Consider the following 136,443-nt stretch of genomic DNA (forward strand, 5'->3'; position numbering starts at 1 on the left):
ATAATTAAAACTATATAAAACAATCTAAAATAATGCTGTGTATTGTACACCGAACGGTTTTGCTTAAATACTGTTAACAACTACACAACGGAGGTATTCGATTTGTCGTTACCGTTTATTAACGTGCAAATGCACTTTTTAACAATGACCAACCAAGGCAAGGTACTTTATATTCTGAAAGTGTAAATAGATATAAATAAATACATTTAATAACAATGCGAGGTATATTGAATACGTATACACCCAACCGTGCACATAAATTAGTGATGATAAAGTTTAGATACAGATGCAGCAAGATCCACATAATTCAACGGCGTCTTCAGTTGAAATGGAGTGCATGAACATCTGAACGACTGAAGGAAGACCCACGGTTCGCAATCTTCATTAGGAACCGACTGGATGTGCAAACTCATGTCGACCTTGCAGCGGCAAAATTATACTGGAAGAGATTAAAGCGCCATGACGACTAAACCTGCCTTATATGAGTGTTCCGACCTTGGTCGATCGGGACGGCAGCTCAGCGCTTTGCTGGCGGCTCGTGCAGCATTACTCTGCTAGTCTGCAGCCCTCATCTGTCCACTATTATGGAACAGCAGTTATCGGACCAATAGTCATGATTGCCTCGTTGCTCATGGCACACTTCAGAAAATTAATCGAGTACGTATTCATCTGGAACTCCATAATCCACAATGGCAACTCAAACCGTGATAAACCTTTAAATCACACAACGACCATGAGAAACCAAACATAACTGGCCGCAATCATCAACCAACCTCGTCCTCCGTCAACTCTCTTGGCCCCTGGATTTTCGTTTAAAATTGCAAAACACTAACGATCATTTCAGTACAAGCCGATTATTTACAAACTTTTTAACTTCTCTGGCTGATTCCATTTTTAAATCTTGTTCCGAAATTCTAAGAAATGGTAGTCTTTATTTAATTCTTCGCCTTGTATTTTTGAAAAAGTACTGCTCGATTGTGTAATGTTTTGCTACTTCTAGTTGTGGTAGTTTTTTATGTTGCCATCTTTATTTGAATCGACGATCAAATGCATTTACTGCTTTTTGGTACCGGTATGGTTGTTGTCTCTCATTGCTGATGATACTTACTTAATTAAATATTTTTAATCAAATTGACCTCATTACTTTGTCTCAGTTTCATTCTGACTTCCAAACTCTTACTGAGTCTATCGACAACCCACATCATCGAGTTCCATGCCCAGAAACCTTCAATTTACCGTCACTATTTTATCTATATGACTAACGACTTGAAAACTTGTCAACTAAATGAAATAGGAAGCTTGTGAAAATAATCTTGCCAAGAGCAACTGAATTCCGCTAATCATGCCCCTCGTTTGTATCCACAGAGGTTCACAGTCTAGGGTTTTTATATGAACAATGACTCAGATATTGCCTAAAGATACATGGGTGTTTCTTGACAATCGATAAAGTGTGACAATCGATAAAATGTGACAATAGACGAGTATTGAATATTAAGTACTGTTGTCATCGTTAAAGATTCTTGCTTTGAATAACAAACACTATTTTAACAGAATTACATGATGCAAACTTTTCAGCTCAATGTCAAATGTCAGTAGCTTCCATGTACATTAAAATGAATAAACTTTATTTTGAGCTAAAGTTCATCCTTAACGATGAATAGTTTCAAAATATTACGCGATTATTACAATATTGGCTTTTGTTAAACATAATAAAATCACAAACAAGAACTCAGTCTTTTTAATAGCAGAGAAATATCGATGTCCAAGAATAATCTTTAGACACCTTATCAGTCCATGTAAATCCGCAGTACTTAAATTAAATTAGATTAGATTAACTTAATTAGATTAACGGGTTTTGAGAAACTGTAGTATTCCTGACGACAATCCTTGCGTAATTTATTATAATAAAACATTTGATGCATTTGCATTTTACGTTAAAAATTAAACCTTTTAAAGAGTGGTTTAGAAATCATAGACCCAAGATAATGACTTTAATAAGTAAATAAAGAGAACAATGCCGGATTTTTTTAACTGGTTAAGAATAATACATATTTAAAATGACAATTTAATAACAAATTTGCTCATATAATTCTAAAATTTGATGCTAAAAAACATTACACTTGAATTGATTTTGTATAAAAATTTTATTTTAATCAGATCACAGGTTTTCGACTTATGAGTGTTCAAAGTTGGAGTTTGATTGAAAAGTGCCAATCATTACCTTTTAGTTTTACCGACATAAAAACCGGTTATTCTTTAAAAATAATTTACATCAAATGTTTAAACGCAGAAATAAACAAGCTAAATTTAAACGTAAACCCGTTATTGTAGATGTGCTGGCAAGTTTGTCCCTAACATTCAAACACGGGTAGCTTAACTTTTTACTGCGGGTTTTAAATTATTCAGTATTTTTTAAATAGATGATAGGATTCGTTCAGTTTTCTAGTTTATCTACTGGTTTGAACTGATTCCGTATATTTGAGATGGATGATAGGAGTCGTTCCGTTATCTAGTTTATCTATTGGTTTCAACTGAATTTAGATGGATGACTTTGTTGCATATTTAATATCAACATGGAAGTAACAAATTAAATATCGTACAAATAAATTAACAACGCACTACAAATACGTGTAATACTAAAAATACCCTTATTTTTATTGCCACTAAAAAAATACTACGAGCGAATTGAAAATGGAAAATTAATTCTTAAAAACAAGTTTTTTTATGAACTTTTGAAGTAAGTTTCTATATAAATGTTCACTCTAAACTCTGTATGGCATACACTATATTATTACATACTATGTTGTATCTGATTATAGTGTACGTGGAGCGTACATTGGGATCTTACTGTTTATACTTAGAGTGTTGTTTTTCACATGAAAATTGTCATTGTTCGACGACAAGAAATAAATATATGAATCCAAGCATGTTTGTTTGTTTGAAAATGTGGTTTATAATAGTAGTATATGTCTCCCTGAAATTAACGTCACTACGTTGTAAGAACTTTACGCAAGTGGTTTATGCAATAAAAGTACAAAAGTAAATAGTTTGAAGAATCACCAAGGTTTTTTTAAGAAAAAGAGAACAAAACAACAACTCATAGCGAGCTGAGACGCCTTTCTTCGTAGTAATGGTATAAAATGCTATTGATTTTTTAAGACTCAATTTGTATGCCAGATAATGTACGCACTACTCAAAATTCTTTATAATTGTTACTATTATATACCGAATTTAATTATAAGTAGGCCATTGCACTGTATCACATACCACCATTATGCTTTAATGCATTTCTTCGATTGCATTTTGCTTAAAACTGAAATTCGATGAACTGTAAAAATTAAAAAAATATTTCAGATATGCTCTTCATACCACTTGTTTATTCAACTTGCTTTAAAACTTAAAATTGAATCTACAGTGTAAGAAACATTTGTTCAAATATGTTTTTAACAGTAATATTTTAAGCAGAAATCATGTTTATTGATAAATAGTAACTGTACTTAAAAAAGGGAGATGTAACTAATATCCTCCAATTATATTTGCAAGTCAAATTTGTCCGACACACACACATACGTAATTTTCCAAAATCCAGTGTTTTTTACCCAGAAGTCCCAAAGCACATACTTCCACTGAAATAAAAATTCGAATTATTCACCACATCAGTACTTTGTAATGATAAAGTAAAAAGGAAAACAATTGACATTCATAGAAGATGTACAAATCTTACCTAGATTTCTGGCAAATTTCACCTCGCCGCGCCAGACGGATTCCAGGATAACGGGTCCTCTCAGACTAATTCGACGTTTCCTATTTTCGTTCTTCAAGGTCCTGCCAACTTTTGAAATTAAGACTACAATACGAATAGAATAAATACTGATCTAATTTTAACACTTTGCTCCGTTTGCAAATAATATACTATTTGCGCAATGGTCATTTGTTAATCAATTTGTAATTTTATGAAGATGAAGATCAGCAAAACATTGGTGATTGGTTAGTTTTTAAATTAGAAGCTATAACGATTGTTAAAGGCGTTCTCAATGTGAACATCATATTTTGCCGTTGTGGCAACTGTAAATATATAAAGAACTACAACTGGGGTATTAAGGCACTCTAATAGTTATTGTTAATTCTAATTCATCCTTCATGCGAAATTTTAATTTACAGTCATAGCAAATATGGACTATTGTTTTAGTGGAGATACCCAGAGTAAAAGAACGGGAAGAATATCTGGCATCCAAATAAAAATGTATGTAAACATCTATAAGAATCAAACTAAACCATATTGAATACTTGAACAAGGGAGATACTCGACAGTTGCAGGGTGCGCCTACGACGACTACCCCACACTTGCAGAGTTTTGTAACACATCAATTGAATTAGTCTTGTGTAGTTGACAGTAGCTTATTGGTATTATTATCTTTCATTTTATGAATATATATTATGTTATATTTTTATGACGTATCATATGTTTAAACATAACTTAAATACATTTTGAACTGATGTGACAAATAATGAAGTACATCATATTAATAGCACTCAATCTTCTAACCAATAACTATTGCAACTATAACACTCGTAATGTGAAAAACAAGAAAAACAAAGCATTTAGTATACAATGTGTTTGTTATACATAGATCAGAAAAGTGATGTATTAGGCCTGTAAGAAGTTGCCTCTTTAGCCCCATTCAACTGAAAAAAATGTATATAATACAATTAATGTCTAACAAAACCTTTCTTGTGACACGTCCTTCTCGAGCTCTCGCTATCGTTCATTCATTAGTTTGGATTTGTATTAGGTAACAATACCAAGGCTATCATTATAATGTATTCGATAGTATATCTTAATACGAACTACGAGTATCATTATATCTGAAACGTTTTTCCCTAAGTCCTTTAACACGATTTGCAATAAAACCTACATTTCCATGAAATTATTTCAGCAATTATTCAGCAAGAGGTGAATAGTCACTGAAAAGAAACTTTTATGGCCCTATGTTTTTTATAGGTTGAACAAAACTATACAGAAAAACCAAACATAATCATTATCGTGCACATTGCTTAGCCTAATAATAAAATTTTGGAAAGCATCTGCGGACAATATGGAAAATACCTACGTTCAGTTATATTCTTTATCTGTGCATTTTTAATCTAATTTTTTCACGAAATCTTTCCATCCTCTGCCAACATTTTATAGTTCTAGAAGAATTAGGATGAAGAAAAACATACGAGGTGTGAATATTGCTTTGTATCAGTTGAGCAATAAAATTAAGAATGACTTTATTAATTCTTACATTAAAGTTTGTTATTGACGATAAATGGTTTGCAAGGATAGCAGAATTTCGGGCATTTGTCATTGTTATATGTTTGTAAAAAGATACACAAACGTTCCGAGGATTGAAACCTATCGTCTTCGTCAGGTGGGTGGAGGTATTAGCCTTTATTGAGCCAGCATAGATTTACCAGCCAACTATTGTCATTGATAATTTAACAATTTAAAATTAACGTAAAATAAAACAAACAAAACATTTTATAAATCATACAATTATCATGAAATGAGAGAACGGGTTACAATATATAAAAATATTCTAGAAATACCTTGTTTTTTTAATATTCTATAAAAAAGAGGCCAGTAAATTATTTATTACTTTGAAGGTTGGTTAACCTTCTAGTTGACAGATCACTGCTGGCCTGGCACTAGAGACAGACGTTTGATTGAAAGCCAAGTCATACGTGACCCATTTGTTGTACTGATGGAAAGACAGGTAGTTCTAAATGAATTATCATTGGCTTGGAGTTTGAAAAATAATCTGATCTGAAAATCTGATTTTACTAGAATACCAATTCCATTCAAAGATCCGCTCTGAGTCTGAACTACTGTTACTAAGGTGTCCACGGTCGAAAGCTGTGGAATGTTTTATCTCTTGAAAATGACAGCATGAAGGTAATAGGCCTGTCATTAGAAAGGCCATTTGTTCAGTCAACACATCACTCGAGCGCGTGGCAGCTCAAATAATTATCTGATGGATACATTGCACTCGAACTGTTAACAGGGCCTCGCCCTGGACAAGATGTTCCCGGCCCGCCCAGCTACCACTGCCTTTGCCGAGTAATCTACTTGTCACGAGGGTCGGCAAATTAGGAGACAAATCACCACCGCGGTCAATAGCATTGGTTCTTCAAAGTGCACAACTTATCGTAGAACACCCGGTATCTCTTGTTTGTTTGTTCATTTGTTTTAGCGTCATCGACATAAACGGAAACGCACTGGGAAATGATAGAAGTACTAGATGAAAAGAATTTATAACAATAGGATAACATTTTATTCACTTACCTCCCACGAGTGGTAAGGTTATTGACCTCGAGGTAACGATAGTGGTGATTCCCCGAATTTCCGAGATGGATCGATAACTATAAGAGTTAATAACGTGAAGAGGTGTTATTGTACTTTCGGAACAAAGTTGTCCTCATTCACCACCACTTGACTACAAGTGTTAATATGATGTCGTGATCATCTTCCGTCTCACTCCGTTCACCATCGGGTAACGAACTAAACTCGTTCCCGACCTGTCACTGGAGTGTCAAAAACTGATTATCGTTTACTACAATACGCGAAAACTGAGTACAACCGATCCGTAGAGGCCTTGACATTTGGACTCTTTTGTGTTCATAACCGTCCGTGTGAACAGTTCTCTGAACTTCTAGTTTAGGCATTACGACCTTTTGCAATTTACCTGTCGACCCACTGATGACAGGAAATTGCTGCAACGTGCGAGGACACGAGTCAGGTACGAACGTGCTAGAAATATGTCAAGCGTCTGACTACCAAGAGAGAAATCCACAAAGGAAATACTTAGTAGGGCGTGTTGGCAACCATGAAATGATGATAACCACTAAGAGTCGATCGTATTTGGAAAGACAACAAAGTAACCTGGTGGAACACTGGAGATGTTGAATCCTCTCATCCGTCACGGATTTCAACTACTATAAAAGTACTACAACATCTCATGAAGTTGTTACCCAGCAAGTTGGAGGACAGCTATGATCATCACATTTGTCGATCGTATTTGGAAAGACAACAAAGTAACCTGGTGGAACACTGGAGATGTTGAATCCTCTCATCCGTCACGGATTTCAACTACTATAAAAGTACTACAACATCTCATGAAGTTGTTACCCAGCAAGTTGGAGGACAGCTATGATCATCACATTTGTCGATCGTATTTGGAAAGACAACAAAGTAACCTGGTGGAACACTGGAGATGTTGAATCCTCTCATCCGTCACGGATTTCAACTACTATAAAAGTACTACAACATCTCATGAAGTTGTTACCCAGCAAGTTGGAGGACAGCTATGATCATCACATTTGTCGATCGTATTTGGAAAGACAACAAAGTAACCTGGTGGAACACTGGAGATGTTGAATCCTCTCATCCGTCACGGATTTCAACTACTATAAAAGTACTACAACATCTCATGAAGTTGTTACCCAGCAAGTTGGAGGACAGCTATGATCATCACATTTACGTTGGTCCCAAAAGTTGTAGGCCACAAGATCCATGATGTGAATTCAACAATACTAGAAAAGTGATACGGGAGCAATGGAATAACATTTGGAAACGAACTGTACTGAGACGAAAATTTAAATACGAAAATTAGCTTCGCAGACGTGAAGACTATATTGTGTTAACTATTGTGCGAGGATAATGACTTGATAACTCGAAGGCAACTAGTAAACGAAATAATGCGGAGAGAATAGTTTGAAAACAAACTGTAGTATAAAACCCTATGTTATACACTAAATGCGATATCATTTTGTTAAAACTGTACGTACATGATTAGTTAAGTCAATTTATGAGTTGAAAATTAAGAAATGTAAGAATAATATTTAAATAAGTTTTTTATGGGGGACGTACAAAGATTATGAATAAGTATTTATCTCGAACCTTATATCAAATTGACAAACTATTTTGTACCTTCTATTAGTGATCTCCACTAATTATGCCATAAAAATCGTATCTTTTGGAATTCTAACGAGTACAGGTCATTGCACAAGCTATTATCTTTCAAATTTCAGTGGATTTTGCATAAACTCACCCGTGTAGAAAGCCTCTACAATATATCAATGACTTATTCCAAGGCAAAAATTAATATGATATTTGACCTGGGACAAAGTATGTCTTTTATAAAACCCTCACGTCTTAAAACGAAATAATGTTACTCATATATACAATTTTAAATTACCTGTCTGTTAATTTAATGTACATGGTTTTGTCAATTAAAGATTTACTGTCATGTCATATTAAAAGGTAAAATTCCCCCATGCAGGTCAGTAGAGGCAAGTGCAGAGTTGTTACCTCGAATTTCAAAATAAAAAAGTGATTTTTAAACATAAAGGCCGGAAACCATTGCTTAACGGGTGTTATCACCGCCAAATACCGTAACTGACAATGCTGTAAGTTTATTGAAGTTCAACACATACTTTGTTATTATTGCACCATAATTAAAGTTTATCTCTGCTAACGTGTAAACATCATTAACTCCCGCACGCCACCCATCACCGTCGTCGACCGGTCGCGGTCAGAACGCCCTTGATATGACCTCTCTGACCTCTCGTCAAGCTGCCTGCTGCCTGAGCTACCTGTCCCTCCCTATTCCTAGTTACAGCTAGTTGGAAACCATTTGCGACAACAAAGATGATAGGATTTTCCAGACATTTATCTTTTTTAAATCTAACAGAATAGTTATACTAGGTTTCAAAATTTGCAATGTGATCTCATCCTCATGTGAATAGCTCGAATCATTACACATTGGTACGGAGTAATTCTTTCACTTATGATAGTTGCGTTAGTATTCATCTGAAGAAGGGGTCTTGAAAAGTAGAAAAGTGGTGTTACTATTTTTTTAAAGTTAACTACAGAGAGAGATTGAAAAATGTGTTTCATTCACAAGCAGTTCGTTAAAAAAAGAAAAACTAAAAAAAAATTATTTGCAAAACGCATGCTTTGGAAAACTGACCGTCTTATACACATTTTACATTCAGCGCCATAAAACATAAATAACTTAACTTAAAATCACATTAGAATCATTTTTATAGTTTATTTTCAAACAATTAATATACCGTACAGACTACTATGCGCCCCAAAAACGTTTTACACTGTGGCTAAACTGGGTAATGTGTTAAAAGTATAACAGCGCTAGACTACTATGCGCCCCAAAAACGTTTTACACTGTGGCTAAACTGGGTAATGTGTTAAAAGTATAACAGCGCTTGTGTTTCTTCGTATTTAACACGATTTTAATATTAAAAGTTTGCTATACAATTTATTAATAAAAATAAATAATAAGCACTTCTTAAGAATTTTTAAGTAGTTCTGACAAATTTCCATCTCAAATACATTCGTAGTGTATTTGTTTCCTAATCCATATATCATTTCATGCCAATTTATTACTATGCTGGTAGTGTGTGTAGTAGTTTTAATGTTCCTCCAAATCTCCAACAAACGTTAAGCGAATTCATTGAGATATGAATTTTAAATAATATCTCTAGTTTTGAACAAACTCTGTACAATCAAGTGTTACAAATAATCCCAGGATTGAAGTCTTCTCGAGTTGCTGGATGAGATGGCGTTCCGCCTTTTATTTTAATAGAGTGTGGTCCATTTTATTGTTCCACTTATTACCCATTAAATAAATATGCCTCATCAAATTGGCGTTTTCTGCCAAATTGAACTTCTCTTCTATTCTTCTAATACAAGACTATAGATCTATATCTATTTTTCCGGAATGATCTACATTAACAGTCTTCCAGAAAGGTGTTTAAACTTTTAAATTTCTTTTTTGGATATTTTATTACTCAGTGCTCAATAGCGGTTGGAGAAAAGGTTGAAATGGGGTGTTATTATCAAGCTTACTCTATGTTTTCAAGACTACAAATTTAAATAAATCTCCGGTAAATTCAAAATAGTGGTTAAATTAATTAAACACGTCGTTCGAATATCATAAATCAATGTTTACACAACACAGTTCATTGCACTAACAGGCTATTTAAATTAATATATTACAACTTTAGAGACCATGATGAGATTTATCGACACTTTAGATATCAGTGAGGCGTAGCCTACAGAGATTTTCAAATATAAATATACCTATACGTTAACCGGTGACCCTGACAATGTTCATGTAAATTTTAAGTACAATCGGTTAAGTAGTTCTTACGTGATTGAGAAAAACACAAACACAAGAAATATACTATTACATTTGTATATCTTAGTATAGTACACGTAAGTAAGATGTCTTAGATTAAGATATTATTGATGATATATCATGTTATTATAACATTTAACGTTATATGATAACAACATAATGTGGATTTTAATGGGATCGGTTATTGGTTATTTAATGAGATCTTATGGGATTGGTTAATCTGCAGTTGACCCTCGTTTCTCACCCCAATATTTATGGCAAGGATTACACTTCATACATCTTATACATTTTTTTAACTGTGAATGTTATTAGTAGAAGCCTAATGATATTGGACGAGGTTTGCGGTAGGTCAGTGATTTAGGCGTCGGATTGTCGTAGCCACTCCACAGTATACGTACAGCTGCTTATCCAAAAATCCGTGAATATAAAAATAAAGTAATACAGTTCTAACATTTTCCCAAAACAATAGCAAGAATTTGTAGATTTGAATTATGAATAAGCGTTCGGGTCATACAATAATAGACGGATATGCACACGTAACCTTAGCGAATACAAATGTTAGCATAAGCAAATACGAGTATACTTCAACTGGATCCTATGGTACGAGCACAGTGAAATGATGAGTTGTCTCTTCTCCTGAGCTAACTGCGCTAGTCACCGTGTGGTTAGCATTTACTGGGAAATTTATGACACTCCTCGAAGAGTCAATTAATACACCAAGCATCGAGTCCACACGGGGAAATACGCCGCGGTCGGTCTTATCGTCTTCACACATGCGTCATAAATTAAATATTCAAGCCACATCAATATGTCAGCTAGCATAGTATGTGTCGCTCCCTGCTGTCTGACCAGTGGTGTTTGGAGATTAATTGACTTTCTTCGACAAAGAACGAAAAAAAGAAGGGTTTACGTACGAAATTGTAGAATTTGCCAATTGTTTATGTCCCAAACTAGCATGTAATCAACCACCCACGCTCTGCACGTTTCCGACGCTTAGAAACGCAATAAAAGTAATTTAGAACAAACAATCGTTGCAGATTAGTGTAAATTATTCTCTGTAAAGAAGTATTTTTAAAAGTGCAAGTTCTTTAAGTTCATTACTAAACAAAGTAATAGCATTTTCGTAAATTAACACGTGCAGATACCGATGAAAGGAATAACTTATTAGTTAATGTTAGTTGTTTCAGTCCATTACTAAACAAAGTAATACCATTTTGGTAAATTAACACGTGCAGATACCGATGAAAGGAATAACTTATTAGTTAATGTTAGTTGTTTAAGTTCACGACTAAACAAAGTAATAATACTTTGGAAAATAAACATGTACAAATACTGATGAAAGGAAAAGTTATTAGTATTTCTTTTTTTCACTGCAGTAAGCAATCATTGCAATTCAGCGCAAATTATATTCTTTAAATACGTTCCATTAACAAATAAAAATTGTTTAAGTTCATTAATGTATGAATTAACAACGTTTAGTACATTAATATGTTCAGATACCGATGAAAGGAAAACATTATTACACAAATGAAATATTTTAATACAAGTTATTATAATGCGGTCACTATTTTGATTTTCAGTCCCCTGCGTAGCCTTAAACATAACTACACATAACTACACATAACTATACATAACTACACATAACTATACATAACTACACATAACTATACATAACTACACATAACTATACATAACTACACATAACTATACATAACTATACACAACGTTTAGTATATTAATATGTTCAGATACCGATGAAAGGAAAACATTATTACACAAATGAAATATTTTAATACAAGTTATTATAATGCAGTCACTATTTTGATTTTCAGTCCCCTGCGTAGCCTTAAACATAACTATAAATAACTACACATAACTACACATAACTATACACAACGTTTAGTACATTAATATGTTCAGATACCGATGAAAAGAAAACATTATTACACAAATGAAATATTTTAATACAAGTTATTATAATGCAGTCACTATTTTGATTTTCAGTCCCCTGCGTAGCCTTAAACATAACTATACATAACTACACATAACTATACATAGCTACACATAACTATACATAACTACACATAACTATACATAACTATACATTCGCGAATGTTCTTCATTGTTGGAATAAATTAACATTCTTTCAATATTAGCTTGGGAATATTGTTTATTACGGTTGTTTTTGCTTTAGAATGGCAAACACTTGTCTTCTGTGTAAAACTGGCAACCCTTTGGAGCGTTCTTGACATGTAACATGTATTACAAGCATACCTAAACTTCCTCAGTTCTAGAAAATTAATCGTTTTCAAGCACTAATTGCATTTCCCACAAAAACCCATAGAATTTACTATGAAGCTATTACGAAGTTATAATATTCAAGCATTACTTTCTACACGAAAGATTAGTATCATTGGTAGGGCACTATTTTATGTCGTCATTAAGAACTGACGCAGAGCAATGGTTTTGTGGTTACAGAACGGGAAGCTCTTAATGGCGTAGGGTCTGAGCTCTGACAATACTAATGGATTTCCGATTACGAGCTACAAGACAACGATAATGAGTAAGTGATAGCGATCAGCTTGCTTTAGACTGCTTTAGACATGAGCACAGCTGTATTGTCTTCCTTAAATGAGTAGTATTACGAATTTTGCAGTGATTGCATGTACCTCCCTAAGTATTTATTTTGTGTATTGTAGAAATAAATCCGTCCAAGTGAATACCACGAAATGAAATTAAACCATTTTTAATCGTTGTAGCGATTAAATAAAGTTGTAGTGAAATTGTTGTGTTTCAGTGTCGAGTGAAGAAATTATATACATATAATCTCCTACAAACTTGATCAGAATCGGGATAAGTTATTCACACAATGTAACACAAAGGTTTTCTGTGCGAAATATCAGAATAAAGATTCAATTAATATAACATAAAATAACTGTATGCAATTGAGCAAACCATCTGCATTTAAAACAAAAAATTCTTGTACCGATCTTAGGAAAATGGTTTTAACGTGATCTCTGCTGGTAAGCATTATCGGTCTCATTATTGCACATCATATCCAGATCCTGCTGACGACTAAACAGACCCTTCCAATCATGTAAGCCCGTACATCAGCATAAACAGTGACGTCAGTTTTCGATTGTTTGTCGTTTACTGCGAACCTATTTTGATCATAATTCTTTTGTCGGTTTCAATAATTAGCGTTAGTTAAGTACAAGTGTTATATGTAGTCTGCATGGAGTTTTCACCCAACTTTTTTATTGTGGTGATAATGTTCGTGCGTGCCATAACATCCTCTAACATGATTTGTTTTTTGAGCTGCGTTATAGTTATGTATTAGGTTACTTTGGTCTATCCAACTGAGGAAGAGATCAAATTGCAGATCTAGAAACGTATTATTTTTGATTTCTTGTATTACTGTACGATGGCAAATGTTCGGACAATCCTGCTTCCCCGGTGACGGAACAGGCTTGATCGTTCTGTTGAAAAGACTTTCATTGTGTTTTGAAAAATTATTAATGCATATCAGAAAAAAGGGGTCTAAGGATAGTTCTCGGAGATACTCCGGTTTTGATTTTTTTCAATCTTTAAAATACGGTTGGGATTTGTTGCAGTGTTCCACACGTTGGACGCATCCCAGCAAGTAACTTTGGAACTATTGAAGCACCAATCCAAGAATTCCAAAACTCTCAGGTTTATTAAGGAGAATATTATTATCTATAATATCAAATACCCGTCTTAAGTCACAGAAAAAGGTGTGCTGTTTGGTATAACAGAAAATATAATTCTTTTTACGAAGTTAACTATGGCAAAATTGGTGTTTGGCCCAGGATAATGCCAAATATGACAATAGGCTGTGGGCTATAAGTTTATTAATTTCCAGAAAATCATAATTCATCGATGTCAAATACTTTTTTAAAATATTGTGATTATAGCTATATATATATATTGGTGTGAAGGAGTTGGGGTCCCACTTTTTACAACTTTTCGATAAAGGTAAATATTTGGTTATGTTTAGGTCAGATGAAAACTAATCATAAAATCATTTAAAACACTAATCATAATAGGAGAGATTTCAGAGTAACTGCTAGGTCTAGACACTGAACACGTGCATGGTTTCTACATCGTCCAACAAAACATGCAAAAATAAATGAAAAGTCCAAGAACGTATATTGCGGCGCGATTTCCAAGTCAGTGTCTAAAATGACGTAATAACATTCCGCGAATTTAAGAGTCCATGAAGCGAGTAGGCAGGTAGCTAGCAGGTACCCCCTCCAATCGCTGACCGGAGCGCAGTCTGTGCTGCTCTGTAGCTCTACCGAACTCCAGTCCCAGTCGGCAGTCCACCCGTGACTAGTGCAAGTCCCGCGCCGCATGACTACCAGAATCTCCCAGTGACTTCTCGACCAACTCGTCACTACCCAGCCAGTGCGCGCCGCGAGGACCCTAGTGTTTCAGTGCATCAACGAGAACATCATGCAGAACAAACGGGGGAAGTTATGTGCCAAACTGACCAGCAGCTTTCTGAGAAAGTGGTGTAAGTACTCTGACCATGTTCTGTTCACTCTGTCAGCTCGGACTCTGTGCGGTGATCCACTTTCACTTCTGTGTTTAGTTTAGCCACCCGGACGCTAGAACCGTTAAGGTGTAGACCAGTCGTGGACGATTATTTTGTCGGAGGAAGGCGATGAGATCCGGGCTGGGACGTCAGTGTCCCGACCCCGAGATCCGCCCAGCTCCTTCTCATTTCACAGCTTTCTACTGCCAAATTTAAAGCGGAAATTACGAAACATAGAATTCCTGTATCGGCCTTCTCGTTGCCTCGGACGGATGTGATTGTGAATGTTCCTTAAATTCAAACTGAGAAACGTAAAAAGTTTAATATGTTAAATAGTTAGTAATAGTTAAAGTGCGATGTTATGACACTCGCACGTTAGTTATTAAAGGACTAAACGGAAGGACATATAATTTACAATAGACTTTCCGTTTAACTACATTTTCTTATATTGTCTGATAATCATCCATCCTTAATATTACTAATCTACGTCCAAGACGGGCACTACTGTACTTGTTTGTTACATTTTTTTAAAGTCCCCATTAACGAATCATGAGTATTAAAACAGTGACGTAGGGTAACGGTTTAGAAAGATTAAAACTAACAAATGCGATGACTATCATAGCACCTCCTAATGCAAGTCTAATCACAAACCGTCACTCTCAAGCAGCGGTGTACCAAGGATCTGAATGTACGGTGCCTGAACCCACAACCATATATTGGGTGAGTGGGTTGAAGGTAAAATTGTTTAATACATTTTATGTAACAGGTACGTTTTATAAATTTTACTATCATGCGAAATCGGGGTTCTCCCCAGATGGTTGTTTATTCATCCTGTTCATTAACATAGCAAAATGCTATTTCATTTGGGTAATCTCATTAATTTCATTGTCATTTATTTCAGAAAGGATTTGACTCCTCAGTCCCTATAGACTACATTACGATCACTTAAATTGAACTAAGATATTTACTTATCTTATTCTATTATAAACCAGAAGCGAGTGGGAAGACTCACAATTTTGGCCCCTGTACATCTTGTAAACATCCCCAAACACACACACGCACACACACGCACATTCAAGAGACGTATAATCAGTCAGCCAATAGAATATTATTAACATAATTTTATTTCGTCGAATGTTTATGGTATACTTAAGTAAAGTGTTTTATTATAAAGGTTGGGTCCGATTCAACGACAGTCAAACCAAAAACTGTGAACCAAATCAAATACGACTATCATCTACAAGTAAGCAATGGAAATATATATTATACTTAAACCAGAATAAATATTTTATTTGGGGTTTGAAAACTAAAAAAACCGACTGTTTTAAAATATACAGTATATTTTCATTGTTATTGTTGTTGTTGTCAAGGTTTTATTGTAAATCGTGAAATTCGAGGTAAGAGAAGATTTGGACACTGTACTGTACAATACATTTGGATATAACTGTAGTTTTCACTCGGATCCACACGTACAACATGGGGTAACATGACCAATCCCAAATGTGTGGGTGCTGGATAAAAGGATAAACTGTCTGTTGACAACCTTTATGAAATTTCGATTCAACAAATCAGTTAAGCAAACTCCAAAACACCTAAGGGCGTTTAAGGTTTATCTTTCGCATTGAAGGCAAACCACCCTAGGGCTATTTATATAACAAATTTAAGGTAACATTCATATGGTAATTTACTTGTTCTAAATACAAATTATAATATTTTAGTGCAGTATTAATATATCAGTACTTAAAACTAATGCTTTCGGAAACACACAAAAATTAATCATGTAAGCAAGTAGAAATATCACATTATCAAGAGTACCAAGACTGCTAGTGCTCCACACAAGTCGAAGTCCCACTATAGTATGAATCCCATTACAATAGCCTACAAAAAAAACGATTCTGCTGTGGCTAAAGTCCTATTGTAATACAAGTTTCACTCTAGAACGAGTTACACAGAATTAGCAATTCCACTATAGGACGAAGGCAGCTGTAATACACGTTCTACTGTAACACAAGTCTTTATAGCACAAGTACCCCTATCCCACGGTAACAAATTCTTCTGTGCAGTCATAGTTATCTTAGACGATTTCTTCAACAGCAGAAAAACTATTATTAACTCTCGTCAATATTAGGACTCGCTATCTTCAACAAAAACATCTCTACTGTTCATAGGAAGTATACAATTTAAAAAATCGCCCCCTTAATAAATTTAGGTAATGTTAACATATTGCAAACTAATTCGATCCACAGAACCATTCAATCAATCAATAAAAGAGTTTATTAGTTTAAAACATAATTGAAATGTGTACAATATTTGGACTAAAACTGTGCTAGTTAGCATAAATAACCGCACAAATAATAAAACATGTTGAGATTATTAGATTGCTATGAGAAGAGGACCTTAATTTTATATAGCATTCTCTCTAGAAAAAAACGTTTTTAAATGAATTATAAAGTCTGAATTTGGGCAAGACATCATAAAACTCCACGTATAGGTGATAAGGCTCTATTTCATACTCCTTGGTGGAATGCCTGAGGAGCGCCATCATATTCATCCCTCTCGTATTGTAGGAGTGATAAGGCTCTATTTCATACCCCTTGGTGGAATGCCTGAGGAGTGCCATCATATTCATCCCTCTCGTATTGTAGGAGTGATAAGGCTCTATTTCATACCCCTTGGTGGAATGCCTGAGGAGTGCCATCATATTCATCCCTCTCGTATTGTAGGAGTGATAAGGCTCTATTTCATACCCCTTGGTGGAATGCCTGAGGAGTGCCATCATATTCATCCCTCTCGTATTGTAGGAGTGATAAGGCTCTATTTCATACCCCTTGGTGGAATGCCTGAGGAGCGCCATCATATTCATCCCTCTCGTATTGTAGGAGTGATAAGGCTCTGTTTCATACCCCTTGGTGGAATGCCTGAGGAGCGCCATCATATTCATCCCTCTCGTATTGTAGGAGTGATAAGGCTCTGTTTCATACCCCTTGGTGGAATGCCTGAGGAGTGCCATCATATTCATCCCTCTCGTATTGTAGGAGTGATAAGGCTCTATTTCATACCCCTTGGTGGAATGCCTGAGGAGCGCCATCATATTCATCCCTCTCGTATTGTAGGAGTGATAAGGCTCTATTTCATACCCCTTGGTGGAATGCCTGAGGAGTGCCATCATATTCATCCCTCTCGTATTGTAGGAGTGATAAGGCTCTATTTCATACCCCTTGGATGGAGGAGTGCCATCATATTCATCCCTCTCGTATTGTAGGAGTGATAAGGCTCTATTTCATACCCCTTGGTGGAATGCCTGAGGAGTGCCATCATATTCATCCCTCTCGTATTGTAGGAGTGATAAGGCTCTATTTCATACCCCTTGGTGGAATGCCTGAGGAGTGCCATCATATTCATCCCTCTCGTATTGTAGGAGTGATAAGGCTCTGTTTCACACCCCTTGGTGGAATGCCTGAAGAGTGCCATCATATTCCTCCCTCTCGTATTGTAGGAGTGATAAGGCAAGGGTTCTTTCTGAAAAATATAAAGAAGTAGACGAGCAGCACTCGAAGGACTATTGTTAGGGACTAAACAGGAGTCAACGTTCACAGGTGCACTTTTAAACCAAAGTGCACCGAAGCCTTTTGCTGTAGTTCATACACATTATTTTTTATTTTTAACTAAGCGCAGAACATTGACAGAATATTCTTACTTATGGACAACGGATATAGTTTGGGAATACTTGTAATAAGTAAACACATTATAGTTTATATATTTTATCACCGAAGTTAGATAATAGCTTTGCTATGTATAAAACTTCTTTTACACGACTTTCGTTAACTTAATTAAAAAGACTATCAATTATAATTTAAGACTAGTTAAGTACCGTCCCACCAACAAGCGCCATAATTTAGTTTCAGCTTAATTGGTTTTCACAGATAGAGTAAAATGTCACCAATTATTTATGATCTGTCATAAATAACAAACCAGCTAATCTGTATATAACGCCTAAATACTGTATTCTGTCATAGTAACAAATTGACAAATTTGTCTATCACTTCTGAATGTGTTGCAGTAATTAACAAACCGTCAAATTTGTCTGTTTCAACCAAATAAAGTTATTTTATTTTCTCTATAATACGTAATTAATATACAGAACTTTATATGATTAGTATTATATAAACATTTTTTTAGCAGTAATTTGGTGCTATGATTGAAAAAATATATCTTAAGCTACACATCATCTTTATATTATTGGTTTAGACTGATTTCCATGTGTTTTTTTTTTTTACAAAAATCTTAAATTTACGCTTCAAGCCTTAAGTTCTACACCAGCCAGTGAAATTTGTAATAGTTGTTTCTTTTTATGTACGTGATTAAATTTAGTTAATATGCAAAATTCAGTAATGCAATCTGTTAAATTACTAATTATTATTAATTTGCACAGTAACATAATAACTGAGGGGTTGAGGTACATTCTGTCCTAATAGATCGTAGTCCAGTCGATGTGTTCCGTAAAACAGACGATATTATGGAAAATCATTATAAAGTTATTTTTTCTCCCTACAACTTCTAAAAAACTTCCCTCACCACCCTCCGCATTTAAAGCTCGCGTTTGAAGGCTTTTGGTTTATAGCCCGTAACAATTCATTGTTGAAGTATGATATTTTCAGATTTATGTTCCTAAATTAGGAAATACATTTATTTACAAAATTGGCACATTCCTAATAAATACTTTACTACGGTATATGTTTTTATGCACAATAGTGACATAGACCCATATAAAATTTTAATCTTCTTAAGTTAATTATAAAATTTAGTAATATTGTCCTTTTTCTAGAAACATATTACAATTAAATAACTAACTAGGATTAATTTAGTAGGCTGGGTTGTTCCTTGCTTATATTCCGGCTCTGTAGAAAATAAACACCGGTGATACCAAACTTGAAGCCCGTCGCTATTAGGCTTGTTTTCGCTGTTAGGCTTAGTCTCCATCTCTAACGGACAAAAAAACCCCGGTGATACCAAGCTTGAACTCCACCATTATTAGGATTATATTTCAGCCCTATCTGAAATTTATCACGCTAAAACATGTCACTATCAACAAGCGGCTTTTACAGTTGTGTTTGTAGATCTAAAGTACCAGTAAAGCAAAACCATAATATCGTATCTAATTCACATAAAAGTCTATTTCTTTTGATGACCCTGATACTAAATCCCAAGCGCTGATGCGCCTTTTTAAATAAAAATAGTGTTTTATATTTCTTGTATTAACTAATTATTTAGTTGCATACAAGTCTTGTTGCATGCTTCTTTTTAAAATCCACATATTCCCTCCTACGTGCTAAAACATACACACACACGAACTACGAATTGATATTTCAAACGTTCAGGAGTACAACTGTCTTCGTCTCTGTATAACCTGACGCAGTGACGTATATTATGTATATATGCCGTCTGTTACAGCAATCACAGTGTGACAGTTACGTAAGTTGTTTAACAGGTTCTGTCACAGCCTGATGGTAAGATGCACCTAAAGTCTGCTTCAGAGACATACCACCCCTCGTGGAATGGTCAAAACACATTTTTCTATTTTTCTTCTTCAGAAAAAGTATCTTAAAAGACAGTGACTAAAACTTTTTTTCTAAATCCAAAAACTTTCTACCAAAGATTCGATTCTACCTACATCGCTGTTTAGACAAGTTGTAATAAGTAAAGTGGTCCTACTATTTTTATATTTAGGATTATATAAACCGTTTTCAAGTTTAACACCTTGTACAAAATGTACTACGATGGGTAGTGGGACCGTTCATGAAACTCATTTCAATTTAACAATGGGAAGCCATTTCAAATAGTACGTGTAGTTAAGAGTTTAATACTTGTTAATCAGCAAACTTGGAGTTTAAATGTTGTTTTATTGGCTGTTTACTAGACTGTTATACTGTGATGGTGATTTACTAAGTGTAGGATTAGAGGTATTTACCACTATTATGTTTTATAAACAAGAATATCACTACGTTTCGATCATTGAAATCTACCCTCTCCTTCAGGTGTAAAAATGTTAATACAGTAATAAACTTAAAATCTGAGCAACGGAGTACCACTGACACACATAGATGATCTCAATTCAGTGTGTTTCTGTCAGGCCTGATATTTCGCGAGGGTGCAGGGGTGTGAGGGGGTTATAACTTGATGGTTACTATTCAGATGTAACGGACAGCGACCACATCTGCAAGGTGACGCCAGTGTCCATGTCAGGCTTGATATTTTGAGAGGGTACAGGGGTGTGAGGGGGTTATACTTTGATGGTTACTATTTAGAAGTAACGGACATCGTGCACATCTGCAAGGTCACGCCTGTGTCCATCTCAGCCTTGATATTTTGAGAGGGTACAGGGGTGTGAGGGGGTTATACTTTGATGGTTACTATTTAGATGTAACGGACATCGTGCACATCTGCAAGGTCACGCCAGTGTCCATCTCAGGCTGATATTTTGATTTTTTTGCATATTCTATATATTCAATTGCAATTGTATGCATAGAATTTGTAGACGTAGATTCAAACTTGAAGCAATTACTACAGGTTAAAAGTTTATTTTGTGTAACGAACTATAACATTAATAAAGTAATAACTATGAGTACTGAGTTTTACAACTATTGTATAGAAATGCACTAAACCGCCGTTAGGAAAAAAATATATATATTCCCATTTTATTCACTCCGTCTGAACTGAAAGCCCAACTGGAAGGAGTACATTTGCAGTTGTCACATGCCAAGGCACTCATAGAGCCCAAGGCTAAAATTGTCATATGAAGGTTTCCACCATAAAGAATCGTAATGAAGAGCGATGTTTGGGACTTGGGAGTCAGCGGGCCGCGGGGCCGTTGCGTCAAAGCGACGTCGTCTGCATACTGAGGTTTGGACCATTGTGTAGACAATGACGCACATACAGATGGTAGTCCTGCCTTGCCCGCTCCTGCCATCCTTGCCGCATCATGATGACACGAACGAATCCTGCTCTCTTCAATGTTCACTTTTCAGATTTCAATACGGATAATAATAATAATTTTCAAATAATGTTTGCGTCTTTAACTCCAAAATTTGTTAATGACTGAAAGTGCGAAAAATTATTATATGCATATATTCCGCATGTAACATACATAGGGAGCTATTAGATTTTATATTTCAAAAGTAATACTTTTCTTACAAGTTTTTCTTTTACTAATCTAATTTTATGTAGAACTACACTTTTGATTATCATTCAGTTAGTTGAATATAGTTTAATGAAAACAGTAAATATGTTTATTATAACCATAATTTTTACAAATTATTTAAATTTTGTAATTTTTATCCTTCGCGTGAAATATGTCACATTCAGATCGTCGCCTTTATGTTCTGAATAATGTATTTCTCGTGTCGTCCATGGGTATGACAAGAAAACTGGTGACATCAAAGGAATATCAGTGTGGATTCCTCAAATGTTGCTTCAGGCATATACTAACGCCGGTCGCCAAATTATCTATCTCTAATTAGAAACAAGAATTTTCCCATCTCTTCTTCAACATCCAAAGTTCTTCCAATTTTCAAAAAGGGCGATTGCGGTTTGACCAGAAACTATCGCCCTATTTCAATTCTCCCATTTTCAGCATACTTTTTGAGATGGGGTACCTGGAAAACTTTGAATCTTAAGCCTCCATAAGTTTGGATTTATAAAACATAAATTCACAATGCATGCGATGAAACCTCTCGTAGAAATTGTTGTCGATAGATTGGAAAGTTAAGATGTACATACTGTATTTCTAGCTTTTTCTAATACAGTTATGAAATGAGAAAAATTTTTGCACCAGTTAGAAAAATGTGGCGTTCGGAGTCTGTCACACCAGTGGCTTGCGTGGCACTGCAAACCAAGCAAAATCTAAATAGATAATTTTGAATTTGTATAAAGCTGGAGACTACTATTTTTAGAGGTATTTTTATGTAGGTAGGCGGAGGAGTTTTGTCACACCAGTGGCTTGCGTGGCACTGCAAACCAAGCAAAATCTAAATGACTTATAGATAATTTTGAATTTGTATAAAGCTGGAGACTACTATTTTTAGAGGTATTTTTATGTAGGTAGGCGGAGGAGTTTTGTCACACCAGGGGCTTGCGTGGCACTGCAAACCAAGCAAAATCTAAATGACTTATAGATAATTTTGAATTTGTATAAAGCTGGAGACTACTATTTTTAGAGGTATTTTTATGTAGGTAGGCGGAGGAGTTTTGTCACACCAGTGGCTTGCGTGGCACTGCAAACCAAGCAAAATCTAAATGACTTATAGATAATTTTGAATTTGTATAAAGCTGGAGACTACTATTTTTAGAGGTATTTTTATGTAGGTAGGCGGAGGAGTTTTGTCACACCAGTGGCTTGCGTGGCACTGCAAACCAAGCAAAATCTAAATGACTTATAGATAATTTTGGATTTGTATAAAGCTGGAGACTACTATTTTTAGAGGTATTTTTATGTAGGTAGGCGGAGGAGTTTTGTCACACCAGTGGCTTGCGTGGCACTGCAAACCAAGCAAAATCTAAATGACTTATAGATAATTTTGAATTTGTATAAAGCTGGAGACTACTATTTTTAGAGGTATTTTTTATGTAGGTAAACGGAGGAGTTTTGTCACCTGATTCTGACAAACAAAGGACAAATCATTTTTTGAATTTTGGGCTGTACTTTATACTATTCGAATGTTATTTTTTCGTAATGAAGAGCACTGCAATTTGAAAGAGTGAAAATATGTTCTTAATTTTTATTACTAAGTTAGATCTAAATACTAAATTACTATGCTGTTGCAATGCATGAGCTATAATACCAACAAAGCTATAAAACATACAATATAAATACCTGAAGCGAACCATATACAGTCGATATGCGATTGTAAGACTAACGAGCTCGGTTTTATAGAAATATTTAATGTGTTTATTTTGTAAATGATTATTAAGAATACCTACCATGTGTACTGCTACTTACGTCACACTAGGGTTAGCAATTTTGACATTCGCCCATTTAGAAATGTATATGTGGGCCTTCTTCAAAACATGTTGTGCTTAGAGTAAACAGAGTACATTGCAAAACTCTTCTATAACAATATTATACTTGTTATACTGTACACGTATACTTTAATTATTACGTTTCTTTGCACAACGCTTGATATTGGTAGTCGTTTTTTATTTACTTTTATTTTTGACAAGTAAATTCAATCTATAATGAAATTGGAATTTATTTTTAAACACACATTTTTAACATTAGAATCACTGGTTTCATAATAATAAATGTCACACTATACTAAATTTGTATAAGTCTTAGGTTTACATAAATACCAAATTGTCCACACCCAAAGCCTGCCACAACCTTATTTGTACATGCAGCTAATAGATTTAATATAAAAATTTACAGGTTGATAGAAACTCTAACATTTTTATGTGAAACAGCCAACAATGATTTAGAACTCGTCAGTTTCTTTGATAAATTTAGCGAAAATTTCCCTGCTCTTTGCTTGGATTCTCAGGAGTTCATCGTTCGAGCATCGATGTTAATCTTACAAAAACCCAACTCGCTGTTTAGCTATTTCCTGAATTGTGATCTTGTTTGGACGGACAAGGGTTCTAGAGGCATGCTTTCTCCGCTAATTCCTGTTGCAAAAAGCTGAATCATTCGTTGTTTTTCGCGGAGTGCCGTGTCGAGATCCAGGAACGAGTGGCATGACGGAAAATTTTAAAATCTGAGGGAAGAACGTATTTCACTAGGAATTACCAAAAACAATATAAACATGATATCGTTCTACAGCAAACTGCCTTCAAAACATAACCAAGAAATAGTAGGCTTTTCAAAATTTCCCGTTTTTATTACAATAACAACACGGGCCTTTTATTTGATAAAAACGAAGCTCTGAAAGATTCCTACGTACAAAACTAAATATCTATATAAATACTTAACGTCAACGGATAGTGGAAATAGATTGAAATAAAATAATTACGATAAAATGAAATACCATAACTAACATAAATAATGCTAATAATAAGGCAAAATAAACGTAAATTTACATTTTTTTATTCTATGCTACAAATGGTTTTGAATTTTACACAATATTACCGGATGAGGTAAACAGTAAAGATAAGATAATTAGAAATTACAGTTTTTACAGTGAATTGAAGTTTCTATTAAATTTTTTTCCCACGTACCTCATAACCTTCTTAAAACAGGATATTCTAGAATTTTCCTCATGATAAACAGTGAGTTTATTATAAGAAAATTAGATTTTAATAATTTAAAAATTCTGGCTGGTTTTATAACGTGAAGATAAGGATCAGTACATTAAATTTGTATTGAACGCTTGTTGGTGCAGCTGAATACACATCCACTTATAAAAGGGTTATACCTTGTGCTAATACAAACCGCTGCTAGTTAATTAAAAAGTCGTTCAATTCTGGAAATGTACTAATCATTCAAATAACATTTACTGGTTTGTTTATATTTTTATTTTATAAATATTCCATGCAAATTTCAAAACTATTGATACCGCGCCATTCAAAAGTTTTTAATTATCATTTTGTTTTTTTATGATCAAAGACCAATTTTCATAACGTGCGTCTATACCACTCTACTATAGTAGGGAATATAGAAAATGTTTACTTAAACTTCAAGAAACCTAATAAACACTTTTCTATTTTTTTTTTATTTATTTATTTATTAATTTTTTGTTGGCATACACCTGACGATGGCATCTCCGATGTCGAAAGGCCTCGTGTTAAAATACAAAAAATATTGGAGAATGGTGAGTTTTCTTTTGTAAAATAATAGAAAATTGATATTTCCAATAAGAAGAGCTCCTCCTCCTTCATGTAATAAACACTGTTTTAGGGTTTTTACTTTATTATCATTGCTAAAAAGTTAATAAAAAGTATGTACGTTAAATGCACGTGGAACAGTGCATGTGAGTGAGTATACGCGTTAACGTTAGATAGTATCGCGTTATCTGCTAGTATCACAGCTGGGACTATCGCTATCACCTCAATTAGTGGTAAATTGAGTGCCATATCCGTTAAAGTGGTCGCATGTTTTATATCGCTCGGTTCAAAATGATTCCTGGTCAAGTTAATGTGTATCGGCGTTTATCTTTGGTTGATTCTAAACCCACTCCGCAGTCAGATAGCCCTAGTACTGTGCGATTACAGAATCACCTAGCCACATCATTCTGTGAATTTTGGTCTCAATATCGCCGACAGTTTTCCTCGGTGATTCTCTCTTCCTGTTTCTTTGGTCGAGCGAAATAAATAATTCTACACTTGCAGTTTAAATCTATCTTTTTATTTGTTCAAGTGGCATTTTAGGCAGAGGAATAGTCTGTTTTAAGGATATCTGAGCACACTTTTTAAATTTGTTTTCGATTTCTTTCGGTTTTGGATCATGAATATCTTATATAAATGCTCAGGAGTTACCAAACTGTACAACGAGGTACATCATGTTATTTGAAGTCCGCTAGTCCTGTTTATGTTCCTATTCGCAGTGTACGGTGAGCTATCTCTGCCTCTCTTGTTGTATCCATCGACATCACTATCCAGGCCAAGTTGCAACCGAAGTGACAGTACTGTGCCATATCGAGTAATGTATCTAGAGATAGGGGTATAGTCAGTCGTCTCGGCCTTTTGTGTTGTACCCATCACCCATGGATATCAATATCCTGGCCAAGTCACAACCAAAGCGACAATTATATCGTCGTATCTAGTAATGTATCTAGAGACAGGGGTAAAGTCTGTTGTTTCAGCCTCTTGTGTTGTACCCATCACCCATGGATATCATTATCCTGGCCAAGTCACAACCAAAGCGACAATTATATCGTCGTATCTAGTAATGTATCTAGAGACAGGGGTAAAGTCTGTTGTTTCAGCCTCTTGTGTTGTACCCATCACCCATGGATATCATTATCCTGGCCAAGTCACAACCAAAGCGACAATTATATCGTCGTATCTAGTAATGTATCTAGAGACAGGGGTAAAGTCTGTTGTTTCAGCCTCTTGTGTTGTACCCATCACCCATGGATATCATTATCCTGGTCAAGTCACAACCAAAGCGACAATTATATCGTCGTATCTAGTAATGTATCTAGAGACAGGGGTAAAGTCTGTTGTTTCAGCCTCTTGTGTTGTACCCATCACCCATGGATATCATTATCCTGGTCAAGTCACAACCAAAGCGGCAATTATATCGTCGTATCTAGTAATGTATCTAGAGACAGGGGTAAAGTCTGTTGTTTCAGCCTCATGTGTTGTACCCATCACCCATGGATATCAATATCCTGGCCAATGTAGAAAGCAAAGCGACAGTTTATTGTCATATTAAATAGACGTGGATAAAGTACTGTATTGTGAGGCAGGATAAATTCATAAGTCTACGCTTACTAAAAGCATCTCTGCACGGCTTCTTAACATTTAATTTTTGAAAGGATATGGTAATCTTTTTTATAATCTGTACCCTTTTTACCATTTGCATTTTAAATTTTTAACATTGTTGAGGTACAACTACATTCATTGGACAGGTGATCAGCAGTAACCCGATGGTTACAGAGTCACAAGTACGATGGCAGACGGTGGACAGTGGAGACCTGGCAAGGAACTGTGGTGAGCCGCTTTCTCCACCACGACACGGCTGGCTACGGCGAGTTGTCCAGTCAGTCCAGTCATATTCCGTGCCTGTCTGTCTACAGACCTCCCTCGACATTTATTGTCTCCTCATATCTTGGACTCATTGAATTAGACAACAGATCTCCACCACGACACGGCTGGCTACGGCGAGTTGTCCAGTCAGTCCAGTCATATTCCGTGCCTGTCTGTCTACAGACCTCCCTCGACATTTATTGTCTCCTCATATCTTGGACTCATTGAATTAGACAACAGATCTCCACCACGACACGGCTGGCTACGGCGAGTTGTCCAGTCAGTCCAGTCATATTCCGTGCCTGTCTGTCTACAGACCTCCCTCGACATTTATTGTCTCCTCATATCTTGGACTCATTGAATTAGACAACAGATCTCCACCACGACACGGCTGGCTACGGCGAGTTGTCCAGTCAGTCCAGTCATATTCCGTGCCTGTCTGTCTACAGACCTCCCTCGACATTTATTGTCTCCTCATATCTTGGACTCATTGAATTAGACAACAGATCTCCACCACGACACGGCTGGCTACGGCGAGTTGTCCAGTCAGTCCAGTCATATTCCGTGCCTGTCTGTCTACAGACCTCCCTCGACATTTATTGTCTCCTCATATCTTGGACTCATTGAATTAGACAACAGATCTCCACCACGGCACGGCTGGCTACGGCGAGTTGTCCAGTCAGTCCAGTCATATTCCGTGCCTGTCTGTCTACAGACCTCCCTCGACATTTATTGTCTCCTCATATCTTGGACTCATTGAATTAGACAACAGATCTCCACCACGACACGGCTGGCTACAGCGAGTTGTCCAGTCAGTCCAGTCATATTCCGTGCCTGTCTGTCTACAGACCTCCCTCGACATTTATTGTCTCCTCATATCTTGAACTCATTGAACTAGACAACAGATCTCCACCACGACACGGCTGGCTACAGCGAGTTGTCCAGTCAGTCCAGTCAGTCCAGTCATATTCCGTGCCTGTCTGTCTACAGACCTCCCTCGACATTTATTGTCTCCTCATATCTTGAACTCATTGAATTAGACAACAGATCTCCACCACGACACGGCTGGCTAGGGCGAGTTGTCCAGTCAGTCCAGTCATATTCCGTGCCTGTCTGTCTACAGACCTCCCTCGACATTTATTGTCTCCTCATATCTTGGACTCATTGAATTAGACAACAGATCTCCACCACGACACGGCTGGCTAGGGCGAGTTGTCCAGTCAGTCCAGTCATATTCCGTGCCTGTCAGTCTACAGACCTCCCTCGACATTTATTGTCTCCTCATATCTTGGACTCATTGAATTAGACAACAGATCTCCACCACGGCACGGCTGGCTACGGCGAGTTGTCCAGTCAGTCCAGTCATATTCCGTGCCTGTCTGTCTACAGACCTCCCTCGACATTTATTGTCTCCTCATATCTTGAACTCATTGAATTAGACAACAGATCTCCACCACGACACGGCTGGCTACGGCGAGTTGTCCAGTCAGTCCAGTCATATTCCGTGCCTGTCTGTCTACAGACCTCCCTCGACATTTATTGTCTCCTCATATCTTGGACTCATTGAATTAGACAACAGATCTCCACCACGACACGGCTGGCTACAGCGAGTTGTCCAGTCAGTCCAGTCATATTCCGTGCTTGTCTGTCTACAGACCTCCCTCGACATTTATTGTCTCCTCATATCTTGGACTCATTGAATTAGACAACAGATCTCCATCACGACACGGCTGGCTAGGGCGAGTTGTCCAGTCAGTCCAGTCATATTCCGTGCCTGTCTGTCTACAGACCTCCCTCGACATTTATTGTCTCCTCATATCTTGGACTCATTGAATTAGACAACAGATCTCCACCACGACACGGCTGGCTAGGGCGAGTTGTCCAGTCAGTCCAGTCATATTCCGTGCCTGTCAGTCTACAGACCTCCCTCGACATTTATTGTCTCCTCATATCTTGGACTCATTGAATTAGACAACAGATCTCCACCACGGCACGGCTGGCTACGGCGAGTTGTCCAGTCAGTCCAGTCATATTCCGTGCCTGTCTGTCTACAGACCTCCCTCGACATTTATTGTCTCCTCATATCTTGGACTCATTGAATTAGACAACAGATCTCCACCACGATACGGCTGGCTACAGCGAGTTGTCCAGTCAGTCCAGTCATATTCCGTGCCTGTCTGTCTACAGACCTCCCTCGACATTTATTGTCTCCTCATATCTTGAACTCATTGAATTAGACAACAGATGAACGTGACACTGAGAATACTAACCTGGAATATTGTAAAATGGGAAAGATAAGAAAAAGCGTTTACGTCTGTGCATTACATCATATAAGAAACTATCGTGATTTTCACCAGCAAAATAACAGCTCAACTAATTGACTAAGGTCAAATAAACATACTTCAATCATGGCAAATCGAAAAACGTAAGTTTCAAATACGGGTAATCAGCAGCCTTGTAAAGGCGTGGCCTGGAATAGACGGGAGTACCCGCATACCTGCCCTGCCTGCGATTCTCTGCAATCCGTTACTTGTATGAGGATTCCACAAAGCCCATGTGGAACATAGCTATAGCTGTTGTGTATGGAAAAGTTTCAAATATTTTAAATGTAACACTAATTTAGTTTTTACTTTAATTAGAACATTATTAGTCGAATTGGATTTTCGTAAAATTATAAAATAGTTTGAGTAATTAGTTACGTAATTCTATGGCTATAACAAACTAGCTTTTAGCCTAGTCCTTCCACTAACCCCTGGCCACAATTATCTCACCTCCACGTGGTGTGAAGTTGAGAAAGAATGTTTCAACATGACTGACATACTTTTTGTTATCATAAACATGAACGTGTCTACTACTAAGTGGCCACCAAGTGTTTTACCCAATTCTGCCTAAGTACAGTAATATGATACGTTTGGTCTTGATGGTACAAACCAACTATTACCGAATAACATCGTATATATATATATATATATATATATATATATATATATATATATATATATATATATATATATATATATATAGCAAATAAAGCTCCAATATAAAATAAAAAGTACAGTAAATGTCACTGGCGTGGCCCGTACAGCTCAACATCTGTACTTCAACAATTCGTAGTTTAAATGCAACTTATGTAACCCTGCAACAGTAATTGCCTTGTTTTCTGCTCCGGCTTCAGTAACTCTGAGAGCGAGTTAAACGCTGAGAGCCATTTTGCGCTAATTGTCTGGCAAAGAGAACGCTGTTGTTCACAGCTATTCTAATGGCCTCGATGCAGAGACTTTACACCGAGTTTTCATTGACAAGTGTGAGGCAATTATCCTGCTAATTGAGAAGTATTTGATTAATAAAGTATAATAAAGAAGAGAAATAAAGTATTTGATTTGGCACCCGTTGTCATTAATTGGTCAAATATATTGGCTCCATTGAACCATAACTAGACACATTAATCAATATTCCTGCAACCAGTGAACCAAAGTTACGTATTATATCTGTACTTGCAGAGGTCCTAGAACATGCCAACTCTAATCACTCCTTCACAACGACGATACATTGTATCCGCTGTTTTCTGTGTCTGCACATTACATCAAATACCTACTCGTATATTACTGGCAGTTAAGGTCACAGGACCGAGAGAATAAGGAAATGTTTGTCACGCATAATAATATACTAACTAATTACCCAATTGAAATAATTGTGCTCTTTAGCTAGAGCTTCCTACTTCTCCACAATGTATTAGAAATCACTGACTTGTAATAGTGACTCATTATTGCTAATGACACACTTGAATGTATTGTTCTAATTACAAATAAGAAGCTATAATTCTCTGCCTGAAAAGTTGGGATTTGCTTGATGTTTAATTATTAGTACATCAGGAATTACTCGATGTGATAATTTTTCAACCTTTGAATAACATATCTGACTATGTAATTTTTGAAAAATGGGAAACCCCTTGTAAATAAGGGCTTTGCAAATTCTTTAATTCGCAGTAACAGACCCCCAAAGATAGTGAAACTCAAAGGTGGCATAAATATTTCAACTCTCTCTTCTGGTATCCAGTTCGGGGTTTTCAACTTTGTAAATATTGTAAATTATTCGTCACTTGACATCAGCTAGTATTTTCCACAGATCACCTCAAGACCACTGAAACACCCCCACAAGCACCTCCCTCAAAGCCCCTCGAGGGGGTCATGGTACTTTATGTGTACCCCTTTTTGGACTCTGGTCTGGCTTTCTGTCAGAACCGTAACTTAAGTAATAATAATAATCTTTATTGCGTCAACAATTATAAGATTGCATGCAAGCGTCTAGTACACTCATAATAATATACAATTCCATTGTAGTTATAGCTGTTTAATCGTATAAAAGAACTGGGGGTTTAATTTTATTCTTGTTTTCAATAATTTTCATCCCAGCAATTCAACATGAACTCTTCAACGGAGTAAAACGCCTTTGACACCAGGAGGTGTTTTAAACGAGATTTGAATAGTTTAGAATCACTGAGATGTTTAACTCCCTCAGGCAGCTTGTTTATCAGTTTCACACCAACTTGGGACGGCAAGTGTTCAAATGCACTCGTTCTATGTTGTACAATCCGAAAGTTGTCCCTGTCTCTTGTCTCGTATTGGTGGACGTCACTGCCCTGGACCAACTCGCATTTGAGTGGACAGTATAGAACGACGTCGAGAATATAGAGGGATGGTAAAGTTAACAATCCAAGCTCTCTGAAGGCATCTTTGCACGACTCTCTGAAATTCAATTTGTAAATAATTCTGACAGCTTTCTTTTGAGCTCTAAATACTCTTTCGAATTTGTATTTAGAACAGCTGCCCCACAGTCTTCGTAAGACCGTAAGACAAATATGGATGTATCAGGCCAAAGTAGGCCGTTTTTTGAGTAATGTGAGGCTATCAGGGTTTAATTAATCTCTATATATTCCACTATTTTTTTCCACTAGATAATCCTTAAAAAAGTTAAAGTTTTAAAGAACTGAATAAATTTAACACTAAGCATTTTATATGTAAAATCCATGTTACAACAATGTGTCAGTGATACACCCTTGGCGGGCTCGGTGTCACAACGCATATTCCATTGGCGCTGACAGTTTCGGTGATACCGTCAAAGAAGATTGCGCAACTGCCAGGAGAAAGTGATCAAAACAGAGGCGTGACAATGAAAATAGTCTTTCCTGTTTGGTTTTTTGATGGTAACAAAACAGCGGCTTAAGGTTTTATTTATTTGTTTGTGGAATGTCAGTTACAGTAATAATGGAAAATATCACAAAAAAATTAAGAAAAATAACGTTTGATGAACATATGAATGTGTATTTTAAGAAGTTTCGAGGCTAATTAGCTAACTAAATAATTCGTAACATGTATACAGCAAAAAGTTTAATGTTGAATACAATACCAAATTAACTAACAATAAAACAATAGTTCATTATTACATTAAAACATATATACATTACATTAATTTTTCTTTTTCAAAAAGAAAATGACAGCAAAGTGAATAAAAAACTAAAGAAACAATCAAATTCCAGAAAGCCCGAGATATAAAAAACCTCGTGAAAGAAACTGGCACACATAAAGTAGCTGTGGTAGGAAGGGTTAATTCCACGTGAATTTTGAATAAGCTCCAATTCACCTTTCTCTTAGTGTAGCGTTTGGGAATAGTGCACCTGATGAAACATTGAGAATACCTCTTCACCTATATTACACTATACCTTGTGGTCTTGGTGTCTCTGATATAAAAACTGTGTAATGATTTCATTTTGAGGTTCTTGGTCGCCGACTTTTTTTGGATCCCTTCAGACGAACATGACTCCAAATTTCAGGAGTTAACTCTGTAACAGCGTCAGATCCCAGACGCTGCACTAGAAGGAAGGTGAACTGAAGATACTAGTAGTTGATACGGCTGACGATAATGCCTCCAGCCATCTCTCGACCGATGGCGACGAAGTTCTCGAGATTGTACCGATCAGAAAAATAACAAAATTGTAGAGAGTTTGATCACGAATGTTTGAGAGAGCTCAAAATAGTACAGCCTTACATAAACGTATTATTCTATGTAGCAAGAAGACAACGGCCGCCAAAGTTATTACGCGGCGAATTAAAAATCCTTTTACTAAAAAAGAAACGATGCTTTTTCTGTTCGTTATTACTCAATCGTAGTACTGTACTGGGCACTCATTTCACAAAACATTCGGAAAAACTTCCTTTTTTCAAAATATTCAGAAATCGCATAACTAGCACATCAAAACGTCCACAACGAAAGAAGATTTATATCACATAATACGAATAACATAAGTATAAACTGTAAAAATAAGCAAAGTTAAATTTAGGCGTCAAGAAGAACGTAAAAAGAAACACGCAAATCAAGTATCCCAATAGAGTAGTACCACGCGTACAGTACATGCTCCCTCCGCGACGTCAATGAAAATGTCGGCGGGAGGGGCATGCGGGAGACCGAAGGAGCGGAGGAGCCCATCTATTACTCCTAGTCAGAAGAAGTATTCTGGTTGTAGTTGAAAGCTTGTCGACCCATAGTGTAAAATAAGCATCAAAATGTAAATTAATAGATTCGAACAGTTAACGTTAATTTTTCCATACTCCAGCAATTGACAATATCTATCGGTGTCCTAGAAAGGCAACTTTTTGATACGCTTATCTTAGCCCACTCTCAGACCTGAGGTCACATTCAAATGCAGCTGTGTGTTAATGATGGTGCAAATACCGGTGTACTCGCGACTCTACATGTAGGATTCACAATGGGATAAGTGGCGGTAGGCAGACTAGTACCTGGCTGTGGCCTTCGAATAAATCATGAGTTTGTCAGATCCGATCATCGGTATTATATTGTCTTGGAGGAGAAACAGCACAGCTGTCGCTCTAGCCAAACAGTTTAGACCTCACCTCGAGCTGGAGGTCACATTCCATTCTCAGCTGTGCAAGCGAGCTAAACACTCCTCTATCTAGCTCGGTAGCTACGTGATTCTTGAAAACATTGCGTGGAAATACGCTGATTCTGTTGCAATCGAATATTTGCACAACTTACAGAATATACATTTCAATGAAATGGCCTGAACTCTGGTACATGCGAGAAGAGTCAGTTGAATGGGGTTCCAACTCAGTGAATGTTTGTTCTTTGTTTTTTACGATGGAAGGATTGTGAAGGAAACAGGATTTCCGGAAATTTGCCATTGTTCAGTGATACAAAAAAACAGTAACACTACGTTTCGAGAAGTGCAATCTGATCTCTTCTTCACTGAATAACTAACGTAACATTTAAAATCTAGGTTAAAATAAACAAATCATACCAGAGACTCGTGGTATGCATAAGTCAGGAATCACAACCACCATGTTGGGTGCTAACTTCGCTAACTTTCAAACATGCAATTAATATAAATTAAACATGACACTAATGATTAAAACTTAACTACAGAATACAGGTCACAATATGTCTGCATTACCCGACCACCCACCAGAGGCCAATAGCAAATGGCAATCGTCACGGCAGAATCAAGATGGCGGCTAAATAGGAGGAAACGGGAGTGTGCATTTTCATGAATGGTTCATTCTAAATGATCTTCTTAAACCCGTACTTTGACTCCGCATTGGTTTATTACAAATATCTCATCTGTTTGATCATTTCGTTTTCATTTTAGTTAATTTTTTAGAATTGGAAACCAAAGCGGCCTTGGTGGATTTTAACCTAGATTTTAATTATATGTTAGGTTAGTTATTTACCTGAAGAAGAAATCAGATTGCATGCCACGAAACGTGTTACTGATTTGTTATCACTGAAGGATTGCAAATAGCCAGAAAATCCTGTTTCCTTAACTTAGTTTCCTTAACTTCATCTGCTACTTGAAGCACATGGAAATGAAAATTGTAAATGCCTGTAAAACTTTTTAACTTTAGTGAAACCACACGACTGAGCATAATAATCCTCGCCAACTATCGCTTCCCTGTTCCTACTTGTCCACACTAGGTCATTTGTCACCTGTTGTGTTTATATACTTGTGTGAAATTTAATAACTCAACTCCCTCGCACATATAATACCGACATTATAACTCTTTGTCGGCTTATCGTCATTTCATATCTAACAACATTTTAACAAACTCTTAATTTAGATTATGAAGAGTTGCTCAACGCCAAATTCTATCGATGAAGTGATTGAGGCGTTTTTAGACGGGTTGGATAAATCGGTATGATATACTGTGATCTGTCCAAAGCAATCGATTGTGTGAGCCATTCCATTCTTTCGAGAAAGTTACAGATGTGTCGGTTAAAATGCGAAGCATTGGCTTTTGTTAACTCTTATTTAGCTGGTAGGAAGGAGGCCGTGTCTTTGTCGAATCGAGGAACGTATCGGAGCTGTCTGTTACTTCGGGGAATCCTCCACTGGATATTGTGTCTTTTCTTTTTTCGTTTATGTAAATAATCTTCCAGATAACGTTTACTCCAACAGTTTGCTATGCTGACTGCACCAGATCAATGTCCATCGTTCCTGTTTTAAAGAACTGTAGAAGGATAAAGTATGAGTGACACATACTTAGGTCTAAGTCAATTTTCCTCACCTGGCAGTCATAGCTATTTTAAGATTTATGGAAATAAGCCGTTCAGTTTCTGCTATAATACTTGGGGTCATTGTTGATGAAATGCTGCATTCATCTAACCACACCAGCAAGCTACATCCTTGTGCAAATTAAAGACATCAAATCAATGTTTGAAGAAAAAAAGTTTTGTCTATATACAAATAAAAATACCGGTTGCTGAATCAAATTTACAACTTAGTGTACCACTCCTATTCACTACCATTTTCACACGTTTAGGCATTGAATCGACCAGGATTTGTCACTGTTGGAGAAAATCTTCGTCCCGGATCCAGATTTTCAAAAGTGGAGAAATAATCCTGTCTTTTGTTTTCAGTTAATCTTCCTTTATAAATAGCCCAAAGAAGGTCCGAACCTTATGGATTCAGTTTCTGAATCAGCGGACAGAAACAATGACTCTGTAACGCAGTATTTCAATGTATTCATCTCTGTTCATCATTCCATTTACAGGTACAATTGCCCCAGGTCCAAAAAGAAGAAACAACTTGAGAATTATTTTGGGGGTGTATCACAAATCTGCTTAGGGGAGACATTCTCATTGAAACTTCTGCCCTCGTGTCGCACTCTCACTCTTTGCTGAAGAAAATTACTTCCATGTGAAAAAAGGCGCTTCTACAATATTCCTTAACCCGATGCTAGTATTTTCTTGCCCAGTTGAGACGTTTTTTCTCCACTTCCCGGCGAGCTATTCCCTTTCAATAAGCAATGACGAACTCTCGAATTATGAATCTCTGTGACTGCCAAATCTTTCTGAAGTTAGTTCAACACTATTTTTGTTTGGACCAATCTTACTTTGTTTAACAGAAAAACGTCGTCCCTATCAGTAGTTGATCCGGAACGACGAACTACCACATGTTCCAACTCCTCGGGGGAAAATGAGCCTGAAGTCTTCTTAAACTTGACAATCTCGCTTACACCAATTTGACTCAATGGTGCAATAGCCTGCTTCGTTCTTTGTGTGATATCCATAGCTACCACAAATATACGATTCTGACCAGATTGTAAAAATGTGCAAAAATAAGAAAAACTAGAACAGAAAAATAAAATGTGGTTTTTTAGCAGAAGAAAATAACAGCTATTGACTTCATGAAACTTTATGAGATATAAGAGCTACAAATTAATAGAAATCTCGAAAATAAAAATATTGCCGCTTGATTCCATTAATTTACACAATTGTGTTTGCTCTAACGTGAAATATCTTCAGAATCTTTGTTGATATAGTTAGGGGAAATGTCTTGAATTTGTACTAAGTTATCTGTACTGATCTGTTAATTCCAGAGTTTTATAATACTAAAGGAACAATTGTACGTGTTATATGTGAGATAGGTATCGAGATACTTGCAGGCCTCTCTAGTCACCTCAGTATCTAAGTGATCTGTGCTGAGCTGTTAATTCCAGAGTTTTATAATACTAAAGGAACAATTGTACGTGTTATATGTGAGATAGGTATCGAGATACTTGCAGGCCTCTCTAGTCACCTCAGTATCTAAGTGATCTGTGCTGAGCTGTTAATTCCAGAGTTTTATAATACTAAAGGAACAATTGTACGTGTTGTATGTGAGATAGGTATCGAGATACTTGCAGGCCTCTCTAGTCACCTCAGTATCTAAGTGATCTGTGCTGAGCTGTTAATTCCAGAGTTTTATAATACTAAAGGAACAATTGTACGCGTTATATGTGAGATAGGTATCGAGATACTTGCAGGCCTCTCTAGTCACATCAGTATCTAAGTGATCTGTGCTGAGCTGTTAATTCCAGAGTTTTATAATACTAAAGGAACAATTGTACGCGTTATATGTGAGATAGGTATCGAGATACTTGCAGGCCTCTCTAGTCACCTCAGTATCTAAGTGATCTGTGCTGAGCTGTTAATTCCAGAGTTTTATAATACTAAAGGAACAATTGTACGTGTTATATGTGAGATAGGTATCGAGATACTTGCAGGCCTCTCTAGTCACCTCAGTATCTAAGTGATCTGTGCTGATCTGTTAATTCCAGAGTTTTATAATACTAAAGGAACAATTGTACGTGTTATATGTGAGATAGGTATCGAGATACTTGCAGGCCTCTCTAGTCACCTCAGTATCTAAGTGATCTGTGCTGAGCTGTTAATTCCAGAGTTTTATAATACTAAAGGAACAATTGTACGTGTTATATGTGAGATAGGTATCGAGATACTTGCAGGCCTCTCTAGTCACCTCAGTATCTAAGTGATCTGTGCTGAGCTGTTAATTCCAGAGTTTTATAATACTAAAGGAACAATTGTACGTGTTATATGTGAGATAGGTATCGAGATACTTGCAGGCCTCTCTAGTCACCTCAGTATCTAAGTGATCTGTGCTGAGCTGTTAATTCCAGAGTTTTATAATACTAAAGGAACAATTGTACGCGTTATATGTGAGATAGGTATCGAGATACTTGCAGGCCTCTCTAGTCACCTCAGTATCTAAGTGATCTGTGCTGAGCTGTTAATTCCAGAGTTTTATAATACTAAAGGAACAATTGTACGTGTTATATGTGAGATAGGTATCGAGATACTTGCAGGCCTCTCTAGTCACCTCAGTATCTAAGTGATCTGTGCTGATCTGTTAATTCCAGAGTTTTATAATACTAAAGGAACAATTGTACGCGTTATATGTGAGATAGGTATCGAGATACTTGCAGGCCTCTCTAGTCACCTCAGTATCTAAGTGATCTGTGCTGATCTGTTAATTCCAGAGTTTTATAATACTAAAGGAACAATTGTACGCGTTATATGTGAGATAGGTATCGAGATACTTGCAGGCCTCTCTAGTCACCTCAGTATCTAAGTGATCTGTGCTGATCTGTTAATTCCAGAGTTTTATAATACTAAAGGAACAATTGTACGTGTTATATGTGAGATAGGTATCGAGATACTTGCAGGCCTCTCTAGTCACCTCAGTATCTAAGTGATCTGTACTGAGCTGTTAATTCCAGAGTTTTATAATACTAAAGGAACAATTGTACGCGTTATATGTGAGATAGGTATCGAGATACTTGCAGGCCTCTCTAGTCACCTCAGTATCTAAGTGATCTGTGCTGAGCTGTTAATTTCCAGAGTTTTATAATACTAAAGGAACAATTGTACGCGTTATATGTGAGATAGGTATCGAGATACTTGCAGGCCTCTCTAGTCACCTCAGTATCTAAGTGATCTGTGCTGATCTGTTAATTCCAGAGTTTTATAATACTAAAGGAACAATTGTACGCGTTATATGTGAGATAGGTATCGAGATACTTGCAGGCCTCTCTAGTCACCTCAGTATCTAAGTGATCTGTGCTGATCTGTTAATTCCAGAGTTTTATAATACTAAAGGAACAATTGTACGTGTTATATGTGAGATAGGTATCGAGATACTTGCAGGCCTCTCTAGTCACCTCAGTATCTAAGTGATCTGTGCTGAGCTGTTAATTCCAGAGTTTTATAATACTAAAGGAACAATTGTACGCGTTATATGTGAGATAGGTATCGAGATACTTGCAGGCCTCTCTAGTCACCTCAGTATCTCACCTCTTCTATGAATTTACATCTATGTGGTGTTGTTATTTTAAGCTAATTCTCAGTTGTTTCATCACAGCACATCGAGGCCACTGACCATAAGATGTAAATGATTTTCACTATTCTCAGGCTGGTTTCTTCATGGAAGATCTTTCAGTGCTCCGCTATACGGTTGATTTACATTTATTTATTTCTAACGGCAGCAGCCATTACTACAATCGATTACAATAAGTACATGCGTAATACAAGTTAGCAAAACGACAATACTTATATAAATATTAATGAATAAATACGTTAACTTATAAATGATACAAATTTGCAAGTTTGAAGAAGACATGCAGTTGCAAAGTTACTACAATGTTCAACACAGAATATAGATATAAAAATGTTTACGGTAACAACAATGCAACCCGACTAGAACAACAAATTTTAACTTGCATATAATAATATAAGTGATAAAAAAATAAATATCTAAAACGTACACAGCATAAAACATAACAGAAACCTAACCGTGCATTTTAGCCAAGGAACTGACATGAAATATTTAATTTAAATACTATGTAAATTAGGTAAAAAGTTAACATAATATGCCTACTAGAAATTTATGCACTAAGAGGAAAACACAGTCAAAGCATGGCGACGGATACAATGGATACTGTACCAGAAAATATCGCATTCACATACAATTCGATTACTCAATCTAGCAAATCTTGCCAAAGGACTATTGTGATCGAAGTAGGTGGAGTGATGCCTGCGACCAAGAAGTCCTCGAGATCTAGTGTTAGCGGAGGGAAATCTTAAGATCGCTAAGGGGTCTTTCTAAAAATAAACTAAATATATTGTTTTCGAGAGATGGAGTTCTTAGTTGATGAGTATTGTTGTTTTGTTTTTCTTGTATGGCTTGTACACAAATTCAGTGTGAGCTATGTAATGACAAATATCAAATAACAACTTTTATTTACGAAATACAAAACATTGAGTTATATTCTATTCGACAGCTCAGTAGCGCTGTTATTCATGACCACGTGTGCCTGTATACTTGTGTATTACAACTCTCTAGCGCACATCACACCTACAGCGCCTGCTACAGCGGGTTCACACACAGTACACCGCACCGCATGTGTGTATTGTCGGACACGGCATGAGCCGCAGTTACGTAGGTTTGCCGACGTCAGGTTTTCTCTCCTGGCCTAATTGCCTGGCTGCCGAGCCCATTACCCCATAAAATGTCTGCTTCCGCGTATCTTCGGTGGAACCGTTCTCACGTTTACGTTGTGGCCCCCACGGCCAGATGGGCTTGTTTGTTCATCAATAGTATATCGGGTTGTGAAGTAGCGCTATAGGCATTTTCGGATAAGACAGTCATGAAATTGTCGCGTAAGCAATAAATTCTATCCCAAAAGTCGCCCCCCTCCCCCACTTAACTCTAGAGCAGATACACATGTTTAAATAAATGGGTTATAAGAAACATTATAAAACTTCCTCAAAATGTTTTGTACAGGTATTTTATTGTACAATACGTGTGAAATGTTCAATGTGGGATGACCCATCGATGAAAACAAAAAACCCAATGTAAAAACCCCAATTGGCAGGCTTTATGAGACAAAACCAATTTAATATTTAATCAGTTTATTAGTTGAAAAGTTATTTGTTATCAATGTTTTACCCATTTAAATTATATTATCGACTTTATTATCCATGGTATGCAGAGTCTATACAACTATGAAAGGGCTAAACAGGGTTTTCTGATTGCTAAATTATTAGGACAGTGTTATTACATTTTTACGGTCCAACTTAAAAAAAATACAACAGTCTAAAGTTTGTACAACAATATGAGGCTTACGAAAATACGTTTCCTGATAAACCTCACGAAACATCGTACGAATTATTTACTATTCATTGTTAAAAATCTTTAATGATTATCTTCTTTTGAGAGCTATAAAACTTAATTTTCTACATTACCACCTTCGTTTTGTCAAGGTTTAAAAAAATATATGTATTTTATCTACGCTTCGTTTAAGATATTGCATATCCATCTACTAGTTACGGGCTCTGTAAAAGTAAAAATCACGGATGGCATAAAAAGCTGTTTTCGTTAAAGCGCGAAGATTTTCGTTACATATACGTCCTGTACACTGTATAGCAAACTTGTTTTCGAAGATTGGGAAGCACTCTACTACATTGCTGAGTTGTGATACTTATTATAATGTACTAAAACTTTTAAATTTTATCATAAACGGACTAAAAGTAATTCTATTATTAATAAACTTGCGATTATCAAATCAATTAATATGAAGATACATATGATCTTCTAGTTGAAATGGAATTATTTGATAAGCTGAATTTATTTTGAATCAATAATTTTGTGTTACTTATGAATTAACGTTGGGAAAAGAACAACAGTTTTATTGTTTATTTAACGTAGCTCTTCTGTCAAGGCGCTGATCGTTTAGTATGAGAAAGTCTTTGTTTTATGTTTCTAACACTTTCTGTAGTATTTTTTGTTATGCAGCTAAAAAGCTCCCGCAATTTAAAATTCAACCTCTATAAAATAAAAAATTACAATAATCTCAACTGAATATATTAATTATCTCAATTTGCTGAAAGTAAAATATATTTTTAAATACATACGGACAGATACACGGAAAACTTAAGTACACATTAGTATGTATTACACGCTAAAACGTATTTGTTTAGGTTTTAAGTATATTAATGAAGTTTTGTTCCCATCATTCTGAACTGCTGCATAATAAATACATACAGGCTGTTTTAATTTGTTATAAAATAAACAATATTCATTGGCAAATAAGTAAGAGGTGTGGTACGTGTGTGGTGTGTGTAGAGATTAGTAAGTAAGTGGTAAAGAGAACATTTAAGTCCTAACTCCATCTATATAATAAAGGCATATTACATTTTATTTCCTGTTTTTATTGAAGAAAAATGAGTTTCTTTGCTGATCCAAAAGGTCGGTCGGAATACATGATTGTGTCAAAAGGAAATATTCAATATCGCAGTCTTTGAAAAATAATTGGTTTTCTTGTTCGCGTTGGATTTCCACGTGAACACTATTTAGAGTGAAAGACATGTAGTGTTACAGAAGAGTGAAACCTTTAGTTCGAGCCTCATAATTCATACAGAGTAGAGAGTTCAAGGTGAGAGTTGACGCACACTGTATACATTATTGTGTCTGAACTAGCTTCAATAGCAAAAGTGGTAATTTAACCACTTACTCCAGGTGCACAGTGACTGCTGCAACCTTCCTCGAACCCTGGGCTTACTCATCGGTCGGTATGTCCAGTCATGAGTTCGTTGGCAATTCTGATCTCGATCCTGTCTGAGTAGCGCGATCGCACACCGCACGACCCGGCACAACGACTACTCATCGGTCCCCGGTTACTCATCCTCATCCTCTTCCACTACTTGGAACTGCGTCATCGATCGCGCATGATATAATTACGCAGGATGTACTGTGATGATATAATTGCGGTTGTGTTTGAGCTGTCAGTCTCTTTAAATCCATGCCAAAACACCGGTTTTTGGAATCCACATTTGTCATAGAGGAAAGAGTAGAATCATCCTTAGGAGGAATAACTTTACAGCCTCTATGACTGGTGTTCGTATATGTGCTGTCTACAAGCAAAACAAAGAATTGAAACCTCGGAACTCAAATTTGGCTCATCCATCAAATGTAAACGAATTTTACAGTATCACGGTAATGTTGTATATATAGTAAATAAAACAATACGATGTGGGATGTTATGTTAATCAAATTACTAGGCTAAAAAGTAAAACATTACTCAGATAAATAACTCTTGGTTTTTAAGATATCAACACTCAATTAAAATCACTATTCCAGGTGAATACTTGAATACTTTACCCATTACAGCTACAAAATTAGAATTTTTAACTCAGATGCTGTTCGAAATCAGTTGCTTGCCGTAGCTGTTCTCTAAAAAACGGAAAGTACAAGTCACGTATGGCGATCTCGTTTTTATCTGAACCACAGAAGGAAAGAAACGTTTCCTTTTAGCCAAATCAATCAGACCTTAGTGGTTTCGAGTATAAATTAAACAGTAGTTTCTGTAATGTCCCTGGTCTTCATTTATGTTTTCTAAATATCACTAGACCTTAGTCAAGTTAAACTACACGAGGGCCATAAATATAAAACTACACACTACAATAATTATTCTACTGAAAAATAATAGTAAATGTATTACAATCGAATCCAGAAAAGACGTGTAACGTCAGAAAATTCTCCCAGTGGCATGTTCACGAGTCGATGTTTCCACGAACTTCTTGGAACGTGACCTTGAGCAATTTCGTGTCTCAGGAGACGGGTAAATCCACAAAGTATTGTAGAATGGACCGAGCTGGTTCGGTCAATTTCGTACTCAGCGAGATTGGGTATTCGTTTTTCATCCTGGCCGAACCTGTAATACAGGCTCGGAACTGCACGTAGATCCTGATGCCCTTGTCCTTGGAGGAAGGACGCTGCGAATTGAGCACATATTATAAGGTTATAACCAGCTTCTTAGCCGTCTGCTTATTTCCTCGTCGGCGACCATCATCTCCGCAGGAGGATCGGATCTTCCCGTACGTGTAAAGCTGAATTAATTTGGCAAACAGTGTTAAGGCGATAAAGGAGAAGGGGGTGCAAGGTGCAATGAGTGTATTTTGGACCTATAATTAAAAATACTTATGTACAATTATATTAAAACTTATAATATATGGCTCCACTATTCATATACTTTAAACATCATCCTAATTATTTGAATTTTACCTGGATTGCAAGTCCCTTTTCCTATCCTGGATTTCTTGTACTGATGTTTTGGACAAAACTGGTTGTAAAATTTCTATTTGTGTTTGGACTCGTAATAACCATTCTCGGTCCAGTAGTGGTCAGGACCAGCGATTGAGTACGAGGTCGAAATGTATAATTAGAAGTGAAGCGGTGTGCCGCGAAAGCGGGTTTCCTGTATCTGTATCAAGGATTATTCCTGATTGCTAGTAGATAATTTAAGTATACAGTATTAGTTATGCGGTCGATCAACGGTATTTAAATTAATTTTCACGATTCAGACTCAAAGTCCATGGCATTCTGTTTTTATGAAGTGCCATTTTCTTGCACATATTATTTCTGCTGTAGGAACAGTATTGAATCTAATCAAATCAGGTTCGTTTCTATTTTTTCTTCCTTATCGAACGAGGATTGTAAGGTTTATCGGTATAAGAATTTTATTTTATCGATAGAACACGAATCATTTATTGAATCGATACACATATGTGTTATTTCTTTTTGGTTTCCGAACGTTAAACTTGTGAGAACTAAAATCTTCTATCGACATTGTTAATTGCTCTCCCATATAAACGTATTCCACAAAACAACCAGATACATTAGAATGATAACTTTATCACTGGGCTCTGTTGCGTTTATACGGAGTGGAAAACATACGAATACACAATAATGAAATAATCTATTGAACAGGCTTTCACTAACACCTTAAGGAGATATCTTCTGTTTTATTGTTTCACACCGTGTCGTTGTAATGCAATTAAAATCTTTAAATATTTCGGGCTTTCAGTGGAGAGACTTCAGCCATTGTTAAGCGAGTAACGCATATCCGCTTATAAAAGTGAATATAATAAGGCAAAGCTCAACCAACCAATTCCGATATGACTACTTTATCACGGCGCAGCTACTCTCCTTTCTTTCAATATTTTGTATAAGCGGATATGTATTGCCGGCTCAGCCAGTTGTTTATGAACATAATAAGCTCCATGGTGAAATAAAACTATCTGAAGACAGTTATTTTGTTATCAATGTTTTACGCGGTTAGACCAGTAGGATTCATGACATAACCGTGAATAGCTAGTATATTTCATATATTCTACATTAGTGAAATGTGTACGGAAGGCGGGAAGGCGCGTGGTACCAACGTGTAGATTTGCCCGGGTGCAGTTTCACACTGATACCCTACGTACGATAACGTGATATCAAATCATAATTGATATAAGGAAGTTTTATCGTAGTCCTGATACCAATATCACTTTCAGTGCCGGATTTAGAGCTTAAAATAAAAGGTGTTGAGGAAATGTATTAAAGCACTTCGTAAAGTATTTGTCAAATTCGTATTTATTATCTTTAACCACAAAACATCTACGTTAAATTATAAACAGAGTCACTGTTGAAAAATGAAAGAATGTTTAGTCCAATATAAATTAGAGGGCAATGACACAAGGAATTGTTAAATGAAATTTTGGAAATAATAATGAAAATAGAAACTTTTCAGAATTGTCACTATTGTTGGAAACGTAGGGCACGTGATCGCTGTCCTTAAATCTTTTAATTAACTTTCGTGATAACGTGGTCATGCACAGTGTGCCCGTCCTTCTCCTCAGAAAAATCCCGCAACCCTTCCCCTATCCTCCAACACCACCCTCCCTCCCTAAAGAGATATCCTGTTTGTGTAAGTACCTCCTGTGTGTGTGACTGGCAGATTAGTTCCCCTATCCTCCAACACCACCATCCCTCCATATAGAGATATCCTGTATGAGTAAGTACCTCCTGTGTGTGTGTGTATGACTGGCAGATTAGTTCCCCTATCCTCCAACACCACCATCCCTCCCTATAGAGATATCCTGAATGTGTAAGTACCTCCTTTGTGTGTGTATGTGTGACTGGCAGATTAGTTCCCTATCCTCCAACACCACCATCCCTCCCTATAGAGATATCCTGTATGTGTAAGTACCTCCTGTGTGTGTATGTGTGACTGGCAGATTAGTTCCCCTATCCTCCAACACCACCATCCCTCCCTATAGAGATATCCTGTATGTGTAAGTACCTCCTGTGTGTGTGACTGGCAGATTAGTTCCCCTATCCTCCAACACCACCATCCCTCCCTATAGAGATATCCTGTATGTGTAAGTACCTCCTGTGTGTGTATATGTGACTGGCAGATTAGTTCCCCTATCCTCCAACACCACCATCCCTCCCTATAGAGATATCCTGAATGTGTAAGTACCTCCTGTGTGTGTGACTGGCAGATTAGTTCCCCTATCCTCCAACACCACCATCCCTCCCTATAGAGATATCCTGTATGTGTAAGTACCTCCTGTGTGTGTATGTGTGACTGGCAGATTAGTTCCCCTATCCTCCAACACCACCATCCCTCCCTATAGAGATATCCTGTATGTGTAAGTACCTCCTGTGTGTGTATATTGTGACTGGCAGATTAGTTCCCCTATCCTCCAACACCACCATCCCTCCCTATAGAGATATCCTGTATGTGTAAGTACCTCCTGTGTGTGTATGTGTGACTGGCAGATTAGTTCCCCTATCCTCCAACACCACCATCCCTCCCTATAGAGATATCCTGTATGTGTAAGTACCTCCTGTGTGTGTGACTGGCAGATTAGTTCCCCTATCCTCCAACACCACCATCCCTCCCTATAGAGATATCCTGTATGTGTAAGTACCTCCTGTGTGTGTATGTGTGACTGGCAGATTAGTTCCCCATCCTCTGTAAGAATTGTCCCTCGCAGTCACGTTATTACGTGACCTGGACTGTTGTTCGCGATGCCTTTTCTGTAAAAGAAAGTGCGTGAAATGGCCAACAATGACGCTTTGTGTACGATACATTTCCTCTTACGTTTTTATTGTAAGAATCCGTGATTACATGTCGGTCAATGATAGATTTGGATGGACGGTAGTGTACCAAGGCGGTCGCGATAAAGCAGCAGGTGACGTAAAGGGTATTGTTCGTAGATGCAGGAGAGAAGCCAGTGTAGAATTCGTCCACATACCGATCAGTGACTTCAGGTTTAAAAATTGAATAGTCGAAAGAAACTAAGTTTATGTGATGTAACCAAGTCACATAAAAATCGTGTTTTCTTTTGTTCTCTAAGGACAAGAAGCTTAGAAATTTGCACATAGTCCTATAAGTACCTTTGCGCTACTTCCGGAGTGACAGGATATTCTGGATGGGTAAGGTTTGGGGATGGGCGGCCACCTGTCGCGATCCATGAGGAAGTATTTAGGGCACTAATCTCAAATCATGCCCCTTCGGAAGAAGGAAAAGCCGGCTCTGAACCAGCCTCTCCAGTCAAAGCAGGCAGGGGAGGCACACCCTTATGTCTAGACCGGCAAGAAACTTATGGACTCTTAGGGAATGAATCCCACTAACTCCAACAGTCATCTACCGCAGTAGACCAGACCTATTGAATTACCCTTGCACCCTAGAATCTCGACATTTGCGATGTATCGCTCCTGGACATCCATAAGGTCGCCCAGATTTAAGTGCCACATCGGTTTTTCCACTGTGGGTTAAATTGGAAGGTATAAACCAGCCAAAAATGAACCCTCCTGGGGGATTAAATTGGTGTTAAAACGACCTTTTGTTCTTTTATTTACTTAGTTAGCCAACCATTCCTTGTGAGTATTTTCAAATGTGAGCAATAGTTTGAAATAGGATGTATATCTGACTAGTTGCGCCTGTAACCAGATGAATTCGTGTAGCAGACATTATTCGTTGTCTATCGCAGTGGCGAGGTAGATTGTGTCGACATAGATTAAAAACCTTAGTTTGAGCTACTAGTGTCTAATATAAAAAAGTGAGAACATTATATATTTAAGTCTGTGAAACTCGCTTTATATTACATAGAAATATGTGTTGAGTATATTGCTAGTAATCGTGTTCCACGAACAGGGTGTGACAAAAAGATTGCACCACGACTGTGCAAGCTTTCTATCGTTACTATTGGACTTCCAAGAAAGCAGTAACTATATAGACATCTCCGTACCCACCTATCGGTTACTGTCAATATTTCCTTAGTTTTCGAAGGGACTGAAAATAGCACAGTATAAATATTCTTTCACTTTAATAACTAACATTGCAACTATCGGTTTATGTATATAACATTAATTAGACCGATAGTTAATATTATTTTCTTACATGTAGGATCGATCTGGATGTGTGTACATGTATCTGATGTGTGTGTCCAAGAAGTGTGTTCTAATTGAAAATATGTCTGCTGCTGTTATTAAAAAGGTCAGTCTTTAGTGGTTTAACATGATGAAAAAGGTCTACTACATTGCACAGTGTTAGTACCTGTTATGTTTAAGAAATGTATTCGTCCTATTTTAATTTTAATTTCCTATTTAAATGTATCTTCCTATTTACTTTGGTGTTCACATTTCTACGACACTGTGCCAACTCCTTTATTCACGTCAGTTTCTACAGTTCGCCGTCTTATCGACAAGACTTTACACGGACTCGAATGCCTCGCGTACAAATCACTGTCACTAGGCCTGGGCCACGGATCCTCGGACAAAGCCGAGAGCAGTCCAAGTGACAAATCACTTTCTCACCTTTCACCAAAATATGAAAACGCCTCTTACAGCCGAACTTTCGTGTAAGCCTATTTTCGTGTGTTGTAATCTGACAAGTAACAGCCATTTCACACTTCACTACGAGTCGCAGGCAATCTGATATGAGCGTAGTGTACCTGTAGTATTTATTGGTTCTGTCCACTTTGCCTTTGCGTCATGAGCGGCGGACTATGAGTGCATCACACTGAATTGCTGGTGGCCAGAATTCCGCTTTCTTGTCTTATGAAACTTTTCTCAGTATTTAATTTCAACAACGGTGTTACTGTTAAATCAGTGTTTAAATAATTTTAATATCATTACTTTCAATTTAGTAAATTTCATTGCACCCTGATCGAAGAGCGCGGGTCAAAGGACTGTTACTACTTCGCTGAACTCGAGATTTGTAACAGACAACTAGAAAACGGCGAAACTGGTAACTTTGTGACGAGTGCTGCATAGATCACCACTACTTTCAACTCAAAGCTTCTGAACCCCACAACGTGTCCTCCTAACATTTAAATCTCCGACTTCTACTTAAGAATCAGGGCGATAGGTTAGGAGGAAGGATGGCTCCCCCATGAGTTAATTCTAAATACTCGAGTTTATGTTTCTGAGAAACATAATATTGATCGAGTAATATTTAAACATGAAGGTCGTATTTATAAATACTTTGTATCAAGAGACATAACTTTTTTTTGGTCAGCCATAGTTTTTAGCATACATTTTGTATTGTTCCTTGTCAAGAAATTGGAGTTTGAGCAAATTATTTTATTTATACCTCGTACGGAAGGTAATGGCCGTTTTAACGAAAATCACTACAATTCAAGTAGAGAGGAAGATTATGAGAAAAAAGGAATATATAATGTAAAAAATGCCATAAAATGGCAACCAAACGACATAATAAGTAGTGTACAGCGGAGAAAAGTTGGAAATAGACGAGGCGAAGAACAGCACCATCGGCAGGTGAAATCAGCGACCAAAGAAGAACATAGACTGGCAATCGGGGCGCGCGGCTGAAGCCGGTAATCACCAGAGTGGTGGGGATGACAGTGGATGAGTCACCCACTACCGAGCGTCCTTGTGGCGGCAGGAAGGGCTCGCTCTCGTTGTTTGCTTTTGCTTGCCACCGGTTTGGACGTAGTGGCATTCAATATTGTTGATTATATTTCTGTTTACGTTGTAAGATCTATCAGTTTAAAACTTAATTGCGAGGAGTGCCTAAAGCTGTTATTAACAGAAAAAAACTGCCACTAATAGAAATTCTTTGATATCTTGTAGGAATAGGGGTGGACTTTTACAGCCCCCAAATGGAGTTTCTTTTGTATGCAGGATATATGAAAAATTGATTAAGTCTGAAATTTTAAACAGCAGTTTTATTGCAAAGAAAAATTTAATAAATTCTATGACATCAAAAGTATTGCAACACTGCATTGGTAGGGAAGTTTGCACAACTGACAATCATTTTACACATCAAGATCCAGACACTAACCATTTCATAATACTTATTAAGGCAATATGTCTATAATATTTTATAGTCAGGCTTCACCATTTTTCGAAATTGTATAACGAAAAAACTACATAAACAGAGAGTTCGTAATCATTTAACGAAAGCTGTGACATTCCTTGGGCAGTAGACTTCATTATTCTGTCAGTCTTGTTCTTAAGTTATTTTTACAAATAAAGTGATATCATACAAGTAATAACTCATATATATATATATATATATATATATATATATATATATATATATATATACGGGTGTATATACGTGGTGGATTATAGAATTTGTATTATTGGAAGTTGGGTGTTTTTTTTAAGAATGATCAACTAAAATATAATTCGCTGGAATGTGTGTACATTTTATTTCATTGTAAGTAAGAAATATAAACTAAATACCATAAAGATACTGTAAAAACTATACTGTAACCTGTATAGAATGTTAGAAATCATTCATTGATATATACTGTAACACCAAATAAACAGTAGTAACATTGTAAACTGTAACATCACATAAAAAGCAAACTTACTATTTAAGTTATTCCGTATTGTAAAAGGTTTAATTTATAGGCTATTGCTTTAAATACATATAATATTTCATTTTATTATGTACTTGTTGTTGTTTTTGAAACCCGCTACAACGATTAGTTGATTTAATCACATTTAGATATATTCCCATAATAAGTTACTAATGTTTATAGATTTGAGTATAAAAAAGGTTGAGCATTTAAACATTTAACCTATTTGCAGCGTATGGAGGCGAAGCGGCGGGCACGTGTTTGCGCCGCATGAAATTTGTATCTGCTTTATACCTCGTTTCTCGACAAACTGTTCACTCTAAAAATTTATAAAAAATACTACGGTAAAATTTGGTTTATTATCTCAAACTTACTCGCAGACGAAACTCGCCTGACCAATAAATAAAAAAATTAGCAGCCGACTCATTATTTCATGTTCATCGCCAAAGCTCAATTTGGTTTTTCATTAATTAATATTTATTTTATAACACTTGTAATAAACTTTTAAAATGTTTATCTACTACATCATCATTGCCATAGTATTGACTAAAAAATTGTGAAATTTCAAGTTTTTATCCCAACTCAAACTGTATAATCCAACGGTGTTAATGAAACGCAGCGAATTAAAATGTATACTCGCCACGAGCTGGTGCCCCGGCCGGTTTGTCACCAGAGTGGGTGTGGGTTGGCTTCAACTGCCGTAATGTATTGGGTATAGGGATTTCCAGTCTATGTTCTTCTTTGGTCGCTGGGTGAAATCGAGAATCCTCCCCAGAGCCGGTCATGATTGTATGATTGGTGGCCTAACCTGGCCACAATTGGCGGTGACCTTGACCCCCAACTCCCCCACCGCCTTCTCGCAGTCGGCTCCCACTTCTTCGCCAAGTCAAGGTAGTCGTTCCCTGAGTTTCACCACTTCTTGGAATACAGTAATTTCAAACTAATCGAACGATAATGAGAAGCCGACGTTATTAACGGAAACGAGACGATATGGCCTTTAACAATAAATATCCACACAAAATGAGATTCTCAAAACATTTCTTCAAATTGTAATGGAAGAAACTGAGGTTTTACTTTAATATTACTTTCAGACTGTTTTCAATAATTCTTCTTGGCTAGTGCAGACTATTTAAATCGTATTAAAACATAAGCGTATGAATCAGAGTGAACGAATCAGAGATTGTGTAAACCGTACTTAAATAGCGCAACCTTTGCAAATGAACGTTTTATGTATTTTGTAAACTCGTAAACTATAATACCAGCCAGCATGCTGTACTGATCGGCTCCATGTATTCGACTATAACACCAGCCAGCATGCTGTACTGATCGGCTCCATGTATGCGACTATAATACCAGCCTGCTGTGCTGTTCGGTATCTATATTTATGCTGCTATAGTACCAGCCTGCTGAGGCGATCGATCTCTATATTTATGCTGTTATAATACCAGTCTGCTGTTCCGATCGATCTCTATATTTATGCTGCTATAATACCAGCCTGCTTTGCCGATCGGTCTCTTCATGTATGCGACTATATTACCAGCCTGCTGTGCCGATCGGTCTCTTCATGTATGCGACTATATTACCAGCCTGCTGTGCCGATCGGTCTCTTCATGTGTGCCACTATAATACCAGCCTGCTGTGCCGATCGGTCTCTTCATGTATGCCACTATAATACCAGCCTGCAGTGCCGATCGGTCTCTTCATGTATGCCACTATAATACCAGCCTGCTGTGCCGATCGGTCTCTTCATGTATGCGACTATAATACCAGCCTGCTGTGCCGATCGGTCTCTTCATGTATGCGATTATAATACCAGCCTGCTGTGCCGATCGGTCTCTTCATGTATGCCACTATAATACCAGCCTGCTGTGCCGATCGGTCTCTTCATGTATGCGACTATAATACCAGCCTGCTGTGCCGATCGGTCTCTTCATGTATGCGACTATAATACCAGCCTGCTGTGCCGATCGGTCTCTTCATGTATGCCACTATAATACCAGCCTGCTGTGCCGATCGGTCTCTTCATGTATGCCACTATAATACCAGCCTGCTGTGCCGATCGGTCTCTTCATGTATGCAACTATAATAACAGCCTGCTGTGCCGATCAGTCTCTTCATGTATGCGACTATAGTACCAGCCTGCAGTGCCGATCGGTCTCGTCATGTATGCGACTATAATACCAGCCTGCTGTGCCGATCGGTCTCTTCATGTATGCGACTATAATAGCAGCCTGCTGTGCCGATCGGTCTCTTCATGTATGCCACTATAATACCAGCCTGCTGTGCCGATCGGTCTCTTCATGTATGCGACTATAATACCAGCCTGCTGTGCCGATCGGTCTCTTCATGTATGCGACTATATTACCAGCCTGCTGTGCCGATCGGTCTCTTCATGTATGCGACTATAGTACCAGCCTGCAGTGCCGATCGGTCTCTTCATGTATGCGACGATAGTAGTTCTTTGCTAGGTCTTTTTCACCAGTGTAAATTTCTTTGTCACTAACTTAGTTCAATAATAAGAAAGCAAGACTACTAAGAAAATTATTTATACTAAAACTCCCAACTCACAACATTGTAAAAATCGAAAACACAAAATTCATTATTTACAAATAAATTACTTAACAAATCAAGGCACATTACATGAAACATACAGAACACACAAAACAATACACACTACCCAAAACAATAAACACAAGTTACTCAAAACGCCAGAAAAATTGGACCTTTTAGTCCTATACTCTAAAATGAAACTTCTCCTAAATCTCTTGTTTCTCGTAACGATTTTTTGGACTAACCCAGAGACGTTTCAGTGCAGCCAGTTCTAATGGGAAACTAACAGCATACAAAACTGATTTTTAGTCTATACTCTAAAATGAAACTTCTCCTAAATCTCTTGTTTCTCGTAACGATTTTTGGACTAACCCAGAGACGTTTCAGTGCAGCCAGTTCTAATGGGAAACTAACAGCATACAAAACTGATTTTTAGTCTATACTCTAAAATGAAACTTCTCCTAAATCTCTTGTTTCTCGTAACGATTTTTTGGACTAACCCAGAGACGTTTCAGTGCAGCCAGTTCTAATGGGAAACTAACAGCATACAAAACTGATTTTTAGTCTATACTCTAAAATGAAACTTCTCCTAAATCTCTTGTTTCTCGTAACGATTTTTTGGACTAACCCAGAGACGTTTCAGTGCAGCCAGTTCTAATGGGAAACTAACAGCATACAAAACTGATTTTTAGTCTATACTCTAAAATGAAACTTCTCCTAAATCTCTTGTTTCTCGTAACGATTTTTTGGACTAACCCAGAGACGTTTCAGTGCAGCCAGTTCTAATGGGAAACTAACAGCATACAAAACTGATTTTTAGTCTATACTCTAAAATGAAACTTCTCCTAAATCTCTTGTTTCTCGTAACGATTTTTTGGACTAACCCAGAGACGTTTCAGTGCAGCCAGTTCTAATGGGAAACTAACAGCATACAAAACTGATTTTTAGTCTATACTCTAAAATGAAACTTCTCCTAAATCTCTTGTTTCTCGTAACGATTTTTTGGACTAACCCAGAGACGTTTCAGTGCAGCCAGTTCTAATGGGAAACTAACAGCATACAAAACTGATTTTTAGTCTATACTCTAAAATGAAACTTCTCCTAAATCTCTTGTTTCTCGTAACGATTTTTTGGACTAACCCAGAGACGTTTCAGTGCAGCCAGTTCTAATGGGAAAACTAACAGCATACAAAACTGATTTTTAGTCTATACTCTAAAATGAAACTTCTCCTAAATCTCTTGTTTCTCGTAACGATTTTTTGGACTAACCCAGAGACGTTTCAGTGCAGCCAGTTCTAATGGGAAACTAACAGCATACAAAACTGATTTTTAGTCTATACTCTAAAATGAAACTTCTCCTAAATCTCTTGTTTCTCGTAACGATTTTTTGGACTAACCCAGAGACGTTTCAGTGCAGCCAGTTCTAATGGGAAACTAACAGCATACAAAACTGATTTAACACTTTAAAACAGCTGTTTGTCAGTAAAAATGTTATAAATCCTACATAGACAAATCAAATAAACCTGTTCAATAAAAGTAAATCTTTACTATTACAATGCATACATGATACAATTTATGTAATCGAAATCTATTTGACTTGCCAACTCAGTTTATTCTTTATTGATGAGGAAATTGTCAACTCTTGTAAACATATCCCGTGACTGTTCGTTGCATAAACGAAACAAGATTAACCGCCAAAAGGTCAAGCATATTTATGCAACGCACTGTTAAATCAATTCTTGTGAAATCATCAGAAATCAAATGTAATGACAAAACAATTAGAGGTTGAAGTTCCGTTGCTTGATTGATCCAGGAGGAAATACGACGAACTGTGGCCCGCCCCGGGTGAAAGGTGTCATTAATGGTAGAATGTTAATTAGTTGTGTCCTAACAGAGTGGAAAGTTTTAGTTGCGATGTAGTTGTTTATGGTACGACACTGTACACACTGCACCGACTGTTACAAAACACTAAATACTAGGATCTCCTGTATAAACACGACACAACTTTGTAAAGTGTCAAATATTAATTTAATTAATACATGTTGTTTTCGATCAGTGCAGACATTTAATGTTTGTTGATGACCACTTAAAACGGAGCCTTGCCGCGTACTAGGTGTTGATGGTGATGTTATCTCTTGGGGATAGGAACCTTCAAAGAATCCAGAACCAGGTAAAAACCAATGTTATTTTACCCTTTTCGTTACACAAACAATGACTGTCGTCGTGCATGGTACATCGTGTGTACAGTTAGAGGAGGATATAATCCTAGGCCTGCCATGATGTATAATGCCATGATCAAGTTTAGACTTTGTCCTTGCCCATCACATTCGTATTGTGTTTTATAATGTCATGGTTAATATTAACTTTTATTAGGAGACCGGTTCTTGTTTTATTTAAATAATATTTTACCGCTTTATAATCTTCTTTTTCAGGCCCTTTCATTCCTTTCCTAACTAATGCGATAAATTACCAAATTACCAAAACGTATAGTACGTATTCAGAATGTCAGGGGAGGACCACGTCCTTTTAGTCTAGACATTGGGCTGAGAGTTGGCCCACGACCTTTTGGTATAGACATTGGACTGAGAGTTGGCCCACGACCTTTTAGTCTAGACATTGGACTGAGAGTTGGCCCACGACCTTTTGGTCTAGACATTGGGCTGAGAGTTGGCTCACGACCTTTTGGTCTAGACATTGGGCTGAGAGTTGGCCCACGACCTTTTAGTCTAGACATTGGACTGAGAGTTGGCCCACGACCTTTTAGTCTAGACATTGGACTGAGAGTTGGCCCACGACCTTTTAGTCTAGACATTGGGCTGAGAGTTGGCCCACGACCTTTTAGTCTAGACATTGGGCTGAGAGTTGGCCCACGACCTTTTAGTCTAGACATTGGACTGAGAGTTGGCCCACGACCTTTTAGTCTAGACATTGGACTGAGAGTTGGCCCACGACCTTTTAGTCTAGACATTGGACTGAGAGTTGGCCCACGACCTTTTAGTCTAGACATTGGACTGAGAGTTGGCTCACGACCTTTTAGTCTAGAAATTGGACTGAGAGTTGGCTCACGACCTTTTGGTCTAGACATTGGGCTGAGAGTTGGCCCACGACCTTTTAGTCTAGACATTGGGCTGAGAGTTGGCTCACGACCTTTTGGTCTAGACATTGGGCTGAGAGTTGGCCCACGACCTTTTGGTCTAGACATTGGGCTGAGAGTTGGCCCACGACCTTTTAGTCTAGACATTGGACTGAGAGTTGGCCCACGACCTTTTAGTCTAGACATTGGGCTGAGAGTTGGCCCACGACCTTTTAGTCTAGACATTGGACTGAGAGTTGGCCCACGACCTTTTAGTCTAGACATTGGGCTGAGAGTTGGCCCACGACCTTTTAGTCTAGACATTGGACTGAGAGTTGGCCCACGACCTTTTAGTCTAGACATTGGACTGAGAGTTGACCCACGACCTTTTGGTCTAGACATTGGACTGAGAGTTGACCCACGACCTTTTGGTCTAGACATTGGACTGAGAGTTGGCTCACGACCTCTCGGTATAGACATAGGACTGAGAGTTGGCCCACGACCTTTTGGTCTAGACATTGGACTGAGAGTTGGCTCACGACCTTTTGGTCTAGACATTGGACTGAGAGTTGGCCCACGACCTTTTATTCTAGACATTGGACTGAGAGTTGGCCCACGACCTTTCGGTCTAGACATTGGTCTGAGAGTTGGCCCACGACCTTTTGGTCTAGACATTGGACTGAGAGTTGGCTCACGACCTTTTGGTCTAGACATTGGACTGAGAGTTGGCCCACGACCTTTTATTCTAGACATTGGACTGAGAGTTGGCCCACGACCTTTCGGTCTAGACATTGGTCTGAGAGTTGGCCCACGACCTTTTGGTCTAGACATTGGACTGAGAGTTGGCTCACGACCTCTCGGTCTAGACGTTGAACAGAGAGTTGTCTAATAGCCTCTCGGTCTAGACATGGGACTGAAAGTCAGCCCACGACCTCTCGGTATAGACATAGGACTGTTAGTTGGCCCACGACCTTTTGGTCTAGACATTGGACTGAGAATTGGTCCAAGTTCAAATTCTGTCTGTTGTGGGAACACTGAAATTATTAATGTCCCCGTTTACTGTATGTACTTTCTTCCTTATTATATTTATAAAAATCTTAGATCCGTAGAATGTGGCTAAAAAAAATAAAATAATTATTTTACTACAAAATAAAGAAGGAATCCATGAGGAAGCTGCGACGACCTCTGATTTAGCGATAAACATACCTAATATACAGTAAAAAGTTCAAGTAAACTTTAAGAAAATATGTAATATAATGTTATATGTTATTTGAACAGCGAACCATTGAAATAACTGGGAAATAACATTTAATGTTAAGTCCTCAAAGTAAATTTCATAACGAATATTCCATGCTGATGCATTGTAGAATCCCCTGTTGGATATGTTTGAGTGAAAATGGCTGTTTACTTCGAATAATCTTCAGGTCCAATGAAATAGAAGGAAATACAGGACTTTCACTAATGCAATATATCAGAACACAAATAATTATAATTAAAGACGCTACACTTCTTTACAAACATTGCAGTGGATGTAGAATAAAAAATAAATTGTTTTTACACATTTTGACCGACTAAGGTTTTCGATCTGGTCGGGCAAATCTTCATATAAATCTTGCTAACAAGAGAGGCAATACAAACATTACCTCTTTGTTAAGTATATGGTTTTCGATAGGTGATTTGTTATCATTTAATATGATTTTGGACGAATAGATCACAACAATCGAAATGTATTTTTGTAACCTATAGCGATGACAAATGTCCGAAATTCTCTTTCAGTTCTTCTTAGACGTAGCCATAGCATATATTGTGATTATATAACGATTTTTATCTTTGTTGTATTCTTAAGAACACAATCTCTCTTTCTAAATATTTTTTGTTTGAGCATTGTTTTTTTCTGAAGTACTCATTAACTGAAATTGATCTTTGACTATCGGTTGCAGGGTTCGTGATCGTTATCGCTCTCTTCATGCTCCTGTTCGGTGTTCTCGTCGCCGTCTTCTTCACATCCTGGGTGAACGTCATCATAGACAGTGTAAGTGTCTCATGTAATAGAAACTGCCCATTGAACACATTGATTAAATGTAATATGTATATGTAATAATGCATCCAGTAGTCAACCAGCATCCAAATCACTGAAGCCTTCATCTCATTCTTGTAAGCTGAGCAAATATAGTGTAATTTAGGTTTTGCCACAGAAACTAACCGACTGTCAAATTCATTAATCTGCTTTGAATAATTCCTTATTAGAAGTGATAATGCAAGATAGAGAATGGGACTGAGTACTCTCTCCTGGAACAAAGGCCACTTCCTTGTGACAACTCCTTCTCATTCCACGTAACAATGAATGATTAATTTGTGATTTCATAATGAGTTCAAGTTAAATAATTACAACCTCATTGAAGAGTTGAATTTAAAATGAAGTTATGTACCTTATACACGGTAGTGCATTCCATACTAGAATATAAAAGTTAATTCTATAGCAGACCATGGAATTGTATGTCCTTTACAAAAGCAACATCGAATTTATCAGAATTACGTTTGTATGTCTAAATTATAAGGCTATGCCCCAAAGCAAATTAATAGTGTGTTAAGGTATAAAAATTAAGAGGAATTAGTGGGAACTACCAGAAAATCTAAATTATAAGGCTATGGTCCAAAGCAAATTAATAGTGTGTTAAGGTATAAAAATTAAGAGGAATTAGTGGGAACTACCAGAAAATCTAAATTATAAGGCTATGGTCCAAAGCAAATTGATAGTGTGTTAAGGTATAAAAATTGAGAGGAATTAGTGGGGACTACCAGAAAATCTAAATTATAAGGCTATGGTCCAAAGCAAATTAATAGTGTGTTAAGGTATAAAAATTAAGAGGAATTAGTGGGAACTACCAGAAAATCTAAATTATAAGGCTATGGTCCAAAGCAAATTAATAGTGTGTTAAGGTATAAAAATTAAGAGGAATTAGTGGGAACTACCAGAAAATCTATTTAATTTCACTGACCTTTTCCTTAGAAATAAATATAAAATCTGTTATTATAGTAATGAAGACTAACTAATGTTTGATTAGAAAAGCTTAAATTCAGTATATCATATAACTTGAAGTTTTGGGCACCTTCACTATATTCGTGTAATAAAATATATTACAGTATTTTACATTATAAAATGCATAAATTCAATACTATAAACAAAAACTTTCCGTTATAAAAATAACATTTATGTTGAAACTGAAATAAATTACAATATAATATGCAGTGTGAATTCAAAGTATGGATACAAACTGTTTAGTTTTTTTTATGGATAAAGATGGAGCTCGGGACAACCTTTCTAGGAAATAGAAGTGACCTTTTTGATACTGTTACAACTTTGCCTATTTCCCCAAAATGGGATTTAGGGGAGCGGCTCAAAATCTTTAAATATAAAGACCCATTAAGTGAATCTAGTTTCAACTGTCATTCTTCCTTTATCAAGATCTTTCAAAGGAGTTGTCACCTATACGTCTTTACATTTACAAAATGTAACAGAATATAAAATATTTTGTAGCAAATGCGTTTAAGGTATGAGACACTACATTAAGTGGCATTAATATTTTTATTTCAGATATTTTTATGGCTAGTTTTATTTATGGGTTTAAGTTAGGGTTTATGTTAAGATAGGATTTAGGTGGTTAGGTTTTGTTTAGGTTAGGTTAGGTTTTGTTTGGGTTAGGTTAAGTTTTGCTTAGGTTAGGTTTCGCTTGGGTTAGGTTAGGTTTTAGATAGGTTATATCTACAGATTTTTGACATAATTTTGATACTTGTAGTTTTGTTTTCTATTTCAAGCGTTTCTTTGCTTTACTTACGGTAAATTAAGTTAGCACATGTAAAAAGTATTGTCTACTAACTTATGGGAAGTAGAGAAAGTTGTTTTTATTCCTTTCAAACCCAATGCAAGCAGCATCGGTTTAGGACAAACGATACTCTCTAACCGGACAGCACCTGAGTAAGCGTCTCCCGCTCTTATTTACTTTATATTGTCAATTTGTGTACAGAGGCTCTTTACCTGTCTACTCAGCATTCCAAGATAATGTTTGCTAACCGGTCAAACCGACCGTGCATGTCAGCGGGTTCGTGTTTGTTTCTGCGGTGTGTTTGCCATTTCCTGTATCTGTTATGAGGTTCGTGCCTCCTCAGGCAGCTGAAACCTTGTAATCACACACACTCCGACTAGAGGGGACAACGAAATGGCTCTCTGAGGTTTTTCATTTTGAAATCGCTGTCGGTGAAACTTATACTTTGTAGTTCTTTAACTCAAAGTATTGGCAATTTTCCTCGACCATTCAGTCTTTCTATGAAAAATAATCAGTCGTTATCGATTTATCTCACGAGATCAAACATTGAATTGGAATACACTAGTAACGAATCAGACAAAATGGTTAAAAGTATAATTGTTGTTGCGCACACACGGTAGGTTCTATGTCGTGGATTTAGGACCTTATTACATAAATATTAGTACAATCTCCTGCTACATGGTGCACATTGACATAATTTACGTCTTATTGACTCGACTTTAATAATATTTTGTTTAATTTAATCTTATGTCCAAATTGCATAAACACCTTTTGAAATTAAATAATACTGAATGTTCCCTTTGACATTTCATAAAGAATGAAACATAAGTTTAACTTGAATTGTGGCATGTTACTGGCAATTTTCACAGCGTTTCGACTCATTATAAGATTTATTTTAATTTGGCCGTTTAAAATGTTTTGATAGACTGATTTCTAAAATAAATGAAATACTCGTATAATTTCCATGTGTTTAACACTAGTCAGTCATCATACAGTAAGGATGTCTAATGATGTAGTTTCTCTTACGGCCGGAAGTGGTCGACGTAGCCCACTTTTATCTGTGACCGGACCACCTCAACTGACCTCCTCGCATAACTAGAATGCGACTTTGCTGACAAGATAACAAAATTGAAAATATAATTCTAACGATTAGATTGAAAAACTGGGAGCTTTTTCAGTTCTTGTATGTAAACCTTGAAAATTGTAAGTTGATAAAGAAATGCTAGGCTCGTAGACTTTGTGAGTGTTAATGTTATACATGCAATATTTAGTCCACTGTTATATACTTTATAAATTTGCCAAAACTTTAAAGCACACTAAAATTAAGACCAGTCACAGTTAAACACATTATACAGTGCGACTCTGTGTTCTCGCGGTTTAGTTGAGGTTAGTATTGTTCATAGATACCAAGTTATAATCGATACAATGTACAGTATATCTAATTGATTTATTTACAGTGTTGTCCTTAGGTATTCCGGTCAATAATGGAGGTTTTACACATTTAAAAGTCTTTCTTTATTATTTATTCAACAACATTGGACTTGCGTCTACGAACTACGTGACATATCTCTACATAATTGTATTACCTAATGAACGGCCTAGTGTAACGTGCGATCTCTTCATGTATAAGATTATGAAGGAGCTCAATTCTACTTGACGAGGCTCTGAAAGGGTAATGTGACAAAATATTATTCATTATAACACATACAAAATAATGAGTATAAGTAACTGGAAAGAAACAAAGAATATAACCTCCTTACAATTGCAATAATATAACAATTTTTAAATATGTAGTACCTGAAGTGAAACAATGCTTTTCTAAAATATACGATATCACCCAAATAATATAAGCTTTCTAATAGACAGTTTAGTTTCTTATACTAATAGAATTAAAAAGAGATACAGTTCTAAACAATTCTTAATTAGGTGAGACAGATTACTTCGATCTCGTGTACAGTCGAAAGTTATAAATTTAGAGTGCTTGGACATTTCATTTTTGAGTTTGAAGAATGCCTATAATCATGTATTTTATTTTAATTGAACTTGTTTAACTATTTAAACTCAAACTTAAATTGTCTTTTTTAACAGTATACTTTGTATAATAGCGTCCATTTTCTATAAGAAGCTATTCCAATAAAAGCTATACTAGTAAAAAGCTATACTACTCGTATTTTATTTTATAACCTTTTTTAATTTTAACAGTTATGTTCTTATAGGTAAATATTAATATGATCATTGTCAACCTTTGTCGTTAAGTTAGAAACTCCTCAATACTATAAGGGTTTTTTGAACAGAGAAGTTTTCTTAATCCTCTCCTGTCTCTGCCGCTCCGGCAATAAATTGTATAATCTGACTCCATTATAAACGAGCTGATTTTCATAAAACGTAGTCGTTGATGTGCCGGACAGTTAATTTCCGTCCGCTCATGGTGCACAAATTTTTAATATTTTAATTTTAGTTTCCTAAGGGTCCAAGGTCCCCCCTATTTTCCAGATTTACCTCAGTCAGCGCTGCCCGGTAGACGGCCTTGTCTTGTGGAGGCCATGACTCATCGTCATTGCTACATCTGCGTAAATACTGGAATGTTTGAAATGACTGAAAAGTCTTCAGAAAAATAAAACCTTGCTCAGAGATGATTCCATGTGTTGATATTAGCGACTTTCTACGACAGCTTTAGATGATGAACAAAAATATTTATCGTGCAATGAGGTCGTTTAAAACAAACAGCCTGCCCTGGTGGATAGAATGACCGACAGGTCAGTGATCCAGTAACCTACAGACTTCATTGACACCTTACTCCCTCTGCTGTACGGGTGACCTTCCCGAAGGACGGTTTTTACCCCGGTCGACCTCGTCCCCAGAACTCGGTGATCCAGTTTTGCTATTCACTCGTATTGGGTTCTTACGAAAATATCAGTCAACAAACCGGTTCGCTCAACAAAACCTCAATTCTAAAATTAAAGCACAAAATGTTTGGAGGTCGTATGCTTTTGTGAAGTGTATCAACTTAATTATATGTATCTCATGGATCACGTTTAAACAAATTTTCAAAATTCTTAATCCAACCCTTCAAGGACGTTAACATTAATAGAAATTGGAAAATCAATATAAAGTAATAGTAATCATCACAAGTATTATTAAAAGCACTCATTATAATTATTAGTTGTACATTCCTTAATCTGTTATGACGAGTCGACATTTTTCTGAAAACCGAAGACAAAATATTAACCATTAACGTAAAAACCAATTATGTACTTGATAAGTTTATTCGAAAACTTGACCGCACCACTGAAGTGGGTTCAAGTGTGGAACCAACAGGACAGAATAGAATATCATAGTCGGTGGAATAGCTATTATTTGGAGTGTGTGACAGAACATAATAATTACCACCACTGCAAAGGTAGTAGCAGTGGGTTAGCACCGTAGAAACAATAGATAAGAATAGAATATCATAGTCGGTGGAATAGCTATTATTTGGAGTGTGTGACAGAACATAATAATTACCACCACTGCAAAGGTAGTAGCAGTGGGTTAGCACCGTAGAAACAATAGATAAGAATAGAATATCATAGTCGGTGGAATAGCTATTATTTGGAGTGTGTGACAGAACATAATAATTACCACCACTGCAAAGGTAGTAGCAGTGGGTTAGCACCGTAGAAACAATAGATAAGAATAGAATATCATAGTCGGTGGAATAGCTATTATTTGGAGTGTGTGACAGAACATAATAATTACTACCACTGCAAAGGTAGTAGCAGTGGGTTAGCACCGTAGAAACAATAGATAAGAATAGAATATCATAGTCGGTGGAATAGCTATTATTTGGAGTGTGTGACAGAACATAATAATTACCACCACTGCAAAGGTAGTAGCAGTGGGTTAGCACCGTAGAAACAATAGATAAGAATAGAATATCATAGTCGGTGGAATAGCTATTATTTGGCGTACGTCTTCCAGACTGTGACAGAACATAATATTTACCACCACTGCAAAGGTAGTAGCAGTGGGTTAGCACCGTAGAAACAATAGATAAGAATAGAATATCATAGTCGGTGGAATAGCTATTATTTGGAGTGTGTGACAGAACATAATAATTACCACCACTGCAAAGGTAGTAGCAGTGGGTTAGCACCGTAGAAACAATAGATAAGAATAGAATATCATAGTCGGTGGAATAGCTATTATTTGGAGTGTGTGACAGAACATAATAATTACCACCACTGCAAAGGTAGTAGCAGTGGGTTAGCACCGTAGAAACAATAGATAGGAATAGAATATCATAGTCGGTGGAATAGCTATTATTTGGAGTACGTCTTCCAGACTGTGACAGAACATAATAATTTACCACCACTGCAAAGGTAGTAGCAGTGGGTTAGCACCGTAGAAACAATAGATAAGAATAGAATATCATAGTCGGTGGAATAGCTATTATTTGGAGTGTGTGACAGAACATAATAATTACCACCACTGCAAAGGTAGTAGCAGTGGGTTAGCACCGTAGAAACAATAGATAAGAATAGAATATCATAGTCGGTGGAATAGCTATTATTTGGAGTGTGTGACAGAACATAATAATTACCACCACTGCAAAGGTAGTAGCAGTGGGTTAGCACCGTAGAAACAACAGATAAGAATAGAATATCATAGTCGGTGGAATAGCTATTATTTGGAGTGTGTGACAGAACATAATAATTACCACCACTGCAAAGGTAGTAGCAGTGGGTTAGCACCGTAGAAACAATAGATAAGAATAGAATATCATAGTCGGTGGAATAGCTATTATTTGGAGTGTGTGACAGAACATAATAATTACCACCACTGCAAAGGTAGTAGCAGTGGGTTAGCACCGTAGAAACAATAGATAAGAATAGAATATCATAGTCGGTGGAATAGCTATTATTTGGAGTGTGTGACAGAACATAATATTTACCACCACTGTAAAGGTAGTAGCAGTGGGTTAGCACCGTAGAAACAATAGATAAGAATAGAATATCATAGTCGGTGGAATAGCTATTATTTGGCGTACGTCTTCCAGACTGTGACAGAACATAATAATTACCACCACTGCAAAGGTAGTAGCAGTGGGTTAGCACCGTAGAAACAATAGATAAGAATAGAATATCATAGTCGGTGGAATAGCTATTATTTGGAGTGTGTGACAGAACATAATAATTACCACCACTGCAAAGGTAGTAGCAGTGGGTTAGCACCGTAGAAACAATAGATAAGAATAGAATATCATAGTCGGTGGAATAGCTATTATTTGGCGTACGTCTTCCAGACTGTGACAGAACATAATATTTACCACCACTGTAAAGGTAGTAGCAGTGGGTTAGCACCGTAGAAACAATAGATAAGAATAGAATATCATAGTCGGTGGAATAGCTATTATTTGGAGTGTGTGACAGAACATAATAATTACCACCACTGCAAAGGTAGTAGTAGCAGTGGGGTTAGCACCGTAGAAACAATAGATAAGAATAGAATATCATAGTCGGTGGAATAGCTATTATTTGGCGTACGTCTTCCAGACTGTGACAGAACATAATAATTACCACCACTGCAAAGGTAGTAGCAGTGGGTTAGCACCGTAGAAACAATAGATAAGAATAGAATATCATAGTCGGTGGAATAGCTATTATTTGGCGTACGTCTTCCAGACTGTGACAGAACATAATATTTACCACCACTGTAAAGGTAGTAGCAGTGGGTTAGCACCGTAGAAACAATAGATAAGAATAGAATATCATAGTCGGTGGAATAGCTATTATTTGGCGTACGTCTTCCAGACTGTGACAGAACATAATATTTACCACCACTGTAAAGGTAGTAGCAGTGGGTTAGCACCGTAGAAACAATAGATAAGAATAGAATATCATAGTCGGTGGAATAGCTATTATTTGGAGTGTGTGACAGAACATAATATTTACCACCACTGTAAAGGTAGTAGCAGTGGGTTAGCACCGTAGAAACAATAGATAAGAATAGAATATCATAGTCGGTGGAATAGCTATTATTTGGCGTACGTCTTCCAGACTGTGACAGAACATAATATTTACCACCACTGTAAAGGTAGTAGCAGTGGGTTAGCACCGTAGAAACAATAGATAAGAATAGAATATCATAGTCGGTGGAATAGCTATTATTTGGAGTGTGTGACAGAACATAATATTTACCACCACTGTAAAGGTAGTAGCAGTGGGTTAGCACCGTAGAAACAATAGATAAGAATAGAATATCATAGTCGGTGGAATAGCTATTATTTGGCGTACGTCTTCCAGACTGTGACAGAACATAATATTTACCACCACTGTAAAGGTAGTAGCAGTGGGTTAGCACCGTAGAAACAATAGATAAGAATAGAATATCATAGTCGGTGGAATAGCTATTATTTGGAGTGTGTGACAGAACATAATATTTACCACCACTGTAAAGGTAGTAGCAGTGGGTTAGCACCGTAGAAACAATAGATAAGAATAGAATATCATAGTCGGTGGAATAGCTATTATTTGGCGTACGTCTTCCAGACTGTGACAGAACATAATTATTTACCACCACTGCAAAGGTAGTAGCAGTGGGTTAGCACCGTAGAAACAATAGATAAGAATAGAATATCATAGTCGGTGGAATAGCTATTATTTGGCGTACGTCTTCCAGACTGTGACAGAACATAATTCATCATCACTTCAGTGGTAGTAGCAGTGGGTTAGCAGCGTAGAAACAAGAGATCGGAATGGAATATTAATAGTAGGTGGAATAGCTATTATTTGGCGTACGTCTTCCAGACTGTGACAGAACATAATTCATCATCACTCAGTGGTAGTAGCGGCAGGGTGTCAGCGTGTAACCAAGAGATCGGAATGGAATATTAATAGTAGGTGGAATAGCTATTATTTGGAGTGTGTGACAGAACATAATTCATCATCATTCAGTGGTAGTAGCGGCAGGGTGTCAGCGTGTAACCAAGAGATCGGAATGGAATATTAATAGTAGGTGGAATAGCTATTATTTGGCGTACGTCTTCCAGACTGTGACAGAACATAATTCATCATCACTCAGTGGTAGTAGCGGCAGGGTGTCAGCGTGTAACCAAGAGATCGGAATGGAATATTAATAGTAGGTGGAATAGCTATTATTTGGAGTGTGTGACAGAACATAATTCATCATCATTCAGTGGTAGTAGCGGCAGGGTGTCAGCGTGTAACCAAGAGATCGGAATGGAATATTAATAGTAGGTGGAATAGCTATTATTTGGCGTACGTCTTCCAGACTGTGACAGAACATAATTCATCATCACTCAGTGGTAGTAGCGGCAGGGTGTCAGCGTGTAACCAAGAGATCGGAATGGAATATTAATAGTAGGTGGAATAGCTATTATTTGGCGTACGTCTTCCAGACTGTGACAGAACATAATTCATCATCACTCAGTGGTAGTAGCGGCAGGGTGTCAGCGTGTAACCAAGAGATCGGAATGGAATATTAATAGTAGGTGGAATAGCTATTATTTGGCGTACGTCTTCCAGACTGTGACAGAACATAATTCATCATCACTCAGTGGTAGTAGCGGCAGGGTGTCAGCGTGTAACCAAGAGATCGGAATGGAATATTAATAGTAGGTGGAATAGCTATTATTTGGCGTACGTCTTCCAGACTGTGACAGAACATAATTCATCATCACTCAGTGGTAGTAGCGGCAGGGTGTCAGCGTGTAACCAAGAGATCGGAATGGAATATTAATAGTAGGTGGAATAGCTATTATTTGGCGTACGTCTTCCAGACTGTGACAGAACATAATTCATCATCACTCAGTGGTAGTAGCGGCAGGGTGTCAGCGTGTAACCAAGAGATCGGAATGGAATATTAATAGTAGGTGGAATAGCTATTATTTGGAGTGTGTGACAGAACATAATTCATCATCATTCAGTGGTAGTAGCGGCAGGGTGTCAGCGTGTAACCAAGAGATCGGAATGGAATATTAATAGTAGGTGGAATAGCTATTATTTGGAGTGTGTGACAGAACATAATTCATCATCATTCAGTGGTAGTAGCGGCAGGGTGTCAGCGTGTAACCAAGAGATCGGAATGGAATATTAATAGTAGTAGGTTGGAATAGCTATTATTTGGAGTGTGTGACAGAACATAATTCATCATCATTCAGTGGTAGTAGCGGCAGGGTGTCAGCGTGTAACCAAGAGATCGGAATGGAATATTAATAGTAGGTGGAATAGGTTTTTCGAAATGGCACTCTAATTTTCCTTATAAAAATATACACAAAAACAAACTTGGCGAGTTTATATGTTGGTTTGGAAGTGATTATTATTCCTTTGAAATTCATTTCTACACTTGTTAATCTTAAATATCATTCTATACTCATCACCAGGGCTGTACTTATCTTGTGTGGGCCCTGGAAGAGATGTCCTGTCGGGCCCCGTAATATTCTGCCACCGCGGTCCATCGACATGGTCCCTTCAAATAGGCTTGTGGTCCCCCCCCCCCGTAAAAATTGAGCCAAAAATTGTTCTGAGTACGGTCATCACTTATCAAATGAACAATAATTGTACCAATTCTTGTAATAATAACATATTTTTCTGAAGCAATTCTAAGCAGCGAATATAATTTTCTTATCAATCCCGTAAGGAAGATTAGGTAGAAATATGTCCTGTATTGTTACACAATGTGTACTACTGCACAATTGTTTATGTGCATACGTCTCCAGCGTGGCGATCGTCTCATCGCACTGCAAGGGGACCGGGAAGAAGAGAAAGTCCTCGTAAACACTCGCAGTCTTCTTACAAAACCCTCCTAATTTACTGTTATTAACAAGACTGCCGCTCAACTAACCATCGTATCGGTGTAGAATCAATGTAATGTTAAAGCGCTATGAAAACCCACTAAAAACAACTCGCAGCTGTATGTTACTGTAGATTGTACCAAGCGCAAGGCGTAAACAACCACATTTTATATTTGCAATACAAATGTATTTTTCATTAAGATGTAACTTTAGTTAAATGTAGTAAGAAACTTTCAGTATTACCGCAGTGATCTGCACATCAAGTCCTTACCAGAGAAGACCGGACCGTCATCAGACCTTTCCTTGTCTATTGTTTAGTTAATCTAACCACGCAACTTGTTAATGTGGTTAAATTAGGCTATATCCCATAATAATCTTGTTTGTAAAGTTTGTATTTTTTCGGAAGATATTTCATTGAAACAGGTCATAAAACTGACTCATTAAGTTTGTAAATTTTAGGGAAATCACTTTTCTCTCAACGTTTACATTTATTTGTCTCTTTTTCCCGTCATGGAAGCTTCACCTTTGCAATGTTTATTCTTTATATGCTTACTTATATTACCTTGTAGTTTACATTCAGTACAGATTTTTCTATATAAGAAACTCATATTGGATGTAAATTATAAACAAATAATATTAGCGGATTATCGTATTTTTCATAGCTCATTACCATCGAGATACTTAAATGTAATTAATTATCTGAAGTCAAACATGTATAGATTTGAGACGAGTCCCTATAAATAACGCAGTTTTAAACTTTATCCCTATGTTAAAATGTAACTGGTGACCATTACAATAAGGTCATAGCTTGGCTATTGCACTTTGTTACCTCGGTTACCAACATTCACCTTAACATTGGGAAAGGCAAGAGAGGTAACTGGATTGCTAAGGTTTTTTTATAAGATAGTTATTTCATATCTTCATTGTATTTTATGTTTATGAACGTTAGTGCAGCAGCAGTCTTTGCCAACGGGGTGTAATATTTCGTAAGTTCCTGCAAGGAAAGGCGAAGGGCTTTTCTAAGCCTCTCGACATTCTTAAACGTGACCTTCTATCAACCAACAGTCTATCCGTCTTCGGTCTTCAAGTAGAACTTCCTAGTGTTTGAAAGAAGCAAGACTTGCAATGCTGAATCACCGATAGTATAATTAATGATCCAGACAAATAAACGATTACGCGAAAGTGAAAAGTGCGTAAAGGGTGAATGGTGAAAGATGTGTTTGATCGGATCAGGCATTGACCAAGACTAGGTTTCTGGGTTCTGGTACGGTCAAATTCATCCTGGAAGTCGTATCATAAATTTATTCCCAGAAGGTTCAACCGGTGCAAAACTTTATTGTTATGGACTATTGCTACCAGCAGCCATCAGGATTATTCCAAGGATGTTTGGAAAGTGAGTTGCCATCGTCCTAAAGACGACAAGAGGCTGTTTGATGTTTCGATTTTGTGGTCCAAAATGTGACGTTGATGTAAAGTGTGACTTAATACGTGCAAACTTTACTCTTCTAACAGCACAAAAAGTTAAAACAAAAACTGCATTGGAAACGTATTAATAGCTACAACTACTTTGTAACAGTCCATCAAAATTTGATAGTATCCTCAAACATGCAATGTTTGCAAAAAGACATGGCCTGTAAAATGGCCTTATATATCGCCATATTTGTGCATTATTGATCTTACACTGGTTCCAGCTCACTCAACTAACTGTACGTGTTACAGCAAATCACGCTGAGGAGAGGTTCGCAGGTTTTCGACCTGTGGCGCAAGCCTCCAGTACATCCCGTCATGAGGATCTACATCTACAACGTGACCAACGCCGACGAGTTCCTCAGCGGTTCAGAAACCCCTGTGAAGCCCATTCTACAGGAGTTGGGGCCCTACACTTATATGTAAGTACGCGGCTTTCTTTGCCCTTATTTATCTATTTCCACAACATTTTCTCCTTTATCAATGGCCAATGTCTTTGCCTGGAAGGTACATCTCTTAATTAACTGATGTCAAACAGTAACGAGTTGGGCTATTCTCTCCAGATCTATGACGTGTTGCCTGATAAAACGTAAAACAGGTTTGTCTCTGTTTTGTTTATGCCTGGTAATGAATCTGCAGTTAAGCTAAGATATTTTGCCGATGGCGCAGTGTAGCGGGTTCGGCGGTTATCGTGAGATAACCAGATCAAGCAACGTCGAGCGTGGCTGCTGCTTGGATGGGTGACCGCTGAGTGATCCTGTCCTCGTAAGCAGTTCGCCTGCCCGGCCGTTGGTGGTGGTTCGGAAGTCACTTTTAAGTCCCTGTTTCCCTGGTTAAGTGATTGAGAGGGATTCTTAGCCCTGACTTCACCTGGACACTAATTTACTTTTACTTTAATTTACTTTTATATAACCATAAACCATTTACTTCGTTTTTCTTTTAAACTATGAAATTTATTTACTACAATAAGTCTTTATATCACTAATATGGAATATAAAAGGAATTAACAGTTTTAGAAATTAAATAATTTCTTCTACAACGATGAGATTATAGACTTACATCGCTTGATACACGTCGCATATCCACATTTGGTGCTTTACGGTTATTTCAAATCTAGATTTTTAAAAGCATTGAGTTTTCTTATCAAATTGAATAGAGCGTGATACATTTATTGGTCGCTTTGATTCTATTTACGTATTTTACTAAAAATGTTTGGATATTTTTAATTCTTGTGAATTGTACGAGTATATCTAATTACTACATAAACTGAGAAACATCTCACGCTCGCTTCATCAGACAAGGTGTTCAATCTATTTAAAGGTCTTAATCATAAAATAGGTATGAAGTACTGTAATAGTAAACAAGTTTTCTGGACCAATAATGTTCTTACAACGTTCTAAACGGAGATCAGTCTAGCCGTGGAGGAGCGACTAATGGGGGTAGGCGTCTATCGTCCTGCTCTATCCGTACGCAACGGTTCTTACGCTGTGACTAATTGTCGATATTACACAATTCCAATTAATGAATGAATTGCCAAACTCGGCTGGTGAAACTCCGGCGCCGACCCTAGTCCCGCGCCGCGTCGTCGTTACAGGCAGACTAACGAGTAACGGCATGGCCACCGTGCGCGGCGAATCCGTTTCAGATTACTATTCCTGAAATCAGAAAATGATATATTACAGTTAGGACAGATAATGGCCGTAGGGAATGCACGGCAGAGTTACCTTACTAACTAATTGCACTCGTAAAATCGTTGAATGAAAACTAAAATAAAGGTCACTATGCACCCACATCGCAACGGATTTGTAACTACGATTACTACTGATTAGTAATAATTACTAGCGACTTTGAGGGGACAAGGTTGCACACGCAATTAAACACTGTAATACTAGAAAAAAGGGAATCACTAACAATTGCTGGTAGGCTAATGAGTAGTGTCGCCAGTAAAACCGGATGTGGTCAAGGATAGGACACGGAACGAATGAGTGTATGCAGGATATTTACGAACTCTTCGGAAACTTTAGGAAATGGTAGTATTCATTGTACAAAATGACTAAATAATGTCCTATACCACGCGCCCTTCCTTAATTTAACTCTCAACTTTACTGAAAGGTATATAAGGAAGTTATATACGTAAATATTAAATATGCATATTTATAGTTTATATTTTTCATTCGTAAGGTATTATTAGCAGTATTCGTTCCGTCCAATGGATGGTAAGTCTCGTTGCTATAAATTTCATCGTCAATATTTTAATCTCGCTGAGAGATGTTGCGTATTAGGAATGGTACTTAAAGACTGTAGTAATTTATTATTAGCAGTAGACGTTCCAAGCCACGGGTGACGAGCCCTGTCGCTGGTCGGAACTACTGTAGATGATTACCCGTGGTTTCCTGTCCTGGTTCACACGTTGCAACATGTTCCCGCGCCGCACCATGCGTGTAGCTGTAGCAATGCGCTTGTCCATTCTTAGCCATTGGTACATTCGCAACTGCACCGACAATATAGCCCGTTCTGCACCCTTTCTAGACACTTTCTGAAACATTTTATATTTGTTTTGGATATGTTGCCTCTAGCACTTGGCATTATGATCACGATGACCGTATTTTTCTCAGTGAAAGTCCAGACAACTTGACTGTGGTAGATGTACCTTTAAAATATTGGGCGAGAGTGGAAGTCAAAGGGTTATAGTATACAAAAACGAATCTATTATCTTAATTGGGCCGTTTATCATTAATCCTGTAAGTGTATTTTCATTTGTGTACATCTGGAATTGTACAAATGTGTACATCTGGAATTGTACAAATGTGTACATCTGGAATTGTACAAATGTGTACATCTGGAATTGTACAAATGTGGTAATCAACGTCTTTCTGTGGGTTCAGAACTCTTCATTGTGTTCCTTAGAGCTTATATGGATGCGATTTATTAGGGAAAGAAGTAAGGGTCCGCGATGTGCCGAAATGAGTACGCTTAGGATGAAACGGCATATAAAGACATCAAAGATGAGCCGATTAGTATGAGGGCGCCTAGTATGTAAGATAACATATTTTTAGTGTAGGTTAAGGTCGCGGAAATGGGTCGGTTATAGTGATGTGTTCAAAAAGAGGGCGCCGAAAAAGAGAATTAATAGTATGAAAAGAGGGCAACGAGGAAGTGGATGCCTAGGATGACTATAAGAATGGTGAGTGTAATGAGGTCATATTGGAATACCCTCGCAGATGAGGTCGCCAGAGGTCGGAGCGGCGACGGACACACATCACTGACGACCTCTTTCTCTCTCTTATACTTCTCTCTCAACTTTAACTGAAGTTACTCTACTGACTATATAGAATTATAGGATACTCCCATCTCTACTTTCTGTGCTGCACTCCTTGGACGTAGCGACCCCATGGTCGTGACGTCATGACCCACTAATTAGACTTCAGAAGTTAATTTAACGCCTTGACCATGTCCATGCTATGAAAAATCACTTCCCAGGCCTGAAATCAGTGCCCGGTGGTGCTTATTTTAGGGGTTGTTATGGAAGCATCCTGCTTTCCATAGCATTTTGTACTCATGGCGTTGGGGTCAAAATTATGTTAAACACAGATGTCTACAGCTCTGATCTGGAAATATCTGGATGTGGAGACTGCAAGTTCTCTTTCAATTCAAGAAATAAAATGGACATGGACCACAGCTAGCGAACTCATTGAAGAACACGAATATAATCGATGGGACAATGTATTGTCTAACTTCATTGTTTGGGCTATCTTCAGTGTAGGTCACTTGAAAACGTTAACTCTAGTATAAGCTCTAATTTTGACCCTACATTCCAAGAGGCCGTTTACAACCATTGCGGACTACCCTTTAACACGTTATTTCTACACTATGCACTATTTCTCTATTTCATTTGATACGGTACATGAAATATAAAACATTAGGATGACTATTCTACGAAATAATGAAGTTGTACATTATTGGATTTGTGAAAAAAGTGGTTTTGTTCAAGATGAGCTGCTCATGAGGATTTGGGTATTAAAAAGTGCAAAATTTAAAAAAGAATCAATTTACTGTTATCTATTAAGCCTTTTTAAGAATTTCTCCATAAAGAATTTAATACGAATCTAGAAGCAAAGACATGATCAGTGTGGATTACTGCTAACTTAATGTGAGTTTTAGCCGAATTCGTCTTCGAGTAACGCAGAAGGTAACCAAGGAGCCACTGCAGGTTGACAGTTCGCTAGGTAAGAAGAAAGCCAATCTGGAGTGAAGGAGGTCGGCTCGTGACATTACGTCGATGTGGTGTGGCAACATCGGGCGTGACTGTGACAAGAGACGCGGCAACACCGGACTGCCACTGCGTTACAAAATGTTCACAAATAAGCTACCTGCAGGACAATAGGCTGCATAAACAGCTTGCTGATGACAGCCAGAGCGTGCTTATAGGCGCGGCGGCCTGTCAGTGGCCTACTAGCGTACAGGATAGCGGGACACTGCAGTAACCAACAGTCCGTCCATCGAGATGAATAGGTAAAGGAAGATTAAGAACTCCACGTGGATTCAATAAAACGTTAACGCATTGAAATAGTTTCACTGATGATCCGTAAAGGTTAAATTTTAGAAACATCTGTTTCCAGAAATATTGCTCTCCTGAATCAATAGATTTCATCATAAAGACCAAAACTGTTGTCTGTGCACAATTGCGTTGTGCGAGAGAGGCGAAGATTAGCTCGGAGTACGACGAAGAACTTTTGGATACTTTTGCTTCGAGTGATAAACAATAAGTTTTCATCGTAGAATTTGATTCTTTTAAAATGCCTTCTGAAGATGGCACATGTTGTCTTGTTATGTAATTGTAGCTGATCTATCAGTAAAACCCAAGTGATGAATAAAAAAAAAACAGATGTTTTATGCAGTTTGATAATAAAAACCTTTCTGATATTTATAGCTAGACTGAAATTTACAAAATAACCAGACAACCTGCAAAAATCCATAGACAGCGTTAGATTATTGGCTATATTTTATTAGAAAATACTTGTGCTATATGCAATAACCAACAACCACTGACTGGAGCTTCAGACGACGTATTTTGCAAAGGCAACAACACATCAACCTGTACCAAACTAACATAGTACACATAATGCCTCTCCAGACTCTCCTGAATTCTATTCTCCAGATTTTTAACAATTGGCTCTAGCAGGATATTATTTAGATAAGAGTTCATGAAACATAAATCACAAACAAAAGTAACACAATTGTTATTTTGTATTGATATTCGTCTTTTTATCACTCAGTACAGTAAATAATCCAGAATCACTGCAGAATCAAGCACAAAATAACGTGTAGAGAGCCTGATTTAGGTTTAATTTAAAACCATACACACAACACAACTGCGGGGTCGATTCAGAGTTTAGTTCCTTGAGCCACTCTTGTACTAGGTTACACTGGATGGCTCCTGGGTAAATCAAACTGATCTTTTTTGCAGAACATTTACTCTCATGTCCGAGAGTACGTTTGGACGTATTTGTCGTTGAGTTGCCTCCTATCTCAGTATCTTTGTGCGTTCAAGGATACTGAAATCATGGCAAGTTATAAGTACTTGCCAAAGACCTCTACTGTCTCGGCAAGTTCCTAGATCTCTTCAGACGAACATGGACTCTGGATTCCAGGAGTCAAGTCTAAGGCTGTCAGATTTTAGAAGGTGCACATATTTCTGTGTTTTTGTTGCTACTGCAGGATTCAGTAAATTTTAGAACTTATTGATTAAGAACTGGATGAAGATTTATGATGGCACGAAGTGTTTCGTAGCTATATTCTTTGGGTCATCTGATGAGTGTGGGAGATTTCTTGAAACGTTGAAAGACCCAAGTGGAACTCCGGTCCAATTACCGCCCACTTGTGCTCGTGTGTACTGGGCTTTTCTGATCTCGATAAAATGGAGAAAAATGGAGATGGAAGTCAGAGTTCGACATTTCCATAGTCAATTCTTTGTAATGGATATTCTGAGCAGACCTCAAGTGCGTTAAGCTAGTCACTTTACCTTTCTATTTTTAACTCTCACGGACGTTTAATTTACAACGGTTTTTTGGTTGCCTTTGCTGCAGAATTTAGCATTTTATACTGAGAGATTGTATCGTTGTTAGCTTTGGAAGGGTCAAGGTTTCTCTTTTCAGGTCGAATATATCAAAATAAAACTAATTTAGAATTCTTTGGGGATTTTCAATGAACTCAAATTAGGCGCGATTTGTATTTATTTTGCCCAGATGCTTGTTGACTATGCGTTTAAGAAACCATAGGAGTATGCGTAAAAGAATACCGTACATACATTTAAAAAAAAATTATGTGTACACATATACGCCACAGTATTGTTTTTCCTTAATAGAAATATTATATAATGCGCATTACATACAAATTGGTTAAAGTGTACTAGATACTTATTCTTTCGGTCGTAAGCCTGCTCTCGGGATTAGACAGAAATGGAACAAGAATAAATCAATATCCAGAGTAAAGATCGACAAGTGCAGCTGCGCAGACCAAGTAGTGTCGGCAGGGGAAACTAGGCGGCCTTCCGTGCTCTGGTCTGGTCTGCACTGTCCTTCACTCACATTCTTGAGCACCTCACCGCGCTTATCAGAACATACACGGATCAAATAACTTTACCACCTCACCGAGATTATCAGAACATACACGGATCAAATAAGTTTACCACCTCACCGAGATTATCAGAACATACACGGATCAAATAACTTTACCACCTCACCGAGATTATCAGAACATACACGGATCAAATAAGTTTACCACCTCACCGATATTATCAGAACATACACGGATCAAATAACTTTACCACCTCACCGATATTATCAGAACATACACGGGATCAAATAACTTTTCCACCTCACCGAGATTATCAGAACATACACGGATCAAATAATAACTTTACCACCTCACCGAGATTATCAGAACATACACGGATCAAATAACTTTACCACCTCACCGAGATTATCAGAACATACACGGATCAAATAAGTTTACCACCTCACCGATATTATCAGAACATACACGGATCAAATAACTTTACCACCTCACCGATATTATCAGAACATACACGGGATCAAATAACTTTTCCACCTCACCGAGATTATCAGAACATACACGGATCAAATAACTTTACCACCTCACCGAGATTATCAGAACATACACGGATCAAATAACTTTTCCACCTCACCGAGATTATCAGAACATATCAAATAACTTTATCACCTCACCAAACTTATCAGAATCTACATTTATTATATTCTTCACCTCCGAGATTATCAGAACATACACGGATCAAATAACTTTACCACCTCACCGAGATTATCAGAACATACACGGATCAAATAACTTTACCACCTCACCGAGATTATCAGAACATACACGGATCAAATAACTTTACCACCTCACCGAGATTATCAGAACATATCAAATAACTTTACCACCTCACCAAACTTATCAGAATCTACATTTATTATATTCTTCACCTCCTCACCACACTTATCTCACTACATTGTAATCTAAGCCTGTCAGCTGAGGTAGCGTCAATGACTTTCTACAAGTGGACATTTGCAAAACTATGAAACCTTATTGTCAAGCCACACTCTGTGGATTTTCTAAACTCTCTTCCTCCCCCCGTGGACGCTTCAAGTGTCCTAGCGCGACTCACTCTGACTTGTCAGTGCAGGAAATCGCGTAGGGGAACACATGAGGACAGGAGGAAGAGGAAACAGGAGAGAGGAGAAGACGAAGAGAGAAGAGGCGAGAAGCAGCAACACCTGTCATTGACGACGACCTCTACACCAGACCGGTTCGACCGGTCCACTTGCGCAAACACTTTTTATTACAATCGTAAATACAAAATGTTTGGTGCAGGCTAATTCAAAAGCGCTTTGCCAGCGTCATTTCTTTACTCGGGAACCCTTCTTCAAGAATTCTTAAACGGGTAACAGTTTTAATTGTCGCTATTTATTAAATAAATTTTAAATACAGTCACAAATTACAAGATTCTTTTCACATTGGTATGAATATCTCAAAAAAGTGTTTTATTGTAGCTTATGAAACTCAGCAGAATTCATAAGATATATAACGCCTTGACCAAAGCCAATATTTTCTGAACTAGAAAGTTACGCCATTTGGACAAAAGCAGAATTTTCTGGTCAAAGAATAAGTGTTTTGATATGGGACAATTCGTAAACTGTAGGCTACACTAAATACACCGGAGTTATAACCAAACAGTAAAATAGGCTATATACGTGGATATTGTGTGTAAGGTCACATCTCACCCACGAGTTAAGGACGGCGCTTAGCATATTGATGCCGTACAGATAACATTGCTAGTACTTGCGCGCAAACTTATTGCAATTACGCGAATCAAGTATTCCTGAAAACAATACATTTTTCAGTAGAAATATACACTAAAAACATAACATACAAAGCAAATTTATACTAACTTTGTTATGTAAGCTAAAAAGCTTACAAGTGAAAAGCTGAACAATGTAGTACGTTTTGTCAGATGTTTTTATAAATATAACAGGTGTTTATGCTTTTGAGAAACATAAAAAGTCAATTTAAAACTAATTGTTCATTTTTTACTTGTTATACCGCATATATTTGTTCTTATATCACAATAATAACATTTCGTTGAATTTCACCTGAACTACGAATAACAATTCAGACTCTTCCAAACACATTTGTGTATTATACATGTTATTTATAAGATATTTGTATATGTTATTAGCAACCAAAGTTGTACATTGTAATATTTGTGTTAATATATATCATATGTTTCAAACTGAGCTTCACTATTGAAGCAATGTTGGAAACACTCATATTTTACTATTAAAACCAGACAAGACATTTTTATTTCCATTACTAAAGGTTACTAAATGTGTGTTTACCTACACATGAATTCATGATGAACAATAATGAACAATCAAGAAATAATTGCTTATAGTTAAGTGCCATTTTTAGAGTAATCCAGAAGATGCAACAGAACTTACTTGCGTCCGTTGGATTACAGCTCGCAGCAGTTTAACATACGCATAATAAAACTTCTAGGAACCAGGTCATAACGCTTTTAAACACTGAAAACTCAATCACAGCTGTTTTATTTCGCTTCCCAACACTTAATGAAAAAATAATTTCAGTAGATTGCAGATTACGAAGTTTATTTATAAATTTGAAGAAATGGTTGAGCTCAATGCACGGTACAGAAACTATCAGAGGAGTGACAGAACGCTCACTTGGAAAGTTCGCTTGCCAAAGCGCCAGTCAAATGACGTCGACACAATAAGACCACCGTTACCGTCTACAAAAGAGCTGCCGAACCGACAAACGCTATAAGAAGAGAACCCGCTCTTCGGCCCGGCTCCGCCTGTGATCACTTCGGTTCTACATCCAACCGACTGATCACCAATCGGCATTTCCTTGAATCGACGTACTGTCCTGTTCTCAGCGATGAGCCTAACATCCTTCACTAAGTGTTGAGGCCAAATATTCTTTAAGGGTCTTTCCTAGGAACCAAGTGGGCAAAAATCACCGCTGAACATTTCTCTCAAACATCGTCTCGCCACTATGTTGTTAGAACACACCAAACTTCGCAACGTCTCATGTCCAATACTATCACACTGTAGTCGTTATCAATGCAGTTTCATATTCTGCGGAAGTAATAATTTATCTTGTTTTACAATAATGGGGTAACGTTCCTATCTTATTTTATCTACCAGTGTCTCCTGCCATCAGTGCCGAATGCTGCTGCACCTTCAGTGGTGCCCGAACTGATGGTACCGAAAGAACTAGATATTGCATATCACGCAACGGAATATAGTTCTAGATACAGTCTGATAGCAAATGCCATACAGAGTAATCAAATATTATAATATACACAAATATTTAAGAGGTTTGAGTGGTCTGGTTGGGCTAACAATAATAAGACCCTCCCACTTTTTTGACGACATAAGGAGGTTAAGCTTTCCTCTTGCCATATTTATTCTTTGACTCCCTAGCATAAATATTGTTGTTATGTCTGGTTTACATTACATTTTGAACAATATTGAGATTTTGTTTAGAGTAGTCTAGGTCAGAACAGGTGTACCTTAGGTATAATTTATAATATAAAGCCAGGACAAAAATACACCCTATGAGTAAGTCCAATAAAAGCAAACTTTGAATGCTCATCCCTTTGTCAATAGAGCAAAGTTATTAAAATATGTATGGGCTTGTAGCTTGTTATCCTTTCGTTAGCTTATGTTTGGATCAAAGAACCGAGGATTTCGCATAATAGTCGTGTCGGTTTTAAAACACATCGGTTCTCACAGAGCACACAACACTGTTCAAGGTAAGTTCCCAAACTCGGAGTCCTGTTACGGAGACTTGTTCATGATCAACCGCGACTTCTTTTACTGACAGCAGGAAGAATTGCGAAGAGAGCTCGAGATTGTCATCCGCCAATTGTTGCTGACTTCACCGCCGGAAAGCGGTCTCTACCGGAAGACTCAGATAAATGTCTTTGCCTAGAGTGTACTAAAACAAAGAATCAGATGAAATGATGCTGTATCAGTGTTGCCCTAAATCACTGTAGGATTTTAGAAGCCACACTGGTGAAGTAATCCGTATAATAGTACCGGGAGGAAGCACGCCTAAGACGGTGAGTTTTTGAGTGGATGAGACTCCCATTGTGAACTACATATGGCGTGAGATTTAAAACAGTTTCAAACCTTCGAATTAACATAAACATATTATATCTCCCTACGTTTAGTGTGTCAGCGTGGTCTTGTTTTAGTTAAATTTATTTGTTATAAACCGTTCAGTTATTAACGTTTAAATTTTCAATTAATTGTGACTTAACTTTGCATTAATTATTCCACAAAACTGTCTAGATTATTATATCTAAAACATGAAATTACCGAATTACCGGTCTTGTATATGCATGTTAGGATGCGCTGTTAAGTAACTATAAAAGTGAACGTTTAATTTTAGTGATTGCAGCAATGTAATTTAAATTTATATTAAACTTGTTTAATTGAGAAATTATTTTCAATTTTAAGGAATATCCCTCTTCTAAATGACTTCTTTTTAAAACATTGACGTAAAATTTTACTGACAAGGGTTTAACAAAACGAGATTTAATAAAAAGTAAAACACTGCCCAAAATGTATAAATGTACCTTTTTGCTATGGCCATTTCTCGTGTTCGTGTGGAACTTAAATCATACGTTAATATTTTTTTAAAACCGTCACTTAGAGTTCTATTCTAAAACTTTCAGCACTTTCCCTACAAAAATTAAATGTAGAATAAATACAAAAATACAATACTGTAATGACTTAAGAATTATAATTATTCCAGTTCAGAAACAAACAATCTAACAGACATAAAAACGAAGTGAAATAATGAAAATTATGTTGATTGGAGGCGTTTCTTACACGATGCACAAAAAGTATAGCGTCTAAAAATGTATGCATTTTTCAGGACTATCTACCGAAATGTCACTTGTCATTTACAATGACAGTTGCATGTCCCTTAGGGCTTGACCTCACAGGTGACATCAAATCTGAATTCACCCCTGGGATCAATGGGCATTTAGCGTTCTAATATTGGTCTAATCCTCACATTTCACTCTATATTTTTAGTTATTTAGTCTTACAGGTATAGAAAAGTTTAGGTTTAGGTAAACTGGCAGCCAGAATAGCCATTTTAAACTTCTAGTGCACCCAGCATTGACTGTTATAACCATTGTGCCAGAGAAGACTATTCAAGCAAGCACATGATAGTGTGTCCCATGCTTTTATTAAACTTAGATATAATTATTCAAATGCACTAATTTACTTTACTGTAGACATAATTATTATGTTATAAGTTTTGTCTAAAAGACAATATGAAATCGTTTTAGTAATATTACAAACTTCTGACTTTGCGGTAATTCGGGAGGAAATGCGTTTTATAAACGTTTCCGTAATTATTATGCTATTGCAGAGTAAAATGTGCTATGTTAAGTGTAACATAGCCGTAACAGGTTCTTTACGATAAATTGTTCAACAATCGTATCATTTGTTAATTTTTGAAAATTTCCGACCCGTCTGATGTTTAGGCCAAGTGGAAATTGGTGAAAGTGAACTAGGTTTGGATAGTAAAATTACATAATGTACTAAAACAGCAAGCTTACTTCAACTTTATCTCATTTATACAATAATGTAATGTATTTAGTAAATTGAAGTGCTGCGTCAGCTTATGTGGGTAAAATTGTTATTGTTTACGCTCTTGGATATTCCAAGTGAGAGTCTGAGAGGATCGCTCCAAACACTCCATTAGATCCTATCTTCGCTTTGTCTTAATCCCAAATCACTTTTTAATGTGTGTTTACGTTTTGGCCTAAACATCCCGAGAAAGTGTCTCTAGGGCGTAAGTTCGAGGTCATTCACTTGTTGGAAGATTGGGCTGTACAGATTATTGGTAATTAAATTAACTCATTTATTGAACCAATAAAACACACTCCGTAAATTCACGCAATTTAAAACGTTTTCATCAAGCTCAAAACTTTGAGCATAAGAGTTATTTTACAGGTGCAGCTTAAGTAATTTTAATGTAATTAGTATTTATTACTAGTTCGTTGTGTGCAATCATCTGAAGTGAATGTTCACAATTTGAATGCCAACTGACCATCACACCACAGGGACAAAGCCATAACATTGATTATGACTTGGAAGTGTCCGGAGAAAGTCGAGGAAACGGGAGAAATGCTGTCTATGAACATTTTCATTGTACCGCCTCAACTCGGGCTTTGGAGGTGTTCCTAGAACTGTTCGGAAAGTGCTAATCGTAAATTCCCTGTGTAGACGTTTTCGTTTTATCGAACAGGAACCTACCTCAAAGCCTTGGACCCTTCAAGGTCTGGTGAAAGGGACAATACACATCAGATGTGACGAGCTGTCAGTTTTGGTACACTTTGGAGGTGTTCCTAGAACTGTTCGGAAAGTGCTAATCGTAAATTCCCTGTGTAGACGTTTTCGTTTTATCGAACAGGAACCTACCTCAAAGCCTTGGACCCTTCAAGGTCTGGTGAAAGGGACAATACACATCAGATGTGACGAGCTGTCAGTTTTGGTACACTTTGGAGGTGTTCCTAGAACTGTTCGGAAAGTGCTAATCGTAAATTCCCTGTGTAGACGTTTTCGTTTTATCGAACAGGAAACCTACCTCAAAGCCTTGGACCCTTCAAGGTCTGGCGAAAGGGACAATACACATCAGATGTGACGAGCTGTCAGTTTTGGTACACTTTGGAGGTGTTCCTAGAACTGTTCGGAAAGTGCTAATCGTAAATTCCCTGTGTAGATGTTTTCGTTTTATCGAACAGGAACCTACCTCAAAGCCTTGGACCCTTCAAGGTCTGGCGAAAGGGACAATACACATCAGATGTGACGAGCTGTCAGTTTTGGTACACTTTGGAGGTGTTCCTAGAACTGTTCGGAAAGTGCTAATCGTAAATTCCCTGTGTAGACGTTTTCGTTTTATCGAACAGGAACCTACCTCAAAGCCTTGGACCCTTCAAGGTCTGGTGAAAGGGACAATACACATCAGATGTGACGAGCTGTCAGTTTTGGTACACTTTACTACACTTTGGTTTCTTCTCGGAAATTTACACCTTGACCTGGAGATTTAGAAGGGTGTTCCTTGCAGCGTATTGCTATCCCTTTGAAGTATAACGTTTACGTAGCCTTTAATGAATCGACGAGTACTATAATTTCTGGTTGGTACAGGATGGAGAGTATAAATTTGGTATGAAACCATTTGTGCATTTAGCAAAGTAAAACCCTCCACATATCTACAAGCATAATACTACTTTCCATGCCATCAGTTGTGTCTTCTCCTAAACGGGGGCGGAAAGTCTTGAATGTAAGAATTGGCCAAATTGTTTATCATCACATAAGACGAGAATAACGTAATAAGATCATGTGTTATATGTACTTCTCAGACGTTTTGTGTGTAAAAAGTTTGGGGGAATTTGGGTGATTTTAGACAACAGCGACGACTGTATGATACTTACTGTTGTGCAGTCATGTGACCTCAAGAAAGGATGCATGTAATAGAATGGTGAGTATCAATATTATGAAATGAGTAACCAAGCATATGTCGATGGAGTTATTACATCCGTCTCCACAGGACAGAGGCTGATAAGCCGTGACTTAAGACGTCGTTTACACGGCAACACTCACGTTTTTTCAATTACATTTTTAGTAAACGATTATTATTATTTAAATAATTCAGTATTACTGACATGTACAACGCGCCAAAAACAACAAAGAAACGGGCAAAGAATCTTTTAAGGAACAAAACAGGGCTCACTCTCTGTCCACTACGAGAAAATATCAGTTGTCTGGCTCCACTCCCCCCCAATTTCTTCCTGGCTAAGTTCTTGATTTTATATGAATCATTTTACAGAATTGACTGCTGTAATAGTTGTCTAGTGTAATTCCTCCTCTCCCTGAAGTTCAGGGTACGATCCCGATTATAAGGATCTCCAGTAATTACTTCCTCTTGAGTAGCGTGAGTCGCACGAATGCTATGCCATGGAAGGGACGAGCAGTAGGGAAATTACGTCAACCTGGGCGGTGCGCGCGGTGGGGAAACTCCACATACACGTTCACAGTGTCCAGATAGCTGACTACAAGGGCCAGTGAGTGAATCGGTATCTTAATTGTCTTTCTCAGGATACTTTGTTAATCATTGTCCGGCTTTTACCGCTTGGCGCCCATCATTAATTGCTTCGGAATAGAAGCCGTTTCCTACGAGACACACGGATTCTGCACATTTACAAACTAATCCTAAGAGATGGTTGTGTCACCACAAGAACCTCTATGTGTTCGAACAACACAATAGATTCTGAGGTGATGAAATCGGGTTTTCTGAATCGTTTTAATATTCCGTGGGGGTCATCTATTTAATGATTTGTTGCATTTACTTTACTGATTTCTGTACTTACATCCCGGACTGATAAATGACGCTCTACTGAACCTTCCTTTTTCCTTGATGTTTCCTGGTCACCTGATGTTTTCCTTGAAAAAGATAAATTTCCCGGACGCGATACATTAACGATACCCTGCCAGTGGATAATATCTTCAGAAAAATAATTTAGAAAATATCTCTGAATTCTTGATATTTAGCACTGGAACTTAATTTGGTTTTATAATTATTGTACTCGCATCGTAAAGTGGGAATTGAACTTGTATTTCTTAATTGACACAAGTTCTTTGCGCCTGTCATAGAATGTTCACATGTGGATAAACAAATGTGTTTTTATCAACGGTTGATGGAATTATCAGGCGCTAGCTGATGTATCTGACGTTGTTCTCTATTAAAATGTAATTGAATACAAGTAGATCGTAATGTTATAATCTATTTCAGTAGCCATCATGGAAAATTTCAGCTTTTTAGTTATATTTGGCAAATATGTAAATATTTTAGAACAAACTTTCTGGATTCATTCCGAAATCAATATCATCACCTCTTCTATTATCAAGAAACTTAGTCAAAACTGATATCGACCAAATCTTGAATAAATTCACTAATAAATTTCATCAAGATTGATTAAAGTTGACCATGATTAATCAGGTTCGTATAGGATTCGATCGAATTTCTTTCAGGTTTAATCGAGGATTTTCATGTAGGGTGTATTGAACGCAATTTAATCGTTGATAGAAAATAAAGGGCGATTTATGCTAATATATCCATACCACCAATCAAGTTACGGTAAAGGTCATAATACAAAACAAACATCTGATTCCTATTCATTTGATGTTTTACTCAGCAAGTACTTCTTCAAAGTGCTATTGTTTACAAATCATGACATCAAATTTCCGCACTTTGCAAAAACAGAATGAACTGCAAATTCTGCACTTCTGCAAGCAGTACAAGTTTGTGAAAGGGATTAGATATTATTCTGTGCTAGGATCGGAGACAGGACCTAGTTGAAATGTACGCGGAATGTGCAAAGGAACTCCACTGAACCGTCTGTGAATCACGAAAGTAGTTTTAAAATATTTTTATTGAAAATACCTGACTAAGGTCTTGTTTTGTTTTTTGAATCCCCCCAATTACTTAATAAATACGCTGTGAATTAATATTTAAAGTACAGGATATTAGGATCAGTGAAGGATTACAGTACATTACCAAACTTACTTTTGGACTGGGCGGACTGTGGCACTGAAGGAGGAACACTGTGGCACTGTGATCTGTGATAGAAACAACCATGTGCATCAATGAAGGAGGTCAAGTTTTGAGCGGTTTTTAGCCCCTATAGCGACTACGTATCGAGATAATCGATCCTTAGGGTTGACTGTCTCATAAGTACGAACAATGTGCCGAATACGATATTATCAGTGTTGATCGTCTCATAGCGCCTAACGTATGCCAAGGAATCTAGCTGTCGGAGCTGTGCTGGGTCAGGTACAATTCCTATTTACTGTAATTATAATCGCTATTTGTATATGGAATATATTTCCTGGTAATTTAATGGTTGATACTAATTGACCTAAGCACCCAAACTCGCTGCCAATACTTTCATATTTAGGGCAATATTTTATAATTGAAATTATTGTTTTGAAGACATGCGTGCTAATTCGCTAATTTTAATACTAAAGCGTTGCTGACTTTGAATAAAAAAGCACCATATAACAGTTGTTTATTCGGTAGACTAATGTTTTTTCTATTTCAAAAATATTGCAGTACACTGTTTCAAATTAATTACGTCAAACTTTAATAGGTACAGTTATAATGATTATAAAACAGGTACAAGCGAAGCAACTACATTTGAAGGTAAAAACAGTTGGTTATTAGTGCCACGTTGTAGTCTGGGAGCCTTGTTTTGCGACTAAATAAAAAATGGTAATTTTTAATGCTAATACGTACTTTAAAGTGTGATATTTAAACAAAATTGTGAGTTAAAGTTGAAAACGACTCTCACGAGAAGTATTGTTTCTTAGGCACTGGTTCTTTCATCTATAATCCCCATGCTTGTCCCCAAACCAGTGTAGTGGACACAACCGTGTGTTGGCGTGTTAGAGAGAAAGCCTGCCCCTGCCACTCTCAAGGTCCGAGTTACGTAATACCTCGTAGCTTTCTCCACTACCGTCACTACTAGTCCAGAAACGATACTTCTTCCATTTATCGCTCCATTATGCAAGGCCATTGCAGTTCAGCTTTTAGTCACAAGTAATTGCGAGGAAGTCGACTCGCCTGACTGTCTCTTTCATTTCGGTGCTGTTCCGAATGCAATTATTCGCCAGCTCCAGAAAAGCGTTCTCTTTATACGCCACATTGTACTGGCAAGGTAGGGGTACGCTGCTCCACGTGTCGTGACAGGCTTCGTCTGCATGCAAAATTTACATATCTGTAGCTCATTTCGTTCTCGACAAGCCCTGCAGACAGATAGACGGATAGGCAAGAAGTACGAAAAAGAAGTTGACACAAAAATGACGCATCATAGAATTTGTATTGTGTCATACAAAATAAGAAGTCTTTCTCGACACATATTGCGACATGATACATTCAAATTTTTGTTCATTAAATTTATTTTCATGTCCGTGTTTAAATAATAAACCTACATACCAAGTCACTATAAAATGATGATGCATGTTTTGGGACAGTTAGTCTACACGTGTTAATATGTCAAGTGTTTGAATCTTTTATGGTTGTATTGAATTTGTTTATAATTTATATATTCTCGTTGCCATCATGGTTACCCATAACACCAATTTCGAAATATTCGCTAACGCTAAGCCAAATCCCATAAAGTGACATGCACCATAATCGAACTCTATGTTCCTCATATAGAAATGAAGATTCGTGCACAATTTCAATTCTATAGGTATTTTGGTTTTCACGATATCGTGCTGACACACAGTTTTGAGAAAGACCCACCGGTAGAGGTGTCTCGACGATTGCGTACAGTTAGAATTGCGTACACTGACAATTTCGGAAAATTGGGACGGTTCTCAACAAGGGGTTCAGGTAACCGACCCGAGAAAGGTCGGGTCAGAATGGCATTTAATTGCTGACAACACCTCGGGCCTGAGATTGGCTGATGGAAGTGGCACGGGCAGACTACTGAAACGTTTACAATACGATAAACGCAATAATAGTCTTGGTAATTACGATTAGTTAACACCTTGACTGCGACACGACTTTAGGACAGCTGGGGTAGTCGAGAGGAGCATCCACCGCAGTCAACGTGTTAAACTATGACACGTCTCTGCCTACAGAATACGTAGTTAACACCTTGACTGCGACACGACTTTAGGACAGCTGGGGTAGTCGAGAGGAGCATCCACCGCAGTCAACGTGTTAAACTATGACACGTCTCTGCCTACAGAATACGTAGTTAACACCTTGACTGCGACACGACTTTAGGACAGCTGGGGTAGTCGAGAGGAGCATCCACCGCAGTCAACGTGTTAAACTATGACACGTCTCTGCCTACAGAATACGTAGTTAACACCTTGACTGCGACACGACTTTAGGACAGCTGGGGTAGTCGAGAGGAGCATCCACCGCAGTCAACGTGTTAAACTATGACACGTCTCTGCCTACAGAATACGTAGTTAACACCTTGACTGCGACACGACTTTAGGACAGCTGGGGTAGTCGAGAGGAGCATCCACCGCAGTCAACGTATTAAACTATGACACGTCTCTGCCTACAGAATACGTAGTTAACACCTTGACTGCGACACACGACTTTAGGACAGCTGGGGTAGTCGAGAGGAGCATCCACCGCAGTCAACGTGTTAAACTATGACACGTCTCTGCCTACAGAATACGTAGTTAACACCTTGACTGCGACACGACTTTAGGACAGCTGGGGTAGTCGAGAGGAGCATCCACCGCAGTCAACGTGTTAAACTATGACACGTCTCTGCCTACAGAATACGTAGTTAACACCTTGACTGCGACACGACTTTAGGACAGCTGGGGTAGTCGAGAGGAGCATCCACCGCAGTCAACGTGTTAAACTATGACACGTCTCTGCCTACAGAATACGTAGTTAACACCTTGTCTGCGACACGACTTTAGGACAGCTGGGGTAGTCGAGAGGAGCATCCACCGCAGTCAACGTGTTAAACTATGACACGTCTCTGCCTACAGAATACGTAGTTAACACCTTGACTGCGACACGACTTTAGGACAGCTGGGGTAGTCGAGAGGAGCATCCACCGCAGTCAACGTGTTTAAACTATGACACGTCTCTGCCTACAGAATACGTAGTTAACACCTTGACTGCGACACGACTTTAGGACAGCTGGGGTAGTCGAGAGGAGCATCCACCGCAGTCAACGTGTTAAACTATGACACGTCTCTGCCTACAGAATACGTAGTTAACACCTTGACTGCGACACGAGTAAAGTACCGTCTATAGGACTTAGGACGGTTTCTTTTATAGGGAGAGGTGAAAAGTGCTGACAGATTCAGCCGAACAATGTGTAGTCTTTTTATTTTATTTTATAGTTTTTAAACAGATACATTATTAATCTGTCATGAACTGAGCATCTGATTTCCGTTTTTCCCTAGTAATATTTAGCCTATTCTTGTTGGTATTCGAACTTGAATGAACTTAACAAGTCTAGTCCAGTTATAGCCCTTCACTTCACCAGCGTTGCGAGCCTAAGGTATTCGCTTATCAACCGACCATAACAGGAATATGCTGTTATGGCCGGGAACGATGATACTAGCCTTGCAGACTGCCGAGTATCAAACAAGATAATACAAATAATGATACAAGCCTTATGACTGCCGAGCATCAAACAATATAATGCAAATGATGATACAAGCCTTGCAGACTGCCGAGCATCAAACAAGGTAATGCAAATGATGATACAAGCCTTGCAGACTGCCGAGCATCAAACAAGATAATGCAAATGATGATACAAGCCTTGCAGACTGCCGAGCATCAAACAAGATAATGCAAATGATGTTGAGTTTGCACAAGAAGATTCACACAGCCAATTGACGTTCACGGTTCGCGTACCCTGGCCATGAGTAGCAGCGCAATCCAGCAGATCTGTGCTCTTTAGCATAACATGTGCTCATAACGTACAAGGCAAGGTTAAAGTGTTGCTTCCTGAAAGTGAGTGTACAAGAGCTTCCTCGACTTGGAAAAGCCGCAATACGCGTAGTCGGCTTATTGTATTAACGAGTACTGAAGGGCTGGACCCCATAAAGGGCACCTGCACAAAGGTTCAACTATGTCATAGAAGTAAAGGTTGGATGGTGTTGATCTTGAAACACACAGTTCTTTAAGAAATTCTAAAAAAGATGTGTGTGCCAAATGACTACAAGGCCGTATTGAACGTAAGTCTAATTATTTTTAAACAATCGTGTATAATACATTGTGGTCTTTTCGTTACCGATTAACGCATTATCAAGTACACAACATATATTTTAAATGTATGAGTTCGATATTGTACCATTCCATTAATAATCAAGCCAATCTCTAACAATGCAGCGTAAATAATAAAATAAAACCGATATAACCAATCATACAGCAGACCGTCAGTTCACAACTACTGTATGCAGCAAATGCTTCGGGTGGCGCAATACATAAGTTAGAGTTAACCGAGCGTTATAAAATAGACAGGTAACTATCATTCAAGTGTTCTGTTCATATCACGTCGAAACATTGTTAACACGATTCAATTCTCTAAATATTTCAGCCTCGCTTTGAAGAGAGGCATGATTGGCCACCAGATACTAAACGGAAACTGCCGGTTTCAGAGAAACAGAGCATTTAATATCCATACGTGTGAACACGTTAAGCACCCGTTAACGTAAGATGTGGAAAAATAGCAGAACGCATTTACAAAACAAAATTTCTGAAATATAGACTTTGAAGAACCGAAGTAATTACTGAGGATAAGAGCAACTTTAGAAATAATTAAAGAAAATATCCTCCAGAAAGAAGATATCACGTAAAGTTGACGGTCTGTGATAAGCAAGGCCATATCAATCGCTGTTTGGCAATATCGGTCGTTCATTGGTCAACCTTCAGCCAATCACGATGCAACTCCGCCTTCTTCAACTCGCCCATAACATTTTTATTACCATCGTCCGTAAACTAATGGTTAAAGTCCTGGCTGTCCATCCGGTAGATCACGGGTTCAAATCCTGGGGAGGGCGCAAAAATATAAATTACAAACACAGAAACAGTGAATTCAAATGTAGAGAAAGCAGATGTATATTATTGGAAATTTCCATTTATAACGAGGCGAGGCTGAAACATTTCAGGAATTTAATTTTGCCAGCAACGTGCTCCGGAAAGACTATCTATAGTCATTACAAAGTCCGCGTAAGGTTAAGAACTAAAAACAGTATATACATGTTCAGTGTTTTATTTTCATCGATGTCATCAAACTCTGAATCCTCAAATGTGTTCACTGTTGCTCAATGATGTTGCTGTAAAATTTAAATTAACTTGGGAATAAATATATTTAATATATTTTTGTACTGTTTCGTTACTTTACCTTATCTATAATTGTTAATGTAATATTTGGAGCATCATTTGCTTCTTTTATGAAATATTTCCTTACATTGAACTAATGAAACGCCTGAATGTTCCTAACTGGCATGCAATGGATAGGTGCAAACATACTTATCCTGGAGCGTGGGCAAACTTTTACTTTATTTTACTAATCTTTAGAATAACACTTAAAACTTATGAAGTTAGTTCAGAATAAGAAAATCATTAAAATACTGTATCACGTATTATATTTTACAGTTCCCTAATAAAAATGACTGTTAGTTATTGAGTTTGTATTGAAATGTTCCTTAAAGTTTTGCTTCACTTTATTTGACTTTAAAATTAAAGGTTTTCCCATGAATTGTATTCCTTGTTTATCATCGAACTTCGTGAAACTTCATTCAAAATCGTGAAAACTAACTAGAATCGTTTTGAATACAAAATAAGCAATGTTCTTGATGTTTTACATGAATAGGTCACACACAGTTGTTTGACTAATTTGTTTACAATTGTACTGTATATTATCTTTACCAGTTAGACAATGCGGCATATAAAGATGAAATCGTGATGAAAACTAACTAGAATCGTTTCGTTTTTGAATCTCAAAATAAGCAATGTTCTTGATGTTTTACATGAATAGGTCACACGCAGTTTGTTTGACTAATTTGTTTTACAATTGTACTGTATATTATCTTTACCAGTTAGACAATGCGGCAATATAAGAAAATCGTGAAAACTAACTAGAATCGTTTTGAATACAAAAATAAGCATATGTTTCTTGATGTGTTTTACATGAATAGGTCACACACAGTTGATTTTTGACTAATTTGTTTACAATTGTTACTGTATTATTATCTTTACCAGTTAGACAAATGCGGCATATAAGAAAATCGATGAAAACTAACTAGAATCGTTTTGAATACAAAATAAGCAATGTTCTTGATGTTTTTACATTGAAATAGGTCACACACAGTTGTTTGACTAATTTGTTTACAAATGTACTGTAATATTATGTCTTATTACCAGTTAGACAATGCGGCATATAAGAAAAATCGTGAAAACTAACTAGAAATCGATTTGAGCGTATACAAAAATAAGCAATGTTCTTGATGTTTTACATGATAGGTCACACACAGTTGTTTGACAAAATTTGTTTACAAATTGTACTGTATATTAATCTTTACCAGTTAGACAATGCGGCATATAAGAAAATCGTTGAAAACTAACTAGAAATCGGTTTTGAATACAAAATAAGCAATGTTCTTGATGTTTTAAATGAATAGACACACACATGTTGTTGACTAATTTTTTGTTTACAATTGTACTGTATATTATCTGTAACCAGTTAGACAATGCGGCATATAAGAAAAATCGAGTGAAAACTAACTAGAATCGTTTTGAATACAAAATAAGAGCAATGTTTCTTGATGATTTTTACATAATAGGTCACAAGCACACAGTTTGTTTGACTAATTTGTTTACAATTGTAACTGTTAGTATCTTTACCAGTTTTTAGACAATGCGGCATATAAGAAAATCGTGGAAAACTAACTAGAATCGTTTTTTGAATACAAAATAAGCAATGTCTCTTGATGATTTTTACATGAATAGGTCACACACACATTGTTTTTGACTAATTTTGTTTACAATTGTACTGTATATTATCTTTACCAGTTAGACAATGCGGCCATATAAGAAAAACGTGAAAACTAACTAGAAACGTGTTTTGAATACGAAAATAAGCAATGTTCTTGATGTTTTACATGAATAGGTCACACACATTTGTTTGACTAATTTGTTTACAATTGTACTGTATATTTATTTTACCAGTTAGACAATGCGGCATATAAGAAAATCGTGAAAACTAACTAGAAATCGTTTTGAATACAAAATAAGAATTAGCAATGTTCTTAGATGTTTTTACATGAATATGTTCCACACACAGTTTGTTTGAACTAATTTTGTTTTACCAATTGTACTGTATATTATCTTTACCAGTTAGACAAATGCGGCATATAAGAAAATCGGGAAAACTAACTAGAATCGTTTTTTGAATACACAAAATCAAGGCAATGTTCTTGATGTTTTACTTACATGAATAGGTCACACACAGTTGTTTGACTAATTTGTTTACAATTGTAGCTACTGTAATATTATCTTTACCAGTTTTAGACAATGCGGCATATAAGAAAAATCGTGAAAACTAACTAGAAATCGTTTTGAATACCAAAATAAGCAATGTTCTTGATGTTTTACATGAAATAGGTACACACACAGTTGTTTGACTAATTTGTTTTACAATTGTAAACTGTAAAATTATCTTTACCAGTTAGACATGCGGCATATTAAAGAAAATCGTGAAAACTAACTAGAATCGTTTTGAATACAAAATAAGCAATGTTCTTGATGTTTTACATGAATAAGTTCACACAGACATGTTGTTTGACTAATTTGTTTACAATTGAGTACTGTATATTAATCTTTTACCATTAGACAATACGACGTGCATATACGAAAAATCGTGAAAACTAACTAGAATACGTTTTTGAATACAAAATAAGCAATGTTCTTGATGTTTACATGAATAATTCACACACAGTTTTGTTAGACTAATTTGTTTTACACAATTGTACTGTAGATATTATCCTTTACCAGTTAGGACAATGCGGCATATAAGAAAATCGTGAAAACTAACTAGAATCGTTTTTTGATATACAAAATAAGCAATGTTCTTGATGTATTTACATGAATAAGTCACACATACGCAACACAGTTGTTTGACTATTTGTTTACAATTGTACTTGTATATTATCTTTACCCAGTTAGACAATGCGGCATATAAGAAAAATCGTGAAAACTAACTAGAATCGTTTTTGAATACAAAATAAGCAATGTTCTTGAGATGTTTTACATGAATAAGGTCACACACAGTTTGTTTGACTAATTTGTTTACAATTGTACTGTATATTATCTTTACCAGTTAGACAATGCGGCATATAAGAAAATCGTGAAAAACTAACTAGAATCGTTTTTGAATCCAAAATAAGCAATGTTCTTGATGTTTTACATGAATATGTTCACACACATGTATGTTTGACTAATTATTTGTTTTACAATTGTACTGTATATTATCCTTTAACCAGTTAGACAATGCGGCATATTAAGGAAAATCGTGAAAACTAACTAGAAATCGTTTTGAATACAAAATAAGCAATGTTCTTGATGTTTTACATGAATAGGTCACACACAGTTGTTTTGACTAATTGTTTACAATTGTACTGTATATTATCTTACCAGTTAGACAATGCGGCATAATAAGAAAATCGTGAAAACTAAACTAGAATCGTTTTGAATACAAAATAAGCAATGTTCTTGATGTTTTACATGAAATAGGATCACACACAGTTGTATTTGACTAATTTGTTTACAATTGATACTGTATATTATCTTTACCAGTCCCCGTTAGACAATGCGGCATATAAGAAAATCGTGAAAACTAACTAGAATCGTTTGAATACAAAATAAAGCAATGTTCTTGATGTGTTTACATAATAGGTATCACACACAGTTGTTTGACTAATTTGTTTACAATTGTACTGTATATTATCTTTACCAGTTTAGACCAATGCGGCATATAAGAAAATCGTGAAAACTAACTATAATCGTTTTGAATACAAAATAAGCAATGTTCTTGATGGTTTTTTACATGAATAGGTCACACACAGTTGTTTGACTAATTTGTTTACAAATTGGTAGCTACTGTATATTATCATTACCAGTTAGACAATGCGCATATAAGAAAATCGTGAAAACTAACTAGAATCGGAATCTTTTTGAATACAAAATAAGCAATGTTCTTTGATGTTTTACATGAATAGTTTCCACACACAGTTGTTTTTTGACTAAATTTGTTTACAATTGTAGCTACTGTATATTATCTTTACCAGTTAGCAAACAATGCGGCAAATAAGAAAATCGTGAAAACTAACTAGAAATCGTTTTGAATACAAAAAATAAGCAATGTTCTTGATGTTTTTACATGAATAGGTCACACACAACAGTTAGTTTGACTAATTTGGTTTACAATTGTACTGTAATATTTATCTTCTTACCAGTTAGACAATGCGGCATATAAGAAAATCGTGAAAACATAACTAGAATCGTTTTGAATACAAAATAAGCAAATGTTCTTGATGTTTTACATGAATAAGTCACACACAGTTGTTTGACTAATTGTTTACAATTGTACTGTATATTATCATTACCAGTTAGACAATACGGCATATATAAGGGAAAATCGTGAAAACTAACTAGAATCGTTTTGAATACAAAATAAGCAATGTTCTTGATGTTTTACATGAATAAGTCACACACAGTTGTTTTGACTAATATTGTTTACAATTGTACTGTATATTATCTTTACCAGTTAGACAATTGCGGCAATATAAGATAAATCGTGAAAACTAACTAGAATCGTTTTGAATACAAAATAAGCAATGTTTTCTAGATGTTTTACATGAATAGGTCACACACACAGTATGTTTGACTAGATTTGTTTACAATTGTACTGTATATTATCTTTACCAGTTAGAACAATGCGGCATATAAGAAAATCGTGAAAACTAACTAGAATCGTTTTGAATCCAAAATAAGCACAAATGTTTTCATGGGATGGTTTTCACATGAATAGGTCACACACAGTTGTTTGAACTAGATTTGTTACAATTGTACTGTATTTTTATCTTTACCAGTATAGAACAATGCGGCATATAAGAAAATCCGATCGTGAAAAACTAACTAGAAACGTTTTGAATACAAAAATAAGGCAATGTTCTTGATGTTTTACATGAATAGGTCACACACTACAGTTGTTTGACTAATTTGTTTTACAATTGTACTGTATATTATCTTTACCAGTTAGAACAATGCGGCATATAAGAAAATCGTGAAAACTAACTATAATCGTTTTTGAATACAAAATAAAGCAATTGTTCTATGATGTTTGAACATGAATAGGTCACACACAGTTTTGTTTTGACTAATATTGTTTTACAATTGTACTGTAATATTATCGTTACCAGATTAGACAATGCGGCATAATAATGAAAATCGTGACAAAACTAAACTAGAATCGTTTGAATACAAAATAAGCAATGTTCTTGATGATTTTACATGAATAGGTCACACACAGTTGTTTTGAGACTAATTTGGTTTACAATTGTAGCTGCTACTGTATATTATCTTTACCAGTTAGACAATGCGGCATAATAAGAAAAAATCGTGAAAACTAACTAGAATCGTTTTTTGAATACAAAATAAGCAATGTCTTTGATGTTTTACATGAATATTTCACACACAGTATTTGTTTGACTAATATTTGTTTTACAATTGTACTGTATATTTATCTTTACCAGTTAGACAATGCGGCATATAAGAAAATCGTGCAAAACTAACTAGAATCGTTTTGAATACAAAATAAGCAATGTTCTTGATGTTTTACATGATTTAATAGGTCACCACACAGTTGTTTGACTAATTTGTTTACAATTGTACTATATTATCTTTACCAGTTAGACAATGCGGCATATAAGAAAAATCGTGAAAACTAACTAAGACTAGAATCGTTTTGAATACAAAATAAGCAATGGTTCTTGATGTTTTACATGAAATAGTATTCACACAGACACAGTTGTCTTTGACTAATTTGTTTACAATTGTACCTGTACATATATTATCTTTACCAGTAGACAATGCGGCATATAAGAAAATCCGTGTGAAAACTAACTAGAATCGTTTTGAATACAAAATAAGCAATGTTCTTGATGTTTTCAAAACATGAAATAGTTCACACACACAGTTGTTTTGACTAATTTGATTACAATTGTACTGTATATTATCTTTATACCAGTTAGACAATACGGCATATAAGAAAATCGTGAAAACTAACTAGAATCGTTTTTGAATACAAAATAAGCAATGTTCTTGATGTTTTATTTACATGAATAAGTCACACACAGTTGTTTTGACTAATTTGTTTACAATTGTATCAGTATATTATCTTTAAAAACCAGTTTAGACAATGCTGCATATAAGAAAATCGTGAAAACTAACTAGAATCGTTTTTGAATACAAAATAAAGCATGATGTTCTTGATGTTTTTACATGAATAGGTCACACACAGTTGTTTGACTAATTTGATTACAATTGTACTAGTATAATATCTTTACCAGTTTAGACAATGCGCATATAAGAAAAATCGTGAAAACTAAACTAGAATCGTTTTGAATCCAAAATAAGACTATGTTCTTGATGTTTTACATGAATAGGTCACACACAGTTGTTTTGACTAATTTGTTTACAATTGTAACTGTATATTATCTTTACCAGTTAGACAAATGCGGCATATAAAAAAATCGTGAAAACTAACTAGAATCGTTTTTGAATACAAAAATAAGCAATGTTCTTAAATGTTTTACATGAATCTAGGTCACACACATTGTTTGACTAATTTGTTTACAATTGTACTATATTATCTTTACCAGTTTTAGACAAATCGCGGCATATAAGAAAATCGTGAAAAACTAACTAGAATCGTTTTGAATACAAAATAAAGCAATGTTCTTGATGTATTTACATGAATAGGTCACAACACAGTTTTTGTGACTAATTTGTTTACAATTGTACTATATTATCTTTACCAGTTAGACAATGCGGCATATAAGAAAAAATCGTGAACAAAACTAACTAGAATCGATTTTGAATACAAAATAAGCAATGTTCTTGATGTTTTACATGAATATAGGGTCACACACAGTTGTTTGACCTAATTTTTTTTACAATTTGTTTACTAGTTCTAATCGTGATATAGTAATCGTTATGAATACAAAATAATCAATATTATTTACATTAGGTACAACTAATGCAGGTACTGACAGTTATACAATGCGGCATATAAGAAAATCGTGAAAACTAACTAGAAATCGTTTTGAATACAAAATAAGCAATGTTCTTGATGTTTTACATGAATAGGTCACACACAGTTGTTTGACTAATTTGTTTACAATTGTACTATATTATCTTTACCAGTTAGACAATGCGGCATATAAGAAGTAATTAATGTACAAAAACTAAACAGCAATCGGTTTCTCAAGTGAATCATTGTAAATATTTTAAACGAGTTATAAAAAATTAAGACAGATTTGATACCTCTTTTGAATTATCACACAGAAATTCACAGAAGTATACTTGTATAAATGCGATTCGTCTTTATTTCAAGCCAATAGGTCTCTTTACAAACATATTAAACTTATTTTTATAAACGGAATAAAATATATCGGTCAATAACTACACGTCTACTATTTCATTCACGCTTCAAAATTGCTTATCAAAATATAGTTTTTCATCATTTTATTATTTATCTCAATTCATATTTTTAAATATATGAATACGTAAGTGTGGAATATTAAAATTGTTGACATCAGTAAAGTATTTATACCTTTGCTACTGAAAAATATTTTTATTGTGCAAATACGTGATTGATATTAAAAAGTATAAGTTAAACAAGTTTAAGTTTTAAGCTTAATCTTTTATCTGTATGTGGTACACTGTGCCTAAAAAATCAGTAAAGTTGAATATAAGCAATAATTGTGAGTTGCTCTTTATATGTGATAACGCTTTGTAGATTCGATATTACAATGTTATAAAAATGCGTTTATGGGGTTTTGGAAGAGAATATAGTTTTGCGCTGCATGGTATTGCAGAGTATTGATACACGGATAAATAATTTGATCTGGTTGCCTTTCACTTCGCCATAACGTGTGTGTTACCAGGTTTAGACAGCTGCGGTGGCCACAGACCTGAGATACCAGGTTCACCATAACTAGAACGAATTTCTCAAATAATCAACGTAAAATTAACTGTGTTTCACTCTCTACCTGTGCATCGTCTATACCTTCTACCTAGATTAAATTTAATGTTTTTGGAATGAAGATAAATATTAGACACTTCTGCAAATTGTAAAATTGAAATTTAGAACGTAGGTAATCCTTTGGTTCAAATCATTGCATCGGGTAAAACCAAAAGGTTTATACTGTTAGCCCACAGAAAGTCTTATATGCGAAACCACTACAATGTAATCGTTATTAACGAGGGTTTTTACTCTGGGAAAATATGATTTACCTTGTTTTACAATAATGGGGTCAGGTAACGTTCCTATCTTATCTCATCTATTAGTCCCGCCGCCATCAGTGCGAATGCTGCAGCATTGCAAAAACGTACCTCGAGATAATGCCTATCTGCAGAATAAAACTCTAGACGGTCTGATTACGAATGCCTGAGAGAGAATTTAAATATCACAATATGTGTATTCAAACATATAGAAAAGTATAAGTAATTTTGTGAGTGTTGAAAAAGGCTCAAAACAAACATTTCTACTATGCTTAAAATATCAGATAAAATGGTCTTAACAAAACTATTTGAAACTATTTTACATTATTGATAACTTACAGAATTTATGGAACTGCTGTAATATTGAATGATTTAGTATCTAGTGTGTAGATTATAGAAGGAAATGTTTATACTTCCAGAAATCCTGTGAAGTTGATCGTAACGTCCCGGTATTTCCATTCACGGACCGCATGAGTTAAAATTTTGAAACTTATTTATAAAACTGTAAAATTGTCCACAGTGAAGTAACATACAATTTTAATGACTTTTATTTGTTTAAGTTTGTGTTTGTTTATTCAGTGCTCTGACTAAACAACAACACTGCTATATGTGTATGCACCTCAAATAAAACGCTTGAACTTATTTATTATCTTTTTTCAAAAGTGGTTCTTAATATTGAAACTCACACTACACTCCTTCAATAAACAAGCGAAATGTTGACTAACCAATTGTTTTACATATCTTCTTGCCAAAGCCTGAAAATGTGAAACAATCATCTTTCATTTAGGGGTTTTTGGGTTCCTCAGTTCATTGAAGCTTCCATCAATATTACTGTGGAGCCTTTCTTTGGCCTTCCCCAATAGGTGTTCTCAAGCACCCTGTTCAGAACCACTCTGGTCACTGATAAAGACCCTGAGGGGAAAAGATTCTGGACCCCCTGTAAGGTAGACTTCTAGGTCATGCAAGGGATATATCTGGGAAATATTTCTTTGAAGTTTTATAATCATCACAGGCTAAACGAGAATTTACTATTGTTACAGACAAACATGGGAAAAAGTCAACCTGAGCTTCAACGATGACAATGACACAGTGACCTTCCAGCAGCAGAAGATCTTCAGGTTCGACCCTGACCAGTCAGTGGGCGATGAAGATGACATGGTCGTTGTCCCTAACATCCCTATGCTTGTGAGTATAAGCTTGCAGCAATCATCTATAATTATACTATATTTTAGTTTGAATTATTTCAAGAAACTAATTTATTGCATTATAACATGAGGTAATAGAAAATATATTTATAAAGCTTGCTTCATGATGACTTTGATTTTAATTTGGGCTGCATTCATTAATTGTATTTATTTGCAATTCAACAATTATATAAATTATGCTATCCTTATTACTTCAAGAAAATGTTTTCTTTTTTTTAGTCTTGAGGAAAAGAGACTGTTGCCTCCTCACATTGTACCAAAAGGACCTTTAAGGGTTCTTTACTTACGTTTACACCTTCAGAATCTGAGACTTTTACAGAAGCCAATCAAATTTGAGGACTCCTGTTCTGTGATGACCTTAGGGCTGAGAAGATGGCGTACCTCAGGAATTTTTTCCTACTTTTAAATATGGCTGGACAGTTTGAACCATATATAAATTCTTCTCCTTTTCCACAGAGTCTGTATTCACCAGTGTGACTAGGACCCAACTTTATCAGATGGGTCGTAAGGAGGCCATGTTCTGTCAACATCCCTAATATCAATCTTATATCTTCCTTATCTATGAGAGCTGCCTACCCTTTAGCATAGGGAGAGATAAACATATAAGACTATTTTAGTCCAGTGGCCCTACTCCAGTTTAAAGATCTAATCCTCTTTTCCCAATCTTTTACAAGAGCTTTGCTGTAGGAGAAACCTACTCCACAGCCTGGCTCAGGCCCTACCATAATGGATTCTGTACCTATTTGGCCTTAGTGCAACCTGGCTATCATAGAGGATTTAGAACAATGTTAAACATCATGCAGTTTTATGCCTTTTTTGTAGAATTATGGGGTAGCTCTTTGTGATCCAAGCACAACCGTAATAAAAAATATGAAGCTTCAGCTTTCATTAATTAGGAAATTTAAATGATAAAAAATTCATTAGCTTTTCACATATTGCCCAGTTTGAGCCATACATGGTTACTATTAGGGATAAATATTACTGAATTTCAAAATTACAAGCCTCAGCACCCAAAACTGACTGTTAAAAAAAATTCAGAGTGTTTTTTATAGATTTCTATGGTTGGAGTACATTAAAAAATCATTAATGTGGGAGCATCTAAGGATGATCCAGCCAAGTAAAACTTTTATTTGTAGCAGTATTTAGAAGAAATTCAGAAATGTTAAATAAAACCAAATTTTTAGCTAGCTATTTACAGTATTTTTTTTACTGTATGATAGCTTTAACTTGAATAAAACTGTCTTAAACATCTACATACATAATATAAGAAAATAAATAAAGATCCATTGAGCTTTTCTCTTGTGAAAAGTAGAAGTCCTTTAAGTTTTAGTTTTTATATGTACGTTTTTTAACTACTTAGGGTAAGTAGATTCAGATGACATGGCCAGCAGAATGACTTTATGAATTAATCATTTTACAGAGCGCTACATCTCAAAGCAAACATGCCGCTCGGTTCCTGAGGTTAGCCATGGCATCTATTATGGACATTCTGAAGATCCAACCATTCGTGGAGGTGTCCGTAGGACAGTTGCTATGGGGGTACGAAGACCCCTTGCTGAAACTTGCCAAGGATGTGGTACCCAAGGAGCAGAAACTGCCCTATGAAGAGTTTGGGCTCATGTACGGTGTAAGTTCAACTGATTATTTTATATTTAACAATGCATTTCAAGATCTGAGATCTGATCTTTTTCTCGGATAAATAACCTAAAATGCTATTTTGTAGTTTAGTGTGCATGTCTCCATGATATATTTTATGGACTTAACACACAACTTGTTTCTTACTTGTACATTTCTCATGATTCCTTCCTTTTTTGTCACCATCTTATTTTTGATGTAACAATCGCCATTTACTATTGGCCTCTAGTCAGTTCTATGTGGTTAGTCGTTGAGTGCAGACCTATCGTGACCTGTACTCTTTAGTTCAGTTTTAATAATAGTGTTAAATTTTGTTTTTATTAAGTGCACGTTTAGAGTTTGTGTGCATGGAATTGACAAACTACATTGTTGTTGTGATTCTTGATTTATGAGTGTCACAATGCTCTTGTATATACGTTTATTTCAACCTAGATCGTAGTTATGTGTTCACCTGAGGTAGAGATCAGATTGCAAATCTCAAAACGGAGTGTTACTGATCTTTTGTATTGCTGAACGATGGCAAATGTCTGGAAAAGTCGTGTTTCATTCACAACTTAAAACCTGTGATTTGCAACTGGAATATCGTAGCATTTTATTTACTCAGGCTGGTTTGTTATCTTATATATGAGATCACTTATACCAGATTCCAAGATTTAAAACACAACGTTTCTGTTTTTTACTCTGTAAATGTTTGTAGGAACCTCAAAAAAAATATGTAATCAAATTGTAAAAATGACTCTTTTGATGAAAATTTGGTGTAGTTATTGGTAAATTCTCAAATAAAACTTGATCAACTTTAATAAAGCTATTTAATAAAGTCTGATCATGTTTGATATTTTCTTCAATCTTGAAAGAACTTCATCACATTTTTATCAAAACTTATCACCTGGCATCATGATTGACAAGTTGATCAGGTCTCATAGGGTTTGATGAAATCGTTATCATGTCTCATTAAAGATTTTTATGTGAAAACCCTGTTATTAAAGATAAAACTAGTATTAAAATCATTATCTTTCAGATCACTTTGAGTTTGTCTGCTCTTGTGGTAAATATTTCCTTACTGTTTATACCACAGGCTCTGAACTCATAGACATCGGTCTGATTGTGTCCATTTACTGACTCCATTATCATACTGGCTTGAATTTCCAAATTTGGCCTTGGGACTATAATTTATTTATTTATTTAAATTGTTTGTTTATCTTATGGTTTGTTACTTTACCTAGAGTTTGTTTTTTCAGAAAAATGGAACTGCAAAGGACATAGTAACTGTATTCACGGGAGCCAGTGACATCACAAAATACGGACTGGTTGACAGGTTCAACGGGGAAAGTTCTTTGAAGCACTGGACAACCAAAGAGTGTAACCGTGTTAACGGAAGTGACGGCTCCATCTTCCCACCCCACATCTCCAAGAATGACACCATTTACGTGTATGATAAGGACATCTGCAGGCTACTCCCTCTTAAGTAAGTTCTGGTATTTGAACAACATTTAATAAAATTTTATTTTAAAATCACTAAAAAGAATTCTTAATTTAATTTTATAGGTATTTTGTAAAAAGATTGAATAAATGATTCTAAATAAGTAAAAATATGAATTTAATAATAGAAAAAAAATAAGGACAGATGTGATTTTGTTTACATGAATAGTTGAGGTTAAATAATAAATATTTAATTTATAAATATTGTACAATATTTTAAATAAATGCTGTTTTGAAGTTTACTCAGTTATATACTAGTTTTAGTTTTTATTTACTCTTAACATAGAGTTCTGTATAAAACTAAATTGTTTAATTAGGATTTTTTAAATTTGAACCAAGCTCACGCCGAGAAAATAGTCTACGGCAAAGATGTTCTGCATATATCCATGCATTACTACCAACATACTTGTATTTAATTGGATATTCTATAATCCATTATTCTCCATTAAATACCTACAACATGTTTGGGATAAATGTAACACAAAACCATCCACCAGCTCCTTTATGGATTTTACAAATTTGCTTCTGCATCTCATGAAATCTGTCCTGTTCAGTATAAAAGATATCAGTCTCTCATACTGTGCACTGTGCAGTTTCTGGTGCATGCCATGATTTCATACTGTGCAGTTTCTGGTGCATGCCATGAGACAAGGGTAACTTATAATGCAGCAAGTAAGAACATAATTTATCTGGTTCACTTAAAAAATGTGTGTGTGTGTGTGTGAATTTTTACTTAAATAATACCTAATATGTGGTGGACTAGTGAAATCCCCATTGAAGAAAAGGTTATTTATACTTGTTATCAAAACAGGTCATTTTTCAATATCAGATAAACAGAATAGCAGTGAAAGTAGAGAGGCAAGGTGTTCTGACAAAGCTGTAGCACATTGATTCTCTCTTAGTTTACAATACTACAAAATTATGTTTCCAAAATAAACTTACAGTCAGTTTTTTATTAACATTGAAGAAATATTAAGAATCATCACATGTCTCTCACCGTCAATCAACATTTGCCAAAATATTGGTACTCTTTACTATTGGTTTCTTCTATTATGTGGCTTTTCCTATTTTGTTCTTCCCGCTGTTCATCAAAATCTAAAATGTTTCAAGGAAAAACATTAATGGATTCCAATTCTTCCTGAATTGGTGAAACCATTCATTTTTTCCAAAAAAGTACTTTTTTTAATTTTACAAATTGTAAACTCTAAGTGGAAAGTCTCTAATTTTGAACTGACATTTTTGGCATATTTAGAATCCATATATTGCAAAAATTATAGTTTTCCTGACCTAGTCCAGATGGCAAGTTTAAAATCATATCAGTTAATGTATAATTTTAATAGAAGTGATCGTTAAGATAACTCTATATTTTATATCACCATGTTGTTCATATTAAAATTGTTCTACAGATTTTTGGAGGAAATTAGAACGAATGGAACCAACAGTGTACTGGGATACCGATTCACTCCACCCCTGGATGTGTTCGCAGACATCGAACACAACCCAGACAATCTGTGCTTTTGCCCTTCAGGTCCCCCTTGTGCTCCTCATGGCTTGTTCAATGTTTCCCTCTGCCAATATGGTAAGTTATAATCATCCTTATCAACTGATGATAACATAAGTAGTATGAATTCTTATTGGATAAAGGTTTGGAGACCAAGGTCACTCTGTGCATCTCAACCTAATTTATTGATTGTGCATCAACCACGAAGAGAGGAGAGCAGGAAAGTTTGATAAAGGAGGCCCGCTTGATATGATAATGAAAACCAAGCATATCATATTGATGAAAGAAGTTGATAACAGTTTTGAAACCAAGGTACAACCTGTGAGTTTGCAACCTTTTCCCTCTTGTTTATCTTTCACTTTTGGATCAGTCTCATCTCCAAAAGAAGTCTCAGACTCTCTATTTTGTCAGTGATTTTTTCCTTGTGCTTGGTAAGAGGTCCTAATTGTTTTAGACGAGATCCTTAGTATTGAAATTCACATCCATAAACAAAACACTAACTTCCATGATTAAGACGAATTTCTGGAGGTGGTCATGTTGATGATCTTGGATTAGTTTGGTGGATTCTAAGGCTATTGTTCCTTGTCTTAAGATACAACTTGACTTTGGTGACATATGCCCTGAATACAGGAAGAAAAGAATATTTATACAAAAATGTAGAAGCATGTTCTTATAGAAGCTATATTCTATATCCTACAGCGATCAAACAATTGATGCATGATTTTAAGTGGAAGTGTGCTAACTCATATTTTTTTCTAGATTCCCCCATCATGTTGTCTTTCCCTCACTTCTACTTGGCTGACCCAAAACTCAGAGAAGCAGTAGAAGGTATCAGTCCTCCAGAGGCAGAAAAACATCAACTTTACATTGATGTTCAACCAGTAAGTTACCATTAATATTGAGTGATGCTTTTACAATTATGCACTATAACCATTGATTAATGCAAAACTGCTTTTATAATAATATATTTAAACTAATAAACTCTAGGTAGCAGTGTACTGATTATCTTTGAGGGACTTTCAAAAAGTAAGTTTCTCTTTAAAGAAATTTTTGTATAACGTATTATACAAAAATTTTTAACTAGTTAAATTAAATTGTAAATTATATATACAGGGTGATTCGGTTAGTGTTACCGGCACTTTCTGAGCTGATTGTACTATAAAAAATAAAGAAAAAAAAGTTCATATAAACATGGGTCCGGAAATGCTTCCTTACTGGGTTATGGCCAATTGAAGATTTCACCAAAAATTGTGTGCAGGGAGGTCAAATGATGATTTGCCGCGTGTTTATGAAGAGATATTTATAGGCGAATGCAACTTTTTCTAACGGATTTTTAGATGAGAAATTGAATAAAGTTTCATCTCATAGCTGTATCTCATTTAGTTTTTTTGTTATACTACAAAAAACAGAAATAAAATAATTTTGAAAACACTTTTTTAAGGGTTTAACGGACAATTATTTTGTTAAATAGGCATTGAAGACCCACATTTTTACAAAGAAACTTGCAGAAAATTTAATTCTGAATAAAATTATGTGCCACACGGCTATTAACAGCGAAGTATTAGTTTCTGGAATTTAATTTTACAACAAACATTCTACCAAGCAAGAAATTCCAAAGCAAAGGAAAACCGCATTTTTAATGACATAGAGTAGCCTACACATAAGATTTATTAGGATGCAATTTAAAATTAAGTTTTAAATAAATTATTGGTTTTTCATCTAAAGCTTATAATACTACGTACATACACTTTCATAACAGGTGTTCAAAAATCAGTCCTTGTACTTCAATACACTTAGCAGCTCGCTTTCTGATTGATCGAGTTATCCCTCCGCAACGCTGCACGATTGTTTTTGATTTGTGCGGCGGCATCTTCAATTCGATTTATTAACTCTTCACGTGTATTTACTTTTTCCTGGTACACCAGGTTCTTCATCCAACCCCATATACAGAAATCTAATGGAGTTAGATCTGGTGATCTTGGTGGCCAAGTGTGTGGTCCACCGCGACCAATCTATCGCCCGGGAAACTGCTCGTTTAAGTGCATTGTTACATTATGGGAAAAAGTGGGCAGGGGCACCATCATGTTGATAAATAATATTGCACCTTACTGCTAATGGAACATCTTACTAATAATAGTGGTAGTTGTTCTGTAAGGAATTCTAGGTACATGCGGGAATTTAGATGTCCTCGGAGAATGAATGGTCCTATTAATCGATCATGAATGAGTCCACACCATACATTTACACTAATCTGTGTTGAAAGTTGCACACGATTGTACTATGTGGATTTCCCTCTGCCCAAGTGTGTTTCATTGTGAAGGTTGTTGACGCCATCTCGGGTAATTGAGCTTCATCAGTGAATAAAATGGTTCTATGATGTTGACGGTTTCTAATTAACCAGTTGCAAAATTCCAATCGAAGAGGAGGATCTGTTGGTTGAATACTTTGAACTTGTTGTTTATGGTAAGGGAACATGCTATTTTTGCGCAAAGTTTCTCCATACTTTCAGACTGAGACACTGCGAATCGCCTAGAAAGACGCCGTGTACTGACACACCAGGACTGCGTTCAGTAGCCATGATTATAGCCTCTTCCATATCTACATTATTCTGGGCAGGGCGATCCCGATAATTATTAATACTAGGAAGTTTACCTGTTACTCTTAGGGTACGAAATGATCCACTGATCGTTTTTGGGTTTGGAACTCTGCGATTAGGAAGTCGTCTTCGGTATTCTGCAGTAGCAGCGGTTGCATTTCCGTCACATAACGCCTAAGACAAATACCATGTCGGCATATTCTTCCGTTGTAAATAACAAAGGCATTGCAATTGTGATAGTAAGTTACTTTAAAAATACACTTCACTAACAAACGAGTAGTAAATTAATTGTATTAAATTGCACTCATTAAACTAGTACAGAATTGGTAACAAATAATTTTGGATTCCTCAATAAATTGCAGTGTATTGTTGAACAGCTGATTTGTGATACCAACTTATAAAAACATAATTTACCTTCTGTAAAGCTAACGTGACAAAGATATGTAGGTACATTGATAGTAATAACCATTTGGATAGTCCTAAAAAGTAATAGTATTATTGTTTTTTAGTTGAGCATTAATCTATTAAAATCGTATTTACAATTGTATGCTAATCAATTATTTGTGTACCTTATATCATTACATTACGGTTGTTTATTTACTAAATAAATACGTATTTCTTGCTTGGTAGAATGTTTGTTGTAAAATTAAATTCCAGAAACTAATTACTTCGCTGTTAATAGCCGTGTGGCACATAATTTTATTCAGAATTAATTTTCTGCAAGTTTCTTTGTAAGAAATGTGGGTCTTCAATGCCTATTTAACAAAATAATTGTCCGTTTAAACCTTAAAAAAGTGTTTTCAAAATTATTTTATTTCTGTTTTTTGTAGTATAACAAAAAAACTAAATGAGATACAGCTATGAGATGAACTTTTATTCAATTTCTCATCTAAAAATCCGTTAGAAAAAGTTGCATTCGCCTATAAATATCTCTTCATAAACACGCGGCAAATCATCATTTGACCTCCTGCACACAATTTTTGGTGAAATCTTCAATTGGCCATAACCCAGTAAGGAAGCATTTCCCGGACCCATGTTTATATGAACTTTTTTCTTTATTTTTTATAGTACAATCAGCTCAGAAAGTGCCTGGTAACACTAACCGAATCACCCTGTATAGTATATTTACATTTCTTGTAATGTACTTATTTTTATAATAACTACTATCTCAATAAAACATATTCTGTATCTTGGCAACAGCTTTATGTTTCCAGTATTAAATTGTTTTACTGCCAAATGCTTCAGCCAGTTATCTACTACATGACTCAGTCCATCATCATTCATAAAACATTGTTTACCAAGATAGCATTTGAGCCCTGGAAAAAGCTGAAAGTCACTTGAAGCCAAGTCAGGTTAAAGATTTTCCATCTAAATTAAACGAGAAGTTCAATGTTGCTTGAGCAAGATGAGGGTGAGCATTGTCGTGAATAAACAAAACTATTCTTAACAAAATCCCTCATTGTTTGTTCTACAGTCTGGCGGAGTTTAGCAAGTAATCAAAGCAGTACTCTGTGTTTTGGCAGTCATGGCAAGTAGTCAACCAACATACCTTCGCAATCTCGTACCTTTGAGCCATCACTGCTCCATATTGCATAACTTTTGCTTTTTGAGATTCTTGATCGCCTCTATTTTGCCACATAATGATCTGAAGTTTAGTTTCACGAGCTAAATGATGCACCCATGTTTCCTCTCCTGTAGAAATTCTTGAAGACACACCTTCGCAATTTCAAACACTTATAAGTTGTGCAAACTCCATTTGTTGCTCCTTATGGGGCTCGGAGAGTCCCACCTAACTCAAACTTTAGACACACTAAGGTCCTCATACATTATGTTGTGAAGTGAAGAATGGCTGAACATTTGTTGAGAGCTCAGAATGGATATTAAGCAGCGTCAACCATTTATCTGCCAATGACTGATGACGTCATCTTGACGAGAAATCATTGGTCTTTTTTCCTCCTGCAGTAAACAATTCCCTCCAACAACAAATCATTCACAAAGACACTTACCTCATCATTAAACAGGTACAAATATTAATATTTAACGCAGTTTCAATTTTTGCATTAAGAAAATGAAACACTGCAAATTTCACAGCTGACGACAACACAAAGTGGAGTATCCCTTCATGGATACCAATACACCCTTACTAAATGACCCTGCCATAGTAAGTTTATTTATACTGTGGGTATATAAGGAAACTTGTATTTTGGACACCCTTCAATTTCTTATTTTCATGCTTAAACACAACAATGCAATATCTATTTCCTTATCAACAATCAGTGGTTTAAATTACTACACAGAAGGTTTTCTCATGTTTTTGTGTATTTTAAAGTTGCAACCCTTACAAAAAAGCCTAAGGCTGTGTTTTAGAAGTTACAAAACAAAACTGTAGAGATATGTAAATAGTCCACCATTACTCATGATACCTTTGTGGGTCAAGCTCTACTTATTTTAGTGTTGAGTGTTTAAATATAAAACTGCATCAGTCATAATGCATAGTTTGCTTTTAAGTTTTAAGTAGCGTACCTATGAATTGTATAGTAGTGTAAGAGCCAGGACCAAATTTGCATTGTATAAGCATACAACCTGGTTTTTCTTTAAATCTATAGAGGAATTTTACCTAAGAAAGAAATTGATCGTCAGCTGTGCCAATTTTAGTGGAGTTCGAAAAAGGGTATGAAAAGTGTTAAAAATATGAAATGATAATATTTTCTCAGATCACATTTTTCTTACCGTGGCACACTTAAAACTGACTTTCAGACTCATAAATAATAGTTGCATTGATATCATGCAACAAGATAAAGTGAATGAACGTCAACACTAAATGGTTGATCTGTGTAAAGATGATTAGCTGTAGCAAATTTCACATTTGTTTTTGCGATCAATTTCTTTCTCAAGTTAAATACATCTTAACAATTTTAATGAAAACCTGGCTCCTACAACAAAAATTTGGCTTTTGGACTACAAACTGCATATGTACATGCTTTTATCCTAATAAAGTTTGGTCTTTTGAGTGGTCCTTGATTATCGTAAAAATTAGAAACAAATATTTAATATAACTATGAACGAGGGTCGCTCAGAAAGTAAGTTGCTGAGGCATCTGATTGCCCAACAAGAGGGGTATCTGAGCGTGTAACTACATTCAGTATGTATCTAGCCGTGTCACAGTGAAATTTTTGTGAACAATCTAAGTGCTCTAAACTTGTGTTCGAAATGAACGCTCCAATCAACTCCCCCACAGACTGTGAAGTACTCAGGTCATTAGATTTCTTTTGGGAAATAAAATGCTACCGGTGGAAGTTCATCATGTATTGTGTTCTGTGTATGGAGAAGGCATTATGCAGTTTAATGCTGTTAAAAATGGTGCCAACTGTTTCGTGAAGAACAAATTAATGTTCATAATGAAAAGCGTAGTGACCTCAGTCGCAGTAGTGAGTCTCTGTGGTTGCAGTGATCCCTCTGTGGTTACAGTGATCCCATCAATCATAAGGTTAAAAGAATTTATGGTACACTGTCCCAGATATTTCAAAGAAAGAATTTTCAACAGATATAAGAAGAACGTATGAAATTGTGACTAAGAAACTGAAACAATTAATGGAGTATGGTCACACCCCATCGCGTGTACAGACGGCATAACCTCATTCAATTGATACGGAAAAGCTTTTACCTTGATACAATAAGTGCTTACACGTAAATGTTAAATATGATGAAAAATAGTTTATTTGTTGAAGTAACTTATTCTCCTAATGTCCTTCGTTTAAGTCAGTGTCAGCAGGCCTGTACTCAGACCGGATTTTTGTACAATTTTATTGGAGCCCGAGCTCCCAGGGGACCCGGGCCAGCCCGCTACACTTGTACGAAGGCAGGTGGCGGGATATAATGGGCCCGGCCGAATATCTTTTCCAGGGCCGGCCATAGCTAAGTATGGCTCTGAGTGTCAGTTTAATTGTGAATACTTTTTCAGCCTCAGTCAGTAGGGAATATTATAACTTTTCCATCGATCTACGAAAGTAATTTGTCTTCATGCACATAAGATGCACGTGGTGATGAAGGTATTTTAACATTTTATTGGTTTAACAGGATATGGGATCTACATTAAGTGCGAAAGCGAGGATCCAAATAAACCTGGCAGTTAGTCAAGTAGTCGACATCAAACAAGTGGCCACATTCCCGGACATTGTCTTCCCCATCATGTGGTTTGAAGACGTAAGTATTAATCTGTTAAAATAAATTAGGTTCACTTATTATTAGTTCTAATAAAAATAACTAAATATCTGTGCTATTATTCTTTAACGAAAAACCATTTTATTTGAATGGATGATATAAAAATAAAGTGGACATTGATTTAAGCTCCATTTCACATTCTGGTTAGTGGAGCATCTGGAATCTGGAGTCCATGTCTGTTTGATGAGATCCAAAAACTCTTTGCGTCGTTTTGACATCAGAGACACCCATACTACAAAAGAGCTCTGAAATTGAGCTAAGCCCAACATTCACATTGAATTGACCCTTCCCTTTTTTGTTTAAGAAAACCCACATCACCCTCACACAGTCTCATAAAAACAAAATAAAAAAGGGCACACAGGATTCCAAAAACTGTGTTTACAGTATAAAATGTAGTTATAATAGGGAATACATTGGTGAAACATAAAGACCATTAAACATAAGTATAAAAGAACACAAAGAAAATACAAGAGAGGTACTAACAGAAAAGTCAAGAATTGTACATCATTGTTGGTCCGAAGACCATTTGATGAATTGAGATGAACGAATAATACACTAGAGACCTCATTACAATCGAAACTTCATACATTAAATTAGCAAACCAACCAATCAGTTGATATAAAGCCATTTTCGTTGCCAATTATGAAAATTGAACTGACAAGAAAACGTACAGTATCAAACACAGATTAAAGATTTATAAAATACCAATGTGAAGCCACAGTATGATTTTGAAAAGTTCATGTAGAATAAACCAATAATAAAATTTAAAAAGGCTCACTAATTTTTCCTCCTTTTTTTCCGCCATCTTGTTTTTGCCGTTAGTATTTGCGATTATTATTTGCCTATGGTCAGTTCTCTGTGGTTGGTTAGTGAGTGCAGATCTATTGGGACTTGTATTCTTTAGTTCAATCTTGATGATTAGTGTTTTGCTTACATTAAGTGTGTGTTTAAGAGTTGGTGTAAAAGGGGGTTAACTCTCGTTATGATTGTGACTCCTGACTTGTGCATGTCACAATGCTCTGGTATGATTTGTTTATTTTGACCTAGATTATAGTTACGTGTAGGTTAGTTAGCTGAGGAAGAAATGAGATTGCAGATCTCGAAACAATGTTACTGATTTTTGTATCACTTAACGATGGTCCTGTATCCTTACACATTAGGAATACAATATTTAAAGAAATAACAACATTAATATATAAATATTAAGATTACATTGAACAGACCTTACAAATTCTTTTAGGTATAAGATATTTAATTTAGTGCCCTAAGAATGTAATTGTTTTCTCAAATGGTTTCTAACCTTTTGCTTGTGAGTTTTTTGGCTATACAATTTGCTGAAATGGTGAAGTCCTGTGGCAAAGTATCTATTGCATATTGCCTTCAGGCTACAGTTGAAATACAATTATTACTGTCTGAATTTTGCTGTCAAAAGTGACTGTTTTTTTTCCTAAAATGTCCCTACCAATACATTGGTTTAAAATTATTCATTATTAACGTTCTTTGAGCTCATTGTGGGCTTACAAATTCTACAAACAAATATAACCTTATTAGCATTATACAAGTCCAGTCTCAATTTTTACATGAAATGAAAGAACTTTAGTACTTAACTTTATCCTCAATCAATAACACCAGCTATCTTAATAGTAAAGTTAGGAAAAGATCGACCTAAGAACATAAAAAGAAATGTACTCTCCTACAATGAATTTAATAACATCCACAACAGTAGACAGTTCGTCACTTACATCACATAAACACTGAAATTCTTTCAGTCTTTCTTGAAAAACACGCCATCCAGGTAAACTTGCTTTATTTATATCAAGAGTTTTGACTAGAACTAAGGTAGTTCTCAATGAACTTTGCCACACAAGTGGTTGACTCATGCGTTGTTACCCCTATCACCACTTCAAATCCAGTGTGCAGTTGCCAGTCTATAGTACTCCTTAGTCGCTGGTGTTTATCTATTGTCGGTGAGAACAGAAAGTTGGTTCAGGGAAGTATGGGAATATGAATTAAGGGAAAGTCTTACAGTAATGTCAATTGATTAAACCGACCTTGCCATGTGAGTGCTTTGTAAACCATTGGCCCCATTCTGTGAGTGATTTGTGAAGTAGAAAATCAAAGACGACTTGCTCTGTGAATTCTGTATTAAGTAGCAAATCATCAAATCAAAATGTCCTGGTGATTAACTGTTGTTGTTTTTCTGTAGGGAATCGACGGTCTGCCTGACGATGTGACTGAGCTGATGAACTTGGCCACTACAGTGCCTCCGATGGCTCGTTTGGCTCTCCTCTATGTTTTGTTCATCGTGGGAGTGTTGCTTCTGTTGCTGGCAGTATTCTGCCTCATTCGCAACTCTGGCAGGCAGGAGACCCTCAGTCTGGAGGGCACAGCCCACTACACAGCAAACGATGAGAAGAACAAGAAGGCCAAGCAAAACGGACATGCTAACGGAAAAAGTATGGAATCAAAAACGAATGCGGGTTATGACGAACACACAAAGTAATAAGTAGACCGGCTAGTTCTGTTACACTTGAATTTTTTTTACATTCGTAATATGTTAGCCTCTAAACCTATTGTATATAATGAGTCTAAATTCATCCTACATAAGTGTAAAAAAGTCGTTATGATCTTGGTGCTTCTTTAAAGCTCTCGATGTTTTAGGATAATCTGTGAGTACCCGAAGTGTAATGTACTGATTGCGTTTTATCTGATGAACCGTCTGCAGAAGTAAATAATGTTATGATGAACATTTATTCATTGAGTTGCCATTCGAAAAATGTAGATCTGAAAATATTTTAATTTAGGTTGTATTAAAGCAATTGATTGATATGTTTGAAAATATCGACTGACAAAACTTTTTTCGTGAAGACAAAGAAATCTTTGTTTTTCTTATATGTACCTTTTGTTACCAGCTAGTGCCTTGAATACATATTGTATGGATGGAGACTTTTAGTACTATACTGTGCAATATTATGACTATTTATCAATAAGCTCCAAACTGTAGGGCAAGTGTATAATGTTGCCAAATCACAATATTTTATGCTAAACATTGTTATGAAAACTTTTCATCTGATTTAATTCTCTTTATTATGAGTATGATTGTGATTTATATTTTTACATTTCAAGTACTTATAAACAAAACCAGAAGAATTTCCATGTTTGGGCATTCTAATTTGGTTTTTTAGATATAAGATCTTTTACGTATGTGTTAGCTTCACCAGATAGAACTACACATTTAGCTAAGTAAGATTGCAACATGACAAATCCTTTGGCATTTACTTGTAAAAGTAACATACTTAAGAAAAATATTCTGCATCCTCTTAATATTTTGTATAGCAGCAAATACTTTTTTGTCATTATCAAAACACATTTTATATTACCTATTGCCAAAATAACATAAAAGTACTGTTACATCTCTTCCATGTAAATAAAAATGCAAATGTATGTCTTTGTCTTACATACATTTGGATGCTTTGTCATAATGGGATTATAGAATCCTATCCATGTTTTTGGATACTATGAGCTAGTTTTTGAATAAAATATGATTACAAAAACTAGGTCATAGTACAGTTACATCATAACACTGAAACAGTCACAATTTTGGTGCGGAGAATTTTCACAATCAATCATTCCCTCAGTATCGTCTAGAGAGGGTACGATATTCCGTCCATGAACTTAACCTGCACCAAAAATTCATTAGTCTTATACTATCTGCTCCAAAGTTTGATTACAACTGGTTTCAGTTGAGGTAGTTTATGAGTCTCGTGCAGTTGTGGTAATTTTATTATTATTAAGTGTTTATTTTAATTTTATATCGTAATAAGCTTATATTAAATGTTATATTTGCATTGAATCTTTGTGTTTGCTCAGAATATGGCAGCTGTGAATTTGTGCTGTGTCAAGTAGTTCAGTTCGAGTTGCAGTAATTTTAATTCAGAGTTTTGAAATTTAGAGATGAACATTTATAAATTTTAAACTATTGGAAAAAAGCTGTACTATATTTATAGTACATACAGTTTCAACTGGTTGTCATTTTTTGAGCATGCACAGATGTTTTAATAGCTTGTTTATAAGTTTACTAAGTTAAGTTATAAATCGTATTTGTTGTTTTCTGTGCAGCTCATTTTCTTGTGAAATTTTATACTTAGTTATAATTTACAAAAACCTGTAACACAATCTACTGTCCTATAAACATCACCAGGTTATGTTTACAAGTCTGTGAAAACAAAAATATTGCATAATAACAAGTAGTGTTATTATGGCCATGTGTGTTACCCTCCCCACCCCCACCCACTTCACTAAGTCACTGTTTGAGTCAGTGTTTCTACAGAGTACCCGTCATGGTAAGAGCATAACTTTGTCCCAATAATAGTACTAAGGAAGTGTGCTTGTACAAATATTCTGAAGAAAATCCTCACAATAGAAATTAGTGGAGAGAACTTGAGGGACAGGTGAGTGAAACGGACAACTTAGGAGATCAGTAGCTGCTGAATATCTGGCAGCTTTAATTCGTTTCACATGTATAGCACAAGTACAAAATGTCAATAAATTTCACGTTATTGCCCATGTTTTTAAGGAATTCAAATAATTATTACAAAATTAAACTGAATTGTATGTTTAACTTGCATAATACCGATTACATTTTTTTAAACCCCAATTTTTCTTAAATTTTAATTTATCACGAGAAATAAATTTTGTTTTTATGGTGACAGAAGTAAAACCTACATGTTGCATTCACTGCATATCAAATAAATTTTGGAGTTTTTAGCCAAGGATAAAGAACATTGAATCTTTCAGGATTTTCCCCAAACAATACCCATATTTTACTAGTGGATCTTATATATTAATTAAACTTTTAACACTCAGTGCTCTAAAGGACTAGCATGTGGATCATCAGCTGTGTTCTCCTCAACTCATATTTAATTGTAACTGCACCAGGACACCAGCTCGTATGGATCACCTGATGGTTCCCCACTTTCTTCTTGACACACTTGGCAACTGGCAAATCGTATTTCACTACCAGTCGGAATTAATCGTTATTAGTTCGGATTTTATTTCAAAATCATGTAAATAGTATCTACGTTTTCGGTGATAAAAAAATGTTATTATGTAATCCTTGTTACATTTAAATGCAAATCATTAAGTTATACGAACTTAACATCACTTTCTAACATTTCTCTGATTACATTTGAAGATAGATCAGGTTTATATGCCAATGTAAGTCATAATTAATTAGACTATATTTATTAATTAATTGATATAACGGGACACTGTTTATCAACTGACCTGTTATTGAAATCACTGTCCAAAGTTATTATTGAAAAACAACTGGTGTTACAATTTATACAATAGACATCCAAATGATGCTATAGTTTTTCTAAAGCCATTCCAACTTTCCAAATTAACTTATTGGAATTACACTTCTCATATAATGGAGTTAACTTATTGAAAGTAACTTATCCATTATAATTACTAACTTATTGTAGGTCTACTACAGCATTGTTAACAGAGTCACAATGCAGTGGTTAGTTGTGTAATGCAGACTGCACTGGCTGAGTGTAGAATGTCATGAGCCAGCCTACTACGACTCCTCAGTAGGAGAGGAATTGCAGGTTCATACATTCGGTTCATACATTCTGTTCATACATTCGGTTCATGCATTCGGTGGAGTGCAAAATGGATTATGCCTCGAAGGCCAGGACAGAGCTAGTGAGGAGGTACAAGGGGTCCGGACCACCCCAAATTTTCAATTGCTTCAATTACTTTTTTAGTAAACGATTATTATTATTTTAACAATTTAGTCTTACTGACATGTACTGCTGAAAGATCGTTCTCAACATAGAAACGGGTCAAGAACTTTTTTAAAAACAAAATGGGGCCTTGCTTTCTGTCCACTACGGGAAAATATCAGTTGTCCTGACCCTCCACCCCCCCCCCCCCCCAAACGAGTCAGTGATCGCATGATATAAGTAAATGCTCAGTCAATAATTGTGATCGTATCCATAACGGTGCTTTGCTTAAATTGGAATGACCCCCTAAAGTCGGGACTCGGGATCGTCCTGTCTGACGTATGCGTGATGTTACAAAATATCCTGAATGCCAAACGTGTTATTGGAAAAACCAAACTACGGTGGAAACTCAACAAAAATGTTTTATTCTGCAAAAAGTTTGACTCCCTCCTCTCTGTAAAATAGGATTTCCGAATAACCTGGAAATCTGGATAAATGGTCCGGATAAACTATGTTGTACTGGATATAGATTTACCAGACAAGTTTGGTTGAGAAAGGAATAGGGTCTTAGCAGCTCAGTTTACAGTGTCTACAGAAGCTATAAATTGTTTCTCTCCCTCTTTTATGAATTGTATCTAACTTTTGATGCAGGAACAATATAATTGTAAAAAAAAATAAATACATCCAGCACGTTTTGTATTTTTAGGCTTAATTCAATTGTGAATTAGTGTTGAATGAAGATATTAGAATATTTCACCAAAGGTATACAAATCTTAGCTGTTTAGCTATTTTAACTTTTTAATAAAACGTTAACCAATAGTTGAAATTAAAAATTTATCACTTAAACATTCTCTTGTGTTGTTTCTTATCCATAATTTTATCATAACTTACAGTATTAACAACACTACATTACCTAAGTCCAATAAAAACAAATAACATGAAACTTGAAGATTTAATAGATAAATCATTATTGTAACTTATAATTTAGCAATCAATAAAATAATTGCATAACTGTATATAATAGCTCTACTACCAGAATATTGGAATAGTACCACAAATTTAACCTTCAATTAGGCTATTAACAAATTAAAAATTATCTACTACCGACAATTTTAAAGTTTAATACCGGTATTTAAAATTAAAATATTTCCTGCTTGTGGCTAATCTGAGTTGGAGAGTTAAGTACATGTTTACATTCATTAATTTTACATTCTGAGCTGCTAAGTTAAAAAAAATGAACTACATAATTTGTTGATGTTTATTACAAAAAAATCTAATTATCAGTTCAAGTTCAGTTTCATTTCTTAAACATCTTTATTTAAAAATTCTTAAAATCCAAAGCTACAGGTATGCTATTATGTAAGTATTCTGTGCATCTGTGTTAGGTGCTCAATCACTGTATTAGATTAGTTCATAAACAAATTGCTCAACATCTAATTTTGAACATCGAAAGCCTTTGTTAGTTTTGATGTATATAATATATCTGTCCATATAGTGACTGGTTTTCTGCTCAATACAGGAGAAAAACATTTCCATGTAACTGTGTTTTGTACAATCATTGCTGAAAAATATTTCTATGTTTATTTTTTATATTTGGCTGGATATTATTGTTGAATATTGTATATTTCTTTGATAAATATATTAGTAATGTTAAATCTTGTTATTATTGCATCCTGAATAATTATCTTTTCTAAATAGTGACGAACTGTGTGACTAGTTTCTTGGATACCAAATGAAAAATTTGAGATAATAACACTTAGGTATTCTGACATTTATAGATTGATTGCTTATTTATAATAAAAAAAGACTATACAGAGTATTATTAGTCCCTTTATACAGGGTGGTGCATATGTCAAATTCCCCAGAAGAGAAATGTAAATGCGTTATAGGTTAATTGAATAAAACACTATTAGGCAAGAAAACAAATTCATTATATGAAATTACTTACATATTACCGTACAATGTTATAGTAGTTGTTCGAAATGTACACCTTGATTTTGTATACACTTCATATGACTGAGAACAGAATCACAAATTTTTAGCAATAAAAGTTTATCATTATTAACAAGTTCAAATGCATTTCTAATTAGGTTTCTGAGTTTGTCAAGATTTTGAGGTTTTGAAACATACATAGTCTCCTTTATAATACCCCACAGTGAAAAATGGGGGTCAGGTCTGGCGAGCACGCAGGCTAATCGATTCTATCCACTCATTAAATGTGTTATTTAAAAAATCTTGAACTTGGATACCAAAATGTGTTGGGGCACTATCTTGTTGCCAGATGAGCGAATGAATGTTGAAAACAGGATTGTTTCTGAGCTCGGGAACTATTACTTCTTACAGCTACCGTAAGTAACATTCTGAGTTTACATTTCCTTGAAGAAAATAAGGACCAATCAGTGCAGTACTCGAAATACCTCTCCATACCATAACACCAGGCACATTGAGTTCTGCTTGGATTACGTTATGAGGATTTACATCCGACCAGTACACGCAGTTATGCCGATTAACGCGTCCATTTAGTTTGAAACATGCCTCATTACACCGCAAAACTGATCACAAGAAATTTTGATCAGCCTTTGAGCGGATAATTATTGTCTGACAGAATCCCAATCGCCTATCGGAATCATCCTTTTGAGGCGTAAATATGGACGGTATGGCTTAAATTTTAATTGTTTAAAAATTTTTTGCATACTTCTTGATATTTCTAGTTCAGCAGATGCCTTATGAGTCGATTTACTGGGACTGGCTACAAAAACTTGAGCAAATGTCTACAGGTTTTCTTTGTTGCAAATTGATCGTGGACGACCACACTTTGGGACATTTAAAATGCTTCTTGTGTTTTCAAATTTCTTAATTAACTTCCGCATATACTGTCAAGTGAGTATCGTGACACCTGGATATTTACCACTAAATTCTTCAATTTATTATTATAGCAGTATTTTTATTGTGCTTCCACCACAACTGAAGGATGTAAACTCGTTGTTGGGTTGTAAACATTATAAAAACATACACAAACAAATAACAGATGCAAAGAGCGTCACTTTACACTAACCACTGGAACAGACAACAATGAACTTATTTCATGTTGCTGCCAACTTAACATTGTTACCAACGTATTGGAACAAAATATCCCAATTTATGGAGAAACTTACATATGCACCACCTTGTACATTATTCAAATTATATGTATCTATGTGATATCTGATGTCTGGAAGAAATATAAATATGTTTTACAATATGAGTTAGGGGTTTTAAATCATAGTCATAGAATCTTTATTGTGATTTCTTTGGAGAAATACAATGGAGTCATTTATACACTAAAATACAATTAAATAACAACATATAGTATTTAAAAATAAGTTTTCCAGTTGAGGAATTCTTCTATGGTGTAAAATGATTGATCTAGGAGCCATTATCGAGTTTCTTTATTGAACCGTCTCTCTTCTGTTATTTCTTTAAGGTGGTCTGGCAGTAGGTTATACAGCTTTGGTCCCATATAGCTGGGCTTCTTTTCAGACAGGGCGAGGCGGTGAGTGGGCAGTGCAAAGTTGTAAGCGTGTCTCGTATTGTAGGAGTGGGTCCCTCCTAATCTTGTAAGATTGCAGGACTGGGCAAAGCAGATAACTTCGAGTATGTATATGTATAAGGACACTATTGTAAGTATCTTCAGTTCAGTGAAAGCAGCTCTGCAGGAGTCAGATGGGTTTAGGCCAGCTAGTATTCGAATAGCTTTTTTTGTGCTACCAGGACACGATGGAGGTTTGAGTGGGAGGAGTTGCCCCAGATCACCAATCCATATCTCAGATAGGATTCAAATAGTGAGTAGTAAGCAGTTTTAGCTGTTTCAATGTTGCTGATATTTTTTTATGCGTCTGATAATGTAAGTGCTACTGCTGAGCTTTCTGATTAGTTGATCGATGTGTGGGTTACAGGTTAATTTGCTGTCAATGATGACTCCTAAGTATTTAACTTCATAGTTAATTTGTATATCTGGTAGGCCAGAAAGATCTGTGTTTCTTCGTCCAAAGATAAGTTGTTGGGTTTTTTTTTTAGTTTAACACCAGATCATTTTTATCACAATACTGTTTTGCTAGGCTTATGACACATATGAGGCTATTTCAAGTTCTTCGGTATCTTTTTTTGCTACTAGTATGGCCGTGTCGTCAGCGTACATTAGTACCTGGCTGTACTCTTCGAGATATCTAGGAAAGTCATTGCTGAGCAGTATGAAGAGCACAGGGCCAAGAACAGAGCCTTGTGGGATGCCCCTATTCACAGGTAGTGGTTTAGACGTTGCTTTACAGACGCTGTTGTTTTGTGTGTATGAAATTTCTACCATTTGCGATCGTCCCTCAAGGTAGCTCGTTAGCCAGTTTTCTGCTATTCTCTTAACACCCATTTCTCTCACTTTTTTTATAAGAAGATGGTGGCCCAGACAATCAAAGGCCTTGCTGAAATCTAAAAGCAGGCTGTTGACGTTTTTCTTTCTTCTCTCTGGTCGATAATAAATTCTGCAAGTTGAATGAGTGCGGTTGTTGTGGATCTCCCTTTAAGAAAGCCATGTTGCTGACTGGTAAGGATATTGTGATCAGTTAGATGTTTTATCAGCTGGATTAACATTACTTTCTCAATCAATTTTGATATTGTTGAGAGCAGGGATATTGGTCTATAATTACTAATTTGCTCTGGTGGTCCTTTTTTAAGTTTCGGTTATACTTTAGCCAATTTAGGATTTTGAGGAAATGTGCCTTGAAGAAAAGATTTATTTACTATGTATGTGAGGGGTGGTGTTAGTTCTTCCTTGCAGTGCTTAAGGATGTTAGAGGAGATCTCATCAGCTCCGTTTTTTATTTCAGTCCAGACATTGTATCTATGATTTGTTGGTAGCTTAAGGGCTGAAGTAGTTCCCAATTAACTACTTTCCAAATTGCTTTTTGCTTATTTCCAGCCTCTTGAATGTACTTAGAGGTTGTTTTAGCTGTTTGAGCTTCAAGTCATATTCCCTTTTCTTGGTTGCTGTTAATGCTTTGTCTTCTTCTCTTCCATACAGAATTTGATTATTAAGTGCCTGCAGGTACTCTTCCCTAAGGCGACGTGCTTCATCACTATTAGTTAGGGTAGATTTGAGTTTTTGTTTTCCTCTTGGTCTCGATTTTTTTAAGGGGCAAGCTGTATTAAGTAGTGTAGTCGTTTTACCAATAAACAGGTTGTAGGCTTGTAAACATCTTCCCAGAATTCGGAGGCCAGTAGATGTTTCAGATGATTTAAGTTTTCAGGATTGAGTCTTCTGTGAGTTGAGCCAGGACACTTTGATTTCTTGGTTTGTAAGTTGATGGTGCAGAGTTGGGCTCGGTGGTCTGAGAGACCTGTAATGATTACTTCAACATTTACATCCTCTCCGTTTATGTTGGAAGATACAAAGTCAATGGAGGATGTTGTATTGTAGGTGACTCGTGTAGGTGGCAGGTCGAGCCTTGTTATGTTGTGTCTTGCTAGCATGTCGTCTAGTTTTGCCTTGATCCTTTTTTCTGTAAGTCCATCTATGTTAACGTCTCCCATAATGACGGTTTGAGCTTTCCAAGTTGGGGAAAGTTCAAGGGTATCAGATAGGATGTCCAAGGAAGTTTCTATGTTTCCTTTAGGTGGCCTATACACGCCGACCAGATTAATATTTTTTCCTTTTATTTTAAGGTTTATCATAAAAAGTTCACACATAAGTTCAATTGATTTATTTGAGGTATAAATTGTGTGTATAGTATTTCCAAGATTTTCGTTTGAGTAAAAGGCAACACCTCCTTTTCTGTGGTTTTTTTTGCAGAAACCGCCAATCAGCTTATATCCATTGAGTCGTGTGTTGTCGAGTTGGTCATTGCTGAGTCCATGTTCAGTGATGATTGCGATGTCGGGGTTGAGTTCGTGGAGTAGATGTTCGAGTCTATCCCTTTTTGATGCCAGGGAGTCAATATTTTGGTGAAGTATTTTTAGGGCCTTTTCTGATGTTTGTGTTTGTAGATCTTGGTTTTGAATTTGATTTTTATTTTTTGGCTGGTTCCTAAAAAATTATGGGGAGAGCATTGATTATTAACTTTACTACTTATTGTTTTGCCTTGATAGGAAGATTCAAAGTGATTTTCTTGTGCTTCAGTTATACAGAGAGTGTTATTTAGGGATTGATAATTTTGTAAGGCTCTGGTTTCATTTAATTCTGTTCCAGCGGGGCTCATTTTTCTTGATAAGGTTTTTTTTATATTGCTCAATATTTTTCTCAAAGAAAGCTTCAAAAGAGTCTAAGGGGTCCAGTTTAACCACATATTTAGGGTAGTAAAGTATGATTCGTGGTTACAGTTACTCTATTGTGATGGGTATGATGAATAGATTTGAAACTCGGTGATTACCAATTATCTATTGCTGAGTATGAACAAGCTAAGTAAATACTTTTCTTTAACAGACACTCCATTATGTTGAACCTCATTATGAAGGACTAAATAAAAACAAGAGTTGTTACATATAGTATTAGCAAATAAAGAATGCAGCTGGGGCCCAGGTAGTCTATACCAACACACACGCAGACCCCACACACACAAGTGCATGGGATTAGGACAGGCCACATTTCCGCCCTCTTAATTACCTAGTGGACTTCCCTAATCAAACCCTGATTTTGGTTATTTGTAAATTTAACCTAAAATAATTAATACATATACATTCATTAAATTTGTATAAACAACAAGATTTAATTTCAGTAAAGATTGAATCACAAAACGTACATGGTCTGATGGGACTTGAACCCGAATTTATCACTTGCCAAGTAAGCGTGCTACCACTACACTACAGAAACCTTAAATTTTTACAATTCAGTTATTTTGTATTTGACCGCTTCTGTCACATATGTGTTTAAATAACCATACTAACATATGATCAGAAGATCAAATACCTGTCAAACGACTTTTACATTCATTAAATTTTCATAAATGAATATAACAATTATTATACAATGTTTGGTATAATTTTATTTGTTATTTTACAATCTATATATATATATATATATATATATATATATATATATATATATAAGGGTCTCAGAGTATGTATTTATTGTATGTATTCCCAAATGAGGTTTGAAATTCTCAACCCCTCCAAAATTAAGGTTGTTGGTAATTTTTAATTATTGTGAAATTTGGCAAGTGATTACATTTGGAAAAACAAAAAGTTCTATGAAGATGTACCTTTCATACAACCAAAACTGCATCTGCTTAAGTTTTTGATACCAAGTTTTTAAGTCAAATTTAAAACAAAAAGTGTCAATAATGAGTGTAATATTTCACAAATACATTTCACCACACACATTTAACATGAAGATATATAAGTGAGTAATAAGAAAATATTTGGTAATTTTCTGAATCATCATGAACTTGACGGAATTAACTGTTTACCTTTATTCATTGTAAGTTTTGGATGATTAATGGTTATTTTTATTTCCTATAGTGTAAATGTTAAATTGGGTAAACACCTATTCATCCACCTGACTTTCACTTATTAATAATTAATAATCTCTTGTCTTATTGACACAGAGAGGCTTAACATATTTTGAAGGTTGTAATCTCCACTACGAAAAGCTTTATATACAGAATACTCCTTGACATGTTCAATGCTATGGACACACAAGTATGCTTAGTGTACCATCGACGTGTTGTGGGGACACTTTTTTACCTCATGCAGCATCATTGTTTCTCACCATTTCACAGCCAGTGGTTATTATTTTTTAAGTCATGGTAATTATTATATTTTTTGTTCCTTAGGACAAGAAGCTTAGAAATTGCACCTAGTCCTAAAAGAACCTTTATGCTGCTTCCAGAGTGAGAGAATATTCTGGATGAGTAGGGACCGCTTCCTGTCGAGATACATGAGGAAGAATTTAGGACACCAATCTAAGTCATGTCCTCTTGAAAGAAGAGGAAGCCAGCTCTCCAGTCAAAGCAGCCAGGGGGTTCCACACCCTTATGCTTAGGCTAGCAAGACCCTTTGACTCATAGGGAGCGAACCCCACCAACTCCAACAATCATCTCCCGCAGTGGAGTAGACCTATTGAATTACCCTTGCACCCCAGAATCTCGACATTTGCGATTTGCCGCTCACGGAAATCCATAAGGTTGCCCAGTGTGAGTTCAACTGGAAGATATAAATCAGCCAGAAATGACCCCTCCTGGGTAAACTTATTACAGTGGTATTTGTCAGATGTTAGGCTGTGTCTCTTTGTGCTTCGTTCTGCATTATTTAGATTTAATGGAGAAACCTAAAATGAGGGACGAGGATAATATAGCACATGGGGAAAGTCTATGCATATTTAGACAGTAGTGAAAGTATTAACTCAAATAAACATTTATTATCTTCAGTTCAGATTAACATAGAAATGTGATGCTAATGTTAGTTTGCGTTATTCATCACACTATATTATGAACAGTTATGTCTACAAAACATTAACATTCATTGTTAATGGTTCTACTGACAGAAATGGTTCTGTCATATTATATGAATGAGCTTACTTCTTATAACGCTTGTTAGACGGACTCTCTATCATCAAGGACTAATTCCATCGATTCATAGCTTTTTTATTATTTATTTATTAATAGTCTGATTTTTAAATAAAATGTAGTAGTACATAATATCAATGTATTCAACAAGAATATACCTATATAGATGATTTTATTACGATGTCATATGTTTGTTGACTCATGTTTTGTTTATCATATTACTCTTTAAATTTAGTCACGAAATTTATTGAATTATGTTTTTTGGCAAACTAAAGGTACTGATAATGTACCTGTATTGTATCAGGTGATTTTACATTCAAAACAACAGAAAAATAAAAGGTTTTGAGAGAAAATCTACTCATACACAAAGTTTAGTACACAAAATATGTTTGTGTTGAACTACATGGCAAGTTATTGTGGGTACCACACAGTACTGAACACAGTACTGTTTGTAATATAAAGAATGGTGAATATACGTGACCCCACTACAGCCAAAACTGCATACTATGCGCTCTTCAAGACACATCTATGCTACGGAATTGTTGTATGGGTGGTACCACACAGTAAACTGAACACAGTACTGTTTGTAATATAAAGAATGGTGAATATACGTGACCCCACTACAGCCAAAACTGCATACTATGCGCTCTTCAAGACACATCTATGCTACGGAATTGTTGTATGGGGTGGTACCACACAGTAAACTGAACACAGTACTGTTTGTAATATAAAGAATGGTGAATATACGTGACCCCACTACAGCCAAAACTGCATACTATGCGCTCTTCAATACACACCTATGCTACGGAATTGTTGTATGGGTGGTACCACACAGTAAACTGAACACAGTACTGTTTGTAATATAAAGAATGATGAATATACGTGACCCCACTACAGCCAAAACTGCATACTATGCGCTCTTCAAGACACACCTATGCTACGGAATTGTTGTATGGGGTGGTACCACACAGTAAACTGAACACAGTACTGTTTGTAATATAAAGAATGATGAATATACGTGACCCCACTACAGCCAAAACTGCATACTATGCGCTCTTCAAGACACACCTATGCTACGGAATTGTTGTATGGGGTGGTACCACACAGTAAACTGAACACAGTACTGTTTGTAATATAAAGAATGATGAATATACGTGACCCCACTACAGCCAAAACTGCATACTATGCGCTCTTCAAGACACATCTATGCTACGGAATTGTTGTATGGGGTGGTACCACACAGTAAACTGAACACAGTACTGTTTGTAATATAAAGAATGATGAATATACGTGACCCCACTACAGCCAAAACTGCATACTATGCGCTCTTCAAGACACACCTATGCTACGGAATTGTTGTATGGGGTGGTAACACACAGTAAACTGAACACAGTACCGTTTGTAATATAAAGAATGATGAATATACGTGACCCCACTACAGCCAAAACTGCATACTATGCGCTCTTCAAGACACATCTATGCTACGGAATTGTTGTATGGGTGGTACCACACAGTAAACTGAACACAGTACTGTTTGTAATATAAAGAATGGTGAATATACGTGACCCCACTACAGCCAAAACTGCATACTATGCGCTCTTCAAGACACATCTATGCTACGGAATTGTTGTATGGGGTGGTACCACACAGTAAACTGAACACAGTACTGTTTGTAATATAAAGAATGATGAATATACGTGACCCCACTACAGCCAAAACTGCATACTATGCGCTCTTCAAGACACATCTATGCTACGGAATTGTTGTATGGGTGGTACCACACAGTAAACTGAACACAGTACTGTTTGTAATATAAAGAATGATGAATATACGTGACCCCACTACAGCCAAAACTGCATACTATGCGCTCTTCAAGACACATCTATGCTACGGAATTGTTGTATGGGGTGGTACCACACAGTAAACTGAACACAGTACTGTTTGTAATATAAAGAATGATGAATATACGTGACCCCACTACAGCCAAAACTGCATACTATGCGCTCTTCAAGACACATCTATGCTACGGAATTGTTGTATGGGTGGTACCACACAGTAAACTGAACACAGTACTGTTTGTAATATAAAGAATGATGAATATACGTGACCCCACTACAGCCAAAACTGCATACTATGCGCTCTTCAAGACACATCTATGCTACGGAATTGTTGTATGGGGTGGTACCACACAGTAAACTGAACACAGTACTGTTTGTAATATAAAGAATGGTGAATATACGTGACCCCACTACAGCCAAAACTGCATACTATGCGCTCTTCAAGACACATCTATGCTACGGAATTGTTGTATGGGGTGGTACCACACAGTAAACTGAACACAGTACTGTTTGTAATATAAAGAATGATGAATATACGTGACCCCACTACAGCCAAAACTGCATACTATGCGCTCTTCAAGACACATCTATGCTACGGAATTGTTGTATGGGGTGGTACCACACAGTAAACTGAACACAGTACTGTTTGTAATATAAAGAATGATGAATATACGTGACCCCACTACAGCCAAAACTGCATACTATGCGCTCTTCAAGACACACCTATGCTACGGAATTGTTGTATGGGGTGGTACCACACAGTAAACTGAACACAGTACTGTTTGTAATATAAAGAATGATGAATATACGTGACCCCACTACAGCCAAAACTGCATACTATGCGCTCTTCAAGACACACCTTTGCTACGGAATTGTTGTATGGGGTGGTACTACACAGTAAACTGAACACAGTACTGTTTGTAATATAAAGAATGATGAATATACGTGACCCCACTACAGCCAAAACTGCATACTATGCGCTCTTCAAGACACACCTTTGCTACGGAATTGTTGTATGGGGTTGTAACACACAGTAAACTGAACACAGTACTGTTTGTAATATAAAGAATGATGAATATACGTGACCCCACTACAGCCAAAACTGCATACTATGCGCTCTTCAAGACACACCTTTGCTACGGAATTGTTGTATGGGGTTGTAACACACAGTAAACTGAACACAGTACTGTTTGTAATATAAAGAATGATGAATATACGTGACCCCACTACAGCCAAAACTGCATACTATGCGCTCTTCAAGACACACCTTTGCTACGGAATTGTTGTATGGGGTGGTAACACAAAGGCTAAAATTCAACATATATTAAAACTACAAAAAGAGCCATCAGAATTCTGGGGATATTACCACCTAGACAAAACTGCCGAAGAGCTTTTTGTGAAATGAAGGTCCTCACAGTCGTTAATACCTGGAACTACTAACTATGTCTATATAACAGCACCTGAAAACACAAGCTGTGGAGTACAATGTCGTCAGTACAACACCAGAAATGCAAGAAACTTCTTCCTTCCAGTACACAAATTAACATCCACTGAAAAGAAACCAAGCTATAGGGGAGCAACAGTTTGGAACTCACTACCAGATGAACTGAAGACAACTAAGAAAGCTTATTTCAGAAGAAAAGAATTTGGCTTCAAAAATGACTATTTTACTCCCTGGAAGAATTTTAAAATTGGGGACAGTTTCTATGAAGACAGACATTAAATTTCTTATTGTATTATTTAATTTACAATAATTGTATCTTACCGCCGCCACTACTAGTCTTAAAGACTATGTAAATAAAGTGAATTTTGATTTGTTTTGATTTGATTTGATTCATTAAGTTAAATTTATTTTAATTTTGTTGTAGTTACAATACAATAATGATAAAATTTTTCATACAAACATCTTGTTTCAAATCATTCAGGGAGCCATGGTGCCTCACTTGGCTATTGAATTAGACTTTGATTCTGAATGTGTTTCTCGAAGTATAATGATATGTTTTAATAATATAACCCATTCAGCGCTAATGTCCAGTTTGACTGAACATTAAAGAGTTGTAATATATAGGAAGAGGGTATTTTGTGGCTTAGTAACCGGACCTTTCATGTAGAATATTGAGTTATATTAAATGAGTCTAAAGTTTGATTAGAGCTATGAGTTCTAGTTTGTCCAGTATATAAAAAAAGGTCTGATAGTTTTTTGTGGAGTTTAATTTAGAAAAGTTCCTGAATTTCTAATTTGTTCACGTTGTTACACATCCTAAGCTACAAATTGTTTTTGAATTTGTACACTCAGTAAGTCAGAACCACTGTGGGCTAGAACAACACATCTGTTGTTTACGTGGAGACTACTTGAACTACTTATCATATGTTGATCAGGGCTCAGGGGATTAGTTTACTAAAAGATTAAATTAGTGTCAAAACTAAGATCACTTCAATCATCCTCTCACCGCGACCAGTTCAGTTACTTTGCCTTACATTCATTCTAAGTTTATTTACTTTCGTATAGTTTATAGTTATATTTATCAAATTGTGCTTCGTCTTACTATTATAGAACACTTAGTAAGTCAGCATGTAAACCCTTTGTCCGGATACATTAAATTTATTTATAAATGTGAATACATTGTAAGTAGTTTTTTAAAAGGCTGGGAAAATAAATGGGAACTTACATCTTACATAAATCTATGCATCTCGTGTTGAGTTTTGAAAAAGTTACACGGGATACATTAAATTAATATTTGAATGCAGAATACATTGTAATTAGATTCGTAGATCGGGATGATGAACTAAATTAGTAACCGTAATCGGCACACTCTATTGTAAATTAAGCCTAATCCAGCATGAACACGTTTACAGTTTAATTTATCTGTACTCCATGCAAGACTAACTAAGCTAGTAACTGTTGTATGGAGTACAAAGTAGCGGAGTCTTCCCACTAACGCTCTCCATATTTTAGTGGAGGTGATGGAAGACACATTCAAAGAAAAGGAAGCTCTAATCAGTGTATTTATGGGCACTGAAGGAGCTTTCAATCTGGTGGAATACGAACCCGTGGAGGAACTGGTAGGTTTTGACGGTCCAACAGATTGTTGTTTGAAGTTCCAAGTGGATTGTAGCCCTCTTAAAAGTCGCCAAGTAAGAACAAAGCTCGGAGAAGAATCGGTCACAATCACGGGTGCCCCCCAGGAGGGGGACTGTATCTCCTTTTGTGGGCGATGGTGGTGTGGGCGATCTCTGGACAAAAGCAGAAGAAAGGGAACAAATCTAAAATGTTATGCTGACAACCTAGTGCTTATGGCCAGGGTAAGAAACAACATGGTCTGATGGGGAGATATGATGTTTAACCCATCAAAAAGTAGTATAATAACCCTCACTAGAAAAAGGAAATTTCCAACTAGCTGAACCTATTCTGGAAGGTACTACAAATAAAATATCTGGTGTAGTTAAGTATTTAGAATTAGTTCTAGACATAAGGGTCACATGGAATCCTCATAGCGAAAATATTAAATCCGAAGCAGCAAAGGGCCTTGTTGCCTGCAAAAGACTATTTGGATACAAACGGAGACTAAAACTCAGACTGATAGACATTAGATCTATGAAGACATAATTAAACCAATGGTCCCTTATGGAGCTCTTGTATGGTGGCCGAAAGTAGAACCAAGTACAGCAGTCAGTGGCTACAAAGTCTGCAATGGCTAGCTTACGTAAGTATTACAGGGGCAATGAACTCTTGTCCACCTCTAGCACCTCTTATCTGGGGCAGGAAGTGAAGACAGCCTAATAAGTTGCAATGAAGCATCTGAGTAAAAAGGTAACTAAACTTATTTCCTCAGAAGGACACATGGTAATAATACAGTAATTCCCTACGCTTCCCCTACGCTACGCCCTGAGAGTATGGTTGAGAGATACTCCTTTGAATCACCATATCTCGTCACTATAGGAAATAGAGATAAATGGAGTAAAAAAGAGGCCTACCCTACTATAGGTGTTCTGAAGTATTACACCGATGGATCACGTCTAGATCCTAGGGCAGGGTTTGGATTATATGGGCTAGGATAAAAATTAGCAGTGCCCCTGATGAAACACGCCACGGTCTTTCAAGCGGATATTATGGCAATAGAATCATACGCCATAAGGCTCACACAATTGATAATATTGACACCAAAAGGAGCAGAATATTTAGTACTATGAGACAGTCAAGCCCCATTCATAGATATGACACTTAATTTTAGAGGTGGAAATCAGAACTAGGTTGGCCCCAAACCTCTGGGGAGTGGTGTGTGTGGAGCGACATCACGGGGCACTTCAGCCGCCGTCCCTAGTCGATGTTGGTATAAATTGTCATTACGTAATCTTAATATTATCAGTGGCAATATAAATAATACAGGTTAGTAATCATAAAAACATTATTAATAAGGAAATCGTTTAAATAAATAGAGGTTAAAAATAAAATTGTTTTCTAAGTACCAGTCACGACAGACTTCACGTGATTTGGGTGAAAAACTTTATCACCTACCATCCGTTTCTTTTCCTCATTTTAAAACTAAATTATCGGTAATATCTCGCAGATTCCAGCACTACTTCCCAATGCATCCGTACGATTGCGTGATAAGTTTTACAATGCAATAATTATTGTTTTGCTGTGATTGTACTAAAGACGAGGTGGTGGCAACGAGAGACGTTGATTTATTTATTCGTAAGTTATAGAGAATTTACGGCCTATTACAGATATTTTACATGGTAAACGAATCACACGGCTTAATCACGCTGTTCACGGTGGGGACCTTGTATTACCTGCAAAAGTTTACCTCATTAAAATATTTTGTTCCCCATACAATAAGTATTGTTTCTGAGCTCTGAGGGAGGTTTTAACCCCCCAAACCCCCCCGTTACATCACTGATCTGGGCAAATAATGTAGTTCTGTCTAAAAGTAGATTATTTTTAACAGAATATTCTTGTTATTCGTGTGTTTTATTACATTTCTATTTTCCTGAATTTTGCAGGCAAAATCGAAATGGGTCTAAATACTTTACTTTCACCTGAGAGAAAGACTTATTTATCATATGGCACCTAAATCGTAATGACTTAATGACTTTAATCATCGATACAGAAACTTCATAGCTTCCTGCTTTTCTTACTTTTATTCCGTTCATTGTTAATTATCTTCACTTAACATTATCACTAGTGAGTGCATGAAAATTAACAACAGCTGGTCTGTCGTTTGTCTTGTTAAAGTTTAAACATTAAGTTCTAGGTTGTAAATTTGTCAACAGTATTTCATTTCTTACTTGATAATGGCAGTGTTTCTGTTTGATTAGTTTTAGTTCATTTCCATAGCTGTTGATTCAGATCAATATTGTTAGGTCACTAGATAGTATCTACACTCTTCTAGTAAAACCAAAAACATCTCGTTCTTAATTGAACATGGAAACATTTTTGTAAGTTACAACTTACTGTTTCTTTTTCTCGGTATATTTATCAATACAATGCATGAGCTTTGTAACCTGCGGTCTAAAATATTTGGTGCCTCTCAACCCCAGACGATCTGTTCACAATAAGGTAAGTGGAAATTAAGGTTACGATTTTGTATCTAATCAGGACAAATCTTTATTCTTGATATAATTTTAATGTGTGTGTGTCTACTTCATTTAAATAGTTTTTTTATAAATGTCTTTCCTGGTGAGTCAAGGACTTACGGGTAAGGCAAATCTTCTCTACAATGTCGACCTCTTCAGCAATCAAAGCGTGATCAGGTCACGTCTTTATCTGTTTTAGGGAGGAACCAAGAGCATACAAATTTACATTGAAAACAGCAACATTGTTGCGTTAGAACTAAAAACCAAACTAACACAGGGGTGGAGCAAAGAGTTCTGTCATTCTAGAGAAGATGAGTTGCCACACCTGTCATGTATGTGTACGATCCCTACTCCTCCTTCCATCACTAAAACATGGGGCTTGCTTACATCACACGCAGGAGTATCTAAAGTTATACAATAAGACGCATATATAAAATATTCCATAAACAAAGTAATTCATCATCTTTCAGGTTTAGTCAGTTCAGAGATCACTGCCTGCTACTTCTGTATCGACCAAAGTAACTAAATTAGTTATTTATATCAATTCTAGCCACTCACAAATTATTTTTCTGTAATATTTCAATTTTTCTTCATATATCTCTTTTTGTAAAACCTCCTTTTGAACATCCCGCATTTTGAGAACGCCAAGTATCACAAGTCACCCCTGGCTATAGAATCCATAGCAAAATCTCTCTCCATTCTTTTTAGTATCAATTTTAAATATTTGAAATATGATTATTTATGTTTTTCATATGAAAGAGTAAATTATTCATACTGAGCATTTCTCAATTATACATGTTAAATAATACAATGTTTATAACTTATATAAAGACCAGTCAGTGTTATTTATTTACATGACATACTACAAAACAGTGCAATATGTCTATTGCCTTCTTGCATATTACACAAAAGTGAATTAGCTATCAAATATTTTCTTATACTTGTAATAAAACATAAAAGTAATGGTGAAGATTGTCTTACTTATAGTTTGGGTAAATTTGTGTATCTTACGTAAAACGGTAAATTTGTTTAATTTTGTCGTTTTAAAATTACCTAGTTTGGGGTTCGATAATATTATCTAAGGTAATATTGTAGTTTCAAGTAATTATATTTAATATGATGTCACTATCTTGTAGGGCCTTTCTTGAATACTTCTATCCCAACTGTAATTTATTTTTACTTCGTTTGGCTGTGCCCTTGGACTGACGTGTGTTGCGGAAGAGCAGTGCCGTAACGAGGTCCGCCCTCGGTCAACTGGGACAACACAGGCGTACCGTGGCGTGCCGTACGTGTGCATGGCATGTCCCTTCTCCGTCTCACCTCACGACATAATGGTTCTGTGACACGGCTTCCGCCCATTGACGAAGAGCTGACATCCACCCGCCTGCGATAAGCTGTCATCCATCTCCTTGCCTTGAGCTGACATCCACCCGCCTGCCTTGGGGTACGTCCAAGATGCACGCTGATAAAAGCAGGTAAACAGAGTCAGATTTCTCGGTGCCGACTGTCTGACTCTGAGCGGTAGGCTGATGTGGCCATTATGTAAGCAGGTTGTCAGCGCAGAAAGAGCTGCTACCAAAAAGATATCAGTGTACAATGGAACTTACAAGTGAACAGGCTGCAGCTTTATTGAAGCAACCCTTATGTGGGCACCAGCAAATGAAACTACCTTTATCGACCATGGCCTATAAAACACGTTTTAGAACATTGTGAGAAAGTATGTGCCAGTTCTTGGTACCGTTTATTATAATTCGTGATCCTCTTTAAAACAACCTTAATGTCTTTA

The 136,443-nt window shown here is 36.3% G+C and overlaps 1 protein-coding gene across 1 annotated transcript; it reads left to right on the forward strand.

The window, feature by feature from the left end:
• The first annotated feature begins 14,507 nt into the window (after positions 1 to 14,507).
• On the forward strand, positions 14,508 to 120,366 carry LOC124368679 (lysosome membrane protein 2). The gene is made up of 10 exons (XM_046825963.1): positions 14,508 to 14,739; positions 58,516 to 58,607; positions 70,913 to 71,082; positions 101,386 to 101,530; positions 102,971 to 103,177; positions 104,424 to 104,650; positions 106,071 to 106,243; positions 106,925 to 107,046; positions 112,839 to 112,964; positions 115,189 to 120,366. The coding sequence occupies exons 1-10, from the start codon at positions 14,679 to 14,681 to the stop codon at positions 115,483 to 115,485; spliced, it is 1,620 nt and encodes a 539-aa protein (XP_046681919.1). The 5' UTR covers positions 14,508 to 14,678; the 3' UTR covers positions 115,486 to 120,366.
• Positions 120,367 to 136,443: the final 16,077 nt, after the last annotated feature.

Source organism: Homalodisca vitripennis, chromosome X, assembly GCF_021130785.1.
Source record: "Homalodisca vitripennis isolate AUS2020 chromosome X, UT_GWSS_2.1, whole genome shotgun sequence".
Lineage (NCBI taxonomy): Eukaryota > Metazoa > Arthropoda > Insecta > Hemiptera > Cicadellidae > Homalodisca > Homalodisca vitripennis.

What these genes read in the sequence shown, in the direction of transcription:
- LOC124368679 (XM_046825963.1), top strand. Translation starts at nt 14,679, where the DNA reads ATGCAGAACAAACGGGGGAAGTTATGTGCCAAACTGACCAGCAGCTTT. An exon ending in AGTTTGGGCTCATGTACGGT is followed by an intron (nt 103,178 to 104,423) that starts GTAAGTTCAACT and finishes TTGTTTTTTCAG; the next exon opens with AAAAATGGAACTGCAAAGGA. An exon ending in TTTACATTGATGTTCAACCA is followed by an intron (nt 107,047 to 112,838) that starts GTAAGTTACCAT and finishes TTGGTTTAACAG; the next exon opens with GATATGGGATCTACATTAAG.